At 43.3% G+C, this 124,738-nt stretch overlaps 1 protein-coding gene across 2 annotated transcripts; it reads right to left on the bottom strand.

Annotated features, from left to right (window-relative positions):
* Nucleotides 1–29,272: 29,272 nt before the first annotated feature.
* On the bottom strand, nt 29,273–118,786 carry LOC148507792 (cell adhesion molecule CEACAM1-like). Of its 2 annotated transcripts, XM_088445604.1 has the most exons (14): nt 118,643–118,786; nt 118,123–118,437; nt 75,021–75,296; nt 69,961–70,245; nt 68,717–69,010; nt 62,822–63,061; nt 60,193–60,522; nt 58,888–58,907; nt 55,046–55,151; nt 43,959–43,983; nt 40,773–40,798; nt 34,664–34,705; nt 31,159–31,199; nt 29,273–30,084 (listed from the first exon to the last, which is right to left on the bottom strand). In XM_088445604.1, exons 1-14 carry the CDS (start codon nt 118,698–118,700, stop codon nt 29,971–29,973), a joined length of 2,172 nt encoding a protein of 723 aa, XP_088301730.1. In that variant the 5' UTR covers nt 118,701–118,786; the 3' UTR covers nt 29,273–29,970. The 2 variants fall into 2 exon arrangements, with proteins under 2 accessions (XP_088301730.1, XP_088301731.1); XM_088445605.1 differs by lacking the exons at nt 29,273–30,084; nt 31,159–31,199; nt 43,959–43,983; nt 58,888–58,907 and having other exon boundaries at nt 55,046–55,156.
* Between the last annotated feature and the right edge of the window lie 5,952 nt (nt 118,787–124,738).

The following is a 124,738-nucleotide window of genomic DNA, read 5'->3' as shown; positions in this document are numbered from 1 at the left end:
CGTAAATGTGTCAAGATCTACGAGGCACCATATGTAGTTGTCACTTAGTTGCATACAGTATCAGATAATGAGATAGGAGTTAATGACAAGTGCACATTAGATATAAAGTAATTTATAGAATGTGTTGGGCCACCCAGGTTTCCCGTCCAGAAGACCTGGTCATGTCTCTTGCAGAAAGGGTGGAGTGGAGGGTTTCCATGGTACAGTATAATAGAATTGGAATTTAGGGAAGATTTTCTCATTGGGATTGCTTGAGGTATTTCTAAGATTGAGCAACAATCGCTTTAATGATGAGAAGAACATTAGCAAATTACGTACTTGAGTCCTTTGTTCCACTCTGAAAATAATTATTTTGAGAAGCAAAGTAGAGATGCCTGGGGCCAAATAGGTCAGAAATGTATTGAAAGAGAGATAATGTTTGGGCCATAGAAAGAGATGTGAGATAACAGTATGATAACAGGTTTGCACGTTGGCGTATACGGTAGATAGAATTGCGGCCCTAGCTGAGATGTGCGCACACATATATCTGTCTCATTTGAAATTAAACTGTTTTAAGGATAGGGCTAGGGTTAGGCACTTTGGACAGTTTGGGTTATGCACTAGGGAGAGGGTTATGGTTAGGTTTAGGCCAGAGGTAGCCAACCTCGGTCCTCGAGAGCTACTAACAGTTCACGTTTTCCAAACCACCTAGCTGGTGCACAGGTGTATTAATTACTCACTAACACATTTGAAAAGATCCACAGGTGGAGCTAATTATTTAGCTTGTGATTCTGTGAGGAGACCTGGAAAACATGCACTGTTGGTAGCTCTTGAGGACCAGGGTTGGCTACCCCTGGTTTAGGCACTAGGGAGAGTGTTAGGTTTAGTCACTTTGGACAGGGTTTGGGTTAGGCTCTAGTGGGAAGGTTATGGTTAGGTTTAGGCACTTGGGAGAGTGTTAGGGTTAGGCACTAGGGGGGGTTTAGGGTTAAATGACAAAAAAAAATAGTCAACCATTTTTGTGTCGATCATTTTTGTGGTGACCATATGAACCTGTCGACCTTTAAACAATGTCAACTTTTTGCACTATTGACCTTTTTACCCTCTCAACCCATTGCATGTCGAGCATTTGATGTCGACCTATTGACTGCCAACCTCTTTATTGGCGATCTTTTATATCACACTCCAGCAATCCTCCCCCGGCATCCCGGCACCCTTAGAACCACAAGTGCCAACATGCCCAGACAGTAAGGGCCCACTGATACTGTAACTTTACTCCCACTGTAAATTATAAATATATATATAAAAAAATACAGGACTCACATGCAAACTGATTTTAATCCTTTATTACACACACTAGCACTCAAACTCACACTCACACATGTCATACCTACTCCTTGGCGATGCTTGGTTCCCTTCTCCATGTAGGAGGAGAAAAAATGGAAAAATAAAAAAAACTCAGCTTCCCGACTTCAGGGACACACTGTACTGTATATACAATACAGAGGTACCCTAATGACAGTTCCCATGTGGTTCTCTTCACTATAGCAGTCATTGTCAGACCGCTCTCAGCCTATCAGTGGGTGGTTCCTATGGCATTCCCCTCTCAATCCGCCCCTCTAATGTCCTCTTACTTGGGTGAATTTTGTCAATCTGGAAATTGGAGTGCGCTGACAAACACAGAAACAAATAGAGTAATAGAAAAATAGAAAAATATCCGCACAGACCACTCTTATATTGATTGTCCTTCCCAAATCTTAGATTAATAAAAGAACTATACTAATTATATAGGGAGGTGCTCCCAGGAATAAAATTCATCATAAGAAAACAAAAGACACCAAAGTATTCCTATAATGGGGCACAGTCGGACTAATCACAATGAAGTAATAATTTATTGTTGACCCATCTGAAAATTAATAAAATATAACTTTTATTATGTACTTTATAAAATAAATAGGCGAAATAAAATCACTATTTAAAATAAATATATTGCTTATAGTTCTTAAATTACAAACGTACGTCTCCACTATAGCTAGCTCCTGTTCAATTATATAAAGGGTTATAGATCATTTGGTGTCACTATTTATCATACGGTGTGCGTCAGTCAGTATACATATGTGGAAATTACTTATGAGAAAAACTATCTATTAGGGCTCATAGATCCTATTCTGACGCCGCACAGCGCTCAGTGTGTATCATTAGCCACACAATTGTATATTCTCATTTATATCAACTTGGTTATCAAGAGGTATTCATCCTCGTAATATACCTCTTATTAATATTACAAGTATTACTGCTATGCACACTCTTGTCTACAGTGTTATTTCTACCCAGGACAAATGGCAAAATATTATAGAAATATCCACTCTTGCATTACTGCCCTTATATAAGGTAGAAACACTCTGTTATTCAGCTGCCACCAGTACTAATTATATTGTAATTAGTATATTAAACAGGGCAGCCGGGACACCTTCGTTACATAAATATCAAACCCTCTCTAATATTGTGTCCATATAATAATTGTATCAATTATGTAATCAGTTTTTTACTGTGTGCTGTTATTAAATAACTTATTTGCCACACTCGTTTATTCTTTCTCATAGGCAGTGTAACTCTGCCCAATTATTGAGCAGTTAATAAAGCCTTTTGCTCCATTATCGCTGCTCAACGCGCGTTTCGCCCTTCGGCTTAGTCATAGGAGCAACCCGACCTCCGGGTTGCCTCAAACTATACCCTGGTCTCCATCCAATCATCACAGTTCTCTTTGATTGATGTTCCTTCTAGCCAATAGAAATTACCTGTCAGCATTCCCATTGTCTGTTATTATCTTTGACAGAATTACTATGTAAACGGGGGATACAGACTGCCCCTTGGAATATACCTATTGCTATGGAATTTAAACATTTTTATTTAAATAATTAAGTCAAAATTAATAACATATATTATTGAAACTAATACAAATTATATCAATAATCACCATTTATTACAGTGAAGTATTCATTATATTATTTTTAATATTTAACATATACCATAGTAATAATCAATCATTGAAGCTAATAAAGTGCTCTTATTTTCTACATCCTGTGAATAGGATGTAATATGATATGGACCTTATCCATAAATGAATTTGTGATATATTAATTTACAATATTATCATAACCATCCCAAAATATAATTACCCTAAAGTGACAAAAATAATTAAATAATTATTAATTTCAAAAATTAGACCATTAAATTATATACAATACTTATACTCTTTATTATTATTTTATTAACAAATACATACTTAACTCCCCATAAAATAAATTAATATATAATTAGTTTCATAATAGTACAATAAAAATTAATAAATTAATGATAATTAATTCCTGACATGTTGTTAAGCTATTTAAATAAAGCGATTATTATAGAAACACCCCAAAATTAATGTTGTAATTTAACCCTGTTGGTTGTAGACCACCCAATAGAAAAATCCAGTGGCTTTCTCTTTTCAATAGTTGTTGGGTAATATCACCACCTCTAATTCCAAGGTGTATTCTCTCCACACCAAATACTTTCATTAATCTCGGATCACTATCATGTTGATCATGAAAATGTTTTGAAACTGAAGTTAATTGTTTGAACTTCGCCAGATCGGACCTAGAATTCCTTATATTACCCGCGTGTTCAAGTATTCTTTGCTTGAGGGGTCTTGATGTCATCCCTACATATCGTCTCTCACATGGACATGTGATACAATAAATTACCCCAGCAGTATTACAATTGATATAATCTCGTATCCTATGTTTTGTGTTGTATTTATCCTTGAACTCTGTTGTGCGTACCATGTGATTACATGATTTGCAACCTCCACACTGAAAAGATCCTTCCGCCACTGCTTTTCTCTCTTTTCTACTCTTAAAATGACTCCTAACAAGTTTATCTTTAATATTGGCTGATCGTCTCCAACTTATTGAGGCTTTGGATCCAAGGGCTTTAGCAAGATCCTCATCCAACGTTAGTACTGACCAATGTTTCTGTATTATTCTTTGGATGTGTTGCCACTCCATACAGAAGTCACCTACAAAACGGATAACTTCAGGTTCTTTTTCTTTAATCCGATTGGAATAAAGTAAGGAATTTCTATCCTTCAGATTGGCCTCATATCTCGCTTTTTTAATAGCCCTGTTACCGTATCCTCTCTTAAGTAAAAGTTGTCGCAATTCCTCAGATCTAATGGCAAATGATTGGGGATCTGAACAGTTTCTCCTAAGGCGCAGAAATTCCCCCTTAGGAATTCCCTTGAGAACCGGTGGAAAGTGTGCACTAGTATTGTGAAGCACACTATTGGTTGCTGTTTGTTTCCTGTACAAATCTGTTGTGATTCTTCCATCTCCCATCCTACGTATTTTAAGATCCAAGAAATTCACTTCCACTTCACTCACTTCAAAGGTGAGTTTCAAATTCAAATTATTCTCATTTAAGAGGTTAATGAATCTCCTGAATTTTTCTTGAGGACCATCCCACACTATCAGGAGATCGTCAATATATCTCATCCAAATGAGTATATGACAAGTATACTCCTCATGGGTATCAATGAACACCATTGTCTCCTCCCACCAGCCTAAATATATGTTAGCATACGTGGGGGCACATGCCTCCCCCATAGCTGTTCCTCTGACCTGTATATAAAACCGATCGTCAAATAGAAAATTTTTTTTTGTTAATACAAAAGTTAATAGCTCAATCAAGAAGGCACCAAATTCTGTTGATCTTTCCTTATCAAGGAAGTATTTCACTGATTCAACCCCTTTCTCATGTAGGATACTGGTGTATAATGACTCAACGTCACATGTGGCCAAAAGGACCCCTTCCTCTACATGGACTTCATCTAGTTTCCGTAGTATGTCCATTGTGTCTTTCGTGTATGAGGGCAAGCTTATCATATACTTTCTTAGATGTGTATCCAAGAATTTACTAGCTTGTTCAGTCAGGCTTTTAATCCCTGACACTATTGGACGGCCCAGTGGTGATGTTGCATTTTTGTGTATTTTAGGCAACATATAAAATGTCGCCACCACTGGGTCCTCTACTTTCAAAAATTTATATTCGGTTTTAATTATTACCCCTTCTTGATATGCTTGTTCAATAATGTTGTTATATTGCTTTTTGAAATTCACAAGTGGGTTAAACATTAGATTCTTATAACAGGTGATGTCATTAAATTGTTTCATTGCTTCTGTTATGTATTGCTCCTTACCCCATAGTACAACATTACCTCCTTTATCTGAGGGTTTCACAACTAGATCTTCCCATTTCTGAATTTCATTAAGAGCTTTAAGTTCTTCTTTATTCAAATTGAATAGATGAAGTCCATGTAGAGGAAGGGGTCCTTTTGGCCACATGTGACGTTGAGTCATTATATACCAGTATCCTACATGAGAAAGGGGTTGAATCAGTGAAATACTTCCTTGATAAGGAAAGATCAACAGAATTTGGTGCCTTCTTGATTGAGCTATCAACTTTTGTATTAACAAAAATTTTTTTTGTATGTGACGATTGGTTTTATATACAGGTCAGAGGAACAGCTATGGGGGCGGCATGTGCCCCCACGTATGCTAACATATATTTAGGCTGGTGGGAGGAGACAATGGTGTTCATTGATACCCATGAGGAGTATACTTGTCATATACTCAGTTGGATGAGATATATTGACGATCTCCTGATAGTGAGGGATGGTCCTCAAGTAAAATTCAGGAGATTCATTAACCTCTTAAATGAGAACAATTTGAAATTGAAACTCACCTTTGAAGTGAGTGAAGGGAAGTGAATTTCTTGGATCTTAAAATACGTAGGATGGGAGATGGAAGAATCACAACAGATTTGTACAGGAAACAAACAGCAACCAATAGTGTGCTTCACAATACTAGTGCACACTTTCCACCGGTTCTCAAGGGAATTCCTAAGGGGGAATTTCTGCGCCTTAGGAGAAACTGTTCAGATCCCCAATCATTTGTCATTAGATCTGAGGAATTGCGTCAACGTTTACTTAAGAGAGGATACAGTAACAGGGCTATTAAAAAAGCGAGATATGAGGCCAATCAGAAGGATAGAAATTCCTTACTTTATTCCAATCGGATTAAAGAAAAAGAACCTGAAGTTATCCGTTTTGTAGGTGACTTCTGTATGGAGTGGCAACACATCCAAAGAATAATACAGAAACATTGGTCAGTACTAACGTTGGATGAGGATCTTGCTAAAGCCCTTGGATCCAAAGCCTCAATAAGTTGGAGACGATCAGCCAATATTAAAGATAAACTTGTTAGGAGTCATTTTAAGAGTAGAAAAGAGAGAAAAGCAGTGGCGGAAGGATCTTTTCAGTGTGGAGGTTGCAAATCATGTAATCACATGGTACGCACAACAGAGTTCAAGGATAAATACAACACAAAACATAGGATACGAGATTATATCAATTGTAATACTGCTGGGGTTATTTATTGTATCACATGTCCATGTGAGAGACGATATGTAGGGATGACATCAAGACCCCTCAAGCAAAGAATACTTGAACACGCGGGTAATATAAGGAATTCTAGGTCCGATCTGGCGAAGTTCAAACAATTAACTTCAGTTTCAAAACATTTTCATGATCAACAGGATAGTGATCCGAGATTGATGAAAGTATTTGGTGTGGAGAGAATACACCTTGGAATTAGAGGTGGTGATATTACCCAACAACTATTGAAAAGAGAAAGCCACTGGATTTTTCTATTGGGTGGTCTACAACCAACAGGGTTAAATTACAACATTAATTTCGGGGTGTTTCTATAATAAACGCTTTATTTAAATAGCTTAACAACATGTCAGGAATTAATTATCATTAATTTATTAATTTTTATTGTACTATTATGAAACTAATTATATATTAATTTATTTTATGGGGAGTTAAGTATGTATTTGTTAATAAAATAATAATAAAGAATATAAGTATTGTATATAATTTAATGGTCTAATTTTTGAAATTAATAATTATTTAATTATTTTTGCCACTTTAGGGTAATTATATTTTGGGATGGTTATGATAATATTGTAAATTAATATATCACAAATTCATTTATGGATAAGGTCCATATCATATTACATCCTATTCACAGGATGTAGAAAATAAGAGCACTTTATTAGCTTCAATGATTGATTATTACTATGGTATATGTTAAATATTAAAAATAATATAATGAATACTTCACTGTAATAAATGGTGATTATTGATATAATTTGTATTAGTTTCAATAATATATGTTATTAATTTTGACTTAATTATTGAAATAAAAATGTTTAAATTCCATAGCAATAGGTATATTCCAAGGGGCAGTCTGTATCCCCCGTTTACATAGTAATTCTGTCAAAGATAATAACAGACAATGGGAATGCTGACAGGTAATTTCTATTGGCTAGAAGGAACATCAATCAAAGAGAACTGTGATGAATGGATGGAGACCAGGGTATAGTTTGAGGCAACCCGGAGGTCGGGTTGCTCCTATGACTAAGCCGAAGGGCGAAACGCGCGTTGAGCAGCGATAATGGAGCAAAAGGCTTTATTAACTGCTCAATAATTGGGCAGAGTTACACTGCCTATGAGAAAGAATAAACGAGTGTGGCAAATAAGTTATTTAATAACAGCACACAGTAAAAAACTGATTACATAATTGATACAATTATTATATGGACACAATATTAGAGAGGGTTTGATATTTATGTAACGAAGGTGTCCCGGCTGCCCTGTTTAATATACTAATTACAATATAATTAGTACTGGTGGCAGCTGAATAACAGAGTGTTTCTACCTTATATAAGGGCAGTAATGCAAGAGTGGATATCTCTATAATATTTTGCCATTTGTCCTGGGTAGAAATAACACTGTAGACAAGAGTGTGCGTAGCAGTAATACTTGTAATATTAATAAGAGGTATATTACGAGGATGAATACCTCTTGATAACCAAGTTGATATAAATGAGAATATACAATTGTGTGGCTAATGATACACACTGAGCGCTGTGCGGCGTCAGAATAGGATCTATGAGCCCTAATAGATAGTTTTTCTCATAAGTAATTTCCACATATGTATACTGACTGACGCACACCGTATGATAAATAGTGACACCAAATGATCTATAACCCTTTATATAATTGAACAGGAGCTAGCTATAGTGGAGACGTACGTTTGTAATTTAAGAACTATAAGCAATATATTTATTTTAAATAGTGATTTTATTTCGCCTATTTATTTTATAAAGTACATAATAAAAGTTATATTTTATTAATTTTCAGATGGGTCAACAATAAATTATTACTTCATTGTGATTAGTCCGACTGTGCCCCATTATAGGAATACTTTGGTGTCTTTTGTTTTCTTAAAACACAGAAACAAAGAAAGCTTGCAATACAATAAGCACCACGTGTCTTGCCCTGAGCATACGGTGCACTTCATAAATCTAATATGAGGAACCATAAGAAGGAAGTGATATCTGGCCGAGCGAGCTGACAGAAACCTGATCTCATAAGTAAAAGATGCTTTTTATAACAAGACGGCAGCAGCCAGCAACAACCTATTATTGTTTAATCTAGCAGTTCTACATATAAGTATTGGGATAAATAAACTGTAATCTGAAAAATATCAGTGAAATGAAGGTCCAGCTCCATAGCTTTTTCACACCCTGTTGGCCACTGCAGAACACTGTGACGCCTTACAAATCAATACTGCTACTACTAAAAAAAAATAATAAAATAAAAATAATAATAATAATAATAAATGCACAACATAATATTTATTCATGCAAATTAAACTTTCCATTGTAATGTTTTTTTACAGTATCTATAAATAGTTTAGTTCAGTCTGGTCCTGATGTCACTCTGATTTCCAATGTTACTAGGGACATTTGGAGCAGTAATAATCACAATCCCTAACTTCACCATAATGAAGACATTTTGAGGTCTGTATTGTTGATGTGAGCCTGACTGAAGTTACAGTATGCTCCGCAGCCTGCGTGACCCTTTCCACATCAAGCTGGAGTATTCACCTTGCCAATCGCCATTTGTAAGTTAGCCTTTTATAATGACCAAAACAAAAATTATTTCACAAAGCACTGAGGCCTGGTCAGTGACAGCCAGCAGTAAGCAATGCCTACTAAGGGACCTGATGGCCCAAGAGTATGGGTTTATGCCTCTTGTTTAACCACTTAACTGGTGCAGCTGCATGGAATGTAACCACACCAGAAGAGCATTCCTTGACATGGTCTCATCTCCTCCTGCTATATTTCCTCCTGCTAGTCCGACCCCCCGGCAGTGATGTCGCAGTTTCTGACTGTCCGACATCTTTGTCGGCGCTCGGGATCCCGGCGGTCAAAATCTTAATGCCAGCATCCCTACAGGGTTAGAATACCGACACTTGTCGTCAGTATTCTAACCCTCCCCCTCTCCATAGCCTAACCCACAGGTTCTCAAACTCGGTCCTCAGGACCCCAAACAGTGCATGCTTTCTAGGTATCCTCACAGAATCACAAGTGAAATAATTAGCTCCACCTGTGGCTCTTTTAAAATGTGTCAGTGAGTAATGAATACACCTGTGCACCTACTGGGTGACCTGCAAAACGTGACCTGTGTGCGGTCCTGGGGACTGAGTTTGAGAACCACTGCACTAACCCTCCCTCCCAGGTGTCTGGCCCTAACCTCCCGCCTAGTGCCTAAACCTATCCTCCCCTTAGAGCCTAACCCTAACCCTCCCCCTAGTGTCTAACCCCTAGCCTTAACCCTCCCCCTAACCCCTTCGGGATGCTGGCGGTAGGGATTCTAAAAGTGTTGGGATTCCGGTTCCGGCATCCTGACTGTCAGGATTTTAACCCCATCCCATTAGTTTTCATGTGAATTTCTCTAAAAAGCTCAATAATAACTTAAATGATGGACAAGTAGATGGAGGTGTAAATAATGTAGGATAGGTACGTGGAGGTGTAAATGATATCGGACAGGTATGTGGTGGTGTAAATGATGGGGGACAGGTGTGTACATGTGTAAATGACGTGGGACAGGTATGTGAAGGTATAAATTACGTGGGTCAGGTAGGTGGAGGTGTAGGTGATGGGGACAGGAATTTTTACTGGTATAAATGATGTGGGACAGGTAGGTGAAGGTATAAATGATGTGGGAAAGGTAGGCGGAGGTCTAAATGATGCAGGACAGGTATGGTCGAGGTGTAAATGATGTGGGACAGGTATGTACATGTGTAAATGATGTGGGACAGGTATGTGAAGGTATAAATTATGTGAGTCAGGTAGGTGGAAGTGTAAATGATGGGGGACAGGTATGTGAAGGTATAAATGATGTGGGACAGGAATTTTAGGGGTATAAATGATGTGGGACAGGTAGGGGGAGGTGTAAATGATGTAGGACAGGTACGTGGAGGTATAAATGATGTGGGACAGATATGTGGAGGTGTAAATTATTTGGACTGGGTATGTGGAGGTGTAAATGATGTGGGACAGAAATGTGGAGATGTAAATTATGTGAGTCAGGTATGTGGAGATGTAAATGATGTGGAACATACTGTATATGTGAAGGTATAAACGGTGTGGGACAGGTATGTGGAGGTGTAAATGATGTAGGACAGTTATGTGCAGGTGTAAATGATGTGGGAGAGGTATGTGGAGGTGTAAATGATGTAGGACAGTTACGTGCAGGTGTAAATTATGTGGAACAGGTATGTGGAGGTGTAAATGATGTAGGACAGGTACGTGGATATGTAAATTATGTAGGGCAGGTATGTGGAGGTGTAACTGATGTGGGACAGGTACGTTGATATGTAAATGATGTAGGACAGGTTTGTGGAGGTGTAAATTATGTGGGACAGTTACGGTGAGGTGTAAATTATGTGAGACAGGCATATGGAGGTGTAAATGATGTGGGACAGGTATGTGGAGGTGAAAATTATGTGGGACAGGTACGGTGAGGGGTAATAATGTAGGACAGGTATGTGGAGGTGTAAATGGTGTGGGACAGGTATGGTGAGGTGTAATGATGTAGGACAGGTATATGGAGGTGTAAATTAAGTTTCTTGAAACAAACTCACTTTTGCAAATTGCTTTGATAGATCAAAACAATATATTGTGGTGATCAAATAGTGTGTATGCCTGATCGCACGTGCCCGTTCGTTGTTCATCACATCATACCATCTGCTGTACAGCTACTAAATGCAGCATGGAACTACACATTGCAACGTCATCAACTGCATCTTGCAGTGTGTATGGATGGCATGATGTATCATGCCATCGCATTGTGCAGTCGCTGGGCACATACATCGCGTTGTATCATGTGCCAGCATTAGAATACAGACCGTGGATGGTTGCTCTCTTTTTAATGAAAAGTAACACTCACTTACTCTCTTGAACATTTCTGCACTTGCTGCGGCTTCTCCCCCAGACATATGTTTATGATCATAATACAATACTCTATCAGATTGTGAATTCCCCTGCATGGTTCATTTCACAAACACAATGTGCCCAGTGTATAAGCCCATGTTTCCTCATTCCAAGTTTCCCTCATTATTACAATATTTTCCTTTAAGTCTCACCTCCAGTTTCTGGCTGGCTCGTCTGGTCTCCTGATTTTCTGGTTTCTTAACATGCAGAGTAATTAAAGATGGCAATAGAATGACATACTGCAAAAATTCTTTTAATAGCAACCACCATCTGTAAAATTGATACCCATTAGCAGAGAATTGAAATAGACGGTTGGGGGAGTAGCCAAGGTGGGTGCATGACACAATTTGTCTTGTGCTTATTATTAATATCTCCCCTTCTTTTAAAAAAAAAAAGATGAGATGTACAAAATATGATCACTAAATAAATCCGTGGTTTATTGTCTGGTCACCACCAGAAATACCTACAGTATACTGTTACAGTAATAAAGTATATCTTGGAGATGGAAGTGGGAAGTGGTGATAAGGGAGTATCCATTGCTGGACTTCCCACTAGGCACATGCCTAGGGGCATCACTAGCTGGGGGTGGCAAAGCAGTAGCCCCTGCATCAGAGCTTTCCAGTGCCAATACAGCCATGGTTATTTGGACACAGAACAAAGACTACATTCCCATGATGCATCAGGGGAAGTCTCATGAGCGGGCACATGTGCAGAATAGAAGCCAGAAAAAGACAAAAAAACAGTTAGCTAGAGGGGGCGGAGTTTTGCCAGAATCCAGGTGTGGGGATCGGGCACCCAATAATATTGTGCCTAGGGGCGGCCCGACTACTAAATCTGCCCCTGGGAGGATCATGGGACATTTGCAGGATGGAGAGCATCTGTAGGGAGGTAAGCAGAGATTAGGGAAGAGATAAAGGAGGGTGGTACATTGTGTGGGACTTTGTTTCCTGGAAATAACAGGCAGCCAGCAGAATGGCTGGCAGGGATTGGCAACATTAGTAGAATGGCTACTAAAGAGAATCATCCTGACATTCAAGGTGGATTGAAGTTTTGCTAAGGGAATACTGATTAGTAGGAGGGGTATATAATGACTGAGTCTGGAAATGATAGAAAATCATGTTTTAGTGGTGTCAGTAGTGGGAAAATGGCAGATGTGGGTGTTATTAGATAGTCCAGGTGACATTGCAAGGGGTTCAATGTATGGAGTTAAGAATGGGTCAGAGTAAAATATCACTGCAAGCCAATGGCATTTATTTAGTGATCTGTCATGGGTGAGGAGATTGCAGACATGGTGGAGGTAATGGAGTGAGGACCAACTGATGGAGCAAGTGATGACGTGCTACAATCTGCTATAAAAGACTATAAAATATATGTTGGAGAGATAAGTCAGAACCAGGATAGGGAAGTGTCCTTTACACCAAATGTTGTTTAGACCAAATGAGATAAGAGTATTTAATGCAAAAAAGTTATAGATTAGTGCACATTTGTACTATTGTAGTTAGATAACTTCCAGTCAGCTTAAACTGCCTAACCAAAAAACTTCAAACTATGGTTAAGAAGAGGCGTGTGTGTGTGTGTTTGTGTGTGTGTATTATTCACCCAAATAAAACAAATGGAAGCAACAAAACTGCTGAAAGAGGCGTGCACTACTATCTTCCTGTCCCTCCAGGGAGGCTTCATGCCCTATTCCAAGAAAGCCACAGAGTTCACTAAGCATGTGCAGGGGCCATCTTGTCTTTACTGTGTACTGTGTAAGAGTGACATGGTGGGAAACAGTTGTCCCCTACTTAGTTCCTATGAAAGACCTGGTTAAATACCTGCTAAAAAGCTGTAATAGCTTCCTGCACCGCTAACTGCAAGCAGCATACACTCACTGGCTGGTAAGCTGTATAGAACCATGTTTTGCTCAAGTTCCACTCCATCACCAGTGTACATAAAACAGTGAGTACAGCTGTACCTACTATACTTCAATAAACCAACACCACTGGATAAGTACCTGGGCTGTTTATAGTTTGAGTCATCCACTAGCATGTGCCTACATAACAATGCAAAATCAATGAGTAAACACACATCATTTCCAACAATTACTACTTTGCTAGATTGTGCTGATGAATTTATTGTGCGACATTTGTACAGCTGTGTGCGAAAGGAGTCTGAATCTGTATGAGAAGTGCTACAATGCAGCAGCTGTGACTTTTTCTCATGCCAAGTTCTGTTGTATTTCATCTATGAGTTTGTAAGAGATTAAAACTAATACCACTGTGGTTGAAGTTGCAGCCCAGCATCTGTAATATACTTTATGTGGTGTTTCGCTGCATCAGAGATGAAAAAAGATGCAACATTTTAAGAAAAAAATTATTGGCTGCAGGTGGCCAATAATTTTTTTCTTAAAATGTTGCATCTCCCCTCCAGGTACTCCCTGGGGGAACGACGTGACAATAAGTATAAGTATGTGGTGTGTGACATCTCTGTCTTTCTCACACGCATTACTTTCTAGTTCCTACATTACTCTCTCATAGGCTGATTCGGTAGGTTCATTTGTGTTTTCCACCACAGTTTGTTTTTATCTTTCTGACCAACTTCCAGCAACTGGGGGAGATGTATTAAATCTTGATGACAGATAAAGTTGAAAGAGATAAAGTACCAACCAATCAGCTTCTGTCATTTTACAGGATGTGTTTGTAGGGGATCGGTATGAAATACCTACTCTGGAAGACCGGCAGTGAAGATCCCGACAGGTAAGTATTATTAGTATTCACTAACCTAACGCCCCCCTTCTAACCCTCCCTTAGGGGTGCTTAACCCTAACCTCCCCCCAAGTGCCTAACTCTAAACCCCCTGTAAGTGCCTAAACCTAACCCCCCCTTCCCCGCAACCTAAACCTAAGTCTCCCAGGGGGGGACCTAACCCTAACCTCCCCCCGGCAGTGCCTAACCCAAACCCCCCCTTCCCCTAGCCTAACCCTAACCCTCCGTGGCTGTCCTAGCCTGGCGCCAGGCTTACCTTCGATCGGTTTGCTGGGCGTCAGGCTCGCGGCGTAGGTAAAATGACAGGTGTCGGGATTTCCACGCCTATCATTAGACCCCTGCCGGGATTAGACAGTCGGGGAGCCGGCGGTCGCCATTTCAACCGTCGGCTTCCTGATTGCATCCCGTTTGTAGTTGGTAGTTTATCTCTCTCCAAGCTTTGATAAATCTGCCCCAAAGTACCAACCAATCAACTTCTAACTGCCATTTTACAGGCTGTTTTGAAAAATGACTGTTAGGAGCTCATTGGTTGGTACAATTGGGTCTGTGTATTAAGCCTAGGAGAGAGAAAAGTGGACAGAAATAAAGTACCGACAAATCAGCTCCCAACTGTCATGTTACAGACTGTGGGGCACATTTATCAAAGATCATTTGAGGTAAATTCCCCGAAAACACCTGTTTTCGGGGGTTTACATCAAATACTTAGTATCCCCTGAATGTATGAAGGAGGGACCGCAGCAGGTATCTCCGATACCTGCTGCGTTCCCTCCATTGCCGCCGACAGCCGCCTCCCCCATTCCCGATATTGACCCCAGCAGCTAACGCCATCTGCAGATAGCGTTAGCCACTGTGTCCTATGGGCACTTACCGCATTTGAGCCGGCGGAGGGATCTTCCAGATCCCTCCACCGGCAATGGGCGCCGCTTATGTGCAGGCTGCGGGACTGCGCATGCACAGCAGCCCGGAATGCGCTCCGGCCACATCGCAGGGACGAGCTCTTTTCGGAGCCCGTCTCCGTGCATGTGCCGGGTCATACATTCGGCCGGTATGATCGCATTTTGCAATGCGATCATGGGCGATACTGCATGCCCTGATCGCATTGCAAAATGCGATCCTTAATAAATGGGCCCCTGTGTTTGAAAAATGTCAGGAGCTGATTGGTAGATACTTTATCTCTGTCCTCTTTATCTCTCTGCAAGACTTAGTACATAGGGCCTGATTCAGACCCGCTCGCGAGCATTTAGCACTCGCAAGCGGGTCGACGGCCGGGCAGTGCACACGCTTGGCGTGCGCATTGCGCATGCGCGAGCCCCGTAGCGAGTGAATTTTCACTTGCTGCAGGACTCACTACAAGACGGGGCGGCTATCGATTGTGATTGACAGCTCGCCCCGTTTTGTAGGCGGGGAGGGGGGTGGTTGGACAAACGGGGCGTTCCTGAAGGAACGCCTGCCATTTGTGGGCGGCCCTACTGACATCACCAGTGATGTCAGTAGTGAACTTCCTGCTCTATTAGAACAGGAAGTTCACTGCGGCTTGCGGTTGATGAGACCCTACCACAAGGGTCTCGTCGCAAACCCACTTGTCGCGATAATCGCGACCATTGCCAGGTCACCCACAGCTTAGCGAGTGGCCTGGTGGCCGGGGGAAAAAAAAACTGGCCCACCCTGATTCAGAGCGAGCGCTCGCATATAGCGAGCGCCTCTGAATCAGGGCCATAGACCCCTTTATCTCTCCATGGTATGATACATCTCCCCCACAATCTCCCCTTTCTTTCCCTTTATAGTCCTTTGCTTATCTATTCTGTAATAAAGACTAATGAGTAAAATTGAATACAACTTGTGAACCTATGATAGAGCTATGCACTTTGTTCCTGCCATTTGGTTAATGCTGAGTACTTAGAATAAGCTGCATCCTGACTAATCTCTTTTTTCAACCTTTTTTAATGAGTAAACGAATATCTGTGCCCACAGTATAATCACCTATGAACTCATATCTCTTGGCCAGTCAGAGTTTTAACCAAAGAATGAAGATATAAGATACTCACGTGAAGTAAACTTACACATACACATCCTTACCTGCAAATGTATACAGTGACAATAGTTTTCCAAAATACTGATTGATAGATTTCCTAAAGCTTGTAACACAAACAAGTGCTGCTGTTACCCATACCAACCAATCAGATTCTGTCTATCATTTTCTAGAATGCAATAGAGAAATGATAGAAAGAAATTGGTTGGTTAGTTACTATGGGTAACACTATCACATGCCTGTTTTAGAAGCTTCAGGAAATCTACCCCTGAATATTATTAGAATTGGTACAGCAGTTCTACTAATGTTCATTTCTATACAATTACACTTCCAGTAGGTACAGTCAGTACAGTCTCTGCTACCATAATCCTAACAACAGCTTTTTTGTCAAATCTCTCCAGCCCTGCAGTGTCTTCCTAACCCCAGCCAGCAGTGCAGCACCTTTCTGTTTCTCCAGCCCTGCAGTGTCTCCCTAACCCCAGCCAGCAGTGCAGCACCTTTCTGTATCTCCAGCCCTGCGGTGTCTCTCTAACCCCAGCCAGCAGTGTACCACCTTTCTGTTTCTCCAGCCCTGTGGTGTCTCCCTAACCCCAGCCAGCAGTGCAGCACCTTTCTGTTTCTCCAGCCCTGCAGTGTCTCCCTAACCCCAGCCAGCAGTGCAGCACCTTTCTGTTTCTCCAGCCCTGCAGTGTCTCCCTAACCCCAGCCAGCAGTGCAGCACCTTTCTGTATCTCCAGCCCTGCGGTGTCTCTCTAACCCCAGCCAGCAGTGTACCACCTTTCTGTTTCTCCAGCCCTGTGGTGTCTCCCTAACCCCAGCCAGCAGTGCAGCACCTTTCTGTATCTCCAGCTCTGCAGTGGCTTCCAAACCCTAGCCAGCAGTACAGCACCTTTCTGTTTCTCCAGCCCTGCAGTGTCTCCCTAACCCCAGCCAGCAGTGCAGCACCTTTCTGTTTCTCCAGCCCTGCGGTGTCTCTCTAACCCCAGCCAGCAGTGTACCACCTTTCTGTTTCTCCAGCCCTGTGATGTCTCCCTAACCCTAGCCAGCAGTGCAGCACCTTTCTGTTTCTCCAGCCCTGTGGTGTCTACCTAACCCCAGCCAGCAGTGCAGCACCTTTCTATTTCTCCAGCCCTGCAGTGTCTCCCTAACCCCAGACAGCAGTGCAGCACCTTTCTTTTTCTCCAGCCCTGCAGTGTCTCCCTAACCCCAGCCAGCAGTGTACCACCTTTCTGTTTCTCCAGCCCTGCAGTGTCTTCCTAACCCTAGCCAGCAGTGTACCACGTTTCTGTTTCTACAGCCCTGCAGTGTCTTCCTAACCCCAGCCAGCAGTGCAGCACCTTTCTGTTTCCCCAGCCCTGTGATGTCTCCCTAACTCTAGCCAGCAGTGCAGCACCTTTCTGTTTCTCCAGCCCTGTGGTGTCTCCCTAACCCCAGCCAGCAGTGTACCACCTTTCTGTTTCTCCAGCCCTGCAGTGTCTTCCTAATCCCAGCAAGCAGTGTACCACCTTTCTGTTTCTCCAGCCCTGCAGTGTCTTCCTAACCCCAGCCAGCAGTGCAGCACGCAGCCAGTGTATGCAAATCCGGCCAGCCCACAGCAAGGCAGGCAATCGCACGACAAGGCATTAGCACACCCACTATGTCTTGGCGTGCGATTGCCCTGTGTCTGCAGATGCCCACCAGCCAGTCTTAAGACGCCCACTTGTGCACGTCATCTCCAGGAAGTGTATGCAACCATCGGTACCATCGAGGACCATCGGATGCTTACGCAGCACTTGTGGTTGACCATACTCTACCGTAAGCACTGCGAGCACTTCACTGTAAAAATCAGCCAAGTGACATGTACTACGACACTGCGTCTTAATTATGCACGCCTCTGAAAAGGCGTTAAGACGCCCGGGCACGCCTGCTTTTGCAACACCACTCCTCCGTTCTCATCGACCAACCCCTGTCACCACCCACAAACGGCTTGTCCTGTCACTCAATCTCCTGGGCTGTCTAGGCATAGCGAGCGAATGCTTTCCGATCGCTCGGACTGGTTTGCGCAGGCGCACTACGATACATATACGCATGTGCACAATGCAAACATCGGCAGTCTGCGTGCGAACGCTTCCTTGCGAGCGGGTCTGAATCGGGCCCAGTATTCAAGCAAGCCAAGGGTGACTACGATCTACTGGGGTAGGGGAGGGGGCGCCAAGTTAAGTCTTGGCCTACACTGGGACTTGTTTGCACTTTGTCACCTATATCCAAGTGGGGTTCTCATCTTTCCTCAAGGCTTGCAATCCACTTGACAAAAAAACATGCTGCGAAATTAAAGGTTCTAAGGGCCTGATTCAGAGATGGACGGATGGTGATTACGGACGCAGATTGAGCGATTGTTTGCCATCGCGCCTGCGTATAAGCCACACTGTGCATGCATTGCGATTCTGGATGCACAGAGGAATCCATCGCTAAGTGAGTGACAGGTTGCCAGCGTTCAGGGCGGTGGTCAGTAAAATGTAGGCCTTGTCTGACCTTTTAAACGCCGGTACATGGGTGTACATAAATTAGCCTTTGCGATCTCCTGTGCAGCATGAGATTCCTTGTCAGGAGAGCTACAGAGTCTGCGGCTGGTCAGACCACCTGCAAGGGCTAAATGGCTGCTGATTGGTCAGTGCTTAAGAAAAGACACTCTGATTGGTTAGAAGCAGCTAAACTCCATGTGCAAGCTCATGTTCTGGTGTTATGCCTTAAATAAATGATCAGATCAGAGGTATAATTAGATTTTGGGGACTCATAAGAAAATGTTGATGGTGCATGCTAAGTTTCTAGCGAGGGAAACTGCTATTCTCTTATCCCCTCATGTGCCCCATTATCTGTCCACCTCCTTCTTACTGTACCCGCTCTGTGATTACTGCTCAGAAAGGAATGGGTGTATTACAGTTCCCCTTTGTCTGGGCAAAATTTTAATTTGGAAACGCAAAGTGGTTGGACATGTTATAAGGTAAACAAAGAATGAACAAAGAATGAAATGTTACTACTCAGCTACAGAACAAGAAATTCTGGTCCCAGCTAGTGAAAGCTATTAGCTGGTATATGAGCTGCAATAACACAACAAGCAGGAAACACTCAGCATGGTGGTGTATGATCAAATTGCATGATTAAAGAGATTTAAAAACTAAAACTGCAATTATATGAGATCAATGAGAACTGTTCTTGGGTTTGGTAGATCAGATACTGTATCAGATGGAAAGTTATGTTTTCTGTGGAAAGTCACAAAACATTTACAGTTGTAGATAAAATAGGAGTGGAACTTAAGCGCTGATTCAGCAAGGATCGCTATTGCGATCGCAATTATGCACGCAGTCTCACTGCAAAAATATGCTAATGATTGCAATCGCAATGCCATATGCAGCCTACTATAAGGACGCCCCCTTACCTTACACACATCCGTAATACTTAAAACTGCGAAACCATCGGTAACATCGAGAACAATCGGAGCCTTCCGCACACTTGCACAAGGTCTGACTCAGAAATTGCTAACATCATTGCACGCAGTGAAAGCCCAAGCTGCATAGGGCATCGCAGTGGCTACTATTTGCATGCCCCTGCAACGGCGTTCAAACGCACTGACACACCTACGTTTTGATGACCACCGCCCCCGTCACCATCCCAAATGCTCACTTCCTGTCAATCACTCTGCGATGGGTCTGCTTAACTTTGATTATGTGCACTGCGATGCATACGTATGCAGAACGTAACAAGCGGCCGATTGCGTGTGTAATTGCAATAGCGATCCTTGCTGAATCAGGCCCTTAGACAAAAAAGAAATAGAACTCAAGACCCTATGACATATCCTGGGAAGGTACTGAAGATCTATAAACATTAGAGACAAAAGTCCCAGGAACTGCATTCTTCTGTCTTCCAGCACGGATTAAGTCCGGCATACCTACATATCACTGCTGTATCTGGACCTGATTCAAAAATGGATGCAAACCCGATATTTTCCCAGTTGAACATGCATTGGAGTCACACGGTGAATGCACCCAGGTGGATTAATGCGGCAGTGAGGATTTTTCCACAAAGTAATTGCCAGGCAGGGACCACTTGTTGGAGGGCAGACAAGTGTTGGTAATGATGTGTTGGCAGGCCTTGATATTTCAGAGTTATATGTAGGCACACACCAGCTAATGACTCTATGAGCAGCCCGGTTACTTAACCAGTGGTGTTGGTTTATTGAAAGATAACAGGTACAGCCATACTCACTGTTACATGTTCTGTACACTGGTAATGGAGCAAAGCTTGAGCGACGCAAAACGTGGTTCTAAACAGCACACCAGTCGATGAGAGCATGCTGCTTGCAGGTTGTGGTGGTGCATGATGCTGGAACAGCTTTATGCAGGTATACTGTGGGCTCTCTCACATTGACATGGTGGGAGACAGAAGTCTCCTACTTAGCTCCTTCTAAAATGGCTGCAGTCACATGTGCAGGAGCACATCAGGGTGGAGGACTGGACCCCCCTGCAGAATCTGGGTCCTAGTGCCCAACATGCAGAAGAGCACAATGACTGTATAAATGGAACATGTATCAAACCTTCAAGAGAGATAAAGTGGAGAAGTTGCCTATAGCAACCAATCAGCTCCTATTTATTATATATCTGGCACAATTTATAAAATGACAGTTAGAAGCTGATTGGCTGCTATGGGCAACTTCTCCACTTTAAGATTTAATAACTCTCCCACAGGGGTCTATTTACTAAGCCTTGGATGGAGATGAAGTGAACGGAGATAAGGTACCAGCCAATCAGCTCCTAATTGCCATGTCACAGGCTGTGTTTGAAAAATGACAGTTAGGAGCTGATTGGCTGGCACCTTGGACAAAATTTACTAAGCGGCGGTTTGACGGCGGGTTCTATTCTGTTCTAAACCCCGGGGGTTTGGTGGCGGGTTCTATTCTGTACTAAACCCCAGGGGTCTGGTGGCGGTTTTGCAGCAGTTTCTAAATGACAGCCCTGTTCTATTCTATTCTAAAATGTGTTTTGACTGTGGTTTTGGTGGCGCTTTTGCTATCTGCAGCTTTACCCTGTTTTCAGTATGGAAGTACGCGAAAACGGGACCTGGCGAAACTTAGACAAGTGTAAAGTACTGTCAGTTTTGGGGAAATCAGCCTGACAGCTCCCAAATGATGCTCTGACATGGGGGTTCCCTAAGGTACCCCCCGATTTGGCTTGCTGAAGGTATTTGGTGATTTTAAACGGGCTCAATAGCTGCTAAATACCGTTTTTCTATACGTGATGCAGAATAGTATTTTGGAGGTTTTTTTCCAGAAAATAAGTTATCCCAGCAAATTTGTGGTACTTGAAAATGGGGATTAGCATATTTAAAAGTTGCTAAAGTGAAGTTGAAAAAATCGTGAAAAATTCACCTGCCGCAAGCACCTGCAATAAAAAAACACTTGGGCCATACTTGGGGACCCCTCCAGAGTCAAGTTCGCTAGTTTTTATGTTTGTACCCCAACATTTTTTTAGCCCCCTTTTTCAAAGTAATTTTTTAGGGTGTCCTTAAGTGTTTTTTTTTTTAAATTTGACACAGATTACCTTTGGGGGACTGTCTGAAGGCTGCAGAGGGGTTCCTGCAACGTTGCACCCCAAAACCCCAATTCTGCACTTTTTTCCGCCTCCCATTCATAGTCAAAACTTTTCCGCCTATTACATTACATTGACTTTCCGCCTGGGCGGAAAGTCTTTCAAATTGAAGACAGGGTAATAGTCGAAAAAGGCCAAAATGACGTCATCGGCGAAAAGTTTCCGCCAAAAATACGTGGTGAACGGACTTTTCGCCTCAAATTGAATACGGCCCCAAGGCTTAGTAAATAAACCCCTTAAAGAGCTAATGCTATAACAGGCAATGAGTCAAAAGTGCAGTCAGACTTATAAACCAGCAGTGACAGATCCCAGCAGCGGATCGATCAGCGCTCGCAGGGCTAATAGCAATGTTAAACACTGGAGTCTCAGTGAAAATAAACAATGTCACAGCAACCGGTAAAAACAGTCTGAGAAACACTGGATCACGTTTATCTGACAGGGTTCCTTATCCAGCCTCTGTTTACCATGCTGACAAGTCCGCACTTGACCATAAAATATATAATCATGTTTTACATTTGGTTCCTCTTCAGTATGTAGTCAAGGTTGAATTCATAGGCATATTTATAATGGGTGCAAGGTGTGTGGTGCACAGGGACCCCAGGGCCCCCGCATTGCACACCCTGCACCATGGTATTAGGGATGAGTGGTTCGGATTCTGTGGAATCCGAACTGCTCCGGACACCGGGGATCAGACTCCCGCGGCTCAGGTGTTCCCGTGTGACCTGGATCCCACTTCGAAGCTGAACATCATCCTCCCGATGTCGGTTTCTCATGACAGTTGTTTTTTATATAAGGCGCTGCGACCACGACTCGGCGCCATTTCACTCGTATGCTTGCTGCGCACTGCTCTGCTGAGACTAGTATGTGGCTATGCTGTTAAAGTGACTGTGTATAGGGGGCACTCTGCATGCTGATGTATGCTGTACTATACTATGCTCTGCTGATTAAAGCAGGTGTGATCAGACTCACAGGTGGCTGTGCTGTTAAAGTGACTGTAGGGGGCACACTACAAGTATGATGCGCTATATATGCTGATTAAAGTGGCTGTGTCCAGACTCACAAGTGGCTGTGTGTACAAGGCATGCTGATGTATGCTGCGCTGTACTCATGCAAATCTGCTCCAGTGTAAAAAAAAAAAAGTAATATAATATTTTTTAAAAAGTTTGAAACGTACAAAGAAAAACTTTTTTTTTTGGAGCTGTACCCCACTGTGTATACAAGCACTGTGAATCGTTGGTCCATAGCACACTGCGTATACAAGCACTGTGACTCCTTGGTGCATACCCCACTGTGTATACAAGCACTGTGACTCCTTGGTGCGTACCCTACTGTGTATACAAGCACTGTGACCTCTTGGTCCATACCCCACTGTGTATACAAGCACTGTGACTCCTTGGTGCATACTCTACTGTGTATACAAGCACTGTGACTCCTTGGTCCATCCCCCACTGTGTATACAAGCACTGTGACTCCTTGGTGCGTACCCCACTGTGTATACAATTACTGTGACTCCTTGGTCCATAACCCACTGTGTATACAAGCACTGTGACTCCTTGGTGCATACCCCACTGTGTATACAAGCACTGGTACTCCTTGGTCCATAACCCACTGTGTATAGAAGCACTGTGACTCCTTGGTGCGTACCCCACTGTGTATACAAGCACTGTGACTCCTTGGTCCGTACCCCAGTGTGTATACAAGCACTGTAACTCCTTGGTGCATACCCCACTGTGTATACAAGCACTGTGACTCCTTGGTGCATACCCCACTGTGTATATAAGCACTGTGACTCCTTGGGCCATACCCCACTGTGTATACAAGCACTGTGACTCCTTGGTGCATACCCCACTGTGTATACAAGCACTGTGACTCCTTGGTGCATACCCTACTGTGTATACAAGCACTGTGACCTGTTGGTCCGTACCCCACTGTGTATACAAGCACTGTGACTCCTTGGTGCGTACTCCACTGTGTATACAAGCACTGTGACTCCTTGGTCCATCGCCCACTGTGTATACAAGCACTGTGACTCCTTGGTGCGTACCCCACTGTGTATACAATTACTGTGACTCCTTGGTCCATAACCCACTGTGTATACAAGCACTGTGACTCCTTGGTGCATACCCCACTGTGTATACAAGCACTGGTACTCCTTGGTCCATAACCCACTGTGTATACAATTACTGTGACTCCTTGGTCCATAACCCACTGTGTATACAAGCACTGTGACTCCTTGGTGCATACCCCACTGTGTATACAAGCACTGGTACTCCTTGGTCCATACCCCACTGTGTATACAAGCACTGTGACTCCTTGGTGTGTACCCCATTGTGTATACAAGCACTGTGACTCATTCAGACCGGGTTGTTAGCACCGATGGGCTCGGACCGGGTCAATGGTCCCCCACAGAGCAAGCGCACGATGGCGCCGGCGCCGTCGTGCGCATGCGTGAGACCCGCTACGACCGACAGCGCCGGTCGTAGCGGGTCTCGATCCAAAGGGGGCGATCTGTCGATGTTGATTGACAGCTCGCCCCATTTGGAAGACCGGCCGAGGGGGTGGCAGCTCAAACGGAGACGTTCCCATGGGAACGCCTACCGTTTGGGGACGGCCCCACTGACATCACTAGTGATGTCAGTGGAGAGCTTCCGGCTCAGACAGAGCCAGAAGCTCTCCGGGGCTTACGACAAGGGAGACCCTACCCTAGGGTCTCATTGTAAGCCCTGATGGTCGCGATGGTCTCTGACCATCGCAACCATCACCGGAGAGGTCGTTAGAGCTGTGGGTGTTAACCCACAGCCTAACGACCGCAACAGAGGCGGCCGGTCAGGATGCAAGTGGCCGCCCAGGTTCTGAGCGACCGCTTGCATCCTCCGACCGCCTCTGAATGAGGCCCTGTGACTCCTTGGGCTGAAGCCCTAGGTGTAAACAAGCACTGTGATTACTCGGGCCGTAGCCCACTATGTGTTCATAGCACACAAGTACTGTGACAAGTTAATGCAAGAAAAGTAAGAAAAGAGTTTAAATAAGTAAAATAAAATGAATACAAGTTTAAAAAAAGTTGTGAGCTGTGAGGTGGTCTACTCTAAATTGACTGTAAATGACTGGAAATTAATGTTATTGAGGTTAATAATACTCTAGGAACAAAAAAAGCCCAAATTATGTGATTTTAGCTTTTTTTTGTACATTTTTGTAAAATATCCAAATCCAAATCTACAACCAGTCACAGTGGTTTGGCAAATCCAAAGCCGGACGAAGAATCAGAGCCAAATCCAAATCCAGCAAAAATGGTCCGGCGCACATCCCTACATAGTATACTTGCCTGTAATTTGGCATAACATGAAATTTGGGCCACTATAATATGGCATAATATGAACTGGGGGCACTGTAACATTGTACAGTATGATCTGGGGGTCCATGTGCGCCACACACTTTCGGTTTTATTCATGAAGCAGTGAAAAGCCCTTTATCCGTGATAACAGGGCTTTTCACTGCATCCTCCTATTCACATACGTGGCTATCATTGAGAAATCTCACATTTCTCCAGCGGTGCCCCAGCTCTGTGTCAGGAATGCTTCCCCATACACTAGTATAGGGAGAGCGATTCATAGAAGAACAGAAAGCTCAGCTTTCCGTTTCGCTTCTACATTTTTTTTCTCCATCTCAGGATAGCGTAATCTGAATCCTGAGGGGAGAAGAGCAGGGAAGACAGCTGTCTCCCCACCTTCTCCCCGCCCCCTTCTCTGACACCGACCAATCTGCGGTGCTCAGGGATTAAATGGGAGGGAGAAAACTCCCCTGCTCCCTGTGTGTTACAGGGTCGTTCCAGAGTATAGTGAAGTGATCCGGCATGTGCATATGCTGGGTCACATCACTCAGCTGACTGGCTGGTGCTTCCACTGCCTGCTCGCTATCCCCTCAACCCCGCCGCCACGCTGTCTTGTATAAACTATAGCTAAAGAGACCAGGCATAAGCCGGGTCCCTTCAGACTGCTGCCCCCATGGCCGGCCACTCTGCCCCCCCCCCACAGTGCAGAAAGGTCACTTGCCATGTCAGTCCCCCTCCCCCGATCGGCTGGTGTCTTTTGCCCATATGACTCCCCGCTGCCCCTAGCTTGCTCACACTCCTCCTCCCCCATCCCTGTTCTGCTTGTACTGCTGGCGCATGTGCAGGAGAATACTTGTATTCACGCCTGGACTGCAGCTGAAGACTGGATAGTCGGTGCCCTGGATTTCGCATCGCTTCACCAGAAAGGTAAGTATCAGTGGTGTAAGTTCATCCCAGACACCCGGAGGCAAGTTATCATTTAGTGCCCCCCTATCCGCCATATTTACAGCCCTAAATGGGGTGAATATATTGTGGGTGATGGAGGAGGTGCCCCCTCAGTGCTGGCGCCCGGCGGAAGGCGCCTCCATTGTCTCCCATACTTCTGCCCCTGATGAATTGCTACTTAACTCAGCTATATATCGCATAAAACCGATGCGATATATAGTAAAAAGTAGCAATTCATACCGCAATATGTACATGAATGGAACCCTTTGCCTTTTGCCTTCAGGGCTTGGAGATCAAATTAGCCGTACTCTGTAGGTGTTGCCCCAACGCGTTTCGTACACTGTGGCTTTATATCGTGATATATGACAAAAGATATATGTATGTACGGCAGCACATCTTACTAGAATAACAAAAGCTCACTCAACATTTAGTAAAGGAATGAGATAAAAGTATTTTTATTGAAAACGTGAAATAATTTACATCTGTTTAAATATAATAAAAATGAGTATATTACAGCACATGTTTAGGCATTATTGAACTAATTACATCCAAAAATATATTTTTTAAGGCACTTTTAATCCCTTACATTTATAAGAAGTAGCTCTAGTAATAAATTGTATTAAAACGCAGTAATCTAAATTACTTCAAGTAACAAATGTGGAGTTTCATCTACGGAAGACATGCTAAACTGAAGCCTAATTAAAAAAACTTTACAATTTCCAAAGTTAATGAGCAGAGTTCAGAATTCTTAGTCAAACTTTACAAGATTGGTGTCGCTGCACCATTGTTTTCTTATCAAGATATCATTACAATTGACAACAAAAATCCTGCTGAGTCTTCCAATTTCAAATGATTTTTTAAAACGGCAATCATTTTAAAGGTAAAACCAGCTTGGTTTTGCTTTTAAAATGATTGCCACTTTAAAAATACACGAACACTCTCATGAATTCCTTCAGTGGCGCCAACTTGCACCCTATTACATAAGCCCCATCGTATCCTGAAATGAGTAAACCATATAAACCTTTGACAACCTGAATACTAATGCTTTTCTCAGTTTAGCTCCATGTTACAAAAGATGGCTTTAGTAACAAATTGTGAAATCTAAGACCTAATTAGACATATCCCACATCTCCCATCTTGTTTGCATAGTGAATTATAGTACAAGGGGTAAGTACACAGACTTTAGTGCAATATGTAATTAGTGCAGGGGAATGAAATATCCAAGCTGTAGCTGCATACAAATACATATATAATACAGTTTATTAAACTATCTAGTTGCTAATGACTAATGATCAAAGTCTCTCTCTTTTATATTTATTATTTAAACTTTATACCTTGGATTCAAATCATATAACGTTCACTTGTACTTTTAATAATTTATTGGGAGATAAATGTAATTAACATAGTTGTTTGAGTGTTAATAGGCATTCATGATAAAATTGGATAAGACATTTAGTTTGCGTTTGGTATACAAGATAGACAGGAATTAAATAGACAAAGGGCCTGATTCAGCAAGGATCGCTATTCTGCTAGAACGCACGCACCGCAGTTGCTATTATTAGTGGTGAAATGCAAATGTTTGCAATCGCATTGCGATCACAGCTTACCATAAGGACGCCCACTTCCCCTTACACACATCCGTATACTTGGGCAACATAGTGAAATAATCTGTAACATCGGACCCATACGCACAGTTAAAGCAGGTCAGACCTCACTCCGGAATTGCTAACTTCAGGTCACACTATGAGGCCTCAGACTGCGTATGGTATTGCAGTGGATAATTTATGCACGCCCCGGCAACGCCGTCCCAACTCACTGGCACGCATGCGTTCGCCCTACCACCCCCCCATCACCACCCATAAATGGCTCTTCCTGTCAATCACTGTGCTTGGGGTCTGCAAAGCCTCTGCAAACGCATTTCCATCACAATTGCTACAGTAGTTCGCAAGAAATGTGTCAATAATTTTTGTCGACCTTTTGACCCTGTCAACCTTTTGTCCCTGTCGGCCTACATCCATGTTGATCTTTTCTGTGTCAACCTTTTGTCTGTTTAACATCTGTTGTCTATCTAAACACTGTTGACCTTTTTACTGTCTTTTACTATATATTGACTAGAACTCGTTTAATTCAATATAGTTTTAAGTGCAGTATTTGGATTTTTCAGACGATGAAGTACAAATACAATAAATACATTTTTATAATATTCTGATACTTTTGCATTATGTGGCCAGTCTAGACATCGATAATTTATCTATTACAAATGTTCCATTTATTGACACTTTGTACCATCTCTGACCTTCCACCTTTATGTACCGTAGTTTCATGAGATTACTTTCACTGTCCTTTTCCAGTTCTCATATTTGTCACTTTGATTTGCATTGTATTTTTCATCCTTGACATTTTAGAATTTTTGCATAGTCATTTAAGTAAGTCAATACGCTGCACATATGTCATCCAAGGTTACACCAGATTTGCACTAAACAAACTTTAGTAAATAGATGTGTATAATTACATTTTCTATGATTGCTGTTTGTACAACCTGAGGACAGATAGGGGAAGGGACTGGCTAGTTTGGCAACTTGTGGTCTTTTCGTCAGAGTGCATAAATATGTGAAACGAAAAAACGTGAAAAGTCCTATGTCTGATTTTGGGTTTGAATGCCTAAAGCACAGTGGGGGTCATTCAGACCCGGTCGCAAGCGCTGAGCGCTCGCAACTGGGTCGATGTTTCCTCACTGGGCTTGCGCACGTCGGAGCCGGCTCCGAAGTGCGCATGCGCGAGACCCGTCTAGCGACGGCCGCTCCATCGCTATGGGTCTCGCACCAAAGGGGGCGAGTTGCCGATGGTGAGTAACAGCTCGCCCCATTTGGGAGGTGGGCAGGGGGCGTGGCAGGCCACACGGAGGCGTTCCCGACAGAACGCTTGCCATTTGGGGGCGGCCCCACTGGCATCAGCAATGATGTCAGTGGGGAGCTTCCTGCTCGATCAGAGCAGGAAGCTCCCTGGGGCTTGCGGTTGACGAGACCCAACCTTAGGGTCTCGTCAACCGCAGACCCCAATGGTCGCGATAGTCTTGACCATTGCGACCATCACCCTGGTCGATCACAAGAGCTGTGGGTGGTAACCCACAGCCTAGTGATCGACCAGGAGGCGGCACTTAAAAAAGTAAGCGCCCGCCCTCATTCAGAGCGATTGCTTGCTGCAAGAGATCGACTCTGAATGAGGTCCAGTGTTTATATCTGCATAAGATAAAGATCTCACCCCAACTGTAATCAAAACGTTGTACAGTGCCATCTGTGTCATCTGTAAACATCAACTCAAGATTGAAAACTATCGCTAGAAGATAAATTACAGTATATCTGACCATTTAGTGCAAATCATTAGGTCATTTTTTTTTTTGCAATTATGGTTTACATTTCTTAAATCTACAACTCACTTATTTTTCTGTTATTAGAATTGTAAACTAAATAACCTCTGATTAAAAATTGTCATAGCTCTTAGAAAAAGCATTGCCAGTACCCTCTTTGCTGGCATAAGTAAGCTACTGTATGCGGGTAGGTTTTGTAATGACATCTAATGATCACTATGAAAGTATAAACTATTAATAAAGGAGGTGGGTTTTCTATGACAGGTCAGCTCTCTTGCCCTACAGAAAACTATAGGTATAGTCAATAAACTATTAAATTGGGACAAAACATCCTTGGAATGAGACATGAGCAGAACACGTGACATGATTTAATTGGTATTCTTCCTCTGTACACAGATATCAGATTATTTTAGAAGTATTAATGCCCAGTCATTGACATGCAATGGTTAATGCCCTTGAACACACGTGTGTTGGTTATCACTTCAGTTCCCTGGTCTTCCGTCCAGTTATTTTTGGTTTGACTTTTTCACATCACTGTATAATGTTTCCTCTGGTATTTGGTTTGTCGTTTGGATAGAGGGATTGTTGCCAAAATTAATTCGTGCATACTTAACTTCACCCTGAAATGAGATTAAAAACAAGTGTCAGCAGAGGACAGATACAAGTCACCGTTACACATGTTTTGCACATAACTTTGCAATAATGGTTGTGAGCTCTGAATTTGTACATAACAGAGTCAATAACCATTGCAAATCTATTTAATCTAAAGTTCTCGACAATAGGGCAATCACTATGGGATCTGCATGTGTCATGTCATTACAGGACTACAAAACACACATACTGTACAGATGTGTTTGAATGCGTGAGAGAATAAGTTAAGAGTCAGCACATTTGCTACACTCTGAATAGCACCATGAAAAGGGGTCTATTTACTAAGCAGTGTTAGGAGACAGAGTGAAAAGTGATAAGGTGCCAGCCAATCAGCTCCTAACTGTCACCTCACAGGCTGTGTTTGAAAAAGGACAGTTGGGAGCTGATTGGCTGGCACCTTATCACTTCCTTATCACTTTGTCTCCTAACACTGCTTAGTAAATAGACCCCAAAGTATGTTGTTAAAAGAAAAGCAATCTAGCCATACATAGATATATGTATAAAGGAAAATACGCCCATTATCCATATATCTATATATGGCTGTATTTATAGAGAATACAAGCATCCATCAAAGTTCTAAACTTCGGTGCCAGTTCCGTTTTCCCAGAGACCGGCTCTTGTTTGGTGCCAAAGTCTACACTGCATATGCACCAGTAAGAGGGGGAGGACCACACGGAGATTGCATACGGGATCACTCCACCCATAAACCACCCTTGGCCACCACCTTCACTATACTATGCTCCCTTCTTTCCAGCTTCCTCCTGATGTCACATTTCCTCTGCCTTACAAGTGTTCATGAGGTAGAGGCATAGGCACATTTATGATGGGTGCACGGTTGTGGTGTACACCGGCCCCCTCAGGCATTAATACACCCCTGCGTAGATATGAAGGAAGCCACCAGAATGTTTACTATGCAGACTCAAGAGCCTGGAAGAGAGGACGTAGGTGACTCTATTTATATCATGAAATTATAATAATGCGTCTTATAGAAAGCTACATATTTTAACATCTATTTTTGTGTGTAGCAATGTAATGATACTTACATCATCTTGGAAGTTGTTTGCCAGTGAAGCTTCTGCTGTACCTGGTATACAGTACAATAAAACAATTGTAATTTGTTAATCTCTGTACAAGGATACAAGTTGTGCATAAATAACTTTGTGAGTCCTGGTGACTTTAGTTGTCCAAAGGAATATGGGTAGAAGTGTTCATATGGTATGTGGTCAATATCCCGACCACAGGGGTTCCGGCAGTCAGAATGCTGACACCAGAATCCCAACACTAGTCAGAATACCGGCGTCGGAACTCAACTGCCGGTATCCTGAAGGTAAGTAGTTGATTTAGGGGGAGGGTTAGGGGTTAGGCATCAAGCAGAGGGTTAGGGTTAGGCACTAAGGGGGGAGGGTTAGGTTTAGGGTGAAGGGAGGGGGAGGGGGAGGTAAGGTTTAGGCACTAGAGGGAGGTTAGGTACAGGCACCGGGGAGGGAGCATTAGGGTTAGGGTACAGAGAGGTGGAGGTTTAGGTTACCTACCGACTGATGTCGGTATCCTAACCCTGTCAAGATGCCGGCGTCTGGATTTCGACCGCCATTCCCATTCGTATAACCATCTTTTCACTCTTTAGTATTTACATTTAATTCCATGCAACAGAATGTGACCTATGCCTTTGGGCCTGATTCAGTGGTGCACGTAACCGCAGCCATAACTGAGTCTTTTGCCACAGCGCAACAGCATATTCATACTATTACCACAGCCAATGCGATTCACTCACCGGCTGCGGTGCTATTCCACCATTGTCTGCAATAAGACACACCATCGGCGGCACATCATTTGCACCATCGAACATTGAACCAGCCCTATGGAGGCGCAAAATTTCCGTCTGAACATGGTCGCAGCAACCAGTGCAACTGCGGCAAAAGATGCCGTCGTTGATGGAGACAAGCCCGTGTCTGGCTAGCCACCTCCTGTCACCACCCAGAAATGCCGAATGGAATTGACTCTGCATCCAAATTCGTTCTGGGGCTCCCAGACTGAAAACAGAAGCCGTTAGCGTACGGCATGGACATCGCGTGCACCTCTGAATCACGTCCTTTACCTACAACTACATAGTACAAGATATAATCTACTGATCGGTGTGGAAAAGTCGTGAACTAAGTGGTAGCACATGATGGGAGTTTTTCATTATGAAGTGTGTGCTGATTTCTGTATTGCACACAATAGAGATTATCTACAAACGTTTCGGTTTATTATTAAGACTAAATGTCCTGGTTGGATGATGTGATACGATCAGTGCATTAAACCATATCTGTATTGTGTATTGTACGGAGAAATGTATCAAATGTGGGAGAGAGAGGCAAGAGGTTATCGTATATTTGTTTAAGACATTGTGCTTATTATCTTAACTATTTTATCTTACGGCTCCCTTTTAAGACATATTAATGTTCACTTAAGTAGCACATTTGTTTATTCTGTAGTTTTAGTCTCCTCCTGTGCTTTTCACTCCTCTAATTCTTTCTCTTCCCCTTCATCCCCACTGTCTCTCCTTCTCGTCCTTCCTCCTTTCCCCCTGCTGCCCACCAGCTGAGTAATTGCTATGGACAATAATTATTGGACAGTTCCAGCATGAGACATACAGTAGCAGAGAGCATACAGTACAATGACAAGAGTGTTTGAGTGTTTTTTCTTTCCTTTGTGTCAGTTAGGATAATGGGAATATATGAATATATAGAGACTAAAAGAATATAAACCACAATGTTAGAACTGTAGAGAAGCCTTGGAATCCAGTTAAATGATCACAACCTGTGCCTTCTAATTTATTTTTATGTATGTATGCATGTATATATACACATATATATATATATATATATATATATATATATACATATATATATACATATATATATACACACACGCAGCGAGTAAAATAAGTATGAACACATCAACATGTTTTTCTCAGTAAATATATTTGTAATGGGACTATTGTAATGAAACTGTCACCAAATGTCAGCAACAACCCATGCAATCCACACATGCAAAGAAATCAAACCATAGATGTCCATAAATTAAGTTATGTGTAATAATGTGAAGTGACACAGGGAAAAAGTATTGAACACGCTTACTGAAATGTATTTAATACTTTGTACAAAAGCCTTTGTTGGTAATGACAGCTTCAAGACGCCTCCAGTATGGAGAAACTAGTCGCATGCATTGCTCAGGTGTGATTTTGTCCCATTCTTCCACACAAACACTCTTCAAATCTTGGAGGTTCCGTGGGCCTCTTCTATCAACTCTGATCTTTAGTTCTTTCCATAGAATTTCAATTGTATTCAAGCCAGGTGATTGGCTGGGCCATTCTATCAGCTTTATTCTCTTTATCTGAAACCAATGAGAGTGTCCTTGGCTGTGTGTTTGGGATCATTGTCTTGCTGAAATGTCCACCCTCATTTCATCTACAGCATCCTGGTAGATGGCAGCAGATTTTTATCAAGAATGTCTTGGTACATTTTTCCATTCATCTTTCCTTCAATCAAATGAAGTATGCCTGTACCGTATACTGAAAAACAGCCCCACACCATGATGTTCCCACCTCCAAACTTCACTGTTGGTGTGGTGTTTTTGGGGTAATGTGTAGTGCCATTTCTCCTCCAAACATGGTGTGTATTATGGCATCTAATTCAATTAAATTTTAGTCTCATCTGACCAGACTATGTTCTCCCAGTATTTCACAGGCTTGTCCAAATGTTGTGCAGCAAACTTTAAACGAGCTTCAACATGGTTTTTCTTCAGCAATGGAGTCTTGCGTGGTGAACAGGCATACAGGCCATGGCAGTTGAGTGCATTATTGTTTTCTTTGAAACAATTGTACCTGCTAATTCCATGTCTTTCTGAAGCTCTCCACAACTGGTCCTTGGCTCTTGGACAACTCTTCTGATTATTATTTTCACTCCTCTGTCAGATATCTTGCTATGAGAACCTGGTTGTGGCCCCTTTAAGGTGAAATGGCCCCAACAGTGCTCACTGGAACATTCAGAAGTTTCTGTAACCAATGCCATCAGTATGTTTTGCAACAATAAGGTTGTGAAGGTCTTGAGAGAGCTCTTTGCTTTTACCCATCATGAGATGTATCTTGTGTGACACCTTGGTAATGAGACACCTTTTTATAGGCCATCAGTTGGGACTGAACCAGCTTATATTAATTTACACTGACAAGGGGCAGGATTGCTCTCCAATTACTGATAGATTTCAGCTGGTGTCTTGGCTCTCCAAGCCTTTTTGCACCTCCCTTTCTTCATGTGTTCAATACTATTTCCCTGTGTCATTTCACATTAATACACATAACTTAATTCATGGACATCTATGGTGTGATTTCTTTACATGTGTGGATTGCATGGGTTGTTACTGACATCTGGTGAAAATTTAATTACAATAGCCCCAATACAAATATATTTTCTGAGAAAAATGTTGATGTGTTCAATACTTATTTTACCCGCTGTATGTATATATATATATATAATCGGTATAGTCAGTTCTCCATATCAATAACCTTACCTCCATTCTCTGTGTTGAATCTGACAGATGCATGCTTAGTCCCTGTAGAATAAATATCTGTGATCAGAAACATGAATGTAGACAACACGGACTAAGCAGAAATCACTGAGGAGCATCCAGGAGATCAGAAATATAATCACACATTGTAGAGGTCATATAAACACAGACTTCAGAATCCACGATTTATTCATCCCAAGCTATTCTGACATTATTTTGATCCTTCAACAATGGATGGAGCACTATGGCAAAGATTTAAGCTGCGATTAGGACTATACCTATGACAAGTATTGGATTGGTTCACAGGTGTAATGCTCCAGATATGGAAATTATACAGACCTAATTTATGACCTGATTCATTACGGATCGCAACTGCAACCGCACACGCAGATCGGTCGATGGTGCGTACTGCACATGAGAATGCATCGCAGTTCCTGTGCATGAGATAGCATTGCAATCGCTCTGCAATCACTCACGCAGAAAGAAAGCCATTGCAGAGCGAGTAACAGGACATCAGCATTTGGGGGTGGGGATGTGGGAGTGGTCGGAGAAACGCAGGCGTGCCAGACCGTTTGAACGCTTTTACTTGGGTGTGCACAAATTAGCCACTGCGTCGGCATACACAGCTGGTGTACTCACTGCGTGCGATGAGAGTTGTGATTTCTGATACAGGTCAGCGCTACTCTTTTGTGCGTGAGTGGCCGATGTTACTCGATGTTACCGATGTATGCGCAGGTCTGCGAGGTCTTACGCATGTGAGATAGTGGTAGGGGGCGTCTATATGCGTTTTCGTAGCTGCGATTGCAGTAGTGATCCTTAGTGAATCAGGCCCTCAGAGTTGGGCAAACTGTGGCAGGGCTTTGCTGAGATGTTCCACAGAAGCTGGAGTAGCACACATGGCCTACCTCTGTGCTGGACAATTTACAGTATACAGCAGGGGTAGCCAACCTCAGTCCTCATGAGCTACCAACAGTTCACGTTTTCCAGACCACCTAGCAGGTGCACAGGTGTATTCAATACTAACTAACACATTTGAAAAGATCCACAGGTGGAGCTAATTATATCACTAGTGATTCTGTGAGGAGACCTGCAAAACATGCACCGTTGGTAGCTCTTGAGGACCAGGGTTGGCTACCACTGGTATGCAGTATACTCTTCAATGCTTCAACAGGGAATTTAAACTAATTTCAAGTGGAATACTGTGAATGTGAAGAGTTACACTCAATCGCTATTTGAAAGCAATACAGCTTTCAAAAAGATTTTGCCTCTCCGGACCCTCTACCATTTCCAGGTCTTTCTCACGAGTGCAAGCAGAAACCCGCGCTGCACACTGTATTCACAATGGCAACCGCAAATGTCACCCTTAGTATCGGTGCTTGCACCAGCCCCATGCTGGATTCAGGAGGTCCATCAGAAACAAATTTCCCCTCACCGTATGCATGACTCAAAATCGCATAAAACTTTATATACACGCCCATGAATCGCCAAGTCAAGGTGGCTCCATGCGCTCGCAATGTTGCCGTCCAATTTCACAGAATGGCAGATGCATCTGGGTTACTGTATGTGCGATCTACAAAAATGCATAAATTTGCTTCAGTACATGCACTGTTTGCAAAAACTTGCTTACTGCAAATATAGATGGCTTATACAAGGAGCTCGGAAAATCCCTCTGCAGTGACTGTGTACTAAGTGTGTGACAGTCCAAAATTCAAATAGGGTATCCCAACTGCCAGCGAGTCCCGGACGGCGATATTTGTAGCAACGCTCTATTGGACCCTGTTTGTGGTCGGGAGCAGCTGTGTTCTTGAGATGCCCAGTCTCGCATATGCAATAGATAGGTACTGTATATGATATATGTATATATATATAGAGTATTTTATATAAACAATCATAATTAGTAGTAAACACAACATAGGTTAGTACATACAACAAATACCTAAAAATTTACAATGTTAGAAAAAAATTATTGTACATAGACAGTTACAGTGTATTTATTATGGCACAGCCCTTTGTAAAAGGCCTTATATACAGAATGTATTTTCTCTGCTTCTAATTCTGTCATCAGCAGAGAATTACATGTACCAAGCAAAGTCCACAGCTCACTGACATGCAATGATGGTTGTAAAATAAAAAAATAAATCAACATTTCCTGATTGAATACTTGGCTTATGTCCTTAGAGATGGTAGAGACTGGGTTTTGAACTGTACTTTTTTATTCCCTCTTCCTGCATGTTTGATTCAAGCCTTTGTGCAGATCTTCCTAAGTGAGACATATACTCTACCTTTACAAATGATATTACTTTATGTGCTGTGTGGTTCTCTTTCTTCCATCATGATGCTTTCTCACAGTTTATGGGACATAGAAAAAAAAACATAAATATACTAGAGATGTACGGGATTGGTTCTCAGAGAACCAACAACAACTGACTTTAGGGGTTCGGATTCGAACTGAGTCTGAGTTCGGAATCACTTTGGGGAACAGAGTCCTGGTTCGGATCTTCCGATGGTTCGGAACTCGGAATTAAAAACCAAGCTCGGATTGCATGTTAACAGGTCAAAATAACTTCATTTTAGCTGTTTATTTAGTTAAAAATAGATAAATAAATAAATAAATACTGATCCAAAACCAAAACCAAACCACAGGAAGGTGATTTTGCAAAATCAAAATGAAAACACGAAGATGTATCCAGATCCAAAACCAAAACCGGAGGGTCGACGCACAAATTTAAAATATACACATATTGTGCATGGTTCCAAAAACAGTACACCCTCATGTCCAATTCACTTTAATGTTTATTATGAGATACTGAACGGGATTGAAGTGCCGACATCTGTTTAGCCTCAGGTTCAAATCCCAACTACAGCAGCCCGACAGGAGGACATCCCGACGCTGGCTGGTAAATACTCTAACCCTCACTTCTCCCACCCATAACCCTAACCCTCCCTTAGTGGTGCCTAACCCTAAAACTCCCAAGGGGGTGTCTAACCCTAAGTCCCCCCCCAGGGGGCCCCATCCCCGGGCTAAGTAGTATACTTAGCGGCTCTTCACTATCAGGATGGCGGGGGCCGGTATCTTGATGCCTATCTTAAGTCCCATGTTGGGCATGTATAATCGGGATTTAGACAGGCGGCATCGCGTCTGCCGGTCTATTAACTACATCCCATACTGTTCAAAATGAAAGAGCCGACGCTACTTTTGAAAAAGAAGTCCAAGTCGAAATGCGTCAGCCAAGTTAGAGATGCCCAGACATACTCCCAGGATCTTTGGATTTATAGCTGGCGAACCAAGGAGGAATAGGGGGTATAACCGGGGCCCTTGCTTAAAGACTTTTTTCGTGTGCCTACAATCTACCTTATTCTGGTCAGTGGGACTAATTATTGTGGTATATTCTACAGTATATATTCTACAGCAATATATTACAGTATGTGCTGGAAATGTTTTATTTTAATGTGAGTGTGAAATTTGTAAGTGTGAATAAAATTTGTTTTTACTGTGCTACACGATAATTTAGCATTCCAAAAGTGACACCCAAAAACCTACAGCATTCATTACAGGAAACTCCCCTTAAGAGTAAGGACAGTGATATTTTACAGCAGGAACAAGCAGGAACTCAGTTCCTGAACCTCTCATTAACTATGACGTAATATCCTGGGCCAAAATGTATTTTCCATAAGATAAGTTTCATTTCAAAGGCCCTTTTGAGTGCCTTCTTTTCTAAATACTATATATATGTATATATTATACTTTATATATAATATCTATATATATATATATATATATATACAGTATATATATATATATATATATAATATATAATCGTTTTTCTATAGCTCCAACCCCTGTAGCTCCACCCACAGTTCCTGAACCAATTTCTCCTGAAAAATAGCCCTGAGTGAGGGTAATACAAATGGAGTGTCAGCTCTCTCACTTTGTGCAGCATACAGGTAGTTGTCTACAGATCCAGCTCAGATTGAACATGAGGGTGCGCTGTTTTTGGTGCCCTGCAGGCTTACATTTTGTGTGCATTTATGTTTTTTCTGTCTCATTTACTGTTAAAAAAAATCATCATAAGGGATGAAAAAGAGTCACACAGCGCTTAAAGAAAAATCACTTTTATTTATATTTTATGTTCACATGAGTTGATAGTATTTGTGTTGGGATGGTATTAACTGCATTGTGAGTTTTGTCGCTGTACCCTATTTTGCTTGTTTCGATATACTGTACTCTGACTTTATAACTACCGTAAACAAGCTTTAACAAAGGTAGAATAAAACATTGGAATTAATTAAGAGTTGGTCTAAAAGTACTAGTAGTTCAAACTTGAAATGGATTATGGGCCTGTGCCTCTGTACACAGCCTCTGTGCAAAAATGTACAAATGTTGCAGATGCCAGGATTTTTACTGAGACACCCACCTAGCACCTATGCAAATCTAAGCTTCTCCGTACAAAACGTAGCATTGGTCACAGATAATTCCATTAACACCATTCTTAGTATCCCTATAGCTGCCCTGAATGGCCGCAGAAACAGAGACACCAGAGCTGTTTTCACTGCTTATGCGATAGCAGACGCAGGAAGTGACATGCCCTGGAAATGGTTGCAACACTCTTGCATTCTTTGCTGCCACTCCCTGTTACTTCCTACAATCACTCCCTGTTACTTCCTACAATCACTCCACAAATAAAAACTCCCTGACAATGATAACAGTAATGTACTTTTATACATGCATCTTAAATGCATGTGCAGTTTACCTATAATCGCTCAACTGCGAAAATAATGGCATTGCATACATCGTAGCGTGACTCACACTCTACATACACAATTATTCAGATGATTACTCACAGCATGCTCAGGGTGCTTTTACTCTTTAGGAAAGATGTATCAAACCTTTGAGAGAAATAAATTGGAGACGTTTTCTATAGCAACCAATAAGCTTCTGACATTTCAAAGACTGTGTAGCTAAATGACAGTTATAAAATGATTGGTTACTTTTGGCAGCTTCTCCATTTCATCTCTCTCCAAGGCTTGCTACATCTTCCCCAAACTGAAAGCATCCAGAGCATACTGTGAGTATTCTAGCATACTTTTCCCAAAGTTGGGTCATTGTTTTTTTGTAAACCTTGACATTAAGCATGGGGACTGGATATGCATATGAATCTGATCTTACTCTCAATGCGATTCATCCCATTGATAAAAGCAAGCAGCCAATCCTCAGCAACCAGCCCACACAAAAAAACCAGATCATTAATTAGTCAAACGTAATAATGTATAAACATAGAAGTGCATGACTCATGATGTGGATTATATCCATTTATAACTATTGATTGGTCTTCTTTGACCTTCCAAAAATAGATTTTTATTGATCTGTCATGATGTGCAGGGTTTCATAACAAAACATAAACAAGTTGCCATATAATGGGGCCATATCAGACCCCATTGCCATCCCTTGAAGCTGGAGAAAAAATTAATTCTCAAAGAGAAAATATTTGTGCAAAATTAGTTCAATGAGCAGCATAAAACACATCTACTGGTGGATTGGGCACTGGTGGAAGTGCAAAAGTTATTGTTTTATTTCACAGTGGATTTGGGAGGTGCAATTCTACGTTTCTCTGAAAATGAAGCCATTGTTCATTGTGTCCGCTGTTCGGCCCATTTCACAAGGAAGTGGGCGGGATGCGGAATGGTGACCCATTGTGCCTTGAGTCCAAAAATATGTAAAAGCTAAGACATACATCCCCTATAAGATATAAGCCCTATTTATCACATGACTTGTTAGAGTATTCCATACTGTAATGAGGCAGTCAGAGAACACACTAAGAATTGACTTTCAGCAACTTACAGTATTTAGGTTTTGTTATACAGATATCCATTATATTTTTAGGATCTTCTTTAGCTTTAACACTTATAAAACACTATACAGGAACACTCATCAACTACACAGGACACGATGCTGGATAATGACTTTAACACTCTAAAACAAGTACGTCCAAATTTCGTTTATACTTTTAACTATTTTTGTTTTCAATTCCTCTGAGTACAATCCCCTATACAGTATTCCAAAAGCACAATGCTTTGTAGTCATACAGTACACATGAATATTATTATATATTACCTGTCTTGGCATCAGAATCATTTAGTCTGGGAAGAAAACAATTACCAGTTAGTCAAGGAACTAATAAAATGAGAGTCACATGGTTGCTTAGTGAATTATTCATGCAATATTAAAATATCAAAAATGATTGCAATGTACATTTATATATTATGCCTCCATTCTGGTGTTTAATACATGCATCATATTTGTGTATTAGGGCCTAATTCAGAGGTGCGCGCAATTGACAGTTGAGTGATTTGCTACTGCATATGTGCGGAAAGTCCTGAACACCATTAAAGCATTTGTGTTCCTCCAAGAATATGCAGAGTCTGCTATTGTATATGGAGGTGCTGGCACTAGAACGGGCAAGGCAAAGCCATGGGCATTCCTTGGTGGTGTTTGAGAGTGTACTTGAAGTGGTCGCAAAAAAAAGGTGTGTAAGGGGAGTGTCACAGGCGTGTCAGTGAACACACGTCCACGTTCCCAAACACAGACCTGCAGTCACAGTGGTCATGTTTATCTGGAGTTCAGAAAGAGACACTGCACCAGCCATAGGCTAGTGCAAGTGTTAATAGTGGATGCGATGGTGCGCCAATGGTGGAGTGTCTATAACCACTGGAGGAGTTGCACTGTCCACGGCCATTGAAAGGTGGTGTCTCAGGGCTTGCACTGTCAGGCGGGTGCTAGAATATAAGGGGGAGGCTGAAAATGGCATTTGCAATTTTACCGCCACTGCATCCACCTCTGAATTAGACCCTTAGTGTGTATTGTGTTTTATTGGAATTAACCTTTTGTGATAATCTGAAACAGTGGATTTCAATGGTGGCAGAGGACACAAGACCACAAAATATGAATATAACATAGACAGACCCTTAGCTAAAAATCCTATAAATGACTGAGGTATGATAATAAGGGAGAGCTAGATCAAGTCTTATAAAGTGGAGGTTTTGCCTATAGCAACCAGATTGTATTGTAGCTATCATTGATCTACTACATTCTTTAAAATGATAGCTAAAATGTGATTGGTTTCTAGGGGAATCATCTCCACTTAGAAAGTTTGATAAATCTCCTTATAAGTGGCATATTTATCACATCTGGAATTTTAAATGTGGCTATGTTGTGATTATTTTGCCCATAATTGCTTGCAAACTTAAGGCGCTGGGTACAGAACTGGCAAAGAGTTGGTAGCAAAGTGTCAGCTACTACAAACACTGTGCTTCTGGGGTCGGGCCCGGTGACTGTAACGTGCATGTGCTGCCATTGGCCTGTGCATGCATCAATATGAGCCAGTGGGGAGGAGTCCAGAAAAAAAAACAAATTGTGCTACGGTAGTTCATTGGCTACAATGGGCTAATGCTACTGTATCTGAAGATGGCGTTTCTCTATCGGGGCCACGTTAGCAAATTTTACAGTTTGGCAGCCTACATGGACACCTATGGGGGTTGTTTTTGCAATCTTATACAGGGGATTGGAAGATAGAGGTCTTCGTGCATACATTCAGGGGATGCATAATATTTGAGGATGATCCCGCAAACCTTATTTGATAAATTTGCCCCTAAGCATCTTGAGGATGTATTAGATTACAAATCCATTATTAAGTCATCCTGATGTTTTGCAAGCAAAGAGCATTGTATATAAATATTATAAAGACTGGTCATGCATAAATTGCCTCAACAAAAAATAAATATATTTTCAAAGTATATTAATGATCACATTAATGAATGCAATTTGTGTACATTTATGTATGACGCAGAGAGGGAAATTTACACTATACCTGGCAATTATTTACCATATGGCCAAAGTTGACTACAGTATGTAGGAGCAGACATGCATTTTCACACTATACCTGCACATGTTTTTATTGCTATATTTTACTGGTAAGAAACACTTGTCCACTATGGTACATTTGGCGGGATACACAGGCCCTGATTCAGAGCCGGACGCTCTGACCAGAGCGCTCGCTCTGAATCAGGACCCACCTCCATAATTATGGAGCGTCCACCTGGACGCTCGTATAGCTGTGGGTCACCACCCACAGCCTATACGAGCGTGCAGGATGATGGTCACGATGGTCTTGACCATCGCGACCATCGCCAGTGCGAGCAGAAGCCTGCGGTTGAGTTTCTCAACCGCAAGGCCAGGAGTGATTTTGGCTCTATCAGAGCCAAAATCACTCCCACTGACATCACTAGTGATGTCAGTGGGGCCGGCTTCTGACGGTAGGCGTTCCCTTGGGAACGCCTACGTCTGGCAGGCACGCCCACCAAAGGGGGCGTGCTGTCAATCAACATCAACAGCACGCCCTCTTTGATCAGACACTACGAGCGAAGGAAAGTCCTTCGCTCGTCGCGTCTCGCGCATGCGCACGACGGAGCTCCCTCCGTCGTGCGCATGCGCAGTGCACACCATCGACCCACTTGCGAGCGGACAGCCGCTCGCGAGTGGGTCTGAATCAGGCCCACTATCCTCAGAAATCTTGTCACACCTCCGAAAATGCTGTATTCAGAGGTGTGACCGCATTCCCCATATGCATCAAGCTCCGTAAAGTGAAACGTTCCAGAGCTTGTTCCCGACAGGCTTAGCCATCTATACATGGCTTTCCCTAATAGAAGGCTATGGGCTTCTTTCGGAGACTTCCTCGAGAGGGATCTAATATTATCCCTCCCAGTGTCCCTCAACGGCCGCATAGTGCAGGAGGACTACCGGGTCATAAACTCAATCGGCCAATGTATCTGCTGCCCAAAAGGCAGTGTGTACCCGCGATATGTCGGTGAACATCGGCATTCACCGACATATCGCATTGGCTGTGCTGCACAGCTAATGGACAGATATGTCTGCAAACCGCCCGTACACACACAGCGGCAGCCGCGAGGAGGGGAGTGGGACACGCTCCCCGCCCGCCGGGACATGCCCCCTGGTCACCGGGACCTGCGGGCAGACACAGATGATGGTTGTTCAGTGTGTACAAACAACCATCATCTGCAGATATATCTGTATAGTGTGTACCCACCTTTACTTTCCAAAGGCTCCACATCTAACAGTAATTAGGAAACTCATTTTGGATTAGCAATGATAAAATAATTACCATTATAGATGTATGTTATACATATCCACATAACAAACAGAGAAACACTCTTTATGTAACAAATAGACTTTGCATTTTCTCAGTATTAGAGAAGGGAGTCTATTTGTACATAGCAGACTCACCTTTCACTCTCCTTTTTTTGTTTTTCTGCATGATACAGAAAGGTTCATTAGTTGGACAAGGGATTTGGAAACAAGAAGTTGACGGAATAATAGATAAGAAACTATCCCTATTCAAAAGCTGGACAATTATTAACAAGAACAATGACTAGTTATTATCCACACAGGCTCTATAGAAAAGTACGGTATAATGAAAAGAAAATAATGTGACACTAAACCACCTATCCACAGTACTTTAAAATGAAACCTCATAATACTATACCACATATACTTTATCACAAATACATTTAGGGGTGTATTTACTAAAGTGCAGGTTTCTAGAAGTGTAGATGTTGCTCATAGCAACCAATCAGATTCTACTTAACATTTATCTAGCACCTTCTAGAAGATAATAGGTAGAATCTGATTGGTTGCTATGCTATGCTATGCTACTTCTAGAAACTCGCACTTTAGTAAATATACCCCATAGTCTTTATACTTTTTTTAAAAAAAGAATTACTTGGCTTCTCAAATGTGGATGTGAAGCCCTATTATGACTAAATAATATAAAAAATATATATAAAGATAATAATTGCATCGGAAGGGCACATAGGGCGTCGACCTGATGTACGTGAGTAATTAAACCTAATCTTGTTTACTAAACATGCAAATAAATAGATTGTATGAGCACTGGCCACTGAGCTAATTGTACAGGGGAAGATAAAATTATTCATGTTTGCAAAATAGGCAAATTTATTGTATACTCAAGATATAGGACAGAGCAGGAAGGGAACTTGATGTAACAGGAAAATGAGTAAGACTGTATTCCTTAGCACTCTTCATACATGACCTCTAGCCTAGGGTCAGGAGTCTCTGTCCTGGCCTCACATGGAACAGGGTATAACCATGATTTAATAACACATGGTGAAGGGCTGTAGTAATAATAAAACAATAGCCACCCCACCACTCTTCCTGGTGGATCCTCTGTACTGTCCCCAATTCACACTAGGGTGGAGGGGAACAGTGCTTATTACCCCAAATATTGCTCTATAGATGAAACAGAGATTATTGCTTGCCAAGCTATTCCAAGGTACACTAGTTACCCCATCTTATCCTTAGTGTTCCATACACTACAATCAATGCTGCTTCATCTGTAGATTTAGCAAGGTAGAACCACTCCTCCGAGACCTCTAAACCAATGCTTGTCTGAGACCAGGGTCTCACAGCTCCACAACCCCAATATGGAGCCATCATTGTAAAATAAAAAGCCAACAACTATATGACCTATTGTTTATTCAGGGCATAACAATCACTTTGTACTTCATTCTGGGTGACAAATTAGGTAAAATAAATATATGAAGTACATCCCAGAAGGTAGGCTGCACTATGAGTATGAAGGGACTGTGAGATGAAGCTAACATGTAGAAAAGGGGGATTGATCAGGTAACATGGAGTCTTACTCAAGGACAGGGGGTTTATTTTTTTTTATTAAAACAGTCCCATACAGCATTAGATATGACTGGGACACCCCAGAGAACTGGGCTCAGGAAAGGTACTGTAGGAATATTCCCATGTGTCACTACATTAGAGGACAAGGCTACAGAGTCTCCAGGAGCAGACTGTACATAGTGCATAGACTGCATTGCAGCAGGAGGTCCCAATGCATGCTCAGATTTTCACTTTTACTCATTGGTCATAGAAAAAAATAAATAAAAATATCTGCTTTCCGCAGGGCCACCAGCAGTATAGGAGGTTATCACTCAGTGACACGATACTGTACACTAGCAGTATAGGAGGTGATCACTCAGTGACACGATACTGTACACTAGCAGTATAGGAGGTTATCACTTAGTGACACGATACTGTACACTAGCAGTATAGGAGGTGATCACTCAGTGACACGATACTGTACACTAGCAGTATAGGAGGTGATCACTCAGTGACACGATACTGTACACTAGCAGTATAGGAGGTGATCACTCAGTGACACGATACTGTACACTAGCAGTATAGGAGGTGATCACTCAGTGACACGATACTGTACACTAGCAGTATAGGAGGTGATCACTCAGTGACACGATACTGTACACTAGCAGTATAGGAGGTGATCACTCAGTGACACGATACTGTACACTAGCAGTATAGGAGGTGATCACTCAGTGACACGATACTGTACACTAGCAGTATAGGAGGTGATCACTCAGTGACACGATACTGTACACTAGCAGTATAGGAGATGATCACTCAGTGACACGATACTGTACACTAGCAGTATAGGAGGTGATCACTCAGTGACACGATACTGTACACTAGCAGTATAGGAGGTTATCACTCAGTGACACGATACTGTACACTAGCAGTATAGGAGGTGATCACTCAGTGACACGATACTGTACACTAGCAGTATAGGAGGTTATCACTCAGTGACACGATACTGTACACTAGCAGTATAGGAGGTGATCACTCAGTGACACGATACTGTACACTAGCAGTATAGGAGGTGATCACTTAGTGACACGATACTGTACACTAGCAGTATAGGAGGTGATCACTCAGTGACACGATACTGTACACTAGCAGTATAGGAGGTTATCACTCAGTGACACGATACTGTACACTAGCAGTATAGGAGGTGATCACTCAGTGACACGATACTGTACACTAGCAGTATAGGAGGTGATCACTCAGTGACACAATACTGTACACTAGCAGTATAGGAGGTGATCACTTAGTGACACGATACTGTACACTAGCAGTATAGGAGGTGATCACTCAGTGACACGATACTGTACACTAGCAGTATAGGAGGTGATCACTCAGTGACATGATACTGTACACTAGCAGTATAGGAGGTGATCACTCAGTGACACGATACTGTACACTAGCAATATAGGAGGTGATCACTCAGTGACACGATACTGTACACTAGCAGTATAGGAGGTGATCAGTGACATGATACTGTACACTAGCAGTATAGGAGGTGATCACTCAGTGACACGATACTGTACACTAGCAATATAGGAGGTGATCAGTGACATGATACTGTACACTAGCAGTATAGGAGATGATCAGTGACATGATACTGTACACTAGCAGTATAGGAGGTTATCACTCAGTGACACGATACTGTACACTAGCAGTATAGGAGGTGATCAGTGACATGATACTGTACACTAGCAGTATAGGAGATTATCAGTGACACAATACTGTACACTAGCAGTATAGGAGGTGATCAGTGACATGATACTGTACACTAGCAGTATAGGAGATGATCAGTGACATGATACTGTACACTAGCAGTATAGGAGGTTATCACTCAGTGACACGATACTGTACACTAGCAGTATAGGAGATGATCAGTGACACGATACTGTACACTAGCAGTATAGGAGGTGATCAGTGACATGATACTGTACACTAGCAGTATAGGAGATTATCAGTGACACGATACTGTACGCTAGCAGTATAGGAGGTGATCACTCATTGACACAATACTGTACACTAGCAGTATAGGAGGTGATCAGTGACATGATACTGTACACTAGCAGTATAGGAGATTATCAGTGACACAATACTGTACACTAGCAGTATAGGAGGTGATCAGTGACATGATACTGTACACTAGCAGTATAGGAGATGATCAGTGACATGATACTGTACACTAGCAGTATAGGAGGTGATCACTCAGTGACACGATACTGTACACTAGCAGTATAGGAGGTGATCAGTGACACGATACTGTACACTAGCAGTATAGGAGGTGATCAGTGACACGATACTGTACACTAGCAGTATAGGAGGTGATCAGTGACACGATACTGTACACTAGCAGTATAGGAGGTGATCAGTGACACGATACTGTACACTAGCAGTATAGGAGGTGATCAGTGACATGATACTGTACACTAGCAGTATAGGAGATGATCAGTGACATGATACTGTACACTAGCAGTATAGGAGGTTATCACTCAGTGACACGATACTGTACACTAGCAGTATAGGAGGTGATCACTCAGTGACACGATACTGTACACTAGCAGTATAGGAGGTTATCACTCAGTGACACGATACTGTACACTAGCAGTATAGGAGGTGATCACTCAGTGACACGATACTGTACACTAGCAGTATAGGAGGTTATCACTCAGTGACACGATACTGTACACTAGCAGTATAGGAGGTGATCACTCAGTGACACGATACTGTACACTAGCAGTATAGGAGGTGATCACTTAGTGACACGATACTGTACACTAGCAGTATAGGAGGTGATCACTCAGTGACACGATACTGTACACTAGCAGTATAGGAGGTTATCACTCAGTGACACGATACTGTACACTAGCAGTATAGGAGGTGATCACTCAGTGACACGATACTGTACACTAGCAGTATAGGAGGTGGTCACTCAGTGACACAATACTGTACACTAGCAGTATAGGAGGTGATCACTTAGTGACACGATACTGTACACTAGCAGTATAGGAGGTGATCACTCAGTGACACGATACTGTACACTAGCAGTATAGGAGGTGATCACTCAGTGACACGATACTGTACACTAGCAGTATAGGAGGTGATCACTCAGTGACACGATACTGTACACTAGCAGTATAGGAGGTGATCACTCAGTGACACGATACTGTACACTAGCAATATAGGAGGTGATCACTCAGTGACACGATACTGTACACTAGCAGTATAGGAGGTGATCAGTGACATGATACTGTACACTAGCAGTATAGGAGGTGATCACTCAGTGACACGATACTGTACACTAGCAGTATAGGAGGTGATCAGTGACATGATACTGTACACTAGCAGTATAGGAGATGATCAGTGACATGATACTGTACACTAGCAGTATAGGAGGTTATCACTCAGTGACACGATACTGTACACTAGCAGTATAGGAGGTGATCAGTGACATGATACTGTACACTAGCAGTATAGGAGATTATCAGTGACACAATACTGTACACTAGCAGTATAGGAGGTGATCAGTGATGATACTGTACACTAGCAGTATAGGAGATGATCAGTGACATGATACTGTACACTAGCAGTATAGGAGGTTATCACTCAGTGACACGATACTGTACACTAGCAGTATAGGAGATGATCAGTGACACGATACTGTACACTAGCAGTATAGGAGGTGATCAGTGACATGATACTGTACACTAGCAGTATAGGAGATGATCAGTGACACGATACTGTACACTAGCAGTATAGGAGGTGATCACTCATTGACACAATACTGTACACTAGCAGTATAGGAGGTGATCAGTGACATGATACTGTACACTAGCAGTATAGGAGATTATCAGTGACACAATACTGTACACTAGCAGTATAGGAGGTGATCAGTGACATGATACTGTACACTAGCAGTATAGGAGATGATCAGTGACATGATACTGTACACTAGCAGTATAGGAGGTGATCACTCAGTGACACGATACTGTACACTAGCAGTATAGGAGGTGATCAGTGACACGATACTGTACACTAGCAGTATAGGAGGTGATCAGTGACACGATACTGTACACTAGCAGTATAGGAGGTGATCAGTGACACGATACTGTACACTAGCAGGACTAATCTGGTGAGTTAAAGGACAACACAGTTCAAAAAGTTCTGGCTATTCCAAGAGATCCTCCAGGATACAGTTATCTCAGGGTATGCATCTGTTTGTTTATATAATTACTATACCAATTCTCCATTTCAAAAGCCTTGTGCCAAATATAATATATAATTTGTCATTTGTAGGGTGCTATCAAGTTTAATCAGTTGCCACGGTCGGGCTACTCTGCTTATTGTTCCATAACGAAAACCTGAACTTCCTTCACCAGCCTTACCCATTTCCTGAGACAGAGCCTGCTATCTGTGCACAGCTATCAGAGTAATCCAGAGCAGAGTACACAGCACGTTCTACACCTCCAACACACTATTATGTATAACAATATAAAATCTTCTATTCCCACACTTATTACTCAGGGTTTACTGTAGATAGTGAGCACTGCTACAAGGGGTGATATCTAAACATAAGAAGTTATATTTTGTAAATAACTGCAAATTAGTTGTCACCACTTAGACATACAGAGTAATATACGGGATGTAGATGAAATGCTGGCGGACGGGATGCCGTCGAAATACAGATGCCAGAACATGCTGCTAATGAAACTGAAAAGCTACGTGATTGAAACGTACGTTGGCTGTCACTTATGCTGCACATTTTTTATATACATGTAACTACTTTTCAACTTCTTTCTTCAAGAGTGCTGATCCTTCCTATCTTTTTATCGGACAGGTGACATATAAATATAAAGTATATACTGTATATATAATTATATATGTATATATATATATAAAAGTATTGCATCTATTTCCAAATGGGTTAATATGGAAAAGTACAGGGAACACAATGAGGGACGGTATAGGGAACACAATGGGGGCGATTCAGTTCGGCGCGATGCTGAATAGCACCAGGAGGGAGCTCCCGGAGCTATTCAATTCACTGCGCTCTTTGGGTTGGACAAGGATTTCTTCTCGCACCCCCCTGGGGATGCATGGAGAAATCCAACTAAAGTGCCAGCCGTGCGGCTGTTTTTCTGCTTAGCGTGACGCTAACAGCCGCTTAGCTGGCACTTTAGTCGGAGAATGTCGGTACTCGTGACTTAACACACTGTTTAAGCTGCAAAACTGGCATTCTGTGACATAACCACTTGCCGACTATTCAAACAGCGCGGAAACTCCCGGTGCTATTCAGCATCACGCTGAATTAAGTTACCCCTAATGAGAGAAGGTATAGGGAACACAATGAGAGAACGGTACACAATCAGGAAAGGTGCAGGGTACACAATCAGGGAAGGGGCAGGATACCCAAACAGGGAAGGTGCATGGTACACAATCAGGGAAGGGGCAGGATACCCAAACAGGGAAGGGTACACAATCAGGAAAGGTGCAGGGTACCCAATCAGGGAAGGTGCAGGGTACCCAATCAGGAAAGGTGCAGGGTACCCAATCAGGGAAGGTGCAGGGTACACAATCAGGGAAGAGGCAGGATACCCAAACAGGGAAGGTGCATGGTACACCATCAGGGAAGGGGCAGGATACCCAAACAGGGAAGGGTACACAATCAGGAAAGGTGCAGGGTACCCAATCAGGGAAGGTGCAGGGTACCCAATCAGGGAAGGTGCAGGGTACATAATCAGGGAAGGTGCAAGGTACACAATCAGGGAAGGTGCAGTGTACACAATCAGGGAAGGTACAGGGTACACAATCAGAGAAGGTACAGGGTACACAATCAGGGAAGGTACAGGGTACACAATCAGGGAAGGTACAGGGTACACAATCAGGGAAGGTGCAGGGTACACAATCAGGGAAGGTGCATGGTACACAATCAGGGAAGGTGCAAGGTACACAATCAGGGAAGGTGCAAGGTACACAATCAGGGAAGGCGCAGGGTCCACAATCAGGGAAGGTGCAGGGTACACAATCAGGGAAGGTGCAGGGTACACAATCATGGAAGGCGCAGGGTACACAATCAGGGAAGGCGCAGGGTACACAATCAGGGAAGGTGCAGGGTACCCAATCAGGTAAGGTGCAGGGTACACAATCAGGGAAGGCACAGGGTACACAATCAGGGAAGGTGCAGGGTCCACAATCAGGGAAGGTGCAGGGTACACAATCAGGGAAGGTGCAGGGTACACAATCATGGAAGGCACAGGGTACACAATCAGGGAAGGTACAGGGTACACAATCAGGGAAGGTACAGGGTACACAATCAGGGAAGGTGCAGGATACCCAATCAGGGAAGGTGCAGGGTACACAATCAGGGAAGGTGCAGGGTACACAATCAGGGAAGGTGCAGGGTACACAATCAGGGAAGGTGCAGGGTACCCAATCAGGTAAGGTGCAGGGTACACAATCAGGGAAGGCACAGGGTACACAATCAGGGAAGGTGCAGGGTCCACAATCAGGGAAGGTGCAGGGTACACAATCAGGGAAGGTGCAGGGTACACAATCATGGAAGGCACAGGGTACACAATCAGGGAAGGCGCAGGGTACACAATCAGGGAAGGTGCAGGGTCCACAATCAGGGAAGGTGCAGGGTACACAATCAGGGAAGGTGCAGGGTACACAATCAGGGAAGGTGCAGGGTACACAATCAGGGAAGGTGCAGGGTACACAATCAGGGAAGGTGCAGGGTACCCAATCAGGTAAGGTGCAGGGTACACAATCAGGGAAGGCACAGGGTACACAATCAGGGAAGGTGCAGGGTCCACAATCAGGGAAGGTGCAGGGTACACAATCAGGGAAGGTGCAGGGTACACAATCATGTAAGGCACAGGGTACACAATCAGGGAAGGCGCAGGGTACACAATCAGGGAAGGTGCAGGGTCCACAATCAGGGAAGGTGCAGGGTACACAATCAGGGAAGGTGCAGGGTACACAATCAGGGAAGGTGCAGGGTACACAATCAGGGAAGGTGCAGGGTACACAATCAGGGAAGGTGGAGGGTATAGGATGGAAGAAAACTGAATACCAAGACAATACAGACATGATACAGACAGTAGCACTGTTATTCAGTAGCAGTGTATTAATACACTGGTTGTGTTGTAGGTGACATTGTTGTGCCCATACTGTCACTACCACAATTTACTTATTACACAATTTTCTTCCTCTGCCTCTTATGATCTAATTTTTTTTCCAGATTATTTCCCCTGGCTCCCTGCACAAATGATCACTTTATTATCGTCTTCAGATTATCCTCATTTTTATTTTATTCTACATTAGTCACTAAACATTTCCCATTTCCTCAACCGCTATGCGTTCTCTTGTTCCTCACCTTACCTCACATCTAACAAGAGTTAAATTCTATTGTAATTACACCAGTCAGGTTCTCTGCGTGGTCTGACAAGATTTATTGCTTTCTTGTGCACTATGCAAGCCATATATCCATGACACTGTTTGCTTGGGAGAGAGCATTGTGATTAGGAGATCTGAAAGGTATGAGAGGAAGCTAGGAGCTAACATTGTGTGGTCTGGTGGTGACCAAGGCTGTAGGCATAGAGAGTGTCTGTGCAGCTTCCTCTACAGTACTACTGCTGTTATGTCCGCAGTCCCATGGGAGAGCTGCTGACTGATATGACATGGGCGCACTAAAATAAAATCTAAGCAAGGTCACGGTCTGGACTGGGGGTGCCAGATAAGAGTCATGGCCGTACAAGTGCTGGACCTGCACTGTCAGTGGGATGCTGTTCACTTACCAAGAAGATATTCTGAGTAGCAATATACAAAATAATAGGAAGGTGCAATACTTTGTTGCTCAGGTGCGAAGCACAGGAAAACTGAAATCTTATTAAGGGATCATTGATAAGGTCAATGGGAGAGCACCCATGAAGTTTGCACCCAGCTAGTCACATCGCAATATAAAGTCACAACCAAATGTACCAGGCAAGATGCCTAGGAACACAGTGTATCAAATGGTCCAAAGATCTGGTGGGGGGAATTATGCTGGAGCCAGCCAATAGAGGCCATCCTCCACGAGCCTGGTTTTAGAGGGATGGACAGACCTCTCTCTGCTCCAAACACCAATACAGGGAGAGTTATTTCATATTATGTTGGCTTGACACTGAGGGGTAAATTTACTAAAGTGAGAGTTTTTAGAAGTGGAGATGTTGCCCATAGCAGCCAATCAGATTCTAGCTATTATCTTCTAGAAGGTGCTAGTTAAATGTTACGTAGAATCTGAGTGATTGCTATGGCAACATCTCCACTTCTAAAAACTCTCACCTTAGTAAATATACCCCTGAATATCTAGGTCAGGAACGGGACACCCAAATGAAGAACACTATAAGAAGTAATTGTCCCTTGCTATGTGCTAGTTAATTTATTGCCACATACTGTACCTGAAAATTTAGCTATTCTATAAACTATGAAGTTACAAAGTTTTACAGTGACTTAAAGTCTAATTAAAAGAGGAATTGCAATAAATACTGCATTGTTTGCATTGTAAGGTTTCCAAAGTATTTAAAAACATTACAAATACCAGGAAGGGCACAGAAGGACGTTTTATCAGCCTTACTGGCACCAATTATAGATATAGAAGGCACAGACAGGCTGAGAAAGTGAATGAAACATTGTTACACATTTATAGGTACTGTAATAAAAGAAAAACAGATAAAAATAACAAAAAACACAATTTTCACCTCTAAAGAGGTGATAATACATAGAACACAAGGAACAGAAACACATACAGAAAAACTATGCCATGCAAAATACTATTAGCACTAATATTAGCATAGAGTTAAAAAAAAAAAACACACTTTAGTACAGTAACTACACAAAGCAGAACTAGTACAGTATAAATGGGCACGGTATACAGATAAAGTACAGGTATTGGAGCTTTTATCCAGAAACCCATTTATTCAGATTGTTTCTAAGGGCCTGATTCAGACCCACTCGCAAGCGGCTGTCCGCTCGCAAGTGGGTCGATGGTGTGCACTGAGACGCGACGAGCGAAGGAAAGTCCTTCGCTCGTTGTGTCTGATCAAAGGGGGCGTGCTGTCGATGTTGATTGACAGCACGCCCCCTTTGGTAGGCGTGCCGGGGGCGTGCCTCCCTGACGGGGGCGTTCCCACGGGAACGCCTCCTGTCAGAAGCCGGCCCACTGACATCACTAGTGATGTCAGTGGGAGTGATTTTGGCTCTGATAGAGTCAAAATCACTCCGGAGCTTGCGGTTGAAAACCTCAACCGCACGCTCCGGCTCGCAGTTTCGATGGTCGCGATGGTCAAGACCATCGCGGCCATCAAACTGCACGCTCGTATAGCCTGTGGGTGGTGACCCACAGCTATACGAGCGTCCAGGAGGACGCTCCATTTTCATGGAGGGCGGCCCTCATTCAGAGCGTGCGCTCTGCTCAGAGCGTACGGCTCTGAATGAGGGCCTAAATCCAGGCAGGAAAATGTGTTCCAAATTATGGTTCAAAAAAGATCCAAAAGTTCTGCAGAGAAGATCCCATACCTGTACAACTATGTCAGGTGCATTTGTGTTAGCATGAGGAAATAAAGGTATATTATAAGCAAGCCATAGTTACGTACTTTTGTTGACTACGAAGAACACTATAATAACTATTATGACCACAAAAGCTAGCACTCCAATGACGATACCAGCTATCGCCCCACCATCCAGTCCATTCGATCCTGTCTGCTCTGTAAAGTAGACGGGAAAACACAAAGTCATGAAATTCTTTTCATTTTATTCTGAATAAAAACAAAAAGCAACAACAATATAATCCTTCAGAGCTTCTTACGTATACCATCAGATGACATAGTTATAATGCTGAGAGATGTATCAGTGACACACTATCATTTATCGCTATTCCTTGTCTGTGCGATCATATGTAGAGACAGCAAAAATAAGGACAAAAACGGGTGCTTTATGAGGCACTTATTACTACCATTTATGACATCAAAAATAAGGTACATTTTATTATTTAATTAAAACTTTAGTGATACAAAATATGAAGCTGCAAAATATTATTAATGTAGAAAATAGCACTTAAGATGTAAAACCACCCACGGGGATTCTGAAATCGTGTATCGGTTTGGCAATATTTGGGACCTTAAAATGGAGAGAGAGAGAGAGAGAGAGAGAGAGAGAGAGAGAGAGAGAGAGAGAGAGCGCGCTCCCGATATGGGGCATCATGTAGAATTAACATGTGAGAACCGTGATTTACATGTGTTAATATGATGGGCCCCATGATACAACATCTGACGTCAGAGGTCTCAAACCTCTGGAACTGCTAGACATGTGTCTTGTTTTATATTGGGAAGTTAATTTGATGTATTTAGAACGCCGACTTGATCCACGTTTTTTCCTTGATGATATGCGACCTTCTAACAAAACCCTCCCCCATGAATATTTGGGGCATGCCCTCTTCAGTTCTTGTATATTTAAGTGAAGCTATTTGGATTATGGATTTTATTGAAGCTGGGTGGATGGAAGTGCTGGTCATTCTGGAATATATAATATATAGTATATACTGTATATATATATATATATATATACGGATGTGTCTTCATACACTGTGGCTTTAGTTTGTGCCAAATAGCCCCTCTCCTGCACTCCAGGTCCCAGGTGACTCAGTTGCGTCAAAGTCTTTTTTGCTCACTGTGCATCTTATTTGCACAAATGAAACAATTGGAGGCAACAAATCTACTTTGTCAGATTGCACTGATCAATTTGATATGCAACATTTGTACATCTGTGTGTGAGAATGAGTCTAAATCTGTATACGAAGTTCCACAATGCAGCGACTGCGCCTTTTTTCTCACGCCAAGTTCCATTGTGCTTCATCTGCGACTTTTTAAATTTTAAACCTAAATTCTGTGCAGTTAAAGAAAGATGCAGCAGCTGTTGAGGAGGACATTTGGCCCCGCCTCCTTGTGATTTATGGGACAGAGCCAAAATTACACCATTAAGATGATCTGGTTTCCGGAGAAGAACCACCTGGAGCGGTTGTGATCTGTGTATAACAGTCCTGTATATAACAAGTGCTCACTTATCAAACAACTCCCAGTCTGAGCAGCCCTGACTAACAGGATTCAGTGCTAGTGACACTAATCGGATCTATCCATGGGATACAGGGTCCCATTTATCAATGAGACATAACCCATTTAGAATTCGCTACAGAAGTTATGCCTTCCTTTTAATATTCAACAAACAGCAGTAAAAACTAAAATGATTGCTCTTAGTCACTGTATTACTTATACAGTAGATGGTGAGAGCGAAGCCTTCCTAACTTTACTGTGTTCTCGCCAGGTGAAAGTGTCATGCACATGACACAAAAGCCCGTCACTGGCATCATTAGGCTGCCACAATACAGCAGCGGATGCCACCAATGAGGGGGACGTCAATGGACCTTGCCGGAAAGATACAGTAAGTAATGTTAAATACCAGTCGCATATCTGTTAGTATCACTGCGATACTAAACGAAATATGCCGCTGCTATTAAGTTTGTTGGTAAATGGGACCCATAGTGTTGGGCACAACAACCAATATTTCCTACAATGGATTTACATTTACTTTACAAAATAAGTTGAGAAACTCCCAACAGAGTCACATAAGGTTAAACCTCACCCTGAAATAGAACTTGTTACGCAGTAACTAATGATTGCTTGTTAACAGCAATAAATGTAATCATTGATAGAAAGTGCTTTAGAAGTTTTCACCTAATGACCCTATGATCTGGCTGCTGAAACACATTTAAGAGTGATTTAAAGTATATTAATAAGGATATTTGCTTTGGATGATTATATCCATCTATAGGTTATTAGGAGTAAACAACAAATATAGATGTGTCCTCACAGAGCCGTAATTAGACTTTTTGGTGCCCTGTGCCAGAAAGAGCATTGGCGCCCCCCTAATTTTTCAAAGGGATATAATACACCCAAAAAAGGGGAATGGCTTCATGGGGAAGGGCCAGGGAAGAGATAGGAGAGGCCAGGGGATGCTGGGGATGAAATAAGAGGAAGCTACAAGCAAGAATGATAATAAACAGAAATTTGACAGACCCAAACAGCGCCCCCTGACCTGTGGTGCCCTGTGCGATGGCACCGGCCGCACTACCCTAGCTACGGCCCTGTGTCCTCATACATATGAGTGAGATGCCTAATGACACGGAGCAGGCCTTTTTTTTTTTTCTTGAAATCTTGTGTCTTAGGGTGGGATGTACTAAAGGCTAAAATTTGTTCAAAACTCCATAACCCCCATTTTTCTGGGGGACACATTTCCATATGCATTCTGCGATCTTTAGATGTCGTTATCCAATAGAAGCCTATGGGCTTCTTTAGGTCTTCCCCCTTAGAGAGATCCAATCAGATCTCTCCCAGCACCCGCCGTGGCACATGCTTATTCTGCACATGCTCAGAAGGACACCAGATGGACTTCTGTGTCATAAACCCAGAATTCACTCTATCGCAAAAGACAGCTCTTATCAGGAGAGCTGTCCTTTGTTTCTCGCAGTGAGAGTTTGACCCCAACAGCTGCAGTGGAGACAAAATACTGAGCTCAGTAGCAATAAGGGGCACAGTGAAAAGATTTGAGGGATTGGAAGGAAAGACAGAAGGTGAGGCAAGCCTGGGACGCTTGGGAAATGGAGAGCAAGGGGCCCCAGAGGGGAACTTGGTAACAGAGAAGTGAATTGTGGGTTCTGAAGGTTGGTTGGCTGCTCACTTTAAGTAAAAGAATAAAAAGAAGTACTGTAAAAAACAATGTAGGTGGTGGTGGCTGATATGTGGCCAGTTTTGTGGAAATGGTAATAAAAACCATCCACATAAGGGCCAAAAGGTGGGACAATGGGGATGATGGAGTTGGAAAAGTGGAGATGGGATAAATAAAATGAAGAAGAGAAATGAAATGGTGGTGTCAGGGGCATCTGAGATAATGGGTCATGTGGGGAAACATGATGATATAGTTTTACTTATTCTGTTGCAGATCCAGTTCAGCATCAAATGTGGATTGTGGTTCAGTCATGTGTATTATAGAAAGCATGTCCGACAATGGTCAGTCATGATGGGAGACAGTACTTGCTAGAGGTGGGGTGATAGTGTCATGGGAGGAGATGTAGAGCAAGTATATGATGGGCAAAGGGAGGCTCAGTGCCTGAGGCTCTGGTAATTTATGCTTGGGGTAATGGCGTAGTCCCTATTTTATGTAATTATTCCCATTGTGGATTTTTTTTCCTGATAATAAACTAGCTGTAAAACTGCAGATCTCTGTCCCTCGTTCTGGGTACTGAAAACATCTGAAAGACCAAATATTATTCTGTACTGTTGATGGCTGCTGAGAGATCTGGTGGGTCCCATTAGTAGAGAGGGAGCATGGCCAGGGATAGGGATGTGGCCACGCCTACTCAAAAATCACTACAGTACAAAGATGCACTGAGGTGAGGGGGTGTTCCTCCCATGTCATCACCCCTGCTACTGGTTTATTATATTTTTATTAGATAAAAGTTTGATGACAACTTTACTCTGTTCACAAAGCTGTTTCTTTGTCAGCAAGAGATTTGCGAGGGTTTAAAGTAGAGATGTGCGATTAATTTCACTAGAAATCCGAATCCACACGAATTTCATGAATCCGGGTAAATTCGAGTCGCGGTTCTGATCTCCTGAGGAGATCCAGATAAATCTGAGTCGCTAATAAATCCGAGTCGTTGTTCTGATCTTTTTGCAGTTCGGAATTCGGATTATAAATCTGAATTTCGGGATTTGGATTGCATAAATTACATGATTTAAGCTGTTTTAAAAAACTTTTTTATCAATTTTTTGAAAAACAAAATCCCAGATCCAAGACCAAAACACATGAGGGTGGTTTTGCAAAACCAAACCACAAAGATTAATCCAGATCCAAAACCAAATCCAAAACACAGGGGTCGGCACACATCTCTAGTTTAAAGGAACCAGAATTATCCCTGCCACTTTAATGCTCGTATGAAACTAGTTTGCTAGTCATAAAACAAAAGAGAGAAAAAAAAAAGGACTTTTCAAAAAATTAGGTTAACGTGTCTCTAAGGGCCTGGTTATCTGACTTTCCCTAACAATCATTAACAACCTCAATTACTGTGGGCATGGGTGGAAAATTGCATCTGATGGCACTCTAAAGGTGCTTATCCACTAACAGACATAGAAATGAGAGCACGATATCGACATTGTAATCGTGCTGTCATTTCTATGTCTGTGATGTGCCTTCACTGAACATTCAGTCCTTCAGTTGTTAGCAAATCCATCATCCCCATACATACTGAACGTGACGTGATCATCAAGTTGACCAGCATGTACAGGCGATGATAGATGTCAAAAACGACCAGCTGGCACGCGCATTGCTGGTCGTTTTTGACTTTTAAATGCCCTATATGCAGACGATTTGCAGGTGATTAACAAGCGATTGAACAATAACGATATCGTTATCGTTCAATCGCCCTGCTTAATAGCCTAGTGGATACGAGGCATAACCTACCCAAAAGAGTAGACTAGTGAATACGAAGATGAGGCCTTTGCTCTGATCTTTGAGAGCAGAATGGGTGTTCAGGTGGGTCCAGGGGAATGGGGGGTTCCAGCATTGCCAGCTGCTCTCACCTCCAGGCAGGCATTCTTTGCATCCAATGCAGCTTTGCTATTGACTGTGGGCTACATATGATAAGATAATTTAATTTGTTTGATGTACCTCCAAAATGAAGGTGACTTACCTTTTGCCGTCACATTGAGTGTAAAGATGAAGGTGGTGTTTCCAATAAAATTGTTTGCTCTGCATTCATATTTTCCATTTTCATCTATAGTCACATCTGAGATATGGAGACTGGATGTGTAGTCAGTAGAGATCACTGTGAATTTACTTCCGTCTGAGATAAGACTGCCATTTGGAAACAACCAGGAGAACTTAGCAGGGAGGACCGTGGGTGTGGGAGCGTTGGCTCGGTACTGGAGTCCAGCTTTCAGATCCACTTTCATATCCGCAGTTTGCCCAGCTGTCACTGTAGTGATTGCACTATTGTCATGTCCCGAGGACTGTGGAGGCTCTGATGGAATAAAAAAGAAGATCTATACTAAGTCGTCTCATAATTAAGACTGAACAGCTCCAATTTGTGTAATCCAAAGCAACTAATTAAATATTAGCTTTCTATATAAATAAGTTGCATGCCTCTAAAGGGGAATCGATATGTAATGCCGACGGCGGAGTAGCCGCCGGATCAAATACCAACAGTGGAAGACCGACAGATCCAAATCCCGACTGGGGCTGGGAAATACCCTAACCCTCCCCTTTCCCTACCTTAGTGGTGCCTAACCCTAACCTCCTCCACTAGTGCCTAACCCTAACCTTTCTCCCTTGGTGCGTAAACCTAACCCCCCTTTCCCTAGCCTTACCCTCCCAGGGGGGTGTCTAACCCTAAGGCCCCCCTGGGGCTCCTAAAGCTAACCCATCCCTCCCCGTGGCTAGAACCTAAGTCACGCGGCTAACCCTTCATTCGGTATTCCGGGTGTCTGAATTTTGTTGTGGGGCTATTGATAGGCGTCGGGATTTCGACGCCTATCTTTAGTTCCATGTCAGGCTTTTAGTGTCGGGATAGGCCGCCGGGATCCTAACTACATACCCTCTAATAAAAATAAGCATTGGATTTGTTGCTGTACAGTATGTTGGATTAGTGATTGGTTGATTCTATACTATCTGATATGTACATCTGTAATGCAAAGTGACCATTACCATAGGCCTTTCAGCATTCACTTAGAAATTACAACGTGCACTAAAGTAAAAAGCAATGTTCATACACTGTGAAAGGAAGGGTTTTTTCAATCAGTGTGTTCTGTAATACGGACAGGGTTGTCTTAACAACAGTGTGGGCCCTGGGCAAAGCAATGCACTGGGGCCCCTACCCACCCATTCACGGGAAAAAAATGTAAATGGTCAATAAAATTAAACCCTCCTGAATGCCCATAAGACCTCCCACACATACAGAGAGACTCTGTCTGACTGGTCTGAAGCCGGCGGATGAAGTGAAACTGGGACTGAGGTGAGTACTCGGCACCGGGGAGGGGGATGGGTCCGGGAGGTTGGATCAGAATACAGAGCACTGGCGGCTGGCTTATAAAAATATCACAAATTTACCATCTGGCCGCGGCTGCAGGGGGGCAGGTTGGCGAGCCCCTACAAGCTTCGGGCCCTTGGGCAACTGCCCAACAAGCCCAATGGAAGAGATGGCCCTGAATACGGATCTTTTGTCCGATTGTTGTTGATAGTTGAATTTACTTAGAGGACCTCATTCTGTGGTGCACACTGTTGTGACCACATTAGCGTATTTTGTTGTAGTTGTGTCTGCAACTTTATGCTAATACCAGTATAAGCCCTTCTCCTGGTGTACGGCTGAAGGTGCAAGGGCTGGGACACCCACTTTGTGCATCTTTATTTACTACAATCCCACCTGGTGTGTCTTTAGATGCAACTATCAGATACACCATCAAAACTTGCATCAACCACTTGATAGGGGCAGATTTTTCATCAGAGTATGGACTCTAATGTGAGCAATTAAGCTTCTGAGGGCCTTATTCAGAGATGGACGGTATTGTACAGCCACAAGGCAGCGGCTGTGGAATACCATCCAACAAAATTTAAATACAGCAGGAGGTGTCTATAGCAAATAGATGCCTCCTGCATTGCATTTGCAATCCGAGTGCAGTGTCCGTAGATGCTGCCTGGGATCACCTTTGCAACCAGTGGTGATAGTTGCTCCTCTGGCCAAGCTTTGTAAGCCAAATCCTGGCAGCTAGCGAGGCCAAGAAATCTGCATCTACAGACACAGACCCTAGCCTCACAACTCCCGGAAAACAAGGACCACCCGCCCATGTTTACGGGAGCGGTGGCCACCCACTCCACCCCCCAAATGCCGCATCATGTGAATCATGTCTGGTACAAGTGTTAAGAGACTTTCGCACATGAGTAGTAGCAAAATGTCACTAAACTATGTGAACCCTGACAGAGCAATAGACAGAGATGGGGATGGGGTCTGACAGAGCAGGGGGTGGAGCAGCCGGTAGACTGAAGTCCCCTAGCATATGCCAGGACCCTTTACTAGTTAGTTTATTGCAGAGTTATAGGGACTGTGCAATATGTTTTATCTCATTGGTCACTACATAAACATTTCTAATTTATGGGTCAATGGTTATTTCAGATGACAGAAATTTTAATATTGAATTATGGATTACTTTTTTTCTTACTGACCGATCTTGTGCTATTGTAACATCACAGTCTTTGCAGGTGGCTCAGTGATATAAAGGAACAGTAACAGCTTCACAAATATAGTTATTGTTACGAATCTATCTCACCTAATGGCAATACACAGCTTGAGGTTCTCCCCAGCTGATCCCCGTTGCAGGTCAGATTTGATCCATGGACATTACTCTCTGAAGTCAAATTCCTGCTCACTTGGTTAAGTTTGGTCTCTGTTTTATTATCTAATATCATGGTCACATTGGCTGCAGGATGTCCTCCTGGCCAGGAGCAGGTAAGCTGGAGAGTCTGGGCATAAGCTTGTGGAAGACAACTAATGTTTCCTTCTGGGCGCCCTGTGAGATGAGAAAAATGAGAGGAAACAACAAGTATACATTACTGAGATTTCAATACTATTATTTGACCTACTGCAGCATTAAATAGCTGTGTCAGGGCTCCAGGCTGTGCATTGTACATTACATAGGAGGAACGAATAGAGCCCCTAAATGATATCTGCTGTCCTCCATCCATTTTACGGTAGCGTCAAACTGCTTATTTTTTCATCAGTGATTCTACCAATACAAATCACTATTTAAAATTGGCCACCCTCTGTTGTTAATCAGGGGTTGGGGCATAGGTGAAATCCAACATGTCGGATTTCCCTGATTTGATGATCATGGTCAAAATATGATCATGATCAGCAAATCAGTAATTTTTTACATTAATAATTTCACCAATTCCCCGTTGTATCGACGATCATTGATTACGCTGATCAACATTTCTGATTGGCAGTTCTGGTCGGATTGAGGAATCGGTGAAACGGCCGCCTGATGTATGGGGCCCTTTACACAACCATTATAGATGCTTGGAACCTCATAATTAATAAATATTAAACTGATTGTCTTGGTTTTAATGCCTCCTGTCTAGTGAAGTCTTCTCTGACCTGATGCCAGACCTTAATCTACTTCTCAACTGTGAACCTCAGGTGGTGGCTTTTGTGCATTGACTATACTACCTGAAGGTATGTGTACTCTCCTTATTCATGTCTCCAACTACCCCTTTCTTGTCCTATGTCCACTCATTCCATATCATTTACACTACTGTGCAGAACGGTGGCACTCGCACAGTTACTGCTGTAGAAAGAGCAATAAATGTAGACATTTCAGTTGTGTGAATTTCTTCTGAACCAATTTTCTATCTAGATGAGGACACGTGAGACTTTATATGCTGTTCTTTTGCCCCCTGGCTTTTGAGTTAGGGATACATTTACTAAGCATTGGGTTCACAGAACACACAATTATTTGCTGATTTTTCCTGCCATATTTAAAAGGGCAATAATAGTTAATGCAAAATCAGGCTTGTTTTGTATGACATTTCATTGCCCTTTTAAAAGTGACAAACAATCTGCAAAAATTGAGGGTTTTACAAATATACCGCTTTTCAGAATCTCCACTGAATAGAGCTTAATCCCACTCCAGCATCACAGGTTAATGCCAATTCCCAATTGTGTTTTTCTATCAATGTCCCCTCCACTATTCTTACCATCGGTTCCCTTTCATTACTGACACAAATACAGATCATGAGAAAGGGGCTTTCCTCTTGAGGGGCCAATCCTCTAGGCGACCTGAAAAACTGAACGGCTAGCGTTCAGACCTTCAGGTCGCCGAGGTGCGGTGCCTGCACTGAACGGCATTCACTGAACGTTGAAATCAGTGCAGGAGCCTGACCTCCTACCTCTGAACATGCCGAACCTGACAAGTGTCATCAGGTTCACGGGCATGTTCAGTAGATAGTCGGGGTCGGCAAGGACCCAGCGTGCACACGCATCGCTGGTCCTTGCCGGCTATCCATTACACGACTTTCTGTACGATGCAAAAAAGATTGTTCACAAAGTCGTGTAATGGATAGGCCCCTTTACACTAATTTACATGTTGGTCACTATATTTATGCACTGCAATCTTTATCCTGTGCAGAATCTCCCTGTTGTTTTGTACATAAATACCACAGGTTCTGTAGCTATTAAAATAATTAAAAACTGCACAAGACCTCTTATTATATTAACCACCTTCCACAAATGTTTCTCTTTTACTAATTGTAGTGATTGGGTAGAACCAGAATCATGAAACTGTCCCAACTATTAAACCACATTCAGACTTTGGGCCTGATTCAGAGCCACTCATAAGCGGGCGCTCGTTCGCTCCGAGCGATGTTCGCACAACTGCGCATGCGTAAGGGTCGTAATGCGCATGCGCAAAACAGTCATTGCGGTCGGAAATCGTCCGCTTGTAAAACAGCGAGGGGCTGCTAATTTGATTGACAGAATGTACCGTTTGTGGGTGGTAACAGGGGAAGGTGCTTGAAAACGGGGGAGTGGAGATCTGAACGCAGGCGTGCCTAACGGTCAAAAGGGCGTTTAATGGGAATGCATAATTAGTAAAGGAGCGTCATTGACCACGTCACTTGGTTGTCTTTTAGCCTGAACTGCTCGCTGTATTAGGGGAAAGAAAATCCTACCACAAGCACTGCGAGCAGTTCAGATGCCTTTCAATGTTCCTGATTAATCTAATAAATACTGGAGATGACGTGTGATGCGAACGGCAAAGGGGCGTCTTTACAAAATAGCGAGCGCATTTTTTGTACGCTCGCTCATACATAGAGGTGTCAACACACTGCAAAGAGCGAGCGCTCAATTTAAATATCCGGCATCTTTTTTACAACGAGCGTCCGCTAATAGCGTCTGGCTCTGAATCAGGCCCTTTGGGCGGTGTTCAATTAGTTTCGCACACGCAATAAAGTTTCGCCTGCTGCACTTTTCGCCAACATCGCGTGTTTTGGCCGCAAAAGCTTTTCGTACGCTTCCCCACTAATCACCGTATTCAATATCAAAAGACGCGAAAATGCCACCCGGCAAATGTGAAACAGGCGAAAAGTGCTGTAAGAATTGGGGAAATCAGCCTGATACCCCCCCAAAAGATGCACTAACATTGGGTATCAATATAGATGTACCTGAATAGCCCTAATAAAGCTTTTTGGGTACTTAAGTTGTGTCAATAACTTCTAATTAGCGTCTTTACACAAGTGGTGAAGAATGACATAAAGCAGTATCTTTTGGTGAAAATAAGTAGTCCTGTCAAGTATTTGAAAATGGGTGCTAGCATGGTTTAAATTCACTAAACTGAGGTGGAAAAAAATTTGAAAAACGCACCTGAAGCAAACACCTGCAATCAAAAAAACACCTCACCCATACTTGCAGACCCCCAAAAAGTATATTTCGCTACTTTTTATGTTTGTACCCCCACTTTGCACTTTTTCACCCCCATTTTCAAAGTACTTTTTTGGGGTGTTCCTCACTTTTTTTATGCAGTTATCTATTGGGGGACTGTCCCAAGGGTGCTGAGTGGTTTCCCCACCTTTGCACCCCAAAATAAAAAAAATGCACCTCTTTTCTCCTGCTATTCAGAGGCATTGCGTTTTTGGAATTGATTACGGAGATACATTTTTGAAAATATTTGGAATTGATTACAGAGATAAATTTCCGACTGGCAAAAAGTCGCAATTGGCGATACTTTTTTGCGGATCTCTGCTTTTCGCGGTTAATTGTGTACGGGCCTTTGACAGTCTCTCAGAACATACAATGACAGCCATTCAAAGAGCTATAGGGGTAGATTTACTAAAGCTTCTAAAACAGACAAGTGGTGGTGTTACCCATAGCAACCAATCAGATTCTGTCCATCATTTCTCTATTGCATTCTAGAAAATGATAGGCAGAATCTGATTGGTTGCTATGGAAGTAACACTGCCACTTGTCTGTTTTAGAAGCTTTAGTAAATCTACCCCTAGAGTCCAATTTATCAACATTTTTATCATGTGATTTTACTTTCCAATTTAACAATAATCATGTGTATTGAAAATAAATAAAAAATCGAACTAATGTATTATTAGATATATGAAAGTTGTGGAAGAAGAGGCAAATTGAAAGAAACATGAAGCTCTGCGGGAACGACTGTTGCTTCACAATTCCTTGGAATGGTAATTTTGCTGATTGTATATACTACAGTATAAATACTATAGAGTTGGGGGAACAACATAATGCTCCGTGTTCCTTTTATAATGCTCTATGGTTATGGTGGGATAATGGAGTTCGAGGGGAAACAAATTTAATGGGAGGAATTTTACATGGAACATTTAATGAGAAATTCCGCCATAAAAATGTGTCAAATTCTGAGCCCAAATGAGGAATATGGAGAATCTTCTGGCAATAGGTGCTGAAAATGTTACTTTTTACATAGTAACTATTTATGTAGTCTCTTTTTATATTTTTATGTGTAGAGGAATCTAGCTGAGTGGACCATATCCCAGCCAGCTTGGTTCTATCAGGTCCATCTAAAGCTGGGCATACACACTACAATTATTGGGACGATCCGCCCGGTATCCGTGGATTGTCCCGATAATTGTAGCGTCTGTGCGGGCGACTGAAGGTTAAAAATATTGCTCGGTCAGGCATGCCGGATTGTCCAGCATGCCCCTCCAATGCAATATTTGTGAGTTAAAATGTCGGCTGCATCGGGCAGTGTATGCCCAGCCGTGGCTGACAGACAGACAGACAAATGTCTCCTCCTCTGGGGGCGGAGCATAGATGTCTGGGCTAATACACAGTGAGATATCTCACAGTGTATGCCGCCGACATATGCGGGCTGACGGGCATTTTATCTGGACTTGTATGCCCAGCATTAAATACATGTTTTGATGTCTATCCCCTCACTCCTTTCCATTAGTTTAATGTATCTTATTACCTTCTCAAAGTTCACCAATAGCATTGTAAAAATAATCATCTACCTACTTTCTTTGTCATTCACAGTCTCTATACATTATTTTTATTTTTTAAATCTTAATCCTATTTACTACCGTAATTGAATGCCATTCACAAACCAGTATTCTGGTTCCACGTTCAATTATTTCCGCGTTCACTTCTTACTGTGCTCTTATTGTAACGCATTCTCATATTGCCGTTATAGGAACTTATCCTTTACACACCATGATACTGATGATTGAGTTCACAATCACTTCTACAGTATACTGCAAGACCTACTCTGAACTCCCTAACTTCCCTTACTTACATCATCTTACTAAACATACTCAAAATCTTATTTTATTATTTCTATTTAAGTCAACATAAACAAAAGTAAAAGGACACTTATGGAAATTGCACTTTATTTGAATAAAATCCATTCACTCTTTTTGTAGAGTCTAATTTGATAATGTTTCCCAGGGAGCAATACCTGAGGGTCTCACTATCACTACACCTAGTTCTAATGAGAAATCGTCATCCAACATTATTACTGTACATTCCATTATCAAATTATCTTGTACTAAGGAATTAAGGGGGAGATTTATCAAAGTTTGGACAGAGATACAGTGGAGAGAGATAAAGTTCCAACCAATCAGCTCCTAGCTCATTTATCTAGCACAGCCTGTAAAATGACAGAAGCTGATTGGTTAGTACTTTAGCTCTCTCTATTTTATGGGGGAGATGTACTAATCTTTGGAGGGAGATAAAGTGTAGATTGATAAAGTGAAAACCAATCAGCTCCTGCCATTTTTCAAAGCCTGTAAAGCAGTTAGGAGCTGATTGGTTGGCACTTTATCTCCCCTATATCTTTCTAAGCTTTAAATCTGCTCCTAATGCCCAAGAGAAAGATGTATCAAACTTTGGAGAGAGATTTAAAGTAGAGAGAGATAAAGTACTAACCAATCAGTTTTAACTGTCATTGTACAGGCTGTGCTAGAAAAATGAGTTACAAGCTGTTGGTTGGTGCTTTATGTCTCTCCAAAGTTTGAAATATCTCCCCCAAAGTCTCAACAATGCCTCAATTCTGCACCAAATGTCCAAAGTCAACCTGTAGTAGTAAAACCTAAACTTTATTAATGTATTCCAAATTACCACTATCAAATGCAAAAGCCAGACTAATTCTAAGTAGTATGCGCTTGTTCCAGCATAGAGTAATACTCACAAGCCAAGTCTAAGCTCAGCGCATCACTGATCTCACTGTTTGCCAAGTTAGATCCTGTACAAGTGAAAGGTCCATTGTCGTTCCTGGAGACAGGGCTGATGGAGAGATTGGAGGTAGGAGGAGAGCTCTCCTGTGTAATGGTATATGAAGGATGCTGGGATAATGGTTCTCCATTCAGTCTCCAAGAGAAGCTGACGTTTGAGCCATGAGCTGAGCAATACAGAGACACAGAATCCTCTCCCACCCAGAGCAATCCTGATGTGTCACTGCTCAGCGTCACCGCAGAGACTGGTGCTGCAAATACATAGGATAAGGTGGTAAAGCAGAAGAGTTAATGAACAAACATTATTAAATGGGGAAGTGTGTATCTGAAAACACATATGCCTCTATCCTTCTCCAGTAGTCCGCAATACGGTATGGCCTGCTTGTGCAGCCAATCCTGGCGGCGAGAATTAATAGATTTAAGATAAGGCAGGCATCAAATTGACATTTTTCGGAGACAATGGGGCATATGTACCAATGCTTGATGTGAGATAAAATTGTGAAATATATATCACCAACCAATCAACTCCAAACTATCATTTCTTAAACACAGCCTGCAAAATGGAAGATAGAAGCTGATTGGTTGGTGATATATATCTCACAATTTTATCTCACATCAAGCTTTGATACATAAGCCCCAATGTGCTTTATTTCTGTACATGAATATTTATGTATCAATGTGCTTATTTACATGTTATCATTGACACTTTGGTGTTTCTACATCTAATAGCAGTGCTATGAATTAAAGGCAATTCTACAAATCTATTTACATATAAGTTGATGTATATACAGTAGGCTATATTTAAAAATAGAAAAATAGAAATGTAGAATAGAGGGCACATTATTCCACTGTTTATATAATTCCTGGCTTTTATGGGTGTATACAAGCAATGGAGAAAACAATAAGATAATTTATTGGACTAAACATTGGCAAATTCCATATAATAAGGGTAACTGGGGCGGTAGCCAAGGGCTGTAAGGGGTTTCTGTTCCCTTTTATGATTTTAATATGTTATTGTAATACTTGTGTTAGCCTTTGTCTATGTGTGCAGGGAAGGGGCTTATGGTATATCATTGTATAGGCTATTATGTACAATGATGCATTTTTCCATACAGCAAACAGTGAACACTGTAGTCACAAAGGTGTCTTTTTTTTTATCTTCACTACTTAGTAGAAATCTTGACTTCCATGTATTACTTACAGGCCAGGTTGAGCGTTACACCATTGCTGGTACCGTTACTTATTGAGTTTGAAGCTGTGCAGGTGAAGGACCCATTATCTTTAGCAGAGACAGGGCTGATAATGAGGGTGGAGTTATTCTCGGTGAGATGGTATCGGGGGTCCTGATGCAGTGCTGCCCCCTTTAGGCTCCAGGAGAAGCTGACATTTGTACCATGAACTGAACAGTGCAGAGAAACTGAATCCATTCCTGGCCAGACCAGCAAATCTGATGTGTTACTGGTCAAGGTCACCCCAGAGACCGGCACTGGTAATGACAACACAAAGATCACATTACTGTATACAAAGAACAACATATTCAGAATTCTTACATCAAAAAAACACACAAGGAACTAAAAATACTCTGCAATAGATTTACTAAAGCTGCTAAAAATGAAAAGCGTTCGTGTTGCCCATAACGACTAAACAGATTCTAGCTATCATTTTCTAGAAAATTGCATCCTAGAAAATGGTAGTCAGAATCTGATTGGATCTGATTTGCCGACTTTCTGGCTGCTCCTTCCGGGAGGGAGCAGCCAGATCGGCAGGGCAGGGGGGGAGTGACCAGCAAAAGAAGGCATGGCCGGGTGGATGATTGCCGTTTGTGGGCGTGATGGGGGTGGGGTCACATGATTGTTTCATTTTGACCCTGCCCCTGCTACACAATGCCGATAATACAGGCATTGTGAAGCAGGGTATGGGGACAAAATGATGTGATTTAGCGTGAATCACGTCACTGCCCCCCCCTGATGCGGGGGTTAACAGTTAATCGGCAGGGGGGGTTTGTGGGGATCGGCAGCCGCCAGGGGGCTTGTCTGCCTTTCCGGGGGGTCGGGAGCTGCACCCAATTATCGGGAGGCTTCCGGCCGAAAGGGGAGGGTAGGCAATCCTGGACTGGATGCTATAGGCAGCACCACCACTTGTCTGTTTTAGAACCTTTGGTAACTCTACCGGTCTGTGTCATGCTTTTATATGGTCACAGAGCTGCTAGGTGACTTCTTATACAAATGAGCATCATGCCATGTATGTTTGATATGTATATCAAACATGAGCTGACAACATATTTTAACAATGCGTAACCACATACAGTATATTTATTGTATTTGTACAATATACGTCTAACTTCTAATTCTTTGTGTGCCTTACCTTGTCTAACAACAAATATAATGTGTTTATTCTGTGAATCCCAGTACATCCAGTTCTTTCAATGTTAAAAATATATATTACTTGTTCATTCCATATATAGTGAGTACAGTAATTTAATATTAAGTGTTTTATAGATCATATCAATTTGCCGGCTAAATCAGAGCTGCACACAAGGCACTACAAATACAGCTGTACTATATGCACAGAGATAAATGCAGATACTGTAGTAGCCTGTATTCAAAGCAGATAGCATCTATGCAGCCAGAATCTACCTGTCCCCCCCATACATCAGCTTGAGAATGCAGCCATTATCACTGTAAGTATGCATTTGGTATAGTTGGTGCAAGATATCAGTCTGATTCCAATGTAACAGGGGCGTATTTATAATGGGTGGTGGGTGTGCGGTGCACACGGGCCCCTGGGTCCAGGGGGGCCCACACCGCACACCCTCCACCCATACTTTTTAATACTTACCTCTACTAAGTCCCACATTGGCTGGAGCAGCGCTACACAAAACAACTGGAAAATGGTCGCTGCAACCATTTTCCCAGCGTTTTGCGCATGCGCAGTAAGGAAATAGCCAGGAAAATGGCTACCGCACCATTTTCCTGGAGATCTGCACATGCGCAGTAGACTGCGGACACAGAATGCATGGATGGGAAATGCACATGGGCCCGCTCCTCTCTTAATACGCCCCTGCTGCATACTCTCACCTGTGAATAGCTCATAATTCCATCTACATTCCCATGACATGCCAACAGCACCCTTATTCTACCTGCAAATGCCCTGTTTTCTCCTGGTTGATCACACTCAGCCATATGTAAGTAAGATGCCACTGAGACGCAATCAGCTTTGAATCTCCTGCAAATGTGCATGCCCAGCTGCAACACACACTGTAGAGATGTGCAGGAAAATTAGCGATGTGTCCTCATACATCATGGCTTCAGTTGCGCCAAACAGCCCTTCTCAGCGGCAGGTCTCAGGGCAACCCAGACGCTCTTAGCGATTTTCTCGCTCAAAATGTGCATCTTATTCTCATAAATAAAACAACTGGAAGTGACAAAACTACATTGCGACATTGCACTGATCACTTTGATATGCGACATTTGTGCTAGAGAAGCACAGTTCTGTTTCCCAGAAAACCGAACACACCTGAACTTTGGGGTCCGTATTCAGATCGAGTCCCAGCTCAGATCACTTTTGGGGTTCTGAGTAGAATAGAGTCCCGATGCATGTTCAAAAATTTTGGGATGTTTGGTGACACATGAATCGCCCCTTAAGTGGCGTAACTAGGTACTTGAAGGCCCCATAGCACATGCTTGTAAGGGCTCCTATGTACCACCCAATGGTGAAAAATATATATATAACACAAGTAACTTTGACAAGGAAGATGGGCCCCTCTAATCTCTGGACTCCATAGCAGCTGCACCCCTTGTACCTATGGCAGTTATGTCCATGCTGCATGATCAATCTATGGGGCCTATTTATCAAACCATAATTATCACATGTGATAATTATGGATTGAACTCGCTGCGAGTTCAAACTCATTTTAGGAGGTATTCATCATGCCTCCTCACCTAAACGATCACTTCCGAAAAACTGCTGTTTCTGCGAAGCAGTTTTTCAGAAGTGAGAGACTTTTCTCTTGTCCCTCTTCAGCTTGAAGACAAGTTGCGAAAAGAGACTGACCCCCTTCCTCCAACTAACTTTGACGGCGTCTTTCACCCCTCCCATCCTTGTGAAGCTGCCGGCTACCCCCACGGCCGCCCCATCGTCTGCTGAGAGTGAGACCTGCGATGCACTGACCCACAGCCGCCATAGGTCCCCCGCCGAGGCCCCTGGAGAGACCTACTCGGCTAAGTTGCTGCTGCCGGAGACTTGGCCCGCCTTCCCACCCGTCATACCAGATGTCCGCTGCAGGACCCCCGCAAGTCGCTGACCCCACTGCCTGCTGCAGTGCCCTCTCCAGGCCCTGGCTCACAGAAGGACTGCTCTGGGAGCTGGGAGGGAGCGTCAGGAAGGTAAGTGGACACAGCAGGGAGAGATCTTTTCAGATCCCTCTGCTGTATCGGATGCTGAACACCATCTCAGAGTGACGTTCAGCATCACTGTCAAGTTTCTGAAAAAAATGCTTTTTCGGAACTTGATGAATTTTATAATTTCTACATCCCCATACTATGGTATGGGGACTGTGGAAATTATCGATGCCCAATTGTAACCAGGAGATATCTTTGATGAGGGGTACTATTCAGTTAGGTGCAAGAATAGCAAAAATCCCACACCTGCTGAATTTTCCCACAGTTGCAGAATTTTTGCTATTCAATTAAGTGTAGGGATTTTAATTTTTTGAGTGGCGAGAGGTTTTTTTTCACCAGCCTCAGAGCATGACCTATTTTTCCTAAAATACATATTTTTAGGAAAAATTATCAGAAATTGCTCTGGGAACCCTGCGGCACCCCACTAATGACAAATTAAGCAATTGGAAGTTTACAATTAGCTTAGTCAGTACTCAGTAGTTACTCAACTTCCGAAGCAGTGTCTTCTTCCTCCAGGCTGTTGGGACCCGGTCCCCTGCAGCAGCGGTTTGTGTAACACCCCTTTTACACCAGAGCTAAAACCTGGGTTATTGCTGGGTCTACCCGGGTCGCAGCTCAGTGTAAAAGGGTTCCTGAAAAACAACCCGGGACAAGTGACCCTGTAATCCATACATGCCGACAATCAGCTCCAGCCATCCGGGAGGGAGCTGATTGTCGGCTAACAGCGGGGGGCGGGGCCGGCGAGTGACGTGACATTGGGGGCGGAGCTGTCCATTGCTGTCACATTGGGGGCGGAGCCGGGGCGGGCTGCGCGATCGTGTCATCGTGGCCCCACCCCCTCTTCACAATGCCGTTATTTTCAGCATTGTGAAGCAGGGGGCGGGGCCACAATGATGCGTTTCAGTGCGAATCGCATCACCCCCCACTGCGGGGGCTTCTAGTTTTTTCAGGGAGGAGAGTCGCAAGCTTCCAAGAGGCTTTCCTGCCTTTCCGGGGGCCGGGAGCAGCACCTGAAAATCAGGAGGCTCCCGGCCATATTGGGAGGGTAGGCAAGCCTGCTATAATCCAACCCAGATAGTTACCAGAGTTGGACCCAGGATGGACCTTAGCAATGGTGCAGTGTTAACAGCGCAACCCGGGTTATTTGACCTGCTTCATGTCTAAAATGAGCTGATTGGTGGTTGTGGAGCAGTCACCACCCACTTTTTATGACCTCACAAGTTTAACAGAGTTTTTGGTGGAAAAGAGGTATAGGTATGTTGTGTCAGTTTATGTATGTGTAAGTATGTGTGAGTGTGTGTGATTGTGTGTGAGCTATCAGTATGTGTGAGTGTCTGTGTGACCCCTATGTGTATGTGAACCCCCTGGAGGCAGCAGCAGGGAGAACTACATCTCCCAGCAGCCACCTCCCCTCCCGACAGCACCCTGGCTTCCCAGCAGCTCCCTTGACTTTCAGCAGTCCTATCCCCAGTGTAAAGATGTAGGGGAGATGAGCGGGAGTAGTGGAGATTTCCAGATATCACCAGACCGGTAAGTATTACTCTTTTTCTTTTCTTTTTTCGCACCGCAGGGTTTTTAGTACTGAAACCCCTCATTTTAAGTGCATTTTTAAAAAATTAAATACCACGTGTATTGAGAGTGTGTATACATGCTGTAATCCAAAATTGGGCGCGATGTCCACATGATCAATTTTGGTAAAAACTGCGCTCCCAATTGAATATGCCCTCATGTGTTTCCATTTTGTTGGTTGAAGCAGGCTGTCCCTTTAATAACTGCTATTGCAAAAGCTTAGTCCCATGTGTTATTTCCTTTTTATTTGTTTCATCCTATTTATTATGTCCCTCATTCATCAGACTCTTACCTATTATAAACATATACACAGGGTTACTGGTTCTGGTGCTGACCGGGTTCTGTATGGTGCAGGTGTAGGTCCCGGTGTCATTCCCTGTGATTGGCTGGAAAAACAGGAATGATCCCCTGCAGGTCACATGGGGCACAGAGCAGATGTCCTTCTGGCCCTGATAGAAAGTGTAATCAGTTACATTCTGATTGCCAGCGTCACAATGGAGGGTCACATTCTTGCCGGCAATAAGACCATCTGAAGCCGGGACCCTGAGAACTGGATCAGTGAGGATAGCTGAAACAAAACACAAAATAAAATCAGCGATGGTTTCTGATGTGCCTGTTTTAGTCTACTGATGTACATCTAATATATTTTTATAAACAAAACTTGGTATCTCCAGGTGACATTAAAGATCCATCAATAAAAGTCACCAACACATTTAGGGCCTGATTCACTATGGATCATAACTGCGATAGTATGCTAATCCATTGCAATCACTATCCCGTTGCAGCACTACACAAGGACGCCCACTTTACTTAGTACACATCTGTAATGTTTAGCAAGACTGCAAAACCATCGGTAAAATCGAGCCCCCATCGCAGCCTCACGCACACTTCTACAAGCTCTGACCTTACTTAGGTATTGCTAACTTCATCACGTGCTATGAGTACTCAGACTGTGTATGGCATCGCAGTGGATAATTATACACGCCCCTGCAATGGCGTCCGAACACACTGGCACACCTTAGTTTCGCAGACCACCCCCCGTCACCTCCCAAGAAAGGGAACTTCCTGTGAATCACTCTGCGATGGGTCTGCATAGTCACTGCGATCGCAGTCCCGATCACAGCGGCCGGTTTGCGCACGCACCCTGTAATGCATACGCATGCACAGAACAAAACAATCGCCCAATTGCATGTTTAATCGTAGTTGCATACGGTAGTGAATCAGCCCCTGAGTTTGTATGAAATTTTGCTTTAGTGGTGAATGTTTAAAGTTTTCCAACTTTGGGCCATATTCAATTAGACACAAAAAGCCGAGATCCGCCGAAAAGTATCGCCGATCACGGCTTTTCGAGTGTTGGAAACCTATCTCCGTATTCAATTCCAAATACTTTTCGCGTCCGCGGAAAGTCAATGCAATGTTATAGGCGGAAAAGATTCGCCTCTGAATAGCAGGATAAAAGAAGTGCATTTTTTAAATTTTGGGGTGCAAAAGTGGGGAAAGCACTCAGCACCCTTGGGACAGTCCCCCAATAGATAACTGCATAAGTAAAAAAAATAAAAAAGTGAGGAACACCCCAAAAAAGTACTTTCATTTTTGGGGCAAAAAAGTACAAAGTGGGGGGACAAGCATAAAAACTAGCAAACTAGACTTTTGGGGGGCCTGCAAGGATGGCTCAGGTGTTTTTATGATTGCAGCTGCCTGCAACAGGTGCGTTTTTCACGATTATTTTAACTTCACTATAGAGACTATAAAATATGCTAGCACCCATTTTCAAGTACCCCAAATTTGGCAGGACTACTTATTTTCACCCAAAAATACTGCTTTATACCATTCTTCACCACTTGTGCAAAGACACTAATATGAAGCTATTGAAACAACTTAAGTACCCCAAACAGTTTTATTAGGGCTATTCGGGCACATCTACATTGATCCCCAATGTTAGTGCACCTTTTTTGTAATTCAGGCTGATTTCCCCATTTCTGACAGCACTTTCCGCCTATTCCGACTTCGCGGCTTGCCACTTTTGCGTGGTTTGGAATTGAATAGAGCGAATAGCGGGGGCGCGCACGATAAGTTTCCGCATCCAAAACACGCGATGAAGGCAGAAGCACGGGCAGGTGAAACTTTATCGTGGACGCAAAACTAATTGAATACCGCCCTTTGTTGTCATATGTAAGATACAAAGAGGAGTAACAGCACAACTCTTCTGCAACTAAGGGTCTGATTCCGAGATTCACACAATGCGATATTTATACAGATCGAGCGATTGTTAGCCATTGTGCATGTGCAAATGCTACTTTGTGCACATGCAGCGATTGTATAGCACACAAGCTGCGAGACTGTCTGATCTGCATCGATGTCCCTGACGGTCACACTGTTGCACAAGCTCGGGTAAGCTTTTGAAGACATTAGGACATTAGACATTCATTAGGAGCCCACAACATACTGGGTAATACCATACAAGAAGTGAATGTTATTAAAAAAAATCACTGGAAATCTTTAATACATTCTTATGGAGACAAAAAAATGTAAGTCCAACATTTCAAGACTGTTGCTTGGTTACCCAATAGCTACATTACATGTATCTTCCCAAGATTAGATTTTTTATTCTTTTATTTTAAAGAGACCATTTAAAATGAAATTGGAGTAGTATCAGGTATTTGCTATTTACTAATCAGCATACTGTATTTCTAAACCTTCTCTCTACATTATGTTGAACATTCTGAATCTTTATATTTTATGTTCTCCTGTATACATGGAAGTATAATGGAGTGTGGTATAAAATATCTACATTCAGAATGTTGACATCAGAATGTCGAAATAGCCTGACTGTCGAAAATCAGAATGTTGACATGCAGGGCCATCTTAACATATAGGCACACTGGGCAGCTGCCCAGGGCCCCATGATTCTAGGGGCATTCGAGCAGGTGCGGGCTGGGCTGGGGAACATCTACACGGAGCGTTAGGCCACTCGCTCCATGCAAAGGGCAGCCGGCTGAGAGGTAGGCAGAGAAAGATGCTCCTCAGCCACTCTGTGAATTAAACACAATCAGAGCTGCCAGGCAGCATTCTCTATCTGCCTCCAAGCCTGGATTAAGGTGGGCACATTCCCCCTGGGGCCTCCTCTCTTAAGGACCCCCCATACTTTAATCACAGCTACAGTGCAGAGCAGGAAATGCACTGAGAGCTGGAGTCCATAATCTGCTTTACATCATGTTTTTTATGTTTAAACATTGATTTTGTTGAAAGTACCAATAAATATAAAGATTTCATTTTATTGAACGTTTACATTTTTATTCCTGTAAATGGTTGACTAGGGGCCCCAGTACACTGCATTGCCCAGGGCCTACAATGCTGTTAAGATGTGCCTGTCGACATGTACATAATGTTGACATTGCCAGTGTTGACATTCTGAATGTCGACAGTGGAGATGTGCGGATTGGTACTCCAGAAACCCTAAGCTACTGTACCCGAATTTCATGTATCCAGAAAGAACCTAGTTGCAATTCTAATCTACTGTGGAGATCCGGACAGATGTGAGTTATGGTTTTGATCATCCCGCGGTTCAGAATTTGGATTTGTTTTCTGCATTGGAAGGAAGTTGGGGCCTTGAGGGATTTTACCCTGTTTTTGCCCAGAACCGTGGAGACTGATTGGCTGTTGTACTCCTGGCAGGTTTTTTCAGGTTTTTAACTCAGGCCAAGTTGTCTCCCCCTCTTCCTTCATCCCTCCTCGAGTTGGCATACTATATTTTCCATTGTTTTATTAGGATAGTGCAGCAAGACCTAGGGATGTCTGTCATCCCTTGTTTGTGGGGCATTCCTTAGTGTACAGGGTTGGTCAATGCACTGTGTAGGCTGATTTTACCCTTCTGAGGTCAGTTGCACCAGCTGTGGAGGTGGAGACCCAATTGCATGATGTTTAGATGGGTGAAAGGCTCTGTAATGTGGTGGTTGGGGTGACACTATTGACGACCTCAAGAAGGGCGATTGGTTCTGCAAGGTCATTTGTGGTGAAACTATTGACTTGACACTGAGAAATGCAATTAGCCTTGTGGGTGTTGTTGTGGAGACACTATTGCTTGCCATAGTGAAGGGCACTTGGTCCTGCAAGTGTGGTTGTTGTGACTGTATTGACTTGCCATCAGGAAGAGCAATAAGCCCTGCAGGTGTGCTCTTGGTGACCCTGCTGTTGGGAAGGGCAGTTGACCCTGCATCTGTGTTTGTGGAGTCCCTATTTACTTGCATTTGAGTAGGACATTTGGCCCTGCAAGTGTGGCCATTGTGATTTGTTAGGATGGAGGGTTATGTGTGGGGAATTGCACATTTATTTCTCCATTCAGTCACTGCCAATATATTTGGACAGTCCGTCACCCTCCTGGGGAGGATCCCCATTCATATTTTTCTTGTGAGAATTGTTATGTTTTAGTGAGAGTTTGTTTGAGTTATGCTGGCAGTCTAAGCTCCAGGTCGGTGCCTTGCATGGTTGGAAAGAATGGCATTCTAGAGGTCAGTGAGTTTGTTTAATAGGTTTGCTCCCCTGTAATGTACCTGTAGGATGATTGCTCTACCAGCGTCAGAGACCTGGGTTTTCTAACTAGGCCTTGGGGTATTGGTTGTGGATTTGGTGACCTATTTATTTGCCTTTGAGATGGGCAATTGGTCCTGCAAGTATTTTGTTGTCACATGATTGTTGTCACAATGCGCCGGACACCATCTATTTCTTACCTGGTTCGGCATCATTGGAATCTCCGTCGGCGTCGGGGAGTCCCCGGCGCCCGCTGTTGTGACGTCCGCTCTGGGTCCACCTCACTGTGCGGCTACAAGAGCAGGCGACCGCGGCACTCCTGGGAGCCCGTGGGCCGACCTGCAGAGGAATTTAAGGTGACAGACGTGCCAAACGTGAAGTCACGTTTGGCATGAGATTTTAACTGCTCACAATAAGAATGAGTCTCTGGCACCAGACAGGTGCCAGAGTATAGGCTCCATTACCATACTCCAGCGTTCTTTTGTAAATCTGTTACCTGCTCCTGACCTTGGCTTTGCTTGTGACTCCGATTTTGTCTGACCCCTGGTCAGGGGCATAACTAGAACTTATTGGGCCCCATAGCAACATTTTTAAGGGGCCCCCCTAACTTAGGTCTTACACAATAACCACAGTAGTTCCCCTAAAACATTAAATGTCCACTGTAATGGTGCCCCTTATGCAATGCCCACTGAAATGGTACCAGTTACGCAGTGCCCCCAGTAGTGAGCCCCCTGTAGTTGCCCCCAGTTATGAGCCTCCTGTAGTGCTCCCAGTAGTGAACCACTTGTAATTGCCCCCAGTAGTGAACCCCTTGTAATTGCCCCCAGTAGTGAGCCCCTTGTAGCTGCTCCCAGTAGTGAGTCCCCTGTAATGCCCCCAGTAGTGAGCCCCTTGTAATTGCCCCCAGTAGTGAGCCCCTTGTAGCTGCTCCCAGTAGTGAGCCCCCTGTAAAGCCCCCAGTAGTGAGCCCCCTGTAGCTGCCCCCAGTCATGAGCCCCCTGTAGCTGCCCCCAGTAGTGAGATCCCAGTAGCTGCCCCCAGTAGTGACCCCCTGTAGCTGCCCCCAGTAGTGAGCCCCCTGTAGCTGCCCCCAGTAGTGAGATCCAAGTAGCTGCCCCCAGTAGTGAGATCCCAATAGCTGCCCCCAGCAGTGACCCCCTGTAGCTGCCCCCAGTAGTGAGCCCCCTGTAGCTGCCCCCAGTAGTGAGCCCCCTGTAGCTGCCCCCAGTAGTGAGATCCCAGTAGCTGCCCTCAGTAGTGAGATCCCAGTAGCTGCCCTCAGTAGTGACCCCCTGTAGCTGCCCCCAGTAGTGAGCCCCCTGTAGCTGCCCCCAGTAGTGAGCCCCCTGTAGCTGCCCCCAGTAGTGAGATCCCAGTAGCTGCCCCCAGTAGTGACCCCTTGTAGCTGCCCCCAGTAGTGAGATCCCAGTAGCTGCCCCCAGTAGTGAGATCCCAGTAGCTGCCCCCAGTAGTGAGATCCCAGTAGCTGCCCTCAGTAGTGACCCCCTGTAGCTGCCCCCAGTAGTGAGCCCCCTGTAGCTGCCCCCAGTAGTGAGCCCCCTGTAGCTGCTCCCAGTAGTGAGATCCCAGTAGCTGCCCCCAGTAGTGAGATCCCAGTAGCTGCCCCCAGTAGTGAGATCCCAGTAGCTGCCCCCAGTAGTGAGATCCCAGTAGCTGCCTCCCCTCCCCCCGCGCGCGCACACACACACAAACAAAAAAAACCACTTACCTTTATCCCCGCTCCTGTGAAGCCGCCGTCCGCCCCGTCGCCCGCTCCTCGGCACTATGGGAGTGACATCATGACGTCACTCCCATAGTGCACTGCGGGACCCGGAAGACGGAGTGAGCTCCGTCCTCCGGCTGCCGCCGGGGGTCTGAGTAGGAGCCGGGCGTCCGCTGGTAACACAGTCTCAGCGGGTGCCCGGCATATGGAGGGTGCAGGGGGTGCGATCGCTGGGCCGGCGGGCCCCTTAAGCCGCCGGGCCCCATAGCAACCGCACCCCCTGCACCCTCCATAGTTACGCCACTGCCCCTGGTTCTGCATTTGAAATCTGGTTCTGACCTCGGCTATCCTCTGTGACCCGCTTCCGCCTGCTCCCTGGTACTATCTAGTCCATTTGGTTCTGGCCTGTCGACTAAACTAAATGTCCTCTCCGCTCCATCCAGAGTTTACCAGCACCTGTATAGGGGAACCTATGCTGAGGGCCGCGACCTGTGTGTCGGACGCAGCCAAGTCCATACCTTCTTGCGAGGGTCCCTGGGGAATACCGCCGGCACATTAGACTCCGCACCTCAGTAAACAGGTCACACCAATCTGGTTGCATCCACTACCCACCCGAGAGTTTTGACAATTGTAGATAATGGCCCTGATGACTGCCTGTCTGTTTCAGTCGCCATTATATGTACAGTATAGCACACTACAGAGAATATTTCAGTCACCCACATCAGTCATTATCATATGGACACCCACACACATACTGTACACTTTGTATGTTCATTTTCACATGTACACACACACACACGAGCTGGGTACGGGATGCTGGCTTTCGGTATCCCGGCGGTCAGAATGCAGATGCCGGCATCCCGACTAGGTTAGCATCCTGACAGCTGGAAGTAAGTATGCCTAACCCTACCATAACCCTAACCCTCCCTTCCTGGTGCCTAAACCTAACCTTCCCCTTAGTGCCTAAACCTGACCCTCCCTCCCCGGTGCCTAAATCTAACCCTCCCCCCTCAGTGCCTAACCCTAACCCTCATCCTAGTGCCTAACCCTAACCCCCCCTCCCCAACCCCGCTACTTACATTCGAGATTCCGGCATCGGCATTCTCACCACCAAAATCCCTGCTGTCAGGAAATTGAATGTATCCCCCATGCACTTACACTATATATATATTCATTATCACACAGACACACACATACACTATATATATTATCACACGGATACGCATACACTATATTTATTATAACATGGACACACACATACTGTACATTATAACACAGACACACACACATACACTATATTTATTATCACACGGACACACTAATACACTATATTTATTATCACATGGACACACACATGCTGTACATTATCACACAGACACACAAACATACACTATATTTATTATCACACGGACACACTAATACACTATATTTATTATCACATGGACACACACATACTTTACATTATCATACAAAACAATGCTTAACTCATACAATATATATAGTCAGGTCCATAAATATTGGGACATTGACAGAATTTTCATATTTTGGCCTCTATTCACCACCACAATGGTTTTGAAATGAAACAAACAAGATGTGCTTTAACTGCAGACTTTCAGATTTAATTTGAGGGTAATTACATCCAAATCAGGTGAATGGTGTAGGAATTACAACAGTTTCTATATGTGCCTCCCACTTTTTAAGGGGCCAAAAGTAATGGGACTATCAACTCAAAAGCTATTTCATGGACAGGTGTGGGCTATTCCCTCGTTATTTCATTATCAATTAAGCAGGTAAAAGGTCTGGAGTTGATTCTAGATGTGACATTTGCATTTGGAATCAGTTGCTGTCAACTCTCCATATGAGATCCAAAGAGCTGTCACTATCAGTGAAGCAAGCCATCATTAGGCTGAAAAATCAAAACAAACCCATCAGAGAGATAGCAAAAACATTAGGTGTGGCCAAATCAACTGTTTGGAACATTCTTAAAACACCAAAAGACCCGGAAGACCACGGAAAACAACTGTGGTGGATGACAAAAGAATTATTTCCCTGGTGAAGAAAAACCCCTTCACAACAGTTGGCCAAATCAAGAACACTCTCCAGGAGGTAGATGTATATGTGTCAAAGTCAACAATCAAGAGAAGACTTCACAAGAGTGAATATAGAGGGTACACCACAAGATGCAAACCATTGGTGAGCCACAAACACAGGAAGACTAGATTAGAGTTTGCCAAACAACATCTAAAAAAGCCATTACAGTTCTGGAACAACATTCTATGGACAGATGAGACAAAGATCAACTTGTACGAGAGTGATGGGAAGAGAAGAGAAGGAAAGGAACTGCCCATGATCCAAAACATACCACCTCATCAGTGAAGCATGGTGGTGGTAGTGTCATGGCGTAGGCATGTATGGCTGCCAATGGAACTGGTTCCCTTGTATTTATTGATGATGTGACTGCTGACAAAAGCAGCAGAATGAATTCTGAAGTGTTTCGGGCAATATTATATGCTCATATTCAGTCAAATGCTTGAGAACTCATTGGACGGCGCTTCACAGTGCAGATGGACAATGACCCGAAGCATACTTCAAAAGCAACCAAAGAGTTTTTTAAGGCTAAAAAGTGGAATGTTATGCAATGGCCAAGTCAATCCCCTGACCTGAATCTGATTGAGCATGCATTTCACTTGATGAAGACAAAACTGAAGGGAAAATGCCCCAAGAACAACCAGGAACTGAAAACATTTGCAGTAGAGGCCTGGCAGAGCATCACCAGGGATGAAACCCAGCGTCTAGTGATGTCTATGCCTTCCACACTTCAGGCTGTAATTGCCTGCAAAGGATTTGCAACAAAGTATTAAAAAGTGAAAGTTAGATTTAAGATTGTTTAGTTTGTCCCATTACTTTTGGCCCCTTAAAAAGTGGGAGGCACCTATAGAAACCGTTGTAATTCCTACACCGTTCACCTGATTTGGATGTAATTACCCTCAAATTAAATCTGAAAGTCTGCAGCTAAATCACACCTTGTTTGTTTCATTTCAAATCCATTGTGGTGGTGAATAGAGGCCAAAATATGAAAATTCTGTCAATGTCCCAATATTTATGGACCTGACTGTATATATATATATATATATATATATGTGTATGTATATATATATTCCCTATCACATGGATGCACAGATATACACTATCTATATTCCCTATCACATGGACACACACTATCTATAATCCCTATCACATGGACACAAGCACATACACAAGCCTTATGGTCCCAAAACATGGTCAATAATTCTGTGAAGGTCGGGACGATACATGTTTCCCTGTCATTGATGTTTGCTTCATCTCAGGTGCTGTATAACGTCCCCACGTTTCATCACCTGCAACAATACGCTGCAGTAACTGCACTCCCTCCTCATGGTACAACGTCAAGTGCACAAAAGACTATCCCATCCTATTGGTTTTGTGAACTTCTGTGAGTTGCTTAAGTACCCAGCCTGAACACATTTTCCTGTACCCCAGTTGCTCATGAATGATGCTGCACACAGTGGGCCTGATTCAGAGCCGGACGCTCTGACAGAGCGCTCGCTCTGAATCAGGGCCGGCCTTCAGGTTTTTTCGAACGGCCTCCTGGCCGCTCGCATAGCTGTGGGTGACCACCCACAGCTATAGCGAGCGGCCATGATGATGGTCGTGATGGTCATCGGGCTTGCGACTAAACCCTTGTGGTAGAATCTCGTTGCCGCAAGCCCCAGAGAGCTTTCGGCTCTAACAGAGCCGAAAGTTCTCCCACTGACATCACTTGTGATGTCAGTGGGGCCGGAGACGGTAGGCGTTCCCATGGGAACGCCTCCGTCTGGGCAGCGATGCCCCCGGCCCGCCCACCAATGGGGGTGTGCTGTCACTCAACATCGACAGCACGCCCCCTTTGGTACGAGACCTGGAGCGACGGATTGCCCATCGCTATCCGAGTCTCGCGCATGCGCACGACGGAGCCGGCTCCATCGTGCACATGCGCACTGGGCCACCATCGACCCCCTTGCGAGTGCATAGCGCTCGCGAGCGGGTCTGAATCAGGCCCAGTATCCACTGAGATGTTCAGTTCGTCAGCAATATCACTAAATTTAATTTGTCTGTCCTCCTGAATCAGACCTTCAATGTGGACACAAACTGTCATCTGTGGTGGACGTGCTTGGCTGGCCGGAAGCTACTCATCTTGAACGTCTGTCCTGTCCTTATCAAAGGCAGCACTCCAAACCCAAACCTGTTTCCATGATATTACATTATCACCATACACCTCTACAAGTTGGTGGTGAATTTCAACCGTTGTTGTACCCTTTAGACTCAGAAATCTGAACTCCTGTGCTGCCTACAGTATCTCCATATAGTAAAACTGGCAAGGAACCTTTAACAAGATGGTCATTGGGTGTGTTACTATGCATTTGTGGCTCTGCCATCTTTAATGTGTTGTTTCACAGGCTGCAACACTTAGCTCCTTAAGGGTGTGAGTACATATTACTACTATTGTTGCTGATATCACCACTGCTGCATAGTCAGTCACTACACTGCTGTGCTATTACCATTGTTACCACTGTTACTCAATAAACAAGCAAGCCTGGTTAAGGATTTCTGTGTGGCCTAAACTCCATTTCACAATCCTGCTGGTGTCTATTGTTAACCTCCTGGGTTCTAAGCCAATAGGACACCTCTTATGGGCCCAGGCACCCCAGGGGCCACCCTGCATGTAAAGTACACAGGGCCTGATTCAGCAAGGGTTGCAAGTGAGAGGTCGCATGAAGCCGGACGATTTTGCGTCTCTGCACATGCGTATGTGTCGAAATGTGCGCGCGCGGACTATTCACAGCGGCCGGATAAAGGATCGCACAGCGTGTGCAGTGACAACGGAGACCCCTTCGATGTTGATTCACAGGAATTGCAGTTTGCGGGTGGTGACTGGGGGTGGCTGGGTGAATGCAGGTGTGCCTGTGCATCTGAACGCTGTAAAAGGGGTGTGCATAATTAAGGCTGTGTGGTGGCATACGCAGCCATATGTCTCGATACACACAGGAAGTGGCCAAAATCCTGTGCCAGGTCGGGTCATCCTCTTTTGCATGTCTGGGTCCTATGGTTCTTGATGTTACCAATGTTTGTGCTATCCTGCGTACTGATTGAGCATTGAGTAACGGGTGGCATTATGTATTGCTGGGCGTCTGCATCCTTGTGCTGCGGATGCCATGGTTATGCATTGATTAGCATATACTCGTAGCAGCCGGTCCGTGTAATCTCTCACATGCATTCCTTGCTGAAATCTTCCTTTTACATCAGCAGACAGATTGCCCACTGCAGCAGCAGCCAGCATGACCTTCACAAGGCTGAGCGGTTCAGAGAACTACTCCACATGGACGTTTGCTATGGAAATGCACCTCAAGCATGAAAATCTGTGGAAGATTACAAGTAATCCAGGTGACAATCCAAATCCTGATGAATTAAATAGAGCCATGGAAACCATAGGCTTAAGTTAGGAGAAATATGTGTATTCCATAATTCACAGGAAAGTGTCAGCACATGACATGTGGATGGCTCTGCAGAAAGCATATGAAGTAAAAGGTTTTATGAGGAGAATAAACCTGAGGCGCATGCTGCACAGTACTCAATTGAGTGAATGCAGAAACATGAATGAGTATATCAATAAGATGCCGTCCATATCTCAGCAATTGACATCTGTTTTAGTACAAGTCAATAACAAGAAAGTCACGATGGTGATGCTACAGAATTTAACACCTCAATTCAATTTTTTAGTAGTGGCTTTAGAATCAAGTGTGACTAAGCTATCAACAGAGATTATGAGTGCTAAACTGTTGCAGTTCCAGGAACTCATACCAGTTGAAAAAAATGCAGAGAGTTCTGCATTACACACTAGGAATACCAAGCCCAAAAAGCCAAAGTACAGATATTTCGTATGTCACAAAGTGGGGCAATAGGGGGTATATGTATTAGGTTGCAGACTTCAAGCATTGGTAAGTTCCATGCGAGACTGTCCGATGTTTTAAAGAAGCAGCCATTTAAAAGGTAAAACCAGGTTGATTTTGCCTTTTAAATGACTACTACTTTAAAACATTGGACAGTCTCGCATGGGACTCACCAATGATTGAAGTCAGCAGACTTTTACATATGCCCCACGGCCTCAATGCAAACAAAAAAATACAAATACAGCTCAGCATAATAAGCATGACAATAAAAAAGAGTCAGCAGTCACAGACAATCGCAAGACAGATTACTGGTACATGGAAGCAGGAGCCACAAGGCATTTCATTTGCATTTGAGAATGATTTAAATAGTATCACGTGCGACCTAATAACAGTCAGACACAAAAGTGGGGTAACCCCTAAGAATAGGAGGTGAAACCATAGTCACAAACATCTAAGATGTGTTATTCATAGATATGGGATCAAACCTAATTGCCATAAGCATCCTAAAGGAATAAGGATTCAAGGTCAAGATTGTAGAGGGCAAGTTTACCGTCCAAAAAAAAAATAAAGGGACTGTGAATAGCAAAAGCAATTGTATATCCTAGACATGGAGAAGTATTGTGCAATGACGGCCTCTAATTCAAGTCAAGCTGTGGCATAGGTGGCTAGGACATCTGGGGGAAGCAGTTGGGAAGCTGCCGGACACAATCCCGACTGCTGGCTTTCCGACTGTCTAATGCCGGCAAGGGTTAAATGACAGGCGTCGAAATCCCGACACCTGTCATTTTACCTATGTCGGGAGCACGACACCCGGCTTACCAATCAAAGGTAAGCCAGGCGTGGACAGCCGCGTGGGCGGAATGTTAGGTTTAGGGTCCCGGGGGGGGGGGGTTTGGGTTAGGCACCCCCCTGGGAGGGTTAGCTTTAGGATAGGGGAAGGGGGGGGTTAGGCACCCCCGGGGGAAGTTAGGGTAGGCGCCCCCCAGGAGACTTAGGTTTAGGCAGTGGGGAAGGGGGGTTAGGTTTAGGCAATTATAGGGGTGATTAGGGTTAGGCACTGGGGGGAGAGGTTAGGGTTAGGCAACCCTAAGGGAGGGTTAGTGGGGGGAAAGATTAGCGTTACCTTTAGCAGCAATTGGGATCTTCACACCTGCCGGGCATGTGCTGTCGGGATTTGAACATACTGATCCCACACCTGGGGTATGATAAGTTGATAACATCCAGAAACTCCTTGATGGAATGGTGACAGGAATAACCATGAGTGACACTGAGAGACTGGCATGTAAAAGTTGTATAATGAGTAAGCAAGCCCGTTGTCCCTTCCCAAGATCAGCAATCAGAGCTGAGGCACCACTAGCATTGGTGCATACAGACGTGTGTAGCCCAATGGAAGTGCAATCAATAAGTAGATATGGATATTTCCTAACATTAATCACAAGAATTACATGTTTACTTCATCAAAACAAATTTTTTACTTTCTACGGTGTGTGTGTGTCATGTCATTTTCATATTTCTTTTACATGGGGACTATAGGCACCAGCAGTGTCTTAATTCTTCGCATGCTGGTACTTGTGGTTTGCCAAGTACTGGCATGCGTGGGAGGCTTGCTGGGACCTGTAGTAATGTACAGGAAAATATTACTGTAAATCTATTCTTTAGCCCCGAGCTTCAGCCCTGGCCTGGAGTTACATGGAGAGGAGGGACCCCTTTATTGTGGCTGCCCCCACTTCCCCAGGAATCCATGCTGTGGACTGAGTTAATGATTTGGCTGAGGAAGGCTGTGGCATTAACCCCCTGCTTGTGGATCCCAGTGCTTGTTCTAAAAATACAGGGGACCCCATGTAAATTTTTCCATGTAATTTTAAGAACCAGGACTGGCTCCAAGAGCCTGGTGCTGGTTATGCTTCGAGGGGTATACATTTTTTTTCTCTGATTTTTAACTCTTTCTTTACTTTTACACACATAGAATCCTACACAGATCACACCGATCTGTGCAGGCTTCATGTTCGGGAGTGTTTGGTAGCAGTCAGACAGATAACATGGGGAGAAAACACGATTAAACACGATTGCATACACCATTGGAAAACATGATTCTGTCAAACACTATTCTTAGTAAATATGAGTGTCTGATCTTGAAAAACTCTCACAAATTCCAACAATGCCAATCATGTTTAAAATAAGCCAAAATAAGATTCTTAGTAAATTTATCCCTAAGTGTACACACCAGTGGATGCCCCGAGTCAACAAACAGCTCAGTACTTAACCAGTGGGGTGGTTTATTGTGTAGCAATGTGAATGTACAGCTGTGCTCACAGTTATGCATACAGACTTGTTGCATGGAGTGAAGTAGAGCATACAGGTCTCCAGCTAGTGACTATATGTAGGTAGTGGAGCAGGAAGCAAGCGGTACCAGACTCTTTAGCAGTAACAACAGCTTTCTGGCAGTGTGGAATGACAGCAATCGCAGGTCTCTCTGAAACCAAGTAGGACATGTTCGTCTCCCACTGCAGTACTCTAACACAGACTACACAATGGCATAATTCATGCACTGTAGTAGGTTTGGCAACCATCTTGGTTAAAGGATTTGAAACCTCCCAGTAGGAACCTAAGTGTGGAGTATGTACAGTAGCGCTCTTCAACTTCAACAGTAAGATTGCAGATTGCAAGAGTTCATTGGAAACTCAAACTGCTCAGAGATTAAAAGACTTGAATCTGAAAATGGTGGAGAATACAAAAATGAAGATGCAGCAGCCTTCCGAAAGAGGTAGGGCATTGAGTACCAACTAACCATTGTATATATATATATGCCAGAGCAAATGGTGTTAGTGAGCATGCCAACTGCACAATTGTGGAAAGAGTGTGGACTATGCTAAGTGGCATGTGCCTAGAAACATTTTTTGGGCAGTATCAGTGTCTACAGAAGTATACCCAGAGACTAGTGCACCCACAGATGTTGTGAAAGGAAAAACACTGTTCCAGACATGTTAAGCATCAATCATCTCAGAGTGTTTGGATGCAAATCATATGCTCACATTCCTAAAGAAAAAAAAGCATAAGATGGATCCCAAATCAGTGGAATGTATCATGCTTGGATACTGCCAAGAAAGTAAAGGAAACAGACTCTGGGGTATTACAAATAAAAAGCTTATAAAGTGAAGGGATGTTGTATTGCATGAAACAGCACCACTTAAAATAAAACAAAACAAGTTTGTTACATTTTATATGCCAACAGCTGGAAGCATGTCTGCTTTATAGACTGCCAGTGTGGATATCCAATCACAGAGCAGGAGTTAGCAAATATCACCTTCTCTGAACTCCAAAATATCAAAGAAGCAAAGTCAAGTAATGACTGGGAGGAATGGAAATTAGCAATAGATAAAGAAATGGCATCACTGAATGCCAACAATAGCAGGCTGAGTTACTGCAAGACAATTAAAAAAAAAAGGTTCTTCTGTAAAAAGTTGAATGCAGATGGAACCATTGCCATTGATAAAGCTTGTCTTGTCACAAAAGTATATACTCAGAAATCCGATATTGACTTTGGTGAAATCTTTTTGTCTAACAGTACATTACGTTTAGTCATTGCAATATCTGCCATGCATGATTTGTTACTATACCAATTATAATTTGACTTAGCTTTCTTAAATTACATTGATAGAATTGATAGAAGAAATTTACAAGGAACCTCCTGAGCAAAACTGTAAAAATATATTCCAAGTGGGAGAAGTCTGTCTGTTATTGAACGCTTTGTATGGTTTAAAGCAGAGTAGTCATTGGTGTTACATTATGCTAAACAATACTATTAGAGATGGACTTTGTACATTCAAAACTGATCACTGTCTCTACCACAAACAAATAGAGCAAAAATTGTTCATTGTTGTTGTGTTTGTGGTTGACCTGTTACTAGCAGGCACAGGAGAAGCACATAACAAGTGTCAAGTAGTTGCAGTAGCAGAAATTCCAGATAAAAGACATAGGGCTATATTTACTAAAGTATGGGTTTTTAGAAATGGAGTTGTTGCCCATAGCAACCAATCAGATTATACATATCATTTATCTAGCACCTTCTAGAAGATAATAGCTAGAATCTGATTGGTTGCTATGGGCAACATTTCTACTTCTAAAAACTCACACTTAGTAAATATACCCCTAGGGTCTGCAAATCACCTGTTAGGCTTGAGGATCTTACAAAACTTGGAAACAGGAACTGTCACTATTGATCAAGACTCATACATTTAAGCAATACTTACAAAGTATAGAATGTCAGATGCAAAGCCAGTGAATATTCCCATTTTCAAAGGCACTAACTTAACTGAAGCATTGCCACTAACAAGCAATCAAGGACATAAAATAGGTTCCTTATCAGGGCTGTATTAGAAGTTTAATGTATGAAAGTGTAGAAACTCATTCAGCCATCACACATGCTGTGAGTCAGTTTACCATTAACCCTTGGAAAAAAAACATTGGCCTGCAGTAAAAAAAATAATCTTTAAACACTTTACGGGTTTGGTTTTCTTGTAATTGTACTTTTCCAAGTCTGGGAATTTTTTTCTGTAATGCTAACTGAGCATCAGATGAGGATGAGGATGACTATCATTCATACATGGGATATCTGATTGTGCTAGCAGGTGCAGGCGTCAGCTGGGCAAATAGAAAGCATCCCACTGTAGGAGGAATACATGGCACTTATAAAAACAGTCAGGGAAATACTTTATCCAAGAGAGACTTAGGGGTAACTTTACTAAGAATCAAGTCTGATCGAGTTTGTTTTTTTTAAATCTCAATTAGCATAGCCGAAACTCTGTGATTTTTTCTGTTTTCATCCCTCAAATTTACTAAGAAGTGAGTTTAGGTGAAAGTGAGTTTTCCGATGGTGAAGCAAATCAAGATTTCTCCCCCGAACTACAAGTGTAGATAAGATTACTCACCCGAGATTGCAGTGTCTTCTCTCTGCAAAACTCTCCAGAGCAAGCAGCCTGCACATATCAGTGATATATGTGAAGGCTGCTTGTGTGTTGTACCTGCTAAAGAAGGGTTAAATCTTTGTAAAAAATTATGTAGGGTCCCCCTCCAAAATCATAACCAGCCCCGGACTGGTCAGCCAGTCCTGGTTCCAAAAATGACAGGGAAAAAAACAAGTAGGGTTCCACTGTAATTTAGCAACCAGCACCTGGCTGCAGGGCCAGTCCTGGTTTTAAATATAGGGGGGGGTGAATTGCATAGGGGTCCCCCTTTATTTAAAACCAGCACCAGACACAAACCGACCAGGGTGTAATGCCACAGCCAGGAGACCCTATCACCGGGGCTCCATGGCCAAAGCATTAACACCCCAAGCCAGTCAGCCCAAGCTGGGGATCTCAGAGGATAGGTGCGGTGCTGTGTCACGGAGGGACCCCCCAGACATGCACTTAAGCACAGAGGGATTGGTAGACACAGCAGGACAGTGAGAATGACAGATACTCACTATCTGCATAAATTATTTCCCAGCAACACTTGCATATAGATTGATGGGAGTATGAATGATATGAATTATATGGATTAAAACTAGAAATTGTGTGGGAGACATATATCCATATTAAGAGCAACAAGACACTAAATGTGGTTTAATATTTAGGATATTAGCACGAAAGTTTGTCACTGTAAGAGTGACGAATAAAGAGAAGAATCACACCATTAATGCGCTGAGACAATCAAGCGTTAATATTAGAAGTAAAGAACACCACATTTGTGTATAAAGGTGGAGAAACACTATAAACAGTGGAGGACTCACGAACACTATATAAGAATTGGGTGATAACTTGCTGATAAATACTAACAGTAGAGTTACCCTCCATTGTCACCATTTGGAACAGGGAAATGAAAATCCTCACACGCCCTTATCCATAATATAATATAGGTAGTGTGGGTTACGATATTAGAGGACAGTATTATTCCCCCGATAATAATGGAAAACAATTCAGCTTCCATTTGGATATAGATATTCTATCTTATATTTATAAGGGGATAAGGTCCCATATATCACACAAACCTTAACTCATATACGATATAGATCATATATTATTCCCATGCATGGACCATAGTTACAAGGTGATAAGGTCTTTACCTACCCTGGCTTACACATGTTAACCAGTCAATTGATACCAACACCAGGATACATAGCGTATTAGGAGCGTACGCCTTTTTATTAATACACTCATTCATATTACACACAATATCACTTCTCTTTTTAAATATTTTGCTTTTTAGTCTTTGTATATTATGTATAAATTAATAAAAGTTATATTTTATGTCTATTTTTTGATTAGTGCACCGCAATGGACATTTCCTTCTTTTTTGTATTAGTTTGTGGTACTACATATTGTCCGTGGTAGCACCCCCACACTTCCGAATGAGAGATAGTGATTTATGTGGGGTTAATGACATTGATATATACAGGCATATGTGGTATCTGGTGCAACAGGAAACCCAATTTGAAGTTGGACCTCAGAGGAGGTGGGGACATACATGCCTACCCTCCCGGTTTTCGCGGGAGGCTCCCGATTTTTCGGGTAACCCCCCGCACCCCCGGAAGGGTAGGCATTTCTCCCGCATTCTGCCCACTTCCTAGTGAAGTGGGCAGAATTAGGAGAATACCCGCGGCAATCGCGGGTCTCCGTGAAGGGGGCGGGGCTTAAGCTGTGATTCTGCATGAATCACAGCATTTGGCCCCGCCCCCTATGTAAATTGTGCCCAATCGCTGCAATTTTACCATGAGGGGGCGGGGCTTAATGACGCGAATAGTCAAGCCCCGCCCCCGCCGGCCCCCTGCTGCTTCTCTTACCCAGGCTTCTCCCGGGAAGAGAATATTAAAGGTAGGCAACCCTGGGTGGGGACCACCCTAAAAAGGGGACCCCCCTCTCCCGAAACACCAGGCTTGATCTGATGATCTGAAGCCCAGGACTCTTCCCTGCACCCCTGGAGCAGTGAGTACGGGGGTAATAGTGGGGGATTTAGTTTGTAAATATTGTATTTTACAGTGGAACTACAGGTGCCAGCAGGCGGCCAGCACCCGTACCTCCACTGTAAAATAAATAGTTAAAAAAAGACAGTACACACACACCGTATTAAGTAAAACTTTATTACATACCTACCTATCCCATTCACACATACTTGCCTTCTGCCAGCTGATCTGTCCCTTTCTCCAATTAGATGTTTTAAATACCTGAAAAAAAGATTTTATACTCACCTCCATCCTTGCACTGGTCTACGTAGCATCCAGGGGGGTCTTTGCAAAAAAACAAACCAGCACCCGATCCATATACTTACGTGACCACATACACCGCTAACCAGCTCCCGACTGATCAGTGAGAACTGTCAGGAGCCGCCAGCCAATCAACTGCCGCTAACTGCAGAGCGGATGCTGATTGACTCTGGCTCCTGACTCACTGACCAGCCCACGTGGAAACTGTCAGGAGCCGGAGCCAATAATTTTTACGTGTAAACAGCGTTTTCACTTACAGTGTGACAATATTTTTTACGAATACACTGCGTTTCCACTAACAGTGTCAATATTTTCAACAAATACACTGAATTGTCGAGCCGCTCGAAGTTTGCTTCTAGTGATTCATGTGACTTAGGAGAGAGGTCCATGTCACGTGATCCGGAAATATACGAGTGCAGGTATGCATTGGATAATACGTTATACATATTCTAATTAATGAATTAATAACTTGTTATGTGTTTAATGCTTATTGAGGCTCCCCTTGATTACTTATATTCTAGTTTTCTTTAACTATTTACACGGCTTGGTTCTAAATGATTGCAAGGATTGCAGCTGTTTCTACTTGGCAATCAGTATCAGGGTATTTAAACTAGGGGTGAGCGGGTTCGGATTTCTGAAATCCGAACCCCCCCGAGCCCCCCCGATCCGAGGCCGATCTGAGTCAGGCTCGACTTTTCCCGTCTGACTCGGATCGGAAATCGAGGCAAAACGTCATCATCCCGCCTTCCGGGTCTCGCGGGTTTTGGATTCTATATAAGGTACCCGCGTCGGCGCCATTTTCTCACTCGGCTGTGGACAGTGAAGAGGGAGGGTGGGAGCTAGGGCTGGCTGGGCTGTGTAGTGTAGTGTAGTGCAGAGTAGTGTTGTGCTGTGCTGTGCTGCGCTGTGCTGCTGTTGTCCATAGGGGCTGTGTCCACTCCACCAAAGTCCATAGGGGCTGGCTGTGTTGTGCTGTGCTGCTGTTGTCCATAGGGGCTGTGTCCACTCCTCCAAAGTCCATAAGGGCTGGCTGTATTGTGCTGTGCTGCTGTTGTCCATAGGGGCTGTGTCCACTCCTCCAAAGTCCATAGGGGCTGGCTGTGTTGTGCTGTGCTGCTGTTGTCCATAGGGGCTGTGTCCACTCCTCCAAAGTCCATAGGGGCTGGCTGGACTGTGTTGTGCAGTCAGTTGTCCATAGGGGCTGTGTCCACTCAAAAGTCCTGTGTAGTGTCCTAGTCCTAAAGGGGTGCTGTAGTGTTGTCCAGGGGGTGCTCTGTCCATCAGGGGTGCTCCCCCCAAGTGCAAAAAAAAAATAAAAAAATTCTGTGTTTGTGAATTGTGTGCGCAGTAGCCGCACGTGCATCAACAAAGTAGCGCCAAGCATGCGCCTGTGTCATAAGTAAAGGGCCGGCTGGCTTGACCGTTAAAGGGTGCTGTAACCCCCAAAGTGCACTCCAAACAAAATAAAAAAATATTTTCTGTGTTTGTGAATTGTGTGCACTGTGGCTGCATGTGCATCAACAAAGGAGCAGCGCCAAGCGTGCGCCTGTGTCCCATAAGTAAAAGGCTGGCTGGCTTGTCCGTTAAAGGGTGCTGTAACCCCCAAAGTAAACTCCAAACAAAATAAAAAAATATTTTCTGTGTTTGTGAATTGTGTGCACTGTAGCTGCACGTGCCTCAACAAAGGAGCAGCGCCAAGCGTGCGCCTGTGTCCCATAGGTAAAGGGCCGGCTGGCTTGACCGTTAAAGGGTGCTGTAACCACCAAAGAGCACTCCAAACAAAATAAAAAAATATATTTTTTTTGTGTTTGTGAATTGTGTGCGCAGTAGCCGCACATGCATCAACAAAGTAGTGCCAAGCGTGCGCCTGTGTCATAGGTAAAGGGCCGGCTGGCTTGACCGTTAAAGGGTGCTGTAACCCACAAAGGGCACTCCAAACAAAATAAAAAAAAATTTTTTTTTGTGTTTGTGAATTGTGTGCGCAGTAGCCGCACATGCATCAACTAAGGAGCAGCGCCAAGCGTGTGCCTGTGTCCCATAAGTAAAAGGCTGGCTGGCTTGTCCATTAAAGGGTGCTGTAACCCCCAAAGTACACTCCAAACAAAATAAAAAAATATTTTCTGTGTTTGTGAATTGTGTACACTGTGGCTGCACGTGCATCAACAAAGGAGCAGCGCCAAGCGTGCGCCTGTGTCCCATAAGTAAAGGGCCGGCTGGCTCATTTCTTAAAGGGTGGTGTAACCCACAAAGTGCACTAGTCTCCAACAAAAATAATAAATTATTTTTTGTGTTTGTGTGCGCCTTAGCCGCACGTATATATCAATATAACATAAATGGAGGACCAAACTTTCTACGATAAAAATAAAATAGGGAAAGATCAAGAACCACTTCCTCCTAGTGTTGCTGCTGCTGGGAGTTGTTCATCATCCCAGAGAGGAAGTAGGAACACCAGTACTTTTACTAAACAATTGACCCTCCAACAGTCCTTAGCGAGGAGGATGAAGTATGACAGCAGTCATCCTGAAGCAAAACGTATAACAGAGACCTTGACTGCTATGTTGGTGTTAGACGTGCGTCCGGTATCCGCCATTAGTGCAGTGGTATTTAGACAATTGATGGAGGTAGTGTGTCCCCGGTTCCAAATCCCGTCTAGATTCCACTTCACTAGGCAGGCGATACCGAGACTGTACAGAAACGTCAGAAAAAGTGTCCTCAGTGTCCTGCAAAATGCCGTTGTACCCAATGTCCACTTAACCACGGACATGTGGACAAGTGGAACAGGGCAGACTAAGGACTATATGACTGTGACAGCCCACTGGGTAAATGTATCACCTTACGCAGCAACAACAGCATCATCACCAGTAGCAGCATCTCAGAAACGCCAGCTCGTTCCAAGGCAGGCTACGCTGTGTATCACCGGCTTCAGTAAGAGGCACACCGCCGACAACCTCTTAGAGAAACTGAGGGAAATCATCACCCAGTGGCTTACCCCACTTAGACTCTCCAGGGGATTTGTGATATCTGACAACGCCACCAATATTGTGCGGGCATTACATCTGGGCAAATTGCAGCACGTCCCATGTTTTGCTCACACAATAAACTTGGTGGTACAGAATTTTCTGTAAAGCGACAGGGGCGTGCAGGAGACGCTTTGGGTGGCCCGCAAAATTTCTGGCCACTTTTGCCATTCAGCGACTGCGTGCGCCTGTGTCATAAGTAAAGGGCTAGCTGGCTTGTCCGTTAAAGGGTGCTGTAACCCCCAAAGTGCACTCCAAACAAAATAAAAAATTATTTTTTTTCTGTCTTTGTGAATTGTGTGGGCTGTAGCTGCACCTGCATCCTCAAAGCAGCAGCGACAAGCGTGCGTCTGTCTGTTAAAGGGTGGTGTAACCCTCAAAGTGCGCTCCACAAACAATAAAAAAATTCTTCTTTTTTTTCTGTCTTTGTGAAATGTATGTGCAGTAGCCGCACCTGCATCCTCAAAGCAGCAGCGACAAGCATGCATCTGTCTGTTAAAGGGTGGTGTAACCCTCAAAGTGCGCTCCACAAACAAAAAAATTCTTCTTTTTTTTCTGTCTTTGTGAATTGTCTGGGCTGTAGCCGCACCTGCATCCTCAAAGCAGCAGCGACAAGCGTGCATCTGTCTGTCAAAGGGTGGTGTAACCCTCAAAGTGCGCTCCACAAACAATAAAAAATTATTTTTTTTCTGTCTTTGTGAATTGTGTGCACTGTAGCTGGACGTGCATCAACAAAGGAGCAGTGCCAAACGTGCGCCTGTGTCCCATAAGTCTGTTAAAGGGTGGTGTAACCCTCAAAGTGCTCCAAAAAATAAAAAACAATTTTTTTTCTGTGTTTGTGACTTGTGTGCGATGTAGCCGCACATGCATCAACACAGTAGCATAAGTCAAGGGCCGGTTTGGACATCTGGTCTGGACCGAAGGACGTGCCAACAATTTTTGACAAGTCTACTGTCACTGCATATGATACTGTCCTCAAAGCAGCAGCGACAAGCGTGCATCTGTCTGTTAAAGGGTGGTGTTACCCCCAAAGTGCGCTCCAACAAAATAAAATAATCTTTTTTTCTGTGTTTGTGTGTGAAATGTATGCACAGTAGCCGCACCTGCATCCTCAAAGCAGCAGCGACAAGCGTGCGTCTGTCTGTAAAAGGGTGGTGTAACCCTCAAAGTGCGCTCCACAAAAAATAAAAAATTCTACTTTTTTTTCTGTCTTTGTGAATTGTGTGGGCTGTAGCCGCACCTGCATCCTCAAAGCAGCAGCGACAAGCATGCATCTGTCAGTTAAAGGATTACATCGGGGACAGCATCCAAGTAGGCATGTCAGATAGTCTGTACCTGTACTGGCAGGAAAAAGAGGTAATTTGGAGGCCCCTGTACAAACTGGCTCTATTTTACCTGAGTTGCCCCCCCTCCAGTGTGTACTCCTAAAGAGTGTTTAGTGCAGCCGGGAACCTTGTCAGCGAAAGGCGTAGGAGGTTGCTTCCACAAAATGTGGAGAAGATGATGTTCATAAAATTAATTATCAACTCTTCCAGGGAGACCAGCCTCCAGAACGTACAGAGGGACCTGTGGTTGTGGATTCTAGCGGGGACGAATTAATACTCTGTGAGGATGAGGATGTACACAACACTGAAGAAGGTGAGGAATCGGTGGATGAGGAGGATGAGGACGACATCTTGCCTCTGTAGAGCCAGTTTGTGCAGGGACAGATTAATTGCCAGCTTGTTTTGTGGGGGCCCAAACGAACCAATCATTTCAGCCACAGTCGTGTGGCAGACCCTGGTGCTGAAATGATTGGTTTGTTAAAGTGTGCATGTCGTCTTTATACAACATAAGGGTGGGTGGGAGGGCCCAAGGACAATTCCATCTTGCACCTCTTTTTTTTCTTTGCATTATGTACTGTTTGGGGCCTAGTTTTTCAAACTGCCATCCTGTCTGCCACTGCAGTGTCACTCCTAGATGGACCATGTGTTTGTGCCGCCCACTCGTGTCGCTTAGCATAGTCATCCAGCTACCTCGGTGCAACCTTTTGGACATAAAAACACTATTGTGAGGTGTGAGGTGTTCAGCATAGACTGGAAATGAGTGGAAATTAAGGTTATTGAGGTTAATAATAGCATAGGAGCAGAAAAACCCACAAATTCTTTGATTTAAGCTGTTTTATGCTTTTTTCCAAAAAAATACATATCCAAAACACAAAACCCAGAACCCAAAACACAGAAGGGTGGTTTTGGCAAAACCAATCCAGGTCCAAAACACGAAGAAAGATCCAGATCCAAAACCAAAACACAAAACACGAAAAGTGGCCGGTGCACACCCCTAATTTAAACCCCATTTTGGAATCACCATTTATCAAGCTACTGACGAAGTTGTGGGGGGTTTCCACAACGAAACACCTTTAGCACCCCAGGAATTTGCCCATTGGATTGGAGACTTACACGGGAGGTTCCGGACCAGCATCATTCTACTATCTTTCTCTAGCCATTGCCACTGTGGTCTGTTTGCTGCATAGGAGACAAGCCCCCAAACAGGCTACCTCTGAAGGCTGGTAATATACTATATCGTTGCTGGATAATAATCCGGATTGCCCTGAAAATTTACTCCATATTTTTTTAAACCAATGCTGCTATTGAATACGTGACTTTATCACTGTGACATTTTTATCATCACTTTCTTTATGGACAATGGACTAGCTAAATTTATACATCCACAGGATCTGATTACCATTGCTTTTTTAATTTCTATGTTTCATTTTATGCATTAATTTATGTTATGGTTTTATATCATTAAATATTTAAATTTTGAACCAAACCATATTAGACCTCTGAATAGGAGAGCCATCAATATATTTATATATTTTTATTAGGTATTATCTGATTGTTTATCTATATCCAACATGACCAATGTATTAATTGTTTGAGTGGAAACTATCACAGTATATTTATTTATTCTTTTTATTGATATCATTGATACTAGCGCTGTTCATTTCCTTCTTTTCTTTATATCTATATTTTACTTGGGGTTTGACACATTCTTTTTTGAACCAGCTGCTTCTGACAGCGCCTCTCCAGTCTTTTACCTACTATTACACTGCATTTCCACTAACAGTGTCAATATTTTCAATGAATACACTGCGTTTTCCACTTACAGTGTGACAATATTTTTTACGAACACACTGCATTTCCACTAACAGTGTCAATATTTTTTTATGAATACACTGTATTTTCCTCTTACAGTGTCACAATATTTTTTATGAATACACTGCTTTTTCCACTAACAGGGTCAATATTTTTTATGAATACACTGCATTTTCCACTTACAATGTGACAATATTTTTTAAGAATGCACTGCGTTTCCACTAACAGTGTCAATATTTTTTCCGAATACACTGTGTTTTCCTCTTACAGTGTCACAAATTTTTTTACAAATACACTGCGTTTCTACTAACACTGTCAATATTTTTTGCGTATGCACTGCATTTTCCACTTACAGTGTCACAATATTTTCTATGAATACACTGCATTTTACACTTACAGTGACAATATTTTTTATGAATGCACTGCGTTTCCACTAACAGTGTCACAATATTTTTTATGAATACACTGCATTTTCCACTTACAGTGTGACAATCATTTTTGAATACACTGTGTTTTCCACTTACAATGTCACAATATTTTTTATGAATACACTGCATTTTCACTAACAGTGTCAATATTTTTTACAAATACACTGCATTTTCCACTTACAGTGTGACAATATTTTTTACGAATACACTGCGTTTCCACTAACAGTATCAATATTTTTTACGAATACACTGCATTTTCCACTTACAGTGTGACAATATTTATTATACACTGCACTACCACTTACAGTGTCACAAACAATATGTGTATGAATATTACACTGCAGTCTAACAGGCAGCATCACAGTTAAAAAAATAATAATATAGTACACTGCGGTAGAGCATAAAAAAATATATATATATATTTTTTTTTTATTAATTAATTATATTATTATTATTAGCTTTTATTTTTTTATACACTGGGCACCCTTGGATGGGCAGAGCACCCCTGGTTGGACACAGCAGCCCTTGCCCCTGGATGGACACAGCAGCCTCTGGATGGACACAGAAGCCCCTGCCCTAGATGGACACAACAACCCCTGGATGGACACAGCAGCCACTGCCCCTGGATGGACACAGCAACCCCTGAATGGACACAGTGACAGCAGGCCCTGGATGGACACAGAAGACCCTGCCCTTGATGGACACAGCAACCCATGGATGAAAACAACAGACCCTGGATGGACACAGAAGCCCCTGCCCTTGATGGACACAGCAGCCCCTGGATGGACACCACAGCCCCTCTTGGATGAAACACAGCCCGGGACTCAGCAAGCAAATGGCGCCGATCACCGTGGGGAGGGACTTCACTATATGTACATTTTCCCCTTCTTTTTGGGTGAATTGTGGTTGGAAATGTGAGACAACATATATTCCCAGATACTACCAAGATCCCCAGACCTTGTACTAACTACCGATAGGAGTGCTGGTACACATTTGTTTATAAGCGCAGGTCATAAGATTTCTATATATTTCTTGTTTTATTTGGTGGAGGTGTGGGAACTACCTTCTATAGAAGTCACAGACTTGCTGCTTTTTTTGTCCTTTGTGCACCTACTTGCTCTCTCTCTCTGTTTATATTATAAACCTCAATTGCATTTATTTCCAGTAATTTCCAGTCAATTTTGACCACCTCACAGCTCACAATATTAATTTCATCCAGTTTAGGCCAAAAGGTTGCACTGAGCTACAGTAGTTGGCTGACTAAACTAAGCGACAACAGTGGGTGGCACTAACATGGCAGTTCAGCTTCCAACATGGCACAGAGCGGCACTGCAGTGGTAGACAGGATGGCAGTTTAATAAACTATATGACCCAAGAAGAAGTTTAAAAACCAAGAATGTTTTCATTAATCAAGAATTAGGTCAGAGGCCCGAGGGAGTTGGAATATGATTGTCACACTCTGCACAAATTGTGTGGTTTGCCTTGCCATTTGCTGCAGGTAAGGATTTCTTCCTGACCTTGTTTGAGAACCATGCACTGACATCACCATCATGCACTATGTCAGCTGCCAGCATTCTAACAGTGGGAGTGCTCCTGCCTCAGCTGACCTCAGCAGCCTATCAGGGACTGGCAGCAGATTCATATCCTCTGTGAGAATTCCCATTGGTGCCAGAGCAAAGAGTTACTTCCTAGTGTTAAGTTCTATCCTGTGGCTCCTTTGTGCAGAAAACCATCACTGCTACCTGGTTCTTTATCTACAGTTCCTGTGTCCTGATTGTGTGCTGCTGTAATCCAGCTCAGTGCAATCACCACCTGCACTGATTGGAGGATTCCTGCAATCAGCCTCTGCAAACCTGTTCCTGACCATGGCTTGTTTCTGACCTGCTTCTGTCTAATCCCTGGTACTGCATTTGGTTATCTGGTTCTGACCTTGGCTATCCTCTGCGACCTGCACATGTCTGCTCCCTGGTACCTTGTTGTCCATTTGGTTCTGACCCGGCCTGTTGACTACGCTGAGAATCTTCTCCATTACATCCAGAGTACACCAGCACCTGTATAGGGGAACCTAATCTGAGGGCCGTGACCTGTGTGTCGGACGCAGCTAAGTCCATACCCTCTTGCGAGGGTAACTGGTGAACACCGCTGGCACATTAGACTCCATCCCTCGGAAATAGGTCTTGTCAATTCCCAAAATATGGGCTGCGTCCATTAACCATCCGAGAGTTGTGACAATGATTATGGACTGAAGACAGGGAAAGGACAGAAGGATTGATTAGTTTTTAATTTATTTATTTGAATGTTTTGATTCTTAAGAAAATTTATGAGGGAAGATCAATGTAGGATCAAGTTCTTCAGTAGGATCAAGTTCTTCAGTTCCTGAAAGACATCTTTGATCTGGAGGAGTTTTATTATACATCTAATTGAAATGCGATGGGCTTGAGGAGATGCTGCTAAATAGTACACACTGTAAACAGACGTTTACTTTGTGCTCAAGGAGGTTGTTAGGGATAATGGGACAAAGACTTGCTGTTTATATCTGAGGAAAGCAGCCTGTAGCTCTACAGCTAAATGACATCTCCCAGCATCCGTGCTGTTTGCCGGGCCTACTGGAAGTTGTTTGTCAACAACGGGTGGCATGCCTTAGGTTATCTCAGCCTGCTTTATGCACTGTATGTAACATGTAAATATGTATGTAATGTAACCAATACACACAACTAATTTTTGTATTAAACCTATTTGCATATTATTGCACACATCTCGGCAGGAAGATGCTCTGTGCTGCTGCTCATATTTCTGGTCTCTCGCATTACACCCACTATCTACATTTTCCAGTTATTCTGCTTAGTGTCACCTACATACAAAAGAGGCAGGTGTTTGTTGAGATGAACCGTTATATATAACAGCCTATCAATTCACCAGGGTCCTGGGGCAACCGGTTGGGGTTGGGGGGGCAATAAAAGACTGGGTAAGTTTGAAAATCTAACATGTTTTGCCCACCCCATCAACTTGGTGGTTCAGATTTTTTTTTTAAATGAAAAAGGCATGCAGGAGATACTGTCTGTGGCCATAACAATTTCTGGATATTTTTGGGGTGCGTCAACCGCATGTAGTAGACTGCAGCGGCTGTTGCAGTTCGACTTCTAACATGGCACAGCAGGAAACAAATGTTTTCATTAATCCATAAAGGTCTGAGGGCAGGGGCATTTTAAGAGAGGAGGGGGCCCGTGTGCAGCCTCCATTTGGTCCCCCTCCTCTCTGTCAGCGGCTCAGCAGCACTGAGCACTGTAGATTCTGGCTTCTTGCCAGAATCTATTGCGCATGCGCAGGAGTCCGGGAACATGGCGACTGCGTCTACTTTCATGAGGACATCTTTTCTGCGCATTCGCAGATCACTGCAAAAATGGCCACCACCATTTTCCCATTGAGTGTTTGCTGTTCTGCAGCGCTGGGCTGGCATTGCGGAGCAGCACATCGAGATCGGCAAAGAGGTAGGTATAATTATCTATGGGTGCAGGGTGCGGGGGGATGGAGTATGCATGTAGTTGAAGGAAGGGAAAGGAGGGGTTAATTCGTAGTAAATTTAATATAAGTTTTGGATTCCAAAGTAAATTTATGAGGGAGGAGAGGAGTCATTTACAAAAAAAATGTACTCATAAAGGGGCATGCAGGAGATGCTGTTTGCGGCAGCACACAAAACGGAAGCTCTGAACAGGAAGGGAGCAGAGGGATTTTTTAAGTCTGGTACTAAGCATATGTTATCATTGTGCTTCTCTGATTATGTATGGGAAGGCTGGGAGGGGTACAAAAGCACGGCAGTTTAAAAAAATATAGGACATCTATGAAACATTTGCCACACAGCATTGGCAGACAGGATGGCACTTTAATAAACTATAAAATTAAAAAAGTCACGCACAAATGTCCCAAACAGCACATAATGAAAAGAAAAGGGGTGAAAGATGGAATTGTCCTTGCGCCATTCCACCCACACTTATGTTATATATATTAAACTGGACATGCACAGTTTAACAAATCAATCACTTTAGTGACAGGAACTGTCAATTGTGGCTGAAGCGATTGGTTTGTTTGGGCCCCACAAAACAAACTACCAATGGGCAGCTGACATTGCTGGCAATGACTTCTATGTGCACAAACTGGCTTTGCAGAGGCAAGATGTTGTCGCCATCATCACCCGATTCCTCACCCTCATCAGTGTGTACATCATCTTCACACAATATTAATTCGTCCCCACTGGAATCCACCATTACAGGTGCCCCTGAGATTGTTGGATGTAATTGGCAGTATAGGTCTTACATGTGGGATTTGTAGATTATTTTGATGAACATCATATTTTCCACATTTTGAGGATGTAGCCTCCTACGCTGATTGCTGACTTTTCTGAGTACACACTGGAGGGTGGCCAGCTCAAGTAAAGCAAAGCCAGTTTGTGCAAGGGTCTCCAAATTGCCTTTTTTTCCCTGCCAGTAGTCAAACTGATATGCCTATTTGGATGCTATCATTAAAATAGTCCTCAACCATTCTTTGAATGGTGACCATATCAGATGGAATCATGGTAGAGGTCTCACTAATTGTAGACATTTCTTTTAGACCCGACTTGATGTCAAAGCTTGGTTGTGTTGACTCATCTGCATCAACAGTGGGTCTTTTTTTGTGAAAATTTAGTTTTTTCTTTGCAGCCGCACTTGCTGGAGAAACTGAAGGAGGAGCCATCGCTGCATCACGTTCCACTTGAGCTGACCATTGCTTACCAACAGCTCTTGCATCTCTTCAGATCTGTATCCATTGGGAGGAAAGACACAATGTATGACTTAATCCTGGGGTCGAGCATGGTCGCCAAGATGTATGGATCTGATTGAAAGAACCTGACAACCCTTGGATCCTGGCAAAGGGAATAAAGGACTTGATCTACAAGTCCGACATACTTAGCAGAATCACTTTGTTTCAGCTTCTCCTTCAGTTTCTCAAGCTGCTTTTCCAACAGTCTAATTAGGGGAATGACCTGACTGTCAGGACTGCGACTATTTCAGTACATAAAGATAGATTACTTTTTCCAAAGTTCCTTTGTGGTCTTTGGAGGAGCTATCCTGCTTGCTGGTGTTCTTCACTTACAGGAAATAGAGAGTTAAAGTGATCATCTGTTTCCAAGGTGTTGTCAGGTTGTGGGATTTCTAGATTGCTCATTATTTCAAACCTGATTCCATTTGTGTCACATGTTTTGAACTTCCTATGGATCACAGACGTCTAGTTTAAAGCCTGTTACTAACTGTGTCTCAGTGTCTGTGCAACGTTACTTTCAGGTCTTTCTTGACTCCTGCCAGATCCCTGCTGTGCCTGTGGGTTGCTGTGGACTTTGCTATATCTCCGCTCATGTTCCAGCTTAACTTCTGATGTCCATTACCAGCCGCACTACAGAGCTCAGCATAGCCATTGCCTAAGTATTGCTTTCTGCTCCACTGTTATGGTTTCCCCATTTTGCTGCACTATTTACTTTACCTGTTGCCTCTCACTCCTGTGGACATCAAATCCATCTTCGTTACAGTTGTCACGTGCATTGTTACAGTTATCATCACCAAATCGCGGGGCTCAACCCCGTTCCGGATTCTAGTCACACCGCAGGGCTCAACCCTGTTCCGGAACCACACCGCTTCACTGGGCTCAACCCTGCTTCAACCTTCATTGCATTGCGGGGCTCAACCCGCTCCGGATTCTAGTTACACTGCAGGGCTCAACCCTGTTTCGGAACCACACCGCTTCACAGGGCTCAACCCTGCTTCAACCTCATCGCATCACAGGACTCAACCCTGCTCCGATCTCACCACATCACAGGGCTCAACCCTGCTCCGACCTCACTGCATCACAGGGCTCAACCCTGCTCCGACCTCATCACATTACAGGGCTCAACCATGCTCCGACACTCATAGCATCACAGGGCTCAACCCTGCTTCGTCTTTCATAGCATCACAGGGCTCACTCTGATCCGGATCTCCATCACTACAGGGTTCCACCCAGGTGAAGCTCCTCTATACCATCATGAGGTGTTAGCCTCATACTGGACTTAGGGTTCCCTACCATATTAACTTTTCTGTGTTAAAGACTATATGGGGTTTTTTCTCCTATACTCATTATTGCTTATGTGAACCTCAGTGTTGTTGAGACTTTATGTGAGATGTTGCTATTATATTTCTCCTGTGAATAAATTCTATTTACTTTTATTCTGTGCTATCGAGAGTTCATGAAAAGGTCATTACTAAAGTCACCCCAGTTTATTGTGCCTAGTAGGCCTGCCTCCTCCCAGGAGTCTCAAGTGTCGGCAGCCGTGACACTGACTTTACCTGGCAGTGTCTACTTCGAAGGGTTTAAGCACTTTGCACAACATGGAAAGTATTTTCCACTGATATTGAGTGAATTACATTCCCCCTCCTCTTCCTATGTCATACTTCGTTGTGTCGCTTTGGATGGCATTTTGCTGTTCCTCCATCCACTGAAAGGATGCATTTCCACCTTGTAACTACCTCTTGCTTTAACTGGTGGTAGGGAAAATTCAACATTTCTTGCAGGTGCTGCAATCTTCCACATGCACCAGCTGAATGGTGAAAATGCCCTGTCATTTAAAAAAAAAAATGTTGCACCACCAAGTTGATTGTGTGAGCAAATGCACCCAGCTGCAATTCTCTCATAATATTGGTGGCATTGTCAGAAATCACAAATCCTGAGGAGAGTCCAAGCAGTGTAAGCCATTTTGCAATGACTTCCCTGAGTTTTTCTAAAAGATTGTCAGTTGTATGCCTCTTATTGAAACCGGTGATACACAGAGTAGGATGCATTTGAATAAGCTGCTTTTTATTTGCTGCTGATGCTGCTGTTGGTGCCACTGAAGGCAATACAACCACCCAGTAGACTGTTACAGTCATGTAATGTTGCATTTTCTCTGTTCTGCTTGTCCACATATCTGTGGACAGTGGGTACAATGGCAGTTTGTAGGACACTAGTTTTTTTTAACATCCCTGTACAGGCTTTGAATTGCTTTTCCAGTGAAGTGGAATCTGGATGGGATTTGGTAGCGGGGACGGAGGACCTCAATTAACTGTCTAAAACCCACTGCACTAATGGTGGATAATGGCGCACATCTAATACCAGCATAGATGTTATGATGTCAGTGATCCACTGTGCAACTGGGTGACTGCTGTCATACTTGCTCCTCTTTGCAAAGGATTGTTTAGCAGTAAATTTTATTTTTAAACTACTACTAGTAGTTTTTCTTGTCCCCTTCTGTGATGAAGATCCAATCCCAGCAGCAGCAAGCATAGAATCCATGATAGGAGAGGACTGAGTTAGCCTTATCCAATTGGATGCAGTACTACTTCTGATCATGATTGTGGATATTGTTGATAAAGGTGTTGGTGGTGAAGATGACAGGTGCTTAGATGTAGCAGAGAGAAGGGAGCTAGCTGACACTGGTCTGCTTGTTGTTACTGTTTTAGCCAAAGTTTCACAAAAACTTTTGATGGATGTGCTGCAGATGAGGGAGGAGGTTCCTAGATGGTTAAGGCCCCAACCTCTACTTAGTCTGGCTTTACAAAGGGTACAGATGGCTTGACAATTGTTGTCCAGATTTTGGTAGAAATAATTCCACAAATAAGAAGTGGATTTTTTTGTCATACTGTATGTCCAGTCATGACAATGGGCTTATATTTATCATGGGCCACAACTGGTGCCTGATTTACACAAACAACATCCTCATCAACAACATCCTCATCAACAACATCCTAATCATCAACATCCTCATCATCAATATCCTCATCATCAACATCCTTTTTAGCGTCAGCTACACAATTATCGCCCTCATCCTGGTGCACTTCCACAGCAGCATACTCAATTTCTATATCAGCATGTTCACTTGTGCTGTTCATCCCCACATTTGCAGAGGGTGCACAAATGGTGGAAGAAGGCTCCTCTTTGAGTACAATATTGGAAAGATCAGGCTCACACATGGCACCCACTGACACACTTAGGGCCTCATTCAGAGGCGGTCGAAGGATGCAAGTGGTCGCTCAGAAACTGGGCGGGCACTTGCATCCTGACCACCCGCCTCTGTTGCGGTCGTTAGGCTGTGGGTTTACACCCACAGCTCTAACGACCGCTCGGGTGATGGTCGCGATGGTCATTGACCATCGCGACCATCGGGGCTTACGACGAGACCCTAGGGTAGGGTCTCCCTTGTCGTAAGCCCCGGAGAGCTTCTAGCTCTGTCTGAGCCGGAAGCTCTCCACTGACATCACTAGTGATGTCAGTGGGGCCACCCCCAAATGGTAGGCGTTCCCATGGGAATGCCCCCATTTGGGCTGCCACCCCCCCGGCCCGCCTTCCAAACGGGGCGAGCTGTCAATCAACATCGACAGCTTGCCCCCTTTGGATCGAGACCCGCTACGACCAGCGCTGTCGGTTGTAGCGGGTCTCACGCATGCGCACAACTGCGCCGTCATGCGCATGCTCTGTGGGGGGGCCATCGACCCGGTCCAAGCACATCGGCGCTAACGACAGGGTCTGAATGACCCCCTTAGACTCTCCTAAGGGATTTGTGACATTTCTGAGACACATGTCAACAAGGAGAAGGGCTTACATCATTATAAGAAGCAAAACCACCAGTCATAAATAAAGGCCAAGGCCTTAGCCTTCCCTTGTTACTTTGTGTGGTGAAAGGCATATTGCCAATTTTATGTCTTTCTGCAGCTAACTTTCCCTTTGATGTTTTTTCTTTACCACCGAAAAAGATTGGCTCTTTGATTTTAGATGCCCTGATTTTAGCCCTGTATGCCCTTGGCATCGACTTTAGTACTGACATTGATGGACTAGCACAGTACAGCCCAGTACTCAGCAAGGAAATGGTGCCAGTCACCTTGGGGATGTGCATTAGCAGACCCCTGTTTTGGGCAACAGTGCTCTCAGAGCTCAGTGACAGCACACAACTGGATTGGACACACAGCCCCTGATTGAACAACAACAGCCGCCTTCCAACAGCCCCCTTGTCACACAACCCCACTTGGACAGAGCACAGCACAGCCCAGGACTCAGCAAGGAAATGGCACCGATCACCTTGGGGATGTGCATTAGCACACTCCTGTTTTGGACAACAGTGCTGCCAGAGCACAGTGACAGCACACCCCTGGATTGGACACAGACCCTGATTGAACAGCCCCCCCCCCTGGGCAGAGCACAGCACACCCCTGTTTAAACAGCCCCCAGGACACAGCACAGTGACAGCATACCCCTGTTTTGGACAACAGCACTGCCAGAGCACAGTGACAGCACACACCTGGATTGGGCACACAGCCCCTGATTAAACAACAACAGCTGCCTTGCAACAGCCCCCTTGTCACACATCCTCACATGGATGGAGCACAGCCCGGGACTCAGCAAGGAAATGGCGCCAATCACCTTGGGGAGGGACTTTATATACAATCCAAAACCCGTGAGAAACCGACAGTGGGAGGATGGCATTTTGCCTCATTTCAGAGTCCCTATTTTCGGGTGGGTCTGGTTCTCAGAGAACCGGACCCGGTCATCTCTAGAAAGTAATATTAAAAACTCACACTCTATTACATTGCCCGAGTTATATCCTCACAATGGCAAAACATCTGGATGTGAGTTTTGCAATTGCAAGTTGTGGTGGTGTGAGAAACATGAGAGTTGCATGTTCTTGCACCCTGTTACATAGGGTGATTTCAAGGTAAGCTCTATACACGCACATTTCCCGAACTCGGACCCTATTACATTTTTCCCTTAGTGTCTATCTAAACATTGTCAACTTTTTTACTGGAGATCTATTGATTGGATTACAAAGGCATCATAGGGGTAAATTTACTAAGAATCGAGTCTGGGAGAGTTTGGTCATTTTTTCCCACTCTCAAATTTACTAATGTCAAACTCGGGAGAGAGATCTTCTTTGCTACGGGAAAATACTGGAGAGTTAGCAAACTCTCTTCAATTCACCATTGTCAAAACTCGAGAACCTTTTCACTAGTGAAGATAGGATTCGGGAGTTTACCAAGCAGAGAGTTTCTAAACTCTCATGAGAAGGGAGAACTCTCCTGTAAAAACTTGTGAAAAAAGTTCACCTGCCTGTGATCTGCGAGTTTGGCAGAAACATACAGAGATCACTGTGATCCATGAATGTTTCTGTCTATAAATAGAAAAAAAAGGTTAAAAGTTTTTTTTTTAAATTACATAGGGTCCCCCCCTCAAAGCATAACCAGCCCCGGACTTGCCAGCCAGTCCTGGTTTCTAAAATTATGGGGAACAAAATGTGTAGGGCCAGTCCTGGTTTAAAATATAGAGAAAAAAAATGCGTAGCATACCCCCTATATTTAAAACCAGCACCGGACCCAAAATGGCTGGGCTGTAATGCCACAGCCCGGAGACCCTATTACCGGGTCTCCAGGGCCAAAGCATTATCAGCCCAAGCCGCTCAGGCCAATCTGGGGATCTTAGGGGAAGTGGGGACCTCCCCAAGAAGGGGTCCCCCCGAAACTCCAGGCTTGGACTGAAGCCCGGGGCTCTTTCCCTGCACCACTGTAGCATTGAGTACGGGGGTAATAAAGTCAAAAATAGAATGAAACTATTGTATTTTACAGTGGGACTACAGGTGCCAGCATGTCTGCCCTTTGGCACTTGTGGAACTACAAGTGCCAGCAGACAGGCAGCACCTGTACCCCCACTGTAAAATAAAAAGTTAAATAAAGACAAAACACACACACCATGCCATGTGGGAACTGTCAGTAGCCGGAGCCAATCTACAGTTAGCGGCCGCTGATTGGCTGGCGGGACGTGCAAACCCTATGTAGTCCCGTCAGTTGGCATTCACAAGTTATCTGTATGTGTGGCAACACACATACAGATACTGGTCCGTGGCTCAGGTAAGTAATTTTTTTTTGCCAAGTCTTGGGGGTGCTATGGAGACCAGCACCAGGATATAGGTGAGTATGCAGTTTTTTTGCAGGGCCATTCATTAAGGATTCTACATGGGACAAGTGGACAGGCTGGCTGGTATAGGTAAGTATGTGTGAGTGGGTAGGTGTATGCAATAAAGTTATACTTGGCACGGTGTGTGTTTTGTCTTTATTTAACTATTTATTTTACAGTGGGGGTACAGGTGCTGCCCGTCTGCTGGCACTTGTAGTTCCACAAGTGCCAAAGGGCAGGCATGCTGGCACCTGTAGTCCCACTGTAAAATACAATAGATTCATTCTATTTTTCACTTTATTACCCCCGTACCCAACGCTCCAGGGGTGCAGGGAAGAGCCCCGGGCTTCAGTCCAAGCCTGGAGTTTTGGGAGCAGCTTGGGCTAATAATGCTTTGGCCCTGCAGACCCACTGAAAGGGTCTCCGGGCTGTGGCATTACAGCCCGGCCGTTTTGGGTCCCGTGCTGGTTTTAAATATAGGTGGTACCCTACGCATTTTTTCCCCCCTATATTTAAAACCAGGACTGGCCCTGCAGCCTGGTGTTGGTTTCTAAATTATGGTGGAACCCTACTCATTTTGTTCCCCATAATTTTAGAAACCAGGACTGGCTGGCAAGTCCGGGGCTGGTTTAGTATTTTTTACAGTTAAAGCACAAGCAGTTTACACATATCTTGTGGATATGTGCAGGCTGCTTGCTTCGGAGAGTTTTGCAGAGAGAAGACACTGCAATCTCAGGTGAGTAATCTCCTGCAAAACCTGCTATTCGGGGGAGAAATGTCGTTCTGCTTCACCATCGGACATCTCACTCTCAGCTACACTTACTTCTTGGTAAATTTGAGAGTCTCAGGAGCTCAAATCACCCAAGTTTCTGCGTAGCTAATCAAGTTGATAAAAAAAAAAAATCTCCCAGACTCGATTCTTAGTAAATTTACCCCTAGTCTGATTTTGGGAAAACATGATGGTAAACTACCATCATCAGATGCCAGACATAGGAAACCAGATATCAATTCATAAATTCAAATAAAATCAGCTACTTTACTCCATTAAGCATTATATGCATCAGTGACGATTATTCAGTAGATATATATCAAGTGACAAATAAAACTGCATATAATAAATGTTCTGAAATGTGACCCCTAAGTTGCAGTTACATATTTCTAACTGTATATGGAAATTGAAAATCAGTCATAGCTACAGTATCACCTTTAAACTCATTGAAAGTATTCATCAATGGAAGAGGAAATACAGTAAAATGCACCACAAAGTATAAGTTGTAGAGATGTGCGCAGACCACAATGTTTTGTTTTTGGATCTGGATTCATCTTCATGTTTTGGTATTGGTTTTCAAAACCACCCTCACGTGTTTTGGTTTTTATGTGTTGGATCTGTATTTAAAATTTTTTTTTTTATATATATGAAACAGTTGAAATCACATAATTTGGGCACACAGGCTGGCTGGCTAAACTAAGCAACAGAACAGCGGCACAAACACATGGCAGTTTAAAATACTATAGCACATCTATGAAACACTGCCACAAGCAGTGGCAGACAGGATGGCAGTTTAATAAACTAAACGGCCCCATAGAAACTGAGGGCCTGATTCAGAGCCGCTCGTAAGCGGCCGCTGGTTCGCTCCGAGCAATGTTCGCACATCTGCGCATGCATATGGGTTGTAATGCGCATGCGCCAACCAGTCAGTGCGGTCGGAAATCGTGTGATCGTAAAATAGCGAATGCCTGCTAATTTGAGTGACAGAATGAGGCGTTTGTGGGTGGTAACAGGGGAAGGTGCTTGAAAACAGGGAGTGGAGATCCGAACGCAGGCGTGCCAAACGGTCAAAACGGGCGTTTTAAGGGTGTGCATAATTAACAAAGCAGCGTCATCGACCACATCACTTGGTTGTCTTTTAGCCTGAACTGCTCGCATGATTGCGGTAGGAAAATGCTACCACAAGAATAGCGAGCAGTTCATACGCCTTTCGATGTACTCGATTAATCTAATAAATAGCGGAGATGATGTATGATGCGAGCGGCCAAGGGGCGTCTTTACAAAATAGCGAGCGCATGTTTCGGACGCTCGCTCAAACATAGAGGCGTCAACAGACCGCAAAGAGCGAGCGCTCAATTTAAATAGCCAGCCCCTTTTTCTAAATGAGCGTCCGCAAATAGCGTCCGGCTCTGAATCAGGCCCTGTTTTCATTAATCAAGAACTCGATCAGAGACCCAAGGGCAGTATAGGGAAGTGGAAGTGGAATATGTATGTAGAGGAAGGCAAAAAAAGGAAGGAAGGATTGATTATTTAGCTACTTTATTTAATATACTGTAATTGTTTAGACTGGCAAAGAAAATTTATGAGGGAGGAAGAAGGGTAGTATTGCCAGCAGGTCAGCCTGCTCGTACTTGTGTTCTCTATCCCTTGTTGGGAATACTTGGCTATTAACCTTGTATTATTATTACTATTATTTTATTTTTAAAAATGTGTAGAAATATATTAGAGCAATAGCCTTTATGCAAAAAAGACTGTCCCCAATGCCCCCTAAAAATACAGCCCATTATGAAAAGAAAAGTGATGCATGATGGCATTATCCTTGGACACCTTTAGGGGTCTATGTACCAAGCTGATTTTTACATAAAATTATACAGAAACTGCAGTTTCACAGAAATCTCCGGCAAAGTGCTAAATAGCACTTCAGATCGCAGTCCCCATTATTATCATTGGGAACTACGATCTGTTCCCATGTACTAAACTCCAAAAAGTGAAACTTTTCTGAGTTTAGCAGCGGTAGTTTACACCATCTTCAGACTGTTAACCTATGGGGACTCCCGATGCAGAGGAAATATCTTTCGATCTCTTCCCCGCAGCCCCTGTCCGGCCCCGGAAGCTGATGCCATGTGCATGCACAGTGTCAGCTTCCCCCGGAGAAGTCTTCTCCTAAAGCCGGGGATATAACTCGTGGGGACAGCGGTTACAGCAAACGCTGATCCTGCGAGTTCTCCTTGGTACATAGCCGGGAAATTTCAATTAAAAGTGAAAATATTCCTGGTGAGATAGATACATAATAATCACGGCAGTGCTGCGATTATTAGTACATAGGCCCCTAAGACTCCCCTCAGAGATTTGTAATGTTTCTGAACACACATCTTGTTTTTCAGCCTTAGGGGTAAATTTACTAAAGTGAGAGTTTTTAGAAGTGAGTTTTAGAAGTGATGTTGCCCATAGCAACCAATCAGATTCTAGCTATTATCTCCTAGAAGGTGCTAGTAAATGTTAAGTAGAATCTGGTTGCTATGGGCAACATCACTTCTAAAACTCACTTCTAAAAACTCTCACTTTAGTAAATTTACCCCTTAATGTTTTTTTCTGCACTGATTTGCCTCTTTTATATTTTGATACTTCTAGATATTGAGTGAGAAGGTGTTGCATATTTATGTTACCTGAGTGAAGGCAGTTCTAGAAGGCAGTTCTAGAACCACCACTTGCAATAAAGGCCAAAGCCTGAGCCTTTCCTTGCCACTACATGTGGTGTATGGTATGTTGGCAATTTTATGTGTTTTGGTAGTAAACTTTCCCTTTATTATTAGAGGTAATGTTTTTTTTATGTTTTATTTTCCTATTTTCAAAACAAGACATATTGGGTGAGAACAAGTTTTGACAGGCGGTAACCAGATCAAGACTTGGGGCCAAATGTAACAGAGAGAGAGTTTAGAAAATGTGAGAGTTTAGCAATAACCTCTCACATTGGTCAAGTTTTATCTTCAAAATGGGAAAACATCTGGATGAGAGTTTAAATCGTCAGAGTTTTTTTAGTCTAAAAACATGTGAGTTTGCTTGTTCTTGTACTCTATTACATTGGGCAAGTTTAAAAATAGTGAGAGGTTACTGCTAAACTCTCACATTTTATATATTCTCACCCCATTACATTTGGCCCCTGGTCCTATGCGGCTGATCCTGAATGCGCTGTTTATGGAAGCACATGAGAGATGGACTTGTTGGAACTACTGAAGACATACATGACATGTGCTTGATTTATCTCATGTAACTACAGCCTAATGCAGGAGATATTATAGAAATCTCCTGCAAAAGGCTAATTAACACTGCACATACATGCCTACTCACCCAGGAGTCACGGGAGGCTCCTGATTTTTCGGGTAACCCCCCCCACACCCCCGGAAGAGTAGGCATATCTCCCGCATCCCGCCCACTTCCTAGTAAAGTGGGCAGAATGGGGAGAATTTCCAAGAAATTTGCGAGTCCACAGGGAAGGGGCGGGTCTTCATGATGCAAATTGCTCCATTTAGCCCCTCCTCCTTCCTACGGACCCGCAAATCATGGGGATTTACTGTAAAGGGGACGGGGGCTAATGATGGCTATAGCCTGGCCCTGTCCCCCGAAGCTGAGAGTACCAGGTCCTCCTGCTGCTCCCGGAAAGGACAACTTAAATGTCGGTTAGTAAGCCACTGCAGACCGCAGTCCCCATTAATGTCAATGGCAACTGCAGTCTGATCAAGATGTACCAAACTCCAAAAAGCTTACATGGCATAAACCAACAACATGCTCAGATGTGTTATAATGTGTTATAAAAGAAAAATGTGTTATAATGCGTTACCCTGAAACAGATCAACAAAGGCAATCCCGGGGGACCCACGCCCCAAAAATGAACCAAAGTTGCACTACAGTATATAAAACTTGTAGGACTTACCTAGAATTGTGCCTAATACTAGTGTGCATATTCATTACAAGACTCCATGCTTTTAAACCAATAAGGTAGGGGTGCTAATCCAGACTGAGGGCATCTCCTTTCCCTCAGGTGTGCAATAAAGCACATTAAATGGAAGATATTATCATTCTTTATATGCAGCAGTAGCTGCTCCTACCTATCTCTTTCACACTGCACTTTTCTTACTATGGCGGTGCCCTGGGGTGGCTTAGCTGGGCTAGTTTGGGGGTGTCCTGCGCTCTGGATTTGAATCGCAGTATGTTAGGGACCTACCCTACAGAGGTTACCTGGATATGGTGGGTAGGCCCATAACCTTGGCCAAGATTATGTTAAAAACCTCTATTGATTGCAAAATTTTATTGCATTTATATATTATTAATAATTTGGAGTTGTGCACCTGAGATTTGTCTGTTTTTGAGCCTGCAATTAGTCTCATCAGGTAGCACCTCCCATTATATATATATATATATATATATATATATATATATATATATATATTCAGGGTGTGCAGTCAAGAAATCTTTCCTATATACTGTGCGCATGCAGTGTCAGTATCCAGAAGGGGTCTTTCAAAAATGTAAAAGACTCCTCCAATATCCCCGGGATGTAACTTGCAGGGACAGTGGTTAGTGTTACAGCTGTCCCTGAGTGTTACAATTTTACATGATTATCTCCACTATGTACTAATTGTGTTATCCCTGTTGTGATGTACAATGAAAAAATTGCAGCACTTCTGCAATATTTAGTACATATGCCTATAACCTCAATTATTTCACCCCATACTGGAGGGAGTGAAAGTCCAGACCAATTGAGTACAGTAATTGTTAGCAATTGCTACAACTACCTGTACCTACAGTATTTACATAACTTTGTTTTTTCACTCACTAGCTCAGTAAATGTAAGGTTCTTTATTACACCTGCTGTAAGACTTTTGGACTAATCTGTTGCTCTTTCTGTAAGAACAACTTTCAATGGATGTTACTGCCTACTTCTGTTTTCTTTAATGGTGTTTTGTCTTATTCCTCAATTTACATTATTTCTTCATGTTTTTGCATCCTATAATATTTCACCGTTAAAAATATTTACCTTACTTTTTGCCAGTTATCAATTTACTTATCTCTTCATAATATATATTATCTTTAAATAATTCCTTTACCTGCTCCCATTCCCCATTTGTTCAATCAACCTCTCCTTTTTATCAATATTCTTCCACACATCCTTCATCCTTTACCAATCTCTAGTAATTGTAACGTTATCTACTTTAATTCCTCATATAATTGTATATTTCTACTTGTCTTTATCTCTATTTTCTCTGTCTTCATCCACCTATTCATCCTATTACTGATCATTACACTATCTTCCAGGTTTGTTCTTTCCAACTTGAAATAAAGCAGGAAACATAGTTGTGTCACACTAAAAATACAGTACATACTTCTTTATCCTTACATGCTCACAAAATGAAATACTTTATTATTAATATTTATATATTTATATGTTCTTTATTGTAGGAGAGTATTGTCATCTAAGTATCGTAGATTTATTCTAATGAATAATTGTACATTACATTGTATGTCTATGTCACTTCTTGCTCAACACAGTATTATTTCTATTGTAAATAAAACTTATTGGTAAGTTATTTAATTATGATTTATGGTTCTTACCGTAGATGTTGAGCTGAAGATGTTGTGTGTTGCTCAGTGAAAAGTCGGCATTTTGAGCAGTCACTGTGTACATCCTCTGATCAGCGTATGTGACATTATCCAGTCTCAGGCTGCCATTCCTGTACAGCTCACATCTCCCCACATACTGACCAAAGTATGTTATATTTCCAGAAGGAGGGAGGCTAGCTACTGAGATAGTGCCATCAATAGCATTGCCAGTATTCCATATTATTGTACTTGGTTGGAATGGGAAAGTCACATTAAAGGTAACAGATCCGCCTAGAGTTCCATTCACCACCTGATCAGCCACAGCACCTGCAGGGGATAAAACACCACACCATCATCATCATTGTACTTACAGGAATAAGACACATACTGTAACTGATTTATTATACAGCCTGGTGTAAATCTTGGACTGATTAACTAATTTGCTGAGGTTTGTTCAGTTCTCACTATTTCTTTGAAAGGAGGGCTTAACTTAAAACATTGTTACATTTTCACACAATAGATAAAATCTTACCTGAAACCAGCACCCCCAGCAGCAGTATACAAGTGAGGAAACATTTATAAAGATCCATGGGTGACAATTCCTGTCTGTGTCTGATGCTGCTGTCTCTGCCTCTGTGCTCAGAGCTAGAACCTTTGTCCTGTGCTCTCCAGGTCCGGTCACTTTCACTTCTTCTAAAGGGAAGTCTGTGAGATATTAATTAATAACCAGATGCTGTGGAATATTGCAGTGTAATATCATACACAGCTTCCTGGTAGCTCTGCCAATGACACACATCTTATGTAAATACACAATCCACTGTATGCACAGGAAATAGAGCACATCATCAGTGGTAATTGCAACTGCCATGGGCTGTTCCTAAGAATATACAGTATTTTCTCTGTCTTATTAACCATGAACCCATTATTCTTTCATATGCATTTTTAGAACTATTTTTAGATTATTCAAAAAGATAACACTTATACACACTGACTTTGAAAAGATTGTGCCCTTTTAATGCTCTGTGTATTGAGGTACCACTCGAAATGCCCCGCAATTATAATCTGTCATTACATGTAACTGGCAATATGCTGAAGACGGATACAGTCAAAATGTCAACGTCCGGGAGGCCGTCTGACTAAATCCCGGTGTCTAAATACCGACGCGGGACTAAAGACAGGCGTCGAAATCCCAATGCCCGTCTATATCCTAATGCCGGAATCTAGACAGACGGCTTCCCGAACGAATTTAAGCCGGACAGTGTTAGCTCTTAGCTGTGCGGGGGGGGTTAGGTTTAGGGACCCCGGAGGGGCTTAGGGTTAGGTACCACCCCGAGAGGGTAAGGTTTAGGGTGTGGGAAGGTGGGTAGGTTTAGGTACCCCTGGGGGAAGGTTAGGGTTAGGCACCACCCGGGGAGGGTAAGGTTTAGGGTGTGGGGAGGTTAGGTTTTGGCACCTCCGGGGGGAGGTTAGGGTTAGGCACCACCCCAGGAGGGTTAGGTTTAGGGTGCGGGGAGGGGGTATTAGGTTTAGGCACCCTCGGGGGGAGGTTAGGGTTAGGTACCACCAGGGGTAGGTTAGGGTTAGGCGCCACTAAGGGAGGGTTAGGGGGGGGAGGGGAGGGGAGGGTTAGTGTACTTACCAACCCCAGTCGGTATTTTCATCGTTCAGGCATGCAGCGTCAGGATTTTGTCAGATGACATGGCGGCCATCGGCATTTCATACCCAACCCGGCGAAGAAGCTCATACACATTGAAAATGTATTACATTTATTCACATATTACTTAACAGTCCCATTTTTCATAGGACCATCTTGGTTTTGTGTAAGCAACCAGCTTCTATTGGCAAAATATGATTGGGAGTCTAGTTAGGCAGACAATAAGTGGGGCCTGTGTTGGTTTGAGAAGTGTACAAGTTTGTACTTATTTGTAAGTTATTTATGTTGAAAGCACAGTATACATTTATGATCATGTAAGTGAAGTGAAGGTAATAAAACAATACAGTAACTGAAACAAATTTACTTATTTCCATAAAGACATTGTGATTCAATGCAATTTCTCATTTTCAAACTCTGTCAGTTTTCTTTTTTCTTAATCTACTCTAATAAAACTTATTTATTTTGACTGCATATACACAATGTTTCTTTTAGACTTATGGCACAAATTAGCAAGGTCTTGTTTAGCAATTCGTTACTACACTCACAGCCAGTTTTGCAATATCACATGTAGTTGCCTAGATTTTTTAGAGCAGGGGTCTTCAAGCTTTAAGACAGTGTGGGCCACATTAAAAAATGCAACGGAGCCCAAAGGACACTAAGCTGTACTGCGGTATTTAGACTCTACCCCCTCTTCACACAATAATGTCCCATAACTGCCCCCTCCCACAATTTTAATTTGGTCCCAGAATGACCCCCCTTTTCCCACAATTCTAATTATGCCTTATAACTGTCCCTCCTCCTCCTTTAATTATGTCAGATAGTTGCCCCCGTCCTCAAACAATTATGTTGCATAACTGCACTCTCCAGCATAAAGGATCCATTTAAAAATCAGACCTCAGCTCTATGGGGGCGGCCATCTCCTCGGCTCCTGCTGCGCTGCCCTCTGGCTCCACACTTCTCCCACTGTGCATTTGTAGTTTCCTTTCCTTTGATTGGTGGATAGCTCCTGCCATCCACCAATCAATGCTTAGATACGCCCACAACAGTGATTGGTGGATGGCCAGCATCATCCACCAAACCGCTATCTAGCAGCCAAAACAGTGTACAGACAATGCACTGCTGTGATGTGACAGCCGGCGTGGCTAGGAGGGGCATCACGTGACTGGTGGCCGGGACTCAGGAAGAGAATGCTGTCACTGTCTGGAAGAGAATGCTGCAATTGCTTGGCCGCTCTAATCTGATTGTGGCCAGGCAGTAAACTCTTCATGACTCCAAGGTGCATCTTCCCCCACCCACCCGGTCACTGTAAGCAGCCACGCACCCTAATGACTGCCTCTGTGTCTCATTCACAAAATACTGAAGAGACACAGCAGGCTAGCCACGGGGAACAGCTCCACGGGGTACAAGACCCCTCCTTTAGAGGAAGACCAGAAAATATTTAAAAATGACAAGGCAGGGTGTGTGTAGCACTGTGAGACTGCACTATCCTTTATAAAAGTCTCTTTCTTTAGTCTATGGGGCATATACATTAATATTATTTTTACTAAAATAATGTGAAATTGAGTGTTTTCACACCCGTTTCACATTATTTTAGTATCACATAAATGTATTAAAGGGCAATTGAAGTAGTTTTTGTGAATCCAATCCCTCCAATTCACATATTTTTAATAAACATATGGCATTTCCCATACTTGTAATGGGAAATGTGATCTGTTGAGATTTACTAAAAATATATTATGAAAAAATAACCGGGAAAGCCCTGTAATAATAACGCCACCTTCAGATGGCATTATTAGGGTTTTCCCCGGTACCCCAACTCCTGCTCTGCTCTGACAGGCAGTGCAGAGCCGGGAGCCAGCACCCTGTGATCAGCTGTGTGGTCTAAACAGACCACAGCTGATCACTTAAAAAAAATAGTTTAATAAAAAAAAAAACTTACCTGCATCCAGGGACCGGTCATTGGTGCTCCGTTGAGGTCCTCTTTGGCTCCGGTCAACTGGTCTCCGAGCTTCTGCGCTGTGACCCTGTCAGCTGCTGCATAGAACAGCTGATCAGGGGTCATAGTACAGAAGCCTGGAGACCAGCTGACCAGAGTCCAAGAGAGAGGGCCTCACCGGGACACTAATCAGGTAAGTGTAAGCTCGGGGTGGTTGCGTGGGTGGGGGCGATCACACGGGGTGATCGCGGGGGAAATATGTAGTGTCAGCCGGTGGTGGCGCATACACGGACACAAACTTTTTTAAAAAGTGGATTCGCAGGGACAGAGCTTTATCCCAAGCTCTGTCCATGCATGCAATATTCGATACATTCTTGTGATGTATTCAAATATCGCATTGCGATATTGGGCAAATTTATAACAGCCAATCCACATCTGAGATGCAGATTGTGATTAATATACCCCTATAAGTGTAAGAACAAAATTATACATATATATAATATACTGTATACACACACACAAACACACACAGGGGTAAATTTATCAAAGTGAGAGTTTTTAGAAGTGAGTTTTAAAAGTGATTTTGTCCATAGCAACCAATCAGATTCTTGAAGATAAGAGCTACAATCTGATTGGTTACTATGGGCAACATCTCTTCTAAAACTCTCTTCTAAAAGCTGTCACTTTAGTAAATTTACCCCACAGGCTCTGTATATACACACTGCATATGCAGTAGCAATTTATGAAGATGCAACAATGCTGGGTCTGCGTCTGCTTGTCATGTAGATGAGTATCCACTGAACATGTATACACATCAGCTCAAACAAAATAAAGACCACCCGAGAAACGACACCTTTTAAGATTAAAAGATGTACTGCTACCACTACTGTACCATTGTACTAATTACAAGCAGCACCTCTTCTAGAAAGTGTATGGATTCTTCCTAATTAAACTAATGTGGTGATGGTTAACAAAATGATGGACCCGCAAGAAGCGCCAGTTATGTCATGTTTTTCATGTACCTATGTATTTGAAACAGGGTCTTAAGACCTATGCCTAATATGCAGCCTTCACAATCGTCTTAAATCACACTTTTTTTCTTGAATCTTCTTGTTTTGTTTTCTTTCTTCTTTCATCATTTTCTGTATTCTGCTAAGGGTTTTTATAAGAAGGAAGTTTCTTCTATAGACTATTTTCTGAGCTCAAAATGGATAATTATTTCATCCAATAAATAAGTGATGGTCAAAATATAATATGTTACACTTCCCATGTATCTGATTTGTTGATCAATCAATCAATCAATCAATCAATCAGAGTTCAGAGAAATATAAGTGATTTGTACCCAAAACTATGCTGGTTAACACAGATATATACATAATGAAGATCCCCAACCCTCCCAACTGGATTACCTAAAACCAAGAGATGTTCAATGGATTCAATTTAGAAAAGATGTCAATTAATTCTGAAGAAAATTTAGAATTGAGAGCTACAATTGCCTCTGAAGTCAGATTATCCCTCAACCATATTGACTGATGAATGGACAAAATTGCAAGGTGCAGTCAGCTCTTTTTACGGGTAGAATTTTTTATGTTATCAACATTTTACAACTTGCACCAAGGATCGAACACCTGTAAGGTTTTCGTCTCCTAAAAGGCTCATATGAGTCTTTATCTCAGACTTCATAAGTATTATTTATGCATATACTGGGCTTTGGCCATGCTGCACACTTTCTCCCAATATATGAATCTTTATTCATAATTAGCTGCAAGCGCAGAGCCGGCCTTGGCCAATTTGGTGCCCTAGGCAAGATTTTGACTGGTGCCCCTATATATGTATATAGATGAGAGTGTGTGTAAGTACAGTCCTCACACAAAGGTTCCCTCAAACTAAATTGTATCAAAAATAAATAATAAAATAAATGAACATGCATCAAGTGCAACATAGTAATCAAACGGTGTGATAAAGTCAAATAAAAAGTCACTGATCCTTGAAATGAAAGGCAGCAGCAGTCTTCTTGGGGTCTCGTTTGGCCAACAGACAGTGTAGTTCTGGAAAAAGGTCAAAAAGACATGTGCCTGATGGTGTAATATTATTTGATAAAGTGGCAACCGGTGCTCAAAATAAATGTGTGTACCAAAAAGAAAAGCTTTAAAGCTTATCTGAATTCCAAAGGACTGGGTTCACACTAGATGGGGTGGACACAATATGTCATCAGCTGGAACACCTTAAGAAGAGCTTATTCAAGCCCATGGGGGAGAGGAATGATATAGTGTAGTATTTCCTTGATAAGTGATATGACAAAAAATACTGAGGGCTGCGTACCAGATAATGCTGTATTTATAGCCTGTAGTATGTCTTTCCACAAATCTCCTAGTATCCCTTTTCAGTATTTCTTAGAAATGTGTGTGATGAGTGCACACAAGCTTCAAATCAGATACAAACGATCCCCCGTTAGTACATTTTAACACAGGTTTTATTTGGAAACAACAGTAAAGGGAGACAGTTTAGCCACTTGCCTGGCACAGTCATATCAGATACGACCATACCAGACAGGGCTTTCCCTGACATGGTCGTATCTGATAAGACCAGTCTGAAAAGCTGAGTGGGCGGCTGCGTGAAGATGATCTTCTAGCCGCCTTTCTCAGTGGTACCTTCTGGTCCCTCCACACTCTTGAGTCAGCCCATCACCCGCAGCTCCCACACCTGATAGCAGCAGCGTCATTGTCTCCCCCCCAACCCCCCTTCCACCTTGCAAGCGGCAGCCTGGCGGGACCCACACCCAGTGGCTGCAGATGTCAGAGCAGCCATCGGGAATATAACAGCCAGCGCTGTGCGAGCTGTAGTCTCCTCCCTCTCCCCCCAGTAAGCGGCAGCCCTATGGGTCCCACATCTGGCAGCCGCTGGGAATATAACAGCCAGCGCTGTCCACGCTGTAGTCTCCTCCCTCTACCCCCTGTAAGCGGCAGCCCGGCGGGACCCACACCCGGCGGCTGCAGATGTCAGAGCAGCCGCCGGGAATATAACAGCACAGCGCTGTC

Source organism: Taudactylus pleione, unplaced genomic scaffold (assembly GCF_031769625.1).
Source record: "Taudactylus pleione unplaced genomic scaffold, aTauple2 ptg000384l, whole genome shotgun sequence".
Classification (NCBI taxonomy): domain Eukaryota; kingdom Metazoa; phylum Chordata; class Amphibia; order Anura; family Myobatrachidae; genus Taudactylus; species Taudactylus pleione.
This window is presented reverse-complemented; position numbering and strand designations above follow the sequence as displayed.

Bases quoted from the DNA above. Each gene is read 5' to 3' on its own strand.
- LOC148507792 (XM_088445604.1), bottom strand. From the start codon at position 118,700: ATGGATCTTTATAAATGTTTCCTCACTTGTATACTGCTGCTGGGGGTG. The intron at 60,523-62,821 runs GTGAGATAGATT...TTATTCCATCAG, and splicing joins AAGCTGTGTATTGCCATTAG to AGCCTCCACAGTCCTCGGGA. The intron at 31,200-34,663 runs GTAAGGTTATTG...ACTGTATACCAG, and splicing joins ATTCAACACAGAGAATGGAG to GTACAGCAGAAGCTTCACTG.